The sequence below is a fragment of the Marmota monax genome, unplaced genomic scaffold, assembly GCF_021218885.2.
Source record: "Marmota monax isolate L192 unplaced genomic scaffold, Marmota_monax_Labrador192_F-V1.1 WCK01_AAM20220418_F8-fsc00566, whole genome shotgun sequence".
NCBI lineage: Eukaryota > Metazoa > Chordata > Mammalia > Rodentia > Sciuridae > Marmota > Marmota monax.
In genome coordinates this window covers 90,659-234,837 of record NW_026693184.1, presented here as the reverse complement: position 1 = coordinate 234,837, position 144,179 = coordinate 90,659, and the positions used below count along the sequence as shown (strand labels likewise).

Genomic DNA, 144,179 nt, shown 5'->3' with positions numbered 1-144,179 from the left:
TTTACTAGGTGGTTGGGGATTTTTCATGTAGTCTGCTTATCCAGAGAGATATCTTCTAGTCTACACTTTTTACCATCTGAGAGAAGAATTATTCCATGAGGAAGAACTTTATTAATTATATTAAGGGTTCACTTTATTTATTATTATTTTTAGAATTTGAATCCCACTTTTACATGGAATTTGGGTAGCCAGGAAAGTTTCTAAAGTTCTTTTTAGTGTTTAGAAACTTTTAGGGTAATTGAGGGGGTGGGAAGGAAAAGTAGAACATAGAATGCTTATAGCCACAAGTGACCTTGTGTGGCAAGCTCATAACATCAGTTCAAGGAAGAAAGGCACTAGGGTGGACTGGAGTTGTTAAGGTAGGCCAGACATGGGAGGTGGACATTTAGGACTGCTCTGAAGGTCAGGGGCCAACCAGTCACTATTTAACAAAGAGAATTTTGGGGCATGAGGAAGGAAGTTCTCAGCAGTCAGGCAGAAGGTGGGAGAAGCATGTGACCTTATCCCTGATGATAAAGCTGTCTGAACTGCAAAAACTATCAGCATGACAACTCAAAGAGCTTTATCCCTGTAACTGTCCAAGGCCCCTTGTTTCTTTTTCCATAGGTTTCTAAACACTGGAAAAAGCTAAAAAACTTTCCTACTTTATCAATAAGAATCAAGGGCCCCTTTCCTCCAACCCTCAAGAGAAAGAACATGAGAACTCAAAGATATTGAGAAATTATTCTAATAAAATTTGACTTGTGTTTTAGATATTTCTCCAAATTCCCAAGATATTGAAAACACTGCTCCTATGAATTATAAAAATATCCTGGGCTCTGTAATATGTCCCACTTCTCTGTTAATTAACCACAGTGGACATTGTGAATGGAGAGAACTGTTCTCATTATTAGTCTACCCAGAGCTCCAGCATGAATATTGTAGGTTTCCACTGTGTGAATAGAACTAAAATTTATGGGATTGATATTTGATTACTTTTAAACTTTGGCGAGTGAATTTGTGCTATGCCACAAAATTCAATATTATAACTATATGAACTATTCAGCAATAAATAGGTAGAAAATAATTAGATATGAAGATAAAGAATAAAGGGGGCCAAGTGGATACAAAAGCAAATGTAAAACTTAGCTTACAAATCAAAATAAACCAATGGTCATTTCCCATAATCCCTCCCAATCAAAATGGCTACATATTAGATCTGAGCACAGCTGATCACCCACTTATTACAAGCAATATTTAATCCTGAAAAATACTAGGAACACAAAGGAAATTGAACAGTCCTGTGACAATTTCTTTATTGTGATGGGATTTTGCAAAGAAGAAAGATACTATGAATGAAAAAGAATATGTGGGAGATTCTAAACAGAAGAAAACTTGAGACATAGAATTTTGTAGGTCAATTACTCCAAAGCTAGGAATGTGATTGGCATTTGAGTTTTCTTATCTAAACAGACTCAGTTTTTGTTGTTGTTTTTGGTGCTTGAGATTGAACTCAGGGGCACTCAACCTCTAAGCCACATCCCTAGCTCTATTTTGTATTTTATTTAGAAGCAGGGTCTCACTGAATTATTTAGTGCCTTGTTATTTCTGAGGCTGGCTTTGAACTCATGATCTTCCTGCCTCAGCCTCCTGAGCCACTGAGATTACAGGTGTGTGCTCACTAGGGAGCCCAGGCAGGAGGGAGTGGCTGTCATTCACAGTTGAATCCTTGAATCTGCTAGGCAGAGGGGTAACCTCCTGTATATCTGCTCTCACTGTTGCAATTAAGTATTGCGCCACAAGGTTCTGGGTTGCAATGCCTTCCTAATAGTGTCCCTTTCTACAGAGTAGGCACCAAGTGTGCACTGCACACTCTCCTTTGACACTTCTCAAGCCCCATTTGGCATGCTCAGATTGATGGCAGTGAGATTCCTGGTAATCTTGAAGGATCAAAGGTGAGCCTACACTTTGGTTTACAAATAGTATGATTATTATTATTTGATGGATGTACCAAACCAAAACCAAACAATGCAAGCGCAAACCCTCACCAAACTAAAGCAAGTAGCAGGCTTCATGTTAGGGAGAATCCTTCAACATACACTTCCTAATCTAGTATGAGCAGCACCGACTACTTCACTCTCAACATCATTAAAAGCTTCAAGGTATGTGCACAAGAGCATCAGCTATTTGGTTCTTTGAAAGTATGAAGTTTCAATGATGGCTGTTTGACTTGATATAACTCCATTAGCTAGACCCAGTTCACACAGCAACTGCTTTCCTCCTATAGATAAATTGCTGAGGTCAAGTACTGGTTTGAGTGCCTGAATGCAGGTGTAGTAGCCGAGGTGAGCAGATATGAGCCAAATACTGACATTCCTTAAGAATCTGTCCCTCAGGAAAGGTGGCAGGATCAGCAGGGGATATAGCAGAGCTGGAGGGGAATGTGGGCTTCAATGTGGTCCCTGCAAAGGACAATTCCTTCATTCCTTCTGCATTGTTTTCCTGTAATTAGCAAAAGACCATGAACAGGCAGCTTTAAAAAATCAGCAATGTGTTTTCTCATAGTTCAGAGGCCAGAGGTATGAAGTCCAGGTGTTGGCAGGGTTGAGCTCCTACTGGAGGCTCTGGAAGAGAACCCTTCCTTGTGCCCAGCTAGATTCTGGCATTCTGTATGACATCGTTTTCTGTCTCTGTCTCAACATTGTCTTATCCTTTGTGTCTACGTTGTCTCTTCTTCTGTCTCTTACAAGGTCACTTTTCTTAAGATTTGGAGCCATCTGGGTAACTCAGGATGCTCTCAAGACTCTTAGTTGCATATGCAAATAAGGTCACGTTCACAGATTCTGGGGATTTGGATGTGGACACCTCTTGTGGAGGCCACCATGCAACTTACCATGCATTTATTCTCTAATCCCCACCCCTCATTTTTCTTAGAGTATCCTTGTCCTTCTCTTCTTCTCTTCCTCTATTTGGTTGGAGGTTCCAAACCTCCATTCCTAGAGTTTAAAACAGAAATATAAAGTGGCTGACCTCATGCTACAAGGAAGGGTGGAGAGTCTGCCTGCTGAGCAGTTGGTAGGGCCAGCTGGTGAGGAGGGCATGAGAACAGGCATGCTGCTGGCAATGAGGTGATTTGTGCCCCCCAAATCATATTTTGACATTTTAACCTCAATATATGATCTTATCTAGCAAGAAGATAATTGCAACTATAGTTACTTAAGATGAGTCATCCTGGAGTGCAGGGGTTCGGGGTTCCCAATCCTATATGACTTTCTTATAAAAGAGGAAATTTAGATTGACATAGATGCATACAGGGAGAAACCAAAGATTGCCAGCAAACCAACGAAGTCTGGGAGCAAGGTTTGGAATACATCTCCTTTCTCAGCCCTCAAAAAGAATCAACCTTGTTGACACTGATTTCTAACCTCCCAAAATGTGAGACCAAAAATACCCATTTTTATCCCACTTGACTAGTGGTACTTTTCTATGGAAGCTCTAGCAAACTGTATTCACTGCTAGACATTTGGGTTTAGGCACATGTTTAAAATAGCTACTCTGAAGAGGAAACTACAAATAACAATTACTTATACTTTGTTTGATTTGACCAATATTCACATATCCTCAGTTGTATGCAATTCCATGTAATACATCACTCCATGTTTAACATTCTGAAATCTTCTTGAATGGCATACTCATTCACTAGGTCTCCAATATCGAAGAATGGTATAGATGACAAAATAACCAAAAGCAAGTGAATCTATTACTTCAGTATCACTCATGATGTTTTAGCCTATTATAATAGGCTGCTGACATCACTGGAAGTGGATTCTACTTTATTCTACTTTATTGCAAAGAAAACACGACTGATTTCTCTAGGAAGTCCTCAACAACATAAAGCCCACACATTTTCATGAGGATAATCACCAACATTACTGGGAATGGAAAAGTAGTTTAAAATTCTGTCATAAGGGACTCCTCTCAGTCCCCCACGGATTTCAGAAGGGTTAATTAGATGGATTTCATTACTGCAAATACCTCTGTAAAGCTGAGATTTCTCAGGGGAATGCATGTGTGCACAGGGTCTTTATCTTAGAAATAAAAGATTATTCATAGCAGTGAGGGAAAACTGCCAGTGCCCACCTCCAGCTGTCCAGGAAGACGATGTCATAGGAGGGGGCTGGGCCTTCAGTTTTAAAGGAATACAGGGATGAAATCATGTCACATGCAGTCCCACCAATAGCAATGAAAAAATGCTTGGCTTTGAGTTTATAACAGAGGCAGAGAATTATCCACTTAGAGGTTTGTTATCTGATGAGGGACAGAATATGTGTGTGTTGTTTAGCATATGGGGAATGTGGCATGTGCTCTCTGCATACATATACATGCATGCATATACACTGACTTGTTCATTGAAAGGTCAATAAAAATGTAGATCATTACATTTAACCACCTGATATTGTGGAATAGGTCCAGAGATGTCTTAATAAATACAAATCCCTTATGTATTAATCCTAGCAGAATAAAATGGGAAGCACAAGGCCATGTGCATCATTCTGCTGACCATATCAGTGGTCCCTTGCTTTCCAAATAAACTCCAGTGAGATCCCTTTTGTTGGGGCCTCTCTTCTCCTTCCAGGGGGCCCTACCTTTAATCTTGTGAGCTGGGTGCTCAGACTTAACTCCTGTTGTTCTTGCTTCCTGCATGGTTAACACCTTTGCTTGGGTCACCCTGACTTCTCCAGGCTCAGTTTAGGGATACTACCATTTAGGAAGATTTTTCCTGAATCCTCCTCATTGCAAGGCTGCTTCAGCAGCCCCTCCTCCACTCCAGATCCCAGCATCTCTAGCCTAGTGCGAGGGATCCTTCAGCTTCATGATCTGAGGTAATGGATACAGGTATCACCCAAGCCCTGGCACTGGAACTAACCACACAAGGTCCCCAAGCACTGCCCCAAACAGCACACCAACTAGTCTCTGCATCTACTTAGCCATGAAGCAAGCAAGCAACTAACCAGAACCCCACCCAGACCAGACCACAGCCAACACCACTCAGGCCTCCTAGGGAGCTTCCAAGTTTGAAACATAAGCTATTCCCAAAGTGATGGCAGCTGCCTCAGATTTAAATGATCATGAATATTTGTTGAACCTAAATTTAATATTATGTTGTTTTATTTTTCCTATAAAAATCTTGTATGCATATATTTGTGCTAATACATTTAGTTGCCTGGGAAACTGGAAGAGTATGTACAGTGAGAGAAACATTTCTGAGAGAGTCTACACAGAAATGTTTCTGGAATATTCTGTCATGGTGAAATCTGCTCAATGGGTGTACAACATGCACACCTGAGCTGCAGGAACATCCCAGCCCACACTGCTCTCATGGTACTGTGTGACAGGTGATGACAGGTGGAATATCTGTGACTTGAGTTCCAAGTTGCAGGGGGTCACACCAGTGCTGTTTCCAGCTAATGTAAGCTGGCTGTATTGCACTCTGGATTTTAGTGGATTTCCTAGTTGTGATTTTCAGATGTAAGTGGACGTGATTATATCTACTTTAAAAGATAGGAAGGGCTACTGCTGTTGGGAAGAGATGGAATTTTCCAGGTCTCCAAGGTTTCATGGGAGATCTGGAGCAGGGTCTTCAACCTTGGCACTACTGCCATCTGGGGCTGGATCACCCTCCCCTCCTAGGGGCTGCTGTGCTGTGCACTGTAGGATGGTTAGCAGCCTCCCTGGCCTCCACCCACTAGGTGGCAGTAGCAACCCTCCCATCTTCAACAGCTGGGCCAACAAAAAATGTTCCCAGACACTATTAAATATCTTCTGGGGGACAGATCTGTCCCCTGTTGAGAGTGATGCTTCAGAGATTCACAGGTGAATCCAGGTATCTGCGGGGAATGCGGGAAGCAAGTCATGTTCTGAAAGTCATGGGTGGATGTTTCAGGGAGTCTAAGGTAGGATCCTCTATGCTAAAGTCTCCTGATGTCTATTCTCCACTTCTCACATTGCCTCAATAACTTTATAAGCCCTGGAAACTTCATGCCTTATGGGCTTTTGGAGGCTTCTGCGTGATTAGAAGGGCAGACGACAGATGTGACTTGGTGTAACTGACAAAATTCAAACTGATTATCAAATTCCCCTCCCACTTGTCTGCAGAGTGCAATGGTGGGAACACATGCAGAAAAAATAAATGTCTAAACATGCACCAGCAAAGACGGTATGCTGACTCTGAGCCTGGAAATGGAAATGTGAGACTTGTCAAGTGTGTTGTGATAACTCCCCAGGGGCAAGAAAATTGCATCCTTCTCATGGGGACTGGAGGAGTCTGGAGTTGTCCACTCCTGAACCATATCCACTGCCTCCCCTGCATTATATCTACATTCCTATCCCTATGTATAAGGCCTCCTGAATTTCCCCCAGATCTAGAATCCTATCCATTTTCCACACACCCAACCATGTCCCTCCTTGCATGGTATGTCTTCCATAAATAACTGGGTTCCTCACCCCTTATGTAAAAGTAACATTAAAGTGCACCATTTGTATCTCTTAGTAGCCATTTCATTTGAATAGGAAATCTGCAAGGCTCAAGCAGTCCCACTGCCCCAGAGCACATTCTGTTTCCCCTACGTTATGCAGACTACTATTAAGGTATCACAGACTATTTCCAGTGCCAGGCTCCCAATAGGGCACAAGTGTTCAGTGAGGGTCCAGCAAGTTAGGGTCAGTTCCACTTCTTAAATATGGTCTTAACAGGTTGCTTTTAAAAATGATATAGACTCTAGGATTCTGTATGTATTTTTTAACCTATGGAATTTCAATTGGATGCTCTTTCTTCTTCCTTCATTCCTTACCAACCCATGATGTCTTTCCTTACTCTTTTAAGCCATGTTCCATCTCTTCCCAGGTCTCCTGCTCCATAAACTGGGGACTAGGAGATCATGAACACTTTCATGCAAAAAACATACTCAGAAGTATCCACCATGTCAGGTCTCAATATAAAACAGACACCAGGAGATGCCAAGTTCAGCCAGACATTTCCCACGGTTAATTCTGCTACTTACAAAATCTCCCCAATGCTTTCCTTTGTGATTCATGCCTTAGTCCCACAGACTGGGACACTCCATGCAATACCAGAGGGGGAAAAACTTGTAGAACATAATTTATTCCTGATTTACCTGGCTATGCTTATATTTATTACAATCTAATTTAAAACTAATATGAAACAAAATGTATTTTAGAAACAGAGCTCTGCTCCATTATAATGCTCACACATATCTCCACCAAAAGACTGAATATACAAATAGACAACAGCCAGACTTTGCAGAAAAATATAACTTTGACTCACAACCTGCAGCCACCTAACCAAGCAACAACCTAGGAACCAGCCTGCTGAAGGCCACTCTTGCATGGATGGAATGCTACTTCTAGTGACAACTCAGAACTCTTAATAATTGGCTCAAAATGGCCAAAACTCAATTAATAACTGACAGCTTCCTTAATTTTTTCCCTGATTCCTATGTAGGACTGACCAGGGAAAGGCAGATACATCCTCCTATTCACACACCTGCTTGGGGTGTGTCTGCCTCCAGCTTCTTTCCATCATCAGGCTCCAACAGGTTACACCTGAAAATTCCCTTTTTTGCCCTATGATATTTACTATTCTTCTGCCTTAGAGTCTGGTAGAACCTAAATGATAGGTGCTGACTCGATTGCTACAATAAGATCAGAATAGCACAACTTTCCTGGTCTCCTTTGGCTGGTGTTTATTTCCACAGCACTCACCCTATAAGCAGGAAGATATGTACATTCTTAAGTCAACTGCTCTGCTCAACTGGTGGCTTTCCTTCTCAATCAACTCAAAGAGGCTCTTAATTTTCAAAATATTGCTATCTTCAGGATGGGGCACATCTGTCCATGGCCAGTCTGCCAATGGCCACCCAAGGAAAATGGAACACGCAGAGAAAATACCAGGGCTATTTGAAATTGCTGAGAATTTGGGATGGCAGACAGGCTATTAGCTATGGGGAATTTGGCCAGGGCAAGAAGCATGTGAAAAATGGAGACAGAACTTTGCTCCATGGTTAATTTTCCTAATCTTGTTAGGAATTTGTAATGAACTAACAAGAACCTTAGTTTTCATTGACAAGAACTTCACACTGTAAGCCACCATTCAATCTCATGCATTTGAACTTTTCTTGATCATATCTACACTTCTTAGAGGAGAACAGAAAAATATAGACCTTAGGTATTAATCGATAAGTTTGCATTGTTAGATAGTACATAGTCATGAGCAGTGGAATGGCAAGCTCAAAGGCTTACTGGAAGTTAAAGTTTTCTTTGAGTTACTGCCAAGATGAGCAAATAAGAAAAACACCAGTGCACAGACCTTGAGAATAAAGAAACAAAAGTAAAAGGCGCTAAATGGGGGAATACATCATGAAGGAAGGACTACTGGGACTAATTCTTGACTAGCCCATCAAGGTCAAGATATAACTGGGAGTTATGGCTTCCAGTTTCCTTGCTGGTCTCCTTTGATCTCAGAAGGGGGCTTCTTCAGTGGTGCAGGTACAGGAAGGTAACCTGGTACCAGTCGCTGACCTCAGTGCCCACATTTACATAGGACTTACTTGTAGATGAATCCCCCTGAGTAGGATGGCCACCATGACAGTTCCAGAGAGGGCCAACTAGGTTTGAAAACTCACCACCCGGAGAGAAGGAGAGGGCTGAACACCTGATTGATGAGACTGCAGAAAGTGGACCCGAGTTCTCAAGGCAAGCATCAAACATAAATAAATTTGGAGACAGCACTGTTTCCTTTGTCTTTCCTTCCACAGAGATGGCCCTGCTATCCCTTGAGAGTGCTCTCTGCTCAGCCTTATGCTGCATTCACCCCTTTCTCACTCCGTTTCCATTTTGTCTTGACTTAAAATAAAATTCTCTTGCATGACTTTTGGTGTCTGACTTTAAATTTTCTTTTTTCATAATATGAGACCTGAGGTTGGGAGCTTCAGCACCCCACTCTCCTGTGACAATATAATATATGGCAATGTTCTAATAATTGGGAACTCAAAATTGCAAAGGATTTTTTCTAATTAAGAGTGGGGTCATTTTCCCCTACTTTTTCAGCATTAGATTTTTTTGGTAGTGAGAGAATCTATGATGCTTGTTCCTTATGAACTTAAATCATGAATATCCACTGCTTATCCACTCAATACAACACTTACATATTGCCACGCTAAAATTTTGTTGGCTTTGGATTTATTCAAAAGTTAAGTATGAGACCTGTGTCCAAATCAACTGGGCTTAAGCATAAAAATAGTGTGATTCAGAAATCCTTAATTGTTGTTGTTTCCTGGTGACCTAGAGCTGTTCTTTGAGTAAGCATTGTGATTGCCTCGGTGACCATCCACAGGCACTTACAGAGCGTACCACAATCCCAGCATCTGTGAACTCCTAGTGGGCTTCCAAATGGGACAGAGCTCAGGCTCCAGCTGAATGACCCCCTGTCTTAGAGATCTCCTCTCCTCTCACATCATGTTGGGAGGGAATAATTAAGTGGGAGTCCAAAGGTGAAGACTCTGGGACACTGGGGTGCAAATGATTGTTAAAGTTAAGTGAAAATGAATTTTAGATGATTGATAGCTTTGTGTTTCTGTGATTTTATTTCCTTCCCGGCTTCCTGTCCTTCATGACACAGAGAATTTTCGAGTGAAGAACCCTATGGCTCCACATCCAAGCTGCCCTACATGCACAGCTTGGACAATGAATTTACATGCACATCTGCTTCATGAATATCACTTAATCATCATGATTAGCATCATTTTCTCTTTCATGAGGTTGTTGACCAGGCAGAGAACTTGATAATTCAATACAGAAACTTGTGAAAAGACCCACCAACCCTTCAATGGAAACTATCAACATACGTGCTTACACCTGGAGACTCTGGATGCCTGCTTCCACCAAACCTCAACTGGGCAAGCCCCACGCTGAAAGCCCTGCTTTGTAAACCAGGCTTCAGACTCCCCATGAGACCTCCCCCAACCATAACAAGGTATGGCTCCTGCTCCCTTAAGTGGTGTTTCCCTCAACATGGCATGGAATAAGTTCAGCTTTGTTTTATCGATGAGTTGTTCTGATGATATTTAGGAAGCAAGTCTTGGGTACCACTGAGGACTTTTTTTTTCCACTTGAATTCAAGCAGATGTGAGCATGTGAGGCAGCTAGACTTTGTTCTGGCCCTTTGTTCATTATGCTGTAAAATTATTGTATAGCATCATGTGAACTTTGGATATTTTCATTATCAAGACATTAGTTCTGGCCTCTTCTTATAATGCTTGATTATAAGTTGACTTCTTTGTCTCTATTAGAATGCACAAAACTCAAATTGGGCAGTGGCTTGTTCAATTTCAGAGTTCATCAGAGTCCTTTACAGATATGACCTAATGTCAATAATTTATGTTTCAAAAAGGAATTAGAATAGACAAAGGGTGACAGCCATGGCTTGGTGTACACTCTCTCACAGGCCACACTAATCTCAGATGACTAACCAATTCAGTCTTATTTGAAGCTTAAACTAAAGGTGCTTTTCTCTTCTATTATTTTTCCTACTAGGCTTTGATGTGTTTATAAATGGAGGCAAGCTTACCAGAGAAGTTTCAGAGGAAATAAAAAAGGCTTAAATCGTTCATGAGTCAAATAGACAAATTTCAACCTCTTTTGGAAAAGGCTGAGCTCTTTGGTATAAGGCCAAAGCAATTCGATACCAAGGAAAGGAACTCAACTTCATCAGATAATGCACTCAAGTCCTCCTCAAGAATCCTGTCTCCAAGGATTTGCCTGGGAATAGGATTTTATCTGAGGCTCTGCCTACCTCCCTGGAGACTCCCAGAGACAGTGCTCTTCTGGTGGCCACATCTGGACAGAAGAGTGCTGTTCATGGCATGTCAAAGAGAAGTTACCACTGCCTCCAACCCTATGGAGGGCATGTGTATTCTGGGTCACAAGATGTGCTTGATCTTCTCCTTTGTGTTCATGTGTTTGAATTTGTTTAAAGCAGGCTTATTTGGGTAGTTAAAACCCAATGTTTTTGTTAAGGCATAACAAGCCATCTCTCCTTTTATCCAAATCTGCAGATGTGTAGGATAACACAGTTGCAGGTGCTTGAGATCACAGGTCCTGTCACTGCAGAGTGCTCTCCACTGCCCATACTTGGCTTCAGAGACCCACTGTGCACCCCTGGGCTACTTGGAAGAACAGAGATGTGATGCCCAAATACAAAATCTGGGCAGGAGGAGTAAGTTTCTTTTGGCGAAACATTAAGCAGCTGCATAAGAAAGATTTGTGCCTACAATAAAATGAAAATAAAAACGTGCTTTGGGAAAAAAAAAAAAAAAAACAAACCTTCATCAGAACAGGCTAAAGATAACTAAATACACCAAACAGTTTAATCTCTTGCTCACAGAGCAGAGGTGCGAAGGAGCCTTTGCCTCGCAGGCCCCTGCACCTAGAGAAGTCCAGGAAAGCACCTGGGCAAGCAAGGGATGAGAGCTGCTGGTGCTGGGGCTGCTGCAGACAGGCATCAGGGCTGGATGGCACCCAAGGTGCTACCTCCCAAGCACTGGCCTAAGAACTCTATGTCTTCATCTACGTCTTACCACAGGCCTTGGGGGTTAATGGTACTACTCTACATCTTCAACAAAGGCACAGAGAAAATGAATCACTCACTTGCCCAAGGGACTCAAGCTAGAGAACGTGCAATGCTCAGTGCCCAGAAATAAAATAAATAAAAGGAGTGGGAGTGCCCCCTCAGTGACCCCCATCATCCCTGCAAACCCCAGCTGGGATCTGGACCCCCAGGACCACTATCCCACCCCCACCATACAGCTAGTTCTAACACTTACCCCCCATCTCCACACACCCCAGTTTCTCCTTGAAGACCAGGCATGTTTATTGCCTACCCCTGCTGGACATTCTAGACTCTTTTCTCTATGAAAGTTGAAGACTTAGGATAAAGTAAGGTTAACACTCTCTAGATGGTTCAGCGGCTTTTCAGGAGCATGATATAATTTTTTACACTATAGTAATATTGTCCCAAGAGCTCTGGTTCCACACTAGGTGGCCCTAGATTGTTCTATGCTTGTATGTGTGTGGAGCCATTACATTTCCACCCTCTCACAGCAATTGAGCAATTCTGCTTTGTTACTCCTAATGTGTGCTTCTAATGTTCGGCCTTACACGGGGAGCCTTGGAGGGATTTCTCAGAGCAAGCCATGGCCACAGCTGAGCCATGCTGAAGGTGTTGATTTCCACCTTGGAGTCTGCAATACCTAGTTCATTTCTTTACACCACAGACTGGACTGACAAATGGAAAAGTGAAAAGGTCTGAGAAGTCAGGGTTAAGAACATAGGAACTAGAGGCAAGATGCCCTAGACACAGCCTCAGGGATCTCGAATGGACAAACCAGAATGGCATGAAGATGAAACCTAGAAGGAGCCTTTCTGAGCCTCCATTGTGGGTCTCAGGAAGAGCTCTCTGAGAATAAAGGTTCTATAACCCACAATGGGGAACTTCCCGCCCAAAAGGAGACTGGCCCTTAGCACTGGGGTGAGAAACTGCATAAACAACCTTTATCAGAAGCCTCTGGACCTCTGTTTAGTTTCTCTCACATCTTCTTTAGTCTCCCTAGAAATCCTATCTATGCCTCATCCCAATTAAACTGGTGTGTAAACCATTTTCCCCACTGTTTAGTGAGTTACTCCTGACTGAGCTTTCTTGTGTATATGTGACTAAACTTGAATTTTCTCCTGTTAATCTGTCTATGGACCTGAGTTCATAGAGGAAAGTTCTATTCCCACCAGTCTGGAGTCAAGAGGTGGCATCCCAAGGCGCAAGCTGTTCAAGGGAGCTATCAGTGAGCTACCCCAGAGAGAGGCAGTGCCTAGCAGTACTGTGCTAAGTGATCCTTGGCTTTAGGGACAGAAGACACAAGTGGAGAGGAGTCAGAGATAGACAGTGACCAGCCTCCACCTGAGATTGCTATGTATGCACTGGAACCACAGCAGGAACCCACAGGCAGACACCCCGCCAGGACCTGGCACTGCCTGGTGTGTTGAGGACAGGGAGGTCCACCTGCAACACCAACTCAGGTTTCGGCTGGCTTCCTGTCTGCAAAAGAAGTCAGCTCCTATGGTCACAGCCTACTGTGGGATCTCAGACACACTTGCTCATGAACAGAGGGTTCCAGTTGGTCCTTGGTATAAATGCAACATGCTGGGGCCCTGAATCACAGAGGTGGGGTGTGGGTGTCTCCCATCATCCAGACTTTGGTAAGTACATACTTGAATCAAACTAGACATTCAAACAATAGCTTTCACTCCTAAGAGTAAACCCATGCACTTCAATACTATTCATGAATCTCCTTTCAAATTGAGAATCAAAATAAATGCCTGGCATTTAATCAGCACCTAGCAGGATGTTTTGAATATAGTAATCACTCAGTTAATGCTCATGACTGAATAAACTTAGATTACTACCCAAGAAATGCTGAAAAATGAGATGCAGAATAAATTTAAATGAATCTGGGAAATTTTTCTCCCTGCGTTTCCTGTGTAACGGAACTTGACACTACTCATCTAACCTATTTAAAAACAATGATGTAGTTGCTTCTCTAAATTGCTTATGTATTTTAAATCCACAGGCTCATTGCACAGTCTTGATGACACTTGATTTGAGCTTTATTTTTTTAAGGATCTAAAAATCTTTTCAAGTGAAAATTTAGAGCTAAGAAAGTAGTGTCAATGGCAGTACCACATAAGAGGAGGGGCCTGGCGAGGGCTAACACTTTACAAGGCAGGAACCTGGTGCCCAGCTCAGACCATATACCAGAGTCATCTGGGAGACTTCTACAGACAGATGCTCGGGGCCCTTGCCAGATGGAAAGATTCAGGAGGCCTGAGTCAGGTCAGGGCAGGTGTCTTCCTATATATTTCTGAAGCTGATTCCTGGTGGAGTAGTTTTCACTGAATCCCAGTGTGTGGAACCTGATGGAGCCATACCTCTGGGACATCTGTTTGTCTATAACTATGGCTGCCCTTGGTCTGCACTATGGAAAACCATGTCCATTTGCCAACACCCCTCCTCCAGCACACATCTCTAAGAATATGATGACTGCCCTAAGACTGACATTCTGGGCTCTTAAAACAGCCTCACGGGCACAGTAACTAGGAAACAAGAGGAAACAGGAAGTTTGAAGGGCGGTCTATTGGTATATTGATTTGTTTAATGGTATAGGCATAGATAGACCATCAATACCACAGAACTGGGTCTCAGCTCTGAGTGAACAAACAGAAAAGTTGTTGGGAATTTGAAGACAGAGCAACAATGGTTTTCCATTCTGAAGGAATCACATAAATCTCTAAAAATACCTTGGGACAAAAATCATGTTGCTTGAAAAACTCTTGTAGCATACAAAGATATATGGATATTAGGGGAAGAAAATCACTCCCCCATAGCCAAATAAAATCCAATAATGGGGGTAAATGTGTCCAATTTAAAGGACAAATATTACTGAACCCACCCACTCCCATCTCATAGTAATCTGTTGAGCCTTACATAGGGTTGAAAAAAAGGGGAAATAAAATACTTTTTCCCTCCCCTGGAAAATAAAGTGAACTTGGCTACAAGGTGTCTCCAATGGTCCTCTATCAATTAGATTTATGTGTCCTAGAAGCATTTGCCTCACCACAGGCTGTTTTCACTTCTAAATGTTTGACAGAGTCTCCTGACAAGACCTGCACACAGCTGAAAATTGGGAGATGAATTCACAACCCAAGCATTTGTATGTCAGGTGTGGAAGGGAGGCTACTGCTCTGCTGCATGTATGAAGGTATGAGCAAAGAAGCAGTTCTATCTATTTCCATGTTAATAAATTCCACAGATAAATAACTCAGCACTTCATATATGGGTCCCTATAATAATTTCTGCCACACAGAAAACTGAACAGAGCCGAATGACTAGGTATGCTGTCCTGTTCACAGGGATCCATCAAGTCCCTGCAGCAATAGATTGACAGATGACTACACACACACACACACACACACACACACACACACAAATATTACTTGCCAGATGGGAATTTCATTAGTAACATGTGACTATCCAAAATAATAACACTAAGAAAATAAAACAAATAATACCCAAGGAAGTCTAGTCCAGGGTATGAAAATGCAGACTTCTCATCAGTTTTAAATGACTGACCCTCTCCAACCTGGACATATTTTTTTCTGGGTATGGCTAACAGCCATGACAATTCAGTTATTCTGCAGGCACAGGTTTAAGTGTCATACTTAGGCAAGTAGGAAGACCATCAAAGCACTTCACAATACAACCTGTGGGTCATGCAAAATTACGTGAACATATGTGGTCTCAGATTATCCAGAAAGAAACAATATTATCTTTTATTTTCTTTATTCACAAGTAAAAATGAAGAAGAATATTATGTAAGAAACCTGTCTTTGGTTAATGAGCCACAAAAGGCTTTTATACCAGCAGCTAGGCTCTTTATTTAAAGATGAATAGGCTTCCTTGTATCTGTTTGTGTACTCAGAAAATGAACATAATTGGACTGTGATTTTAACTACCTTTTTCCCCTTTAATTTCACTGATAACCCACAGAGGGGTATTTCAGTCTTGAGCTCCAAACTAATATTTCCTGATTCCTATTTGGCCTCTGCTTTTTCCTAACACACATTCTACACCTTCATTCCCCAATCAAACTCTAGTTCCTACCAGTCCCTCCCTGCCTCTGTTCTCTTTCTATTTATAGCTGTTTATTCCCCATCCATCCGCAAGTCCTGCTAGTTCCACATTTGAAATTCTTTTCCCAATACCCCAGCTGCAGCCCTGGTCCAGGATGGTACACTCTCCTTCCAGACTCCTGGAATCCACCCCTCTTAGGTATCCCTCCTTCCCTGCAGTCTAGTGTGCAAAGGACTAGCAGACAGGACTGTAATGTAAATCCAATCATGCTCTTTCCAGCTAAAACCCTTGGAGGAAAATCCAAATCTGTCCCCTACCCTCGGGCTTACAGGCACCCCTCACCCATCCTCAGCATCTTCAGCCTTCCCACTCACTTACTGGCTGTAATAACATTGACTCTTTCCCTGTTTTCGCCACACACCGAGCTCTCTGCTACACCAGGGTTTTCACTCTTGCTACTCCTTGTACCCAGAAAATTGTCTTTGATGCCTTTCTGAAAGCTCCTGTCCATCACTCATGACGTACCTCCTTACAGAATTCTTTCCTGACTGCTACATTCAAAATTTCCCTTCTCTTGTTACTCTGTAATCCCCTATCATATTTTATTCATATCTAAAGCAGAAAGTAAATATTGTTTGCTTGCTCTGTGTCTGTTTTCACCATCAGACCACAGTCTCCATAAAGCAGAAGAAACTTTGATGCTGTTGCTCTATTGTGATTGGCACACAGCAGGCACTCAATAAATACTGAATGAACTAGTAAATTGAATGAATAAATGAGGATGTAAATTAATTTCACAGGTTGGAAGTCGATAGACAAGGAGAAAATGATGATAAACCCTTGAAATACCCAACTATTTTTTATCACAGAATCTCAGTAACTAAATTAAATAATCACTTTAAACTTTCATGGTATGAGAACTGAATTGTGGCACTTGTAGTCTGAAAGCAGGACTTTTTTATATTTAATTGATCCCTAGGAAGTTTTAAATACTGCACTTATTGTCCCAATAATGATCCTCTATATGTAGATAATAAATTATTATCTAGCATAAAATTCATCCTGTAGTCTTAATTAGCTTCAAATGCAACCATTAAATCTCACCTGGTGCTTCCCACCATGCAGATGGCTGCTGTTCTTTGTGGTAAGCTCCCTCTGGGGATCTGCAGCACAGCACTGGCATATGCAGAAATAACTTGTGAAAACCAAAGCTCATTCAGGTGAGAAGCACATTTTTGCACCATTAACTTTTGATTCTATGCAGAAAAAACCTCAAGGTCATGGCTATAGTGCTGTCAAGGTCAGGCTATCCTGAGGTACTGGTCTCCAGAAGGAGCCTGTGTGCCCTGGGGCTTGACAAGGGAATGTTTGGTGTGGGGGTTCAGAGAAGCCTCTCTAGATCCTTGACTTCCCTGCACACTGTTAAAACAAGACGTACCTGCTTGAGAACATGAGGCCTGCCCTCTCACAATGTACCTTTTCCAATTTCACAGAGCCAGGTCAGATCCCTCCCTGCTCTGAAAGGGCACATGTTCTGTGAGAAAAAACCCAGGTACTGCACATGGCTGTGACTAAGTCACAAGGAAAAGAAAATGGCTTTGATGATGGATGATCTATCACTTTTCCCAGAAGATGAGTTTCTAATTCATTACCTTCAACAAGTTTGAAAGGGGGTGAAATCAGGTTGTCCATTAATAGAGAATTAAAAATCACTTCTAATGATGGACCCCAATGAGATTTTTGAAATCACATAAATAAGAAGTTCAAAGAATCAAATGGCATTGCTATAAGGAAAGGCCTTTACTTAGGTTTGTAAATAAGTTTCTCAGTATTTAAGTCTGTAAAACCAAAGCAAAACAAAAATAAGAACAGAATGATACTGAACCCTGTTTTTTTTTTTTCAAACACTAAGTAATGTTCCTTTGGATATATAAATTGAGGGGTGAAGCTCTTTGATCTAAAAAATGTATTTTCAGTGAAATTCTACTTTTAAAAATTTTAATAATATTTGTGATACATATGTTTTTTGGTCAATTTCATTCTGCTAACACCTACAATAATAACTTAATTAATAAAAGTTTTAATTGAAAATCTGTTACCATTAGAAGTATTGAAAATTAAAATTTAACTTGCATATATTTTGCTTCAAGAGACAATGATAAATCAGAGACCTTAAAGCATAAGAGACATTAATCGGGGTAAAATTTGGAGGAATGTGGGAGAATCCTATGTTCAAGGAGCAAAATAAACAATGTTGAATTTCTAACATTAATGAAGCATTTACTCACATATTGTTAAAGAGGATGACAGTGGATATAAAACCACTGTAATATTCAGATTTCTTAGACATATTTTAAAAGGATATATGTCAGTTTTATTGTAGAATACATCACAGGGATTATATTTGTGGTACATTTAAACATTTTTAAATGTGATGTTGTAAAGGAGTAGCAAATAGCTATACAACAGCCTTAGAAAGTTAGCAAGCAAAAAATTAAACTGTGGCTTCCAGCCTTTAATCATTCTGTCAATGATTTGTAATTGTTGATGCTTTCAATAAACAGACACAGACCCCTTGCAACCTGGATGGTCAGGCTACCCTTGGCCATCATTGGGGATCCTGGACAAGACCACAAAAGCTTTCAAGGAGAATATCAGGAACAGGCACCAGACCCAGGAGAGGCCAGTGACAGAAAGAAAAAATGACTTCAGAACTTCAGGCCACTTGGTGGGGCGGGGCTTGGGATGAACAGATATGTGTCCTCCCCAAGACATTTACAGCAGGGTCTGTTGTTTTCCATCCCACTCCCCTTCCTTTCTCTAAGTTAAGATCCCAGCTCCTTTCAGCCCTGTTATGGGGCTATTCTTAGGTACTTAGTTGATCCCACTTTTTACTGTGTTTAAAACAAGGAATCTCATGTGCCTTTGAATTTAGAAAGAAACAGGCAGAGAGGAGAATCTAGTCATTGGATATCTGAGCAGAGACAAGGTAAAATATGTAGATAGGAAAGCCTTGGACCTGCAGACTCCAGAACAAAACAGAGACTGGTTCTCAGCAGCTGCGGGTGGGAAGTGAGTCTGAGAGGCAGGTGGAGCAGGGAGAAGAGGCAGAGGTCACCAGAGATGTGCCTCCCTTCAGGCAGGTACACCCACATCCCATCCCCTTCCTGAACCTAGCCTTCCTCCTCTCGCATTCCTTAAGTCAGTTCTGGGAGTGGTCCTTTCTTCTCTTGCTGACACAGCCAGAGCTGACCTACTGCTGTCTGATCCCTTCCCCAAGCCTAGGTCTCCCCAGCTCTGTCAGTTCCATGATCTAAAAACCATCCCACTCTGTCTTACCAAAGCCAAACAGAAATGCAGCATTCATTCCAGAAAATTCAGCATAATTTTTAAAGGAAAGTAATGAACCTAGGATATGGCAAAATCTGGATGTGTTTCAATCACACTCTTCCTACTTAGATGGATGTGGTCTAGGGAGTGATTTGTGTTTTCTGTGTTCCTTTCAGGAAGGTCCCTGAGTTGGCTGCTTGGTTTCCCAGAGTAGCTAAGGGTCTGCCAATTTTATTTATTTTTTTCAAAGAATCAACTTTTTGTTTTGTCAATTTTAAAAATTGTTTCTTCTGTTTCAATTTCATTTATTTCAGCTCTAATTTTAATTATTTCTTGTCTTTTGTTTTTGCTGTTGATTTGTTCTTCATTTTCTAGGACTTTGAGTTTTGTAATGTGAAGTCATTTATTTGTTGACTTTTTTTTTCCTTTTAAGGAATGAACTGCATGCAATGAACTTTCCTTTTAGTACTGCCTTCATAGTGTTCCAGAGATTTCCATATGTTGTGTCTATGTTCTCATTTACCTCTAAGAATTTTTTAATCTCCTCCTTGATGTCTTCTGCAACCCATTGTTCATTCAGTAGTATACTGTCTCCAGGTGTTGGAGTAATTTTTATTTTTTATTCTGTCATTGATTTCCAATTTCATTAAATTATGATCTGATAAAATGCAGGGTAGTATCTCTCCTTTTTGGTATTTGCTAAGAGTTGCTTTATGTCATATTATATGGTTTATTTTAGAGAAGGATGCATGTGCTGCTGAGAAGAAAGTGTATCCATTTGATACAGGTTGAAATATTCTATATATGTCAGTTAAGTCTAAGTTATTGATTGTATTATTGAGTTTTATAGTTTCTTTATTCAACTTTTGTTTGGAAGATCTGCACTGCAGTTGTGGCTATTACTGACTCTTGTCTGCAAAATGTCCCTCCCACTCTAACAACTCCAAATCCTCCACTGTGTCCTATTCCTGCCTGGATGCCATACTGAGGGTGATGGGGTGGTCTTTGATGCCAGCCTGGAAACTGAGGAGCTATGCACTGCCTTAAACCAAAGTGGGAAGAAGACTAAGCCCGACTCACTCTGTCTCTTCCAATTTGTGATTAATTACCATGGAGGAAATCATGTTTAGACACACGAGGTCACTTACCCATTTAAGATGGGCTTTGTTGCAAATTGTACTTAATTACTGAATGTTCAGTATCCATTATTACTCAGAGATTGTTACTATCCAATCCATAGTAACACTGTCACATGCTTGAAGTTTGAAATGTGGATCCCAGAGGAGCTCCTTTAATCTGTGATTCCAATGTTTTTAACTAATTCTAGTCCCTTACCTAATGTAAAGTAGCTGAGTAACTTCTCAATTTCCCCTCTGAAGAGTCTTAGAAATGATACTTCTTCATTCCACAAACATCCTTGCCAATCCCCATCAGCAAATTTCTCTTTCATCTTCTACTTCTTCTCCTCTAGCCTAGGCCAATAGCAGGAATCAATAGGAAGGAACCTGATTTCAGCATTATTTTTGGGGGGTAATTGAGCTGTCACAGAAGGTGACACATAATGATGGGTAATATCAGGCTCACTGCACAGTGGGATAACTTCTTGGGTCTCCTCATCATTTGTTATTTCTTAGTTCAGTAGAAAAAAGCAAGGCCAAAGATTTGACCTTCAAGGACACCAATTATCTTCTCTCCTGTATTAAATCTGAGGCAGCCTCTTCACCAAAGCCCAGAGGTATCTGCATGCCACACCTGTGTTAGGGGATGGGAAGGGAACTAGATACTAGATGGAAATGCTTCTAAAACATCCTGTCTTAAAGACTCAAAAGCAACTCAAAACACATACTGCCTTGCCTCCATAAACCAAGAGCACAGTTCAAACTCATCCAGGCATAAGGCACAAGGTAGAAGCAAAAAGGAGAGAGGGAGAGGGGGAGGGGGGAGGAGGAGGAACAGGAGGAGAAGAGGAGGGAGAAGATGGGGAGGAGGGGGAGGAGGAGGAGAATAGTCGGCCATATTTTCAGGTTCCAAATCTATGAATTCAGTAACTAATTTTAAAAATGTCTTTAAAAATTGCATCTGTATTGAATATGCAAGGATTTCTTTTTCTTGTCATTACTTGCAAAGCAATAGAGTAAAACAACTATTTACATAGCATATTAGGCATTAGAAGTAATCTAAAGAGGGTCTGAAGTGTAGAAGAGGATGTGCATGGGTTATATGAGCATACTATGCTGCTTTATACAAAGGACTTGAGCATCCATGGGTTTTGGTTTTTGAGCAGAGAGGTCCTAGAACCAATTCCCTGTAGATGTTGGGGACAACTGTTTTTCAGAAGTGATAGGAAGATTTAATTCATGGAAAGTAGCTCATGGAAATGTAATGCTAATACCACAGCACTTTAGGTGAATGGCTGGAGGCAGGGTTGTATCTCGAAGTATCAATATGCATATAATCTTTCCTTTCTCCCTCCCTCCCTCCCTCTATCCCTCCCTCCTTCCTTCCTTTCCACTGACACATCTTAACCACTGACATATCTCCAGCCCATTTTAGGTTTTATTTGGAGATAGGGCCTTGCTAAATGGCTGAGGCTGTCATTGAACCCCTCATCCTTCCACCTCAGCCTCCTGAGCTGCTGGGATTACACGCCTGTGACATGGCCCAGCTATTTTCTTCTCCTTTGCTCATTCACTGGGACATGAAGGGCATTCTTTCCATACTCAACCACATTTAAGCAGAGACACTCAAAGAAGCCATGAAACAAAGTGTGAGGAGGAATATCCGGGTGTGGAGTGAAAAATGAGGGTTCTGTTTGCAGAAATGAGCTAAGACTGGAGCTGAGGGGAAGGCACTAGCCCAGAAAGCTAACCATGCTGGTCACCTGTATGACTCCTGGGCTGGAGAGCAACTTGGACGCCTCATATCTTCACCCACGGGGGGGGGGGGGTGCTGAAGCATTCCCCACAGCCTTCCCAGACTGAGGTTGCCGTTGGTGGCCACTCACATTTAATGTTTTCGATGGGCTCATTAAGCCTGTACTCTTAATTAAATTGGTCTTTCAACATAAGGGCTTCATTAAGTGGAAATATAAAGTTAGAATCCTCCTTAAACTGAAGAGGCTTGTGATATCTTCATCCAAGGGTGTGTTGTAAAAGCTTATACTAAAACAAGGGAGTAGTTGTCTTGAAATTCCTATTATATATACACAACAATTTAAACTTTGTTCTAACTGTAGGTATTAATACCAATAGTGGTAATGCTGGCTGAAATTGGCTACTCAATTAGAATTAATTATTCATTACATGCAGTAAGATAAGGAGGAAATTTGGATCAGAATATTCCTGGGGAAAATTTTTTTATCTTTTTACTGACCAAAGAAATGAAATGTCTCAGAGAAAAATACATGTTTTAAGCTTTCACCATTAAAAAAAAATTCAAAATTGGAAGAAGACAATTTTTCAGAAAATGAGCAGGCTGTTTTTACAATGGGTTTTACAGACTCTAAATCAGTAGTTATCAACTGAGATATTTTTGAATTCCTGAGTAGGCCTTAAGATAAGAGCTAGTGTATCTTGTTGTCCCTGGAGATGGGACTCCAATGTATATCAAAGTTAAGAACCATGTTCTTCAAAAAGTATATCAAAGTACTAATTGCAAAATAAAAAATAAAAAAACCCTTTGGTTTCCAAAATAAAAAAATAGGCACTGAATTCTGTTTTTTAGAGATGTGGTGGTGGTAGTGTGTTCAAAATATGGAAGGAAGAAGGTGAAGGTAGATAGGTGTCAATTGCAAAAGAAGCTGTGCTAGATGTTATAGCTGCAATCTGATTTAAAATAAGAAAAATCTACATATGACAAGAAAATCTTGGTTTGTGAGGCCATAAGATTAAGATGTCAACTGACTACACATTGGAATGACACTTCAAAAGTATTCATTCACATTTTGGAAATCTCTAAAACACACACACACACACACACACACACACCAGTCTAGTACCCTGGACTGGACTTAACAACCAAGGCAATGTTCCCTCTCAAAGTATAGCTGGTAATCTCTGCAGAGATATCTGGTTATCATAACAGGGGCAGGGTTGGGGTTGGTGGTGCTAACGCCATCTGGTAGGACCCAGGGATGCTGATAAACACCTCACAATGCATAGCAAAAACCCATAGTAGAGAATCACTCAGCTGCAAATGTCTCTAGCAGCAAAGCTGAGGGACTCTGGTGCAGTGGTCCAAGACAGAGTATTGGTGGCATGGAGTGCTGAGTGGCAAAATGTAATTAAGACAACTTGATGAGACAGCTGAAACAGAGCTTTCAGTCTGGAAATTCACAGAAAATAAATAAGCAACACTTTCAGATGCTTTTGGAGGTGAGGAAAAGGCAGAAGAAAAATCTCATTCATAGATACAGGAGAGTTTCTGCATCAAAACGTGCAGCTGATCTTTGCAGGAGCAAGTGGTTCACTGCTTCTAAGACATGATATTCCATGTTTTGAATCAACAAGCTCCTGGCATATGGTGGGGTTTTCACAGAGCAAGACTAGCCTGGAAACAGCCAAGAGGAGTGTGTGGCAGCTGAAAGAAGCAGATGGCTGGAGAGGAAATGGTATTGAACACAAAAGAAAAATCATGGTTAATAATAAGAAAAGGAAAACCGCTGGAGAGAAGAAAAACAACTTGTGATGCTAGGAAATGAAAAGCTGAGAGTTTCAACAGTGTCATGACAGGCAGATCCATGAAGTGATAATAAGGAAATCAACTCCACATACCTAAATTGTCATTGGCAACATGATAGATAAATTTCTGTTCATGTATCAAAAGCCTTTAAACATTCATTTGGTCTAGATATTTCATTTTGAAGATGTATCTTTAAGACACAATTAAGGAGGTAGGTGAGGTTTAACTACATGGGTGTTTATTACAGTTTACACTAGTGAAAAATTAGAAGCAACTTCATTTTCTAAAAAGAGGGACTGGCTCACAACATCATGGTATGCCCGGCAGTGGAATTCTTTATAGCTCTTCAGCATTGCAGCATACAGAGAAACTTGCTGGCAGAGAGAAAGGTCATGCTGTCCAGTGACAAGCTGCCACAGCACAGTCTACTATCCCCAACCTGCTCTCCCCTGCAGAGCTGTCAAGGTGGCAGGAGAGAAACCCCCTGGGTACAGGTGAGAAGGGGCTGTGCAGTTTCCAGAGAATGTGCAAACAGTAAAATACATAAAAGTTATTATTTTTATTAGTAGTAGTATATGCAAAATTGTGGAATGAGTTCAGTGATAAGACACTTCTCTCATAGGAACAGGGAGCTCCTACTAAATTCCCTTAATTATGTCACCACACCTCATTTTTCTGTATTAACAAAATGCCCAAGGATCATGCACAAAGGGTCCTGATGACTAAATTCCTGCTTCCCTGGCATCTCGGGTATTACTGTGAATCTTGCAGGGCACCTGGGTACCAGTAACAGTGATCTGTGCAATGTCAGGGTAGGGCAGGTCTCTCCTGTCTTTCCTCCATCTATCTATCTGTCTATATAGGTGCAAAACTCAAGGGCAAGGCAGCACCTAGCCAGGTGCTCTCATTGGGAGGGTTTGGTAAACACTTGCCAGGGGCCCCTCCACCCCCGGAGAGAGGTTGAAGATATTAAGAATCAGGGCTCAATCCTTACCCACAGATTCCTTCCTTTCAGGGAGAGGATCAAAGATACAGCTTGACTCAGGAAAGGGGAAAAAGTGGGGCTGGGCTTAGTTCACAGTGGGCTAATGAACTGGTGCTGTCAAAGAGAGTGTGAGCATGGATCTCCCAAAGTACAGGCATGTGTAAGATGAATGCATAAATCCAGGAGTGGTCACAGAGCTGTAAACCACTAGAGAACTGGAACCTAGAACAAATGCTAACCCTGATGTATTCAAGTAGAATTCAGGAATTAGACTTAAGAATGCATTCTCATTGATTCTTACTCAAAATATCTTCTTTAGCCTTACCTTTACTGGAGGCAAAATTATTTCTCAAATAGTTTAGAAATTCTGCACTGTGATCTTGACAAATGCATTTGCATATTTATCTTGAATTCAAAGACTGTCAATGGAGGGTGTTGTGCATTCCAACCTATTTCCCAGGCCAGTCAGGTTCCAAGTTAGTATAACCCTCAGAAGCTGGATATATGACCACAGTGTCCAGGGCAATCTGGACTGTGACCTCAGCATCCAGGGAAGGACATGGATGTGAGACCCCAGTGTGGGGAGAAATAGGGAAATCCTCAGTGGCAGGGTTTTGGCCAGCAGCAGAATGAACAGTTCCTTCCCACTACTCCCTTTCCTGGGGTGAGGGCAGCTTGGGGTAAGGGCTTCATCTCCCAGGGGCCCTGGGGATGTGGTGGAGGCTGTTACGATACCCTGGAATGAGGAGGGGTAGCTGCCTACTGGCCTTTACTTGACTGTAGGGGACCCACTTACAGTTGCACAAGGGAAAAGCATTTTGTTTGAAGAGGTCTCCCTCTCCAGCCACAAAGGGCTTTGAATAGTCCCTACAGCCAAACTTCTGATGCCATTCTGTGGATGGGCTGCGAATTCTGACTCACACTAGCAAATTCAAGATGCAAAACCAAACCTTCTCCAAACATGCAATAAAGCACTCATTGGATTTTGTGCTTCCCTTCATACAGCACGTCTATTCCAGGCATCTCTGCCACCCACATGGCAGCCAGCCTGGCCCCACAAGGACCTCAGTGCATGTGGGAATTAACACATAGTAGGCTCAGCCCCAGGGTCCACCTCCACTCTAGGAGCTGTCACACCTTGCTTGGCTTTTTTTCTTATTTTGAAATTTCCCATCTTGGCTCAGCTGCAAGACATGGGGGTAGTTATTTAACTTTCACCGTTTCAGCTGTGAAATTCCCACAGGAAAACTGTGCAGGCGCTTCACTGATTTTACCACACAGTGGAAATGCAAACCGGGTATCTGGACATACAGAAAGGAAATTCACGTTGCAAGAAGGGAGGGAATGAGTGCATGCAGCTGTGAGTGTCCAGCATCACCTGGTCCTGGGATTTCTTTTTCTTCTTTATCTTGCCCCAGCACCCAGAGCTCTCCGCATCCTTGATGATGGCCTCGCCACAGAGCAGCGTGTCCAGCTCATCCATGCCCATGTGCTGTCCCTGAGACGTTTCTGCTGCCAGCCTGTACGAGAGGTTCCTTAAGATGCACACACAGTTTTGAATAGTCTGGGAAAACAGATAAGAAAGAAAGAGAGAAGGGAAAACAGAAGAGGAATGAATAAGAACTAACCAGCACTCTGCCCTCCACCCTGGACAGGCAACGAGTCCCAGGCACACACTTCTCTCCTACTCCCAGGGCTCCCCTGACCCCAGTGGAAAGAATTCAGAGAAGCCTAGAAAGATCATGATACCCTCTCTCCCCACACAGAAGCTATGCATCAACAACAGTCACTTCTAAGCACCTGTTACTGTTGATTGACAGTTCACTGGAGAGAGAGGAGGAATTTATAACCACCAGCTGTCCCCAGACTAGTCCTGCCTGGGACTCAGAATCCCAGTCATGAAGAGCACAGGCCCTGGCCTGTGGTCAGCCCTGGTGGGTGACCCTAACCTGCACCATCTACACTTCTGGGTGTAAGAGGAGCAACATACACAAACCAGGGCTGTCCCATGCACATCAGGGGCTATGGCCACTGGGAGGCATATCTGTTCTCATTCAACTGATTCTTTCAAGAGGACCAACATTCCTATTTCCTAGCAAAGGGGTTCAACAGCAGTTAAGGGCACATGTGGAGCTGGACACCTGTAGAGCTCTGGATCTCCACTATTAGCTATTTGATTTTGGGTGATATAATCATGGTATCCTGGACTCATTGTCCCCCTCCGTACAATGACCACAATAGGACCTCATCAGTAGATTGTTGTGTGGGTCAGGGGAGCTAATGCATGTGTGTGCAATGGTCAGAATAACGCTCCCAAGTGTCCACATCCTAACTGCTGGACCTGTGAATGTGTTAGGTTCTATGGAGGGTGATTAAGGCTATAGGTGGAATTAAGGTTGCTGACAGATGGGCAGTTTATCTGGATTTTCTAGGTGGCCCATTTATCACGAGGTCCTGTAAGAGGGAGGCAGAAGAGTCAGGGCAAGAGGGTTGTGATGCTGGGAGGTAGGAAAGGCCATCAATGGCTTTGAGTATGGAGGAAGGGGCCACAAGCCAAGGGATGTGGGCAGCTTCTGAGCTGGGGTGTAGAAGGAAGCAGATTCTCCCCTGGAGACCCCAGGAGAAGCCAATCCTAATGGCACTTTCCATTTAGCCCAGTGAGACCCATTTTGGACTCATATACTCTAGAACTGGAAGATAATAAATATGTGGGGTTTTACCCAGCCACCAAGTTTGTGGCCATTTGTTACAGAACAGAACAATAGGAAATTGATGCAGCGGGGAAGCACCAAGAATGCTGGGGACACCAGGAATCATTCTAGTGATGCTGGGAGAAGGCCTGGCTTCAAAAGCCTGAGGCATGGGACCCAGAAGGAGTCAGCATGGCTTGGATTTTTGTGTGGGCTCTGCCATTTAATGAGCTGTATACCTTAGGCAAGATTCTTAAACTCTCTGTGCATCACAGGGCTAAAGGTAAGGGTTAAATGAGGTCACAGACACAGGTCACAGAAGAGTGACTGATGATGATGCATTCACTGTTATCATCAGAGGCAAAATGTGGGATTGAAGAAATATAGTTCTAATAACCTCCAATCGATGATAGGAGTGGTTGGCTGGTAAACCAGAGCTTATAGGCCAAGCCAACAGAGCTTGTACATAACCAATCAGGGGAATTCAACATGCCCTGGTTTTTTATGATGTATGGTTGCTGTCATGTTCCAATGGCAGGACAGAATAGTTGGGACAGAGACCAGGGGGCTCACAGAGCCAAACACGTTTATGCTCTAACTCTTTGCAGAAATTTTGCTGGTTGAGACAGAGCTGACCATTTTGACCTTTGTCCTGGACTTGAGGAACTAGAGGAGAGGAAAAAATACTTCAATTTTTAAAAGGGTATAACATCAGGAGGCAATTAATCTGAGCTAAGTTTTGCTTGAAAAAAATCACAACACCTTGGCTTCAATTTCCCACATATCTATTATGTGTCTGTCACCACTGAACATAGGTACCATGATTCCATTGTATGGAGGCTGGAAAGCACAAGCAAGGCTGTGGGTGACCAGGGCAGATGCTGCCTCTGATCTGCAGTCCAGGCTCAGGGCTGGAACTGGGATCCCAGTCCTGCCTGATTTCCTCTATAGGCTGAAATCTGGTGAGATACATCTGTGCCCTTTGCTGGTTCATGGGCATGTGAAAGTCAACAAGGAAAACCAGCTCTCAGGACATGTATCTGTGGCCTTTGCCATTCTAGACCTTTCTTGTCAAATTTTCAAGGTTTCACGGCAGCTAATCCCACAGGCTTTGAGTCAACTTGATTTTCTATTTCAAATCTCCTCTCAGCATCAAAAAAGGAACAGGGCATGAAAGCAGGTAAGCACAGGATGATGCATGAAAGACAGAAAAGTCTCTCATTGAAAGGAAAATGTTATGGCATAAGTCAGAATGATTTTCAAATCAGCTCAAACTGATTTTTCTTACATCAAAGACTGGGGAGAATAAACTTCTCTCTCCTGCTGCTGTTCTTCCCCAGGGGCTGTGCCATTCCTCTGTTTAACAGAAGACTACTGGGGACAAAATCTGCTGTCTTGAGAAGTGTTTTATAATCTACCTGCTGTGGGGAGATGATTCAGGGAGATGCTGGAGGGACAGAGGGAAAGAGGTGGGGGTGGGAGGGGAGAGGGGCCAGGAATTGAACTCATGGCTCTCATTAAGATCCCTGGAGTGTGGCAGTCTGGTGTGGTTTAGGCAGGTTACCAATTCAAGAGCTTTTCTCTGAAAAGATGGGGGAGGGGTGGAGGAAGAAAAGAAAAAGGCCCCAACTACCAGCAGAAGTCATGTGGCAGCTGGTGGCTTTGCTTGTGACATGCATTGCTGTCCACAGCACTTTTAGAAGTTTCTTTTGGCCACCAGGGTCATCTTTATTCCTTATTTTTTATTAGAATGGGCTAATATGGAAGTCGTCTGTAGAGTGCTCTACCATATACTACCCATTCAACAAACTGTCCCCATTATAACAGAGCTGAGAGCTTTTATAGAATCCAGGCTCTGTATTCATTATCTTCTCTGGCCTTAAAGGGAACATGTGCTCATTTTTACCCCCTTGAACTTGTCATTGTGAAAACTCAGAGTGTCCAAGCAGAGCACTGAGTGGAAAATTGTGGTACAATAATAACATGTTAAAACTCCATCTTAGCATGCAGCCTGCAAAGCATTGCTGAGTGATTTATCACATTTGCAACAACCTTGGCATGCAGCTATGATTATCCTTCCTGTCACAAAGCTGAGGTAACTTGGGCATGGTCCTCCAGCTGGCTGGAGCTGGAGATGGTACTGTCCACTGGTGCTGCCTGGATGGCCCTCTGCTCTTCCTACACATCAGGGATTTCAGGGTCTTCTGACTCCAGATTGGAAGACTCCAGATTATTTCAACTTTCCTTTTTGGGGAAATGTGGATATCCAATAGATGACTTCCAAGGTCTCACAGGAGTATTAGAAGTTTGACATCTGAGGCATCAGATGAGAGATAGTTGTGCCTTTGAGCACACTGGCTCTCAAGCCACACTGCTGAGACTGCCTGAGCTCAGAAATGGTGCAGGGGAACGTGGCTGAGGCACAAGGCCACTGACTTTCACTTTAGCTTCACCTGCAGTCCAGACGTCATTTAAGTTCCTTCGTATGCATAATGGTAAGAGGCTTCATCTCCCCTCACCTCAGTCTTTCACAATGGCAAACATCAAGATGCTTAGCATTGCTGCTTCAGGAAATCACCTTCAGTAGCTCTTTTAAAAATCAGGAGTCTATTATGCTAACAGGCCTCTGTAATTTCTCAGGGAATCTCAACTTGTCACTTTTCCAGGGATTTAATTTTCCTGTCAATGATGCTAAAAGATCTAAAATGGTCATTAGAGTGTTTACAAAAGAGGAACACTTAAGCCTTTGTTACATTATGTTCTGTCCTAGAAATTAATAGCTCATGGCCAATGAGTGGATGTAGGCCTGGGGGTGGCAAGGATGAGATGACAAGCAGCACTTGTGACTCAAAGAGCTGGAGTCCCAGGAGACACCCAGGGCCCCAATCTTTGAGGAGCAAGGCTGAGCCACCGGTAATTCTCTAAATTTCTTGGTTTTTGTAATGAGTGGCCAAGCCTGAGAATTTTAATGTGAACTTACTCTCAAAGATGAAAACAACTAAGGGAATAGAATCACTCCTATTTATTTTTTGTTTGATTTTTACAATTATATTATCAAAGCAGATTGCAATTGTCCCATTCAGAGCTCCACCTACTAAGGCAGGCCCTTCATCCAAGATGCACATCAGATTCATTTTTAAAGGTATCAGCACTTGCAACCAGAGCTAGGCAGTCAGATTAGGGACAACAAAGGGGTCTGGGAGACATATTCATTAGTGCCCCAAAGGCAACTCTGATGAAGAGTCTGGGTTGGGGACCATGGGATCATATAGGGGTTTGCAACGAGAGTGGATTTGGCTCTGCATAGAAGGCATGGCCACGTGCAGGGACCCGTTGGTTTGTTAGTACTGAGGTGGGTGGGTTGGGAGATGCTACTGGCATCCAGTGGGTGAAGGCAGGAATGCTGCCTGATCCTGGTTACAGCCCCTTACAATGAGGAGACAGAAGGCCCCAACTGTTAATAGGAACAACTCCTCAGAGCCCGCATTAAGGTATCACACTTATCCATGCACTAATTTGAAGTATAGGTAGAAGCTGTGTTTATATGAAGATACTATGAAATTACTTTGCAAATTTATATTAGTGTGAATTGAAACTCATCTAGTTAAGAGAAAACAAAAATAACTCAAACACTGGAAAGGTTCACCCATTTCCATCTTGGCTTGTGAACTACAGCAGTGAGTACATATTAATAACTTAAGGCACTGGCAGCTTCATTTAGCTTTTTAACATTCTCTCAGATTTTGAAGGCATTTTAAAATGGCATTTAGTACAATTAGCAGTTATTAAAAAGACAATATGAGAATACATATTCCAATCTTGAGGAGTTTTAATGTTAACCTGGATTGTCACACATTGCTGATCTAAGGTTGGAATGCTAGTTCTAAGGCCACGAGGAGAGGCCTGCCTGCCTGGACAGAGTTGGAGTCACACAGAGAAGCTGAGAGAGCTCAGGATGCATGTGTGAAGTGCCACCACAGCTCTCCATGTTGTCCTCCATCACGAGGCCCCATGGCATCTGTATGCTCTGAGATGCTCAGTCTGTGCAGACACTACAAACCTGGCTGTCGATCTCGCTGCTCCCAAGTGCAGACTGGACCACATAAAGTAAGGCATCTGTGAGCACATCACACGCCCACATCCTCCAGTGGGCCTCCTCTCTGGCTGAACTTACATTCCTGCAAAGCAGAGGGAAGTGTCAGTCATCAGTGACTTTCACTGCAGTCACTGAGAGTGCATACTTCCAGGCCACCACCCCCAGTTTTAAAGAAAACTTTTTTTTTCTTGGTAGAATGTTAATCAAGAATATAGTTTTAAGGCTGGGGTTGTGGCTCATGGTAGAGCTCTTGCCTAGCCGTGTTTCAGCACTGCATGAAAATATAAACAAATAAAATAAGTTTATTTTCAAAAAAGAATATAGCTTTAATGAGTAGGATTGGCTTCAACAAAAGTTCCTGGAATTGAGTAAAACAAAGATCCCTTACTGCAACTTGGAAAACAGAGCATGTGGACTTCCTAGCATGATTGATCTTCCAGCCTTGTGACTGCTGAGAATGGGGGACTTTCAGAAAGTCTCAGGGTTCATGTCATTTATAATCAACAAGGGAATCAGAAGTCTTTTGATTCAAAGGATTCTTCTTCTTTGAGAAGTCTGAAGCAATTTAAAAGACAGAGCTTCTGATTCATTGAAATATCTTAGAGATATAAATTGGCCTGCCTCAAAAATATACCTACCTTGGCCCAGCCAGAAGTAGACTTCTAGGAATTTACTCTAAGGACACAGAGTTTCTGGACAATTTAGTCTTTTGGATATCCATGACAGTTCTTAGGGGAAGAAGTCAATCCAAATGCTTTCCTGTCCTTCAGGGCCTGAGCTAAAGTCCAGAGAAGGGGCCTCTTGGGCCAGAACCCAGCTAGGAAGCACACAGACCATGGTTAAGATTCGGGTCCAGGGGAAAATTTCTGCAGGGACTCTGGACCACAGAGAGGGGATGCTGGGGGAGATGAGCTAATGGAGGCCACAAAGGGATTAGAAGAATTTAGAGAGAAGGACAGAGAACTAACTAGGTAGGACAATGGTTCTCAAACTTTGGGAACCTCAGAACAACCTGGAGGGCAGATAAAATATAGGGTGCTGGATTCCACCTGTGTCTGGCTCAGAAAGCCTGGGTTGGAGTCAGTTAAGGTGCATCTCTTTGGTGATTCAGAAGATGAGAGCGAGGCCCTAGACCTGTGGGGCGAGTTTGGCCAGAGGAAGGTGGTCCTGTTTTCTGCCTGCTATGAGGCCATGGGGAGGATTCCCAAAACCTCTGAACTTGGACAGTCTGGAAGAGTGGAAATAGTAGGACTCTCCACACCAGCATGGTCATCAACACAGGCACTTCCTCATTTTGTTTTCAAAATATCTTTTGCAGTTGCACCTATTCTACTTGGCAGGTGAGGAAGCTGAGACTTAAAGAGTTTGTCCAAGGTCCCGCAGCTACTTATGGAGACACTGAAATGAAATATGAGGAAAGGAGAAGCCAACAGCTTCAGCCTTAATGGAGAATATGGACGGACTAGATTTTGTTTGTTCGTGGTTTTTTGTTTTTTTTTTTTTTTTTTTTTTTTAGGATAAAAAGAAAATGAAATATGCCTAATGCTAAAATGCTAGTGAATATAATGCTTTCTTTGATATCTACAAAGTTTCAAAAGAGACATTAAAAAGGATTTATCAGCATTTTAATGTATCCCTAGAAAATGTTATTTAATTTAAATTAGGATTTTTGGCATTTGCTGATCTTACAATATGAACAAAATTTTCAGTTTCTTAGGTAATACAACTAATCAAATATTGACAGCGTTTTAATGCAAAATTTTATAAATTGCACCTTGTGTTGATCAACATGTTTCTGGCAATGTCCCTAGTGGGGGCAGGAGGGAGGAAGAACTCACTTTCTGCTATGGGAAATGTGGCAGGAGGCACAATAGTATTATTTTAAACTAGAAGGATGGCCCTTATAAAAGTCAAGTTTAGACCTTGAAATGATTTTCTCCAGATTGAGCTTTGAAGATATTAGAATAAGTTTGTCAAAATTCCCTATCAGACCTCCATGGCAATGAGTGACCTTGGGTTTGGGAGGGTGGTTTTTCCAAATGAAGAAACTGAGGAATTCAGACCTGAAAGCACCTCAGCTCATGTATACCCCAGTCTGAAGTACCCTGAATACACCTCCTGGAGGGATGAGATGTCTTTCTTTTGAATATCGTCATGATGGGGTGGCAGCCTCCTGAACCACAAATACACTTAATCATGATTAGCACTAATTTCACTGGTAATCAAAAATGTGCAGAAAATAACAGGAATGAACAGTTCATCAACATTAGATGCTGTCAACATTAATTCCAGCATATTCTAGTTTCTATTTGATTCTAGTCCAGTGTGCTCCCAAATTTAAAACATTTTTAATTAAAATGTACATGATGTTGAGACACAAGAAAGATTAATATAGTGTCACTAGACAAGGTAAAAGGACCAAGACACACCCACCCACCCACCCATATGCCTATTGTCTGCAAGTGACAGGAGACAACATATATTATCAAATGGACACAAGTTTGTGCTTGTCTCTTTTATGGGTAATGGTTTCATACAAGCCTTTGGACCTAAGTTTCTACTTTTATTCAACTATTACAGAATTGGTAAAAATCACATTAAATGAAACTTTGGGCTTTTCTTTGCAGGCAATGAGGTTTTCCTTTTTTCACCTTTTCCTCCTAAACACAAGATCTACCACTTTTTCAACTATGGCACTCAGCTTTTTGCTGTACATTACCAGGTACCTGAAGAAGAATGATGTACTTTCCACCCACAGTAAGGAACCAGTGCAGAAAAAAGGTCACAGCCTCAGTAATTCCAATACAAAATCCATGATGGAGGTTTAAAACGATAAGGAAGTAGGAAGGGAACCAGATACATTTGATCCCTCAAATCCCATCTTTTGGTTTTCTCTCTGGCTTGATCTCCCACATTCTGGCCATCTGCACCAGAAGCACTTTTTATGGAAAATGGGAGGCCCATTCAGTTGAATGTGTGGTGTAAGCTCCACAGCATAGTCTGTGAGAGTACTGTGTATTCCATCTGATTTAAATAGTACAAAGAATGATGGTGGCTCAGAGGCACAAGGCGTCCAGCAGCAATGGACACCTGTGCCACTTGCAGCAGGTGCACCTTCCCTGGTCTGGCCACTCAATTGAATGTATGCTGTGAGCTCTCTTGCAAAGCTATGAGAGCACAGTCCTTGAGCTCCCCAAGGAAATCACTGTGACCACTGGTGTTTATCATCCAAGATTATTTTCTACTCCTAATAAATGTCCTGGGCAGGTATGATTTTGTTTTTTAACCATCCTGTTTCCTCAGGAAACTTGCATTTATCCTTAGAAAATGTATCATTGCCTCTTTTTATGATGGTACCTACAGATCTCACTTAGTCATCAAACGACTTCTGGTGTCCCATTTATAAACAGATCATGATTCACATTTTTTAGACTTTTTGCACCTAAATGGACACTCAGGATATGTCTAACTTTTTTCCTATACTTAACAATATTGAGCTAAAGTTCATAGTTACAGATTTTGTCAGATGGATGCTGTGGACCTATTCTAGGAAGAAAGAATTTACAGAAATAAATCTATTCAAGTTAAAAAAAAAGTAGATACATGCTTTTTTCTATACTCAATGCTATCTTGTGATAAAACCAGGTAAACAGATGTGTGTGTGTGTGTGTGTGTGTGTGTAATGTGACTAAATATTTTGCAAGCAGCAACCAGCAATATGAAGGATTTGGGAACCAATCACCTTTGAACTTGACTCTTCAATGTACAATAGAAAATGAACACAGGCTGAAATGGATGGAAGGGTTATCATTCACCTCATCCAATAGAATTTTTCCTTAAATTGTAATTCTATAAAATTGGACATTGGTAATTTTCCTTAATATTTATAGCAGAAAATTGTGAGTTGTGATTAAGAAATAAAGACACAGAAGGCATTGAATGTGTTTCCAGCAAGGAAGCATATCTCATGTGAAATCAGTGCAAATTATTTTTAAAGGTAGATGGGAAAAGTGGGATAAAATCACAGAGATGGGCTCAGGAGCAGTCCAGCTAAATGGTGTGTGCACACCAATTAGCACATCTGCTCAGAGGTGGGGTCAGCAGACCACTAAAGCCTTTGACAGAGGAGAGGACCTGGCAAGAAGAGGTAGAATTTTGCATCTAATGCCATTTCTGGTACAAGACCTCTCCATTTTTACCAGGCCATTTTTACCACCTCCATTTTATTGGTATCCTGAGCCAGTCACTGTGTCATAACATCATGGCTAGCTCCTGGTTCACTGGAGTAATCTTGTCAGTGCCCTTCACCAAGGCCCGTTACCTGTGCTGGGTCCATCCTAACATCTCTAGGTACTAGATGGCATAGGTAGGCAGCTGTGAGTGCTGGTAAAGGATCATCAGAGGCTCTGCTGCCCCACAGGGCTCCACAGCAATAGGCAAGTGAAGGTTTATGATGCTATAACAATACGCAAAGGCAGGCAGAAGCAAGTATCCCTGACCAGCTTGGTGAATCCAAGTCATTCAAATGGCATTTCCAAGGCCACCTTTCTCTGACATCTTATGCAGAGGGCAGAGCTGAGAATGACAAAAGGTAAGTCCTTGACCTTGATGCCTAGTAGAGTTTGCTGGGCTGGATTTCCAGGCTGCTTTGGGGCATGACTCCACTTTTCTTTCTACTTCCTCCCTTTTTGACCTCAAATGTCTCTAACTGTTGTCCCATCCACCCTGTGTTGGAAATAGATAACCTGTTCCTTCATTTTTACAGGTCTCACATAGATGGGGACAGTTTCCTGGGAGCTTTGCTTAGTGGATTGCTCATCCACACCTGATTTAGATGAATCAGATTTGGAGTTTGGAGGTGAAGAGATTTAGGACTGTGAATCAAATTCTGTAATGGGATAAATTTTTAGAGAGCTTGGGATGAGATAAAAGTATGTGGGAATGAATGCATCTTTGAGGGCCAGAGAGGTGGTCAAATACTGGCCTCTCAAAGATGTCTATGCCTTAATCTATGGAATCTGTGACTAGATGGCTTTACATGGAAAAAGGGACTCCACAGATGGAATTAAGATTTTGGACCTTAAACAGGGAGATTGTCCTAGGTTGTGTCCTTGCGCTCTAATCACATGAACCTTAAAGGCAGAAAGCATTCTCTGCTTTTTTGGCTGGAGTCACAGGGACCCCAAGTATAAGAATTCAATTCTATATTCTGGTTCTGAAATAGAGAAGGCTTCATGCAAGGAAGGGAGAGAAGCAGGTTGGAGGTAAGGCCAGTGGAGTGGGCAGCAAGGAAACAGAGACCTCGATCCTGTGGCTACAAGGAATTGGATTATGCCAACACTAGAAGTAACCAGCCATCAGAAGAAGATTCTTCTCTGGAACCTTTGGCAGGGAACTCATCCTTATCAACACCTTGATATCAACTGGGGAAGCAGATTAGTGTCTGGACTCCTGACCCACAGGCACTACGAGATGAGTGCAAGTTAAGAAGGTACTTCTAGATGGTCAAAGAGTTGTACCCAAATGCCACCAGGTAAGAATCAAAATTCTTCCTAGTGGCATATGTGTGAGGGGGTAGGTAGTGGCATAAGTCATCAGCCTTCAATGGTGCCAGGCTACACCTGGATGTATTCCAGATCATGTGAAGGAGGCTCTCTGCATAAGACACACTGATATGATGTGGAAATGTTCATCTTGAGGCCAAAGTAGACCACTTTATTTTTTGCCCTATCGTTCATCTCATTACCCCAAAGAATGCCACCAAATTTGTGGGCATCAGCATGTCCCAGAATGTCCTTCTGTTTGCTTGATATCTTTTACTTCTGCCAGAAGAGGCCCCTGAAAACCTGAGTCCACAACTTCTATGAACAGGAAGTGCAGCCTGCAACTGTGTCTGCATAGAAATGAGTATGCCATGCCGGGGAAGAGAAATGGCAGAGCACTAGCCCTGCTCCAGTGGCGTCAGCAGAGTGGCCTCATTATTTTCAGCGAATGACCAGAACACTGTGGAATGCCCACCACAAGTGCCAGGTGCTATTAACCATTTTAGGATCAGGTGCACCTCTGCAGACTTTCACTGGGAAGCTGAACGTCCCTGAGCAGCTCTTGACCTCTCTCTCCACATTTGGGTACAGAGCTGGCACCTCATCACAGTCAAATCAGAACAATTTCCAGGGAAAAAAGTTCCCTAATTTTTTTTTAAAAAAAGATTAACACAGTCTTGCTGTTTGGATTACAATGCACCTTACTGTCTTTTCCCAAGGAAGGCAATTTCTTTATAAATAAGAATTATGATGTCTCGGTTGAGCTTCAGGGACAGAATGCTTCAGTGTCCAAAGCCCAGCTACCAACTGGGGCTGGTGGTGAACCCCACTGCCATTCTGCACTCAGAGCGGTAGTTGCTGTATTTGTACCACACTCCCCAAGTCCCCTCATAAATGTAAACCATCAGAAAGAGACAGGTGAGCTCCTCCTTCATTGACTATTAAACACTGCCCTCTTAAAAACTGCCTGGGTCCATGCCTTCTGGAGTCAGCCATGCATGAGGTAACATTGTTCCACAGAAGCCCAGAGCAGAACCAGAGATACCTGACTTACAAGACACCCTCTCCCTGTCAAGTGCTACCTAGGGTTTAGCTAATGATTCCAATTAAAATTGATGGTCACCACAGAGTGAACTGCTCTATGAAACATCTGCTAGAAGTTTCCCATTGGGCTAAATTACAAGAAAATCAGAGGGGGGATAAAAGAGCAAATGCTCTGTGGCTAAAACCATTAGCTGCAAACCTAATTGTGCATGTGGTCCTTTGTGCTCCACAAACACGCATGCGCTGTCTATCGCTGTTGTTTCCTCACTTGGGATGGGAGCTGTACTCATTAGGCTTTGTTTAGTTTTGTGACCAGTTCTAAAGCTGGAAATGGTACCATGTAGTTCAACTCCTGGGTGAATGCCCACCTACCCTGTTCTCCAATAATGCCCCCAAAGTTCTCCTCTTCCATATTTGTGGTGGGCTCAGAATCTCAGAATCCTGTCTCACATTGGAAGGCCCTCACCCTCATCCTTGGATCCAGCATACCATCTTCCTGTCAAGACCACTCACCACCGCCACTGCCACAAGTTGCTCAATGTTTTACCTGACATGGCCCAGTCACAAATGCAACAATAGCAAAAAGAAAATGTCCTGGGCCAGAAGCAAATAAAATTTAAAAATGGATAAAGCAAGTTTTCTTTCTTCTCTGCTAATCCAGATTACACACACACACACACGCACACACACACACACACACACACACACCTACATACATATATATATTCATTCATTCATTCATTCATTCATTCACTGGGTACATAATATATTAATATGCTAAGAAATATTGCAAAATAGAATGCAATATTCACTTCACCAAGCAGGTGGTTTCCAGGAAAACAAGCATTGTATCCTCAGCAAATCATGAGCAATAACAATGTGACCCGATTCTTTCCATTTCCATTTTCCACTTCTCCATTTTCTAAGAAGTGGAAGAACACAATTAACAAGGGTTATCGGTAATTGGCTACCTTCCTTTTAAATGTCAGATTGTGGGTTTGAAGACATTCAAGATTTGGAATTATGTTCTGGATTATTAATAGCAAGTATTAAAACAAACTTCCTAACTTTCATGTTGATTCCTCACCTAATTCCCCATATGCAATCATGTCATCTTTCAATTTATTTACTTGTAGGAAAATTTAACAATGTGAACTTCAAAGACTGATTAAAGCTGAGAATACATGTGATTTTTAAAGCTCACTTATCTAGTTGGTAAGCTTTCCTCGAGGCCTCTTCTTGTTTTTATGATTGCTCTGATTACTCACTGATAGCTTATGAAACACCAACAACCACCATCAGAGAACTGAAGGTATATTCAGAGGCAAAGATGTGCCAGTGGTCTGTGCCTCCTTCTCTTCTTCCATGCCCAAACCTCCCAAGGATCACTGTAGCCTGGGAATTCAAGGTTGAACTGCTGCCCTCAGCAGCTCCCTAAACTGTTCAGTGCCTTGCCCATCCCGGTGTGGTGAAAGAATTGGCAGCAGCTACACATGATAGGGAATGGGGAAGAGAAGGTCCCAGCTGCTCAGGGGCTCCTGGACAGTGGCTGCGGGTGTCCATCTCCCTCTGCAGCTATGGTCTTTGTGATGGACTGAATGTTTCTGTCCTCTGTAACAAATTCTCATGTTGCAATACTCTCAAAGTGATGGTATTAGGAGAAGGAGGAGCCTTTGAGAGTTGATTAGGTTATAAGAGTGGGGCCTTCATACTAATAAAAGAAAACTATAAGTAAACAGCAGAAAAGTCAGTAGAGGGAAGGGAATAGGAGAAAAGAGAGAAGGAGGGAAAGTGGAAGTACTGGGGATGGAATTAGAGCAAACTATATTCCATGCTTTTATAATTATGTCAAAATCAATCTTCTTGTTAAGTATAACTAGAAAGAACCAAAGGAAAAAACAAATCAATTAAGAAAAAAGTGAGGCCTTCATGAACGGTGTTAGTACCCTTAAGAAAGAAATCTCAGGTGCATGCCTATCATTCCAGTGACTCAGGAGGCTGAGGCAGGAGGACTGCAATTTTGAGACCAGCCTCAGAAACTTAGCAAGACCCTGTCTCAAAATGAAAAATAAAAATGGCTTGGGATGTAGCTTAGTGACAAAGCGTCCCTGGGTTCAATCCTCAGTACCAAAAGAAAAATTTAAAAAGAGAGAGAGAGAGAGAGAGAGAGAGAGAGAGAGAGAGAGAGAGAGAGAGAGAGAGAGAGATATCCAAGGGGAAGTCAACTGTCTGCAACCTGGTGAAGAACTCTCATAAGAACACAATTACACTGCCACTCTGATCTCAGAGTGGTGAGAAGCAAACTCCTGTGTTTTATAAGTCCCTCGTCCCGACTAAGTCAATCTTCCTACATCTATTCCCTAGGGGGGAAACACTGCTTACAATGCTAATAAAAGCAGTCCTTGGATCAAAACAGCTTAAGTCCTGTGTCAAAATTGAGAGACAGTGATTAAAATAAAACCAGTTTTCTCTTAATTGCTAAGAAAATTACCCATCTCTGTGACTTGCTACCTCATAAACTCAGAAGTTCTGAAAACTCACTTGGTGGTCTTTTACTTGATCTACAGAACATGGAATGCTAGAAAATGCTGACTTAAATAGCTTGGCTAGAGATGATGGTGTAGTTCTAGCTAGGTGAATATGACACTAGAAACAAATGGAAGTTTGGGCTAGTGATTAGTGAAAAAATGATTAGTTAGATTAGTTTAGTTAAAAAACCATGGCTAACATCTGTGGTCCACTCTTTGAGAAGAAAAAATATCTAGTGTGGAGATGGTAGGGGATGGAAGAAAGTAAGAAAAATGATAAGATTACATTTCTACTTTATGCAAGAGAAAAATACACAAAAAACTCAGTAAAACTAAGATTACTTGGTCTTTTTTTACCCATAAAGGGAGAAGAATACATATTTAATCTTGGTTATTGAGATACATGTTTAAATTTTGGAAAGAAATTTCTGAAAGCCTTATTAAAAGCAAGCTGGAGCTGGCCTCTGTAAAGAGGAGCACTAATAAGGACTTTCAACTTCATGGACCAGGTTGCTACTTAGGAATAATGTTGGAAAGGAAACTCCACAGCGCAGAGTTCCTTCATCTAAAAATCAAGGCTGCTATAACACCTACATGGTTTGTCTGCACTTTTGTTCTTCATTGTGGTGGGGAGAACTCTAAAGCTGTCTCTCCAAAATTCTGGTCACCTGGTGGAATCAAATATGAACCTAGGAACTGCTGGGAAGTAGATTTACAGATGGAATTAATCTTAAGATAGGGAAATAATCTTGGATTAACCCACTAAATGTAATCACTCAACCTTTATAAGAAAAAGTGGAAGGCAGAATATTCAGACTGAGGAGGAGGAGCAATTAAAGGAAGAACATCACTCAGACTTTGCAGATGAAGGAAGGGGGTCATGACCAGGGAACATGGTGGCCTCTGGAACCTAGAACAACTCCCTCCAACAGCCCCCAAGGAAATGGGGCCCTGACTCTACAACTGTATGGCACTCAATTTGGCCAATAACCTGAATGAGACTGAAAGTGGGATTTTCCCAAACAGAACTTGATGACCAACATCTTGATTTCAGCCCAGAATCTAGCCAAGCCCCCATGGACATCTGGTGTGCAGAACTCTGAGTTAATGAACTTGCATTGTTCTAAATCATTAGTATTGTAGTCATTTATCACAGCAGCAATGGACAACTACTGCATTCATGTAAGAAGAAGAACAACAACAAACCACCAAATATTTGTGTATCTGTTTTCTTGGTTTTAACATTTCTGCTAAAGTATTCCAAAAATTTTATATAAACTTTGTGTCTTCATATGAGGGCATTTTAGATGCTCCATATAACAAGATGGATGCAGACATCGTGAGGCCTCCTGTTGCAGGATGGTAATCTAAACAAGCTCCTCCCCCAACCCTAGGTTACACCCCAGAGTGACTCTTCCTGGTTTACTGACACCAGACGGCTTGTACTCAGAACTAGTAAAGGGTAATGGCACCACTGGGTGTACAATTTCCTTTTACTGCTCTAGAAGTACAGGGAGCAATGCTTCAAAAATCCAAGAATTATAAAGCTGCATAAAAAGGTCAAACTGCAAAGACACTGAGGAGCCACAGAGCACCATTAAAAACAGATCACAAGGTGGCCATGAAGAGTCGTGTTGCACTCCCTGCCTCTCAGCAAGAAATACGTGGTGCAGTTGAAGGGCTTTTAATCTGTTATCCCACCAGCCATTCTTTTCTGTTTTGAGAAAGTGTTAAGATTTTATTGAAAAGCTGAATCCTTAAGTAGCTTGGTGGCCATCCTGCAGACAACAGAAAAACAAAAGGGAGGACTTTTGCCCTCCACCATCTGCCCATGCCACATTCGTCCTTCAGGTCTACTGCTTTAGGTAAATGACAATGATCTGAGAACTTCAGCACAAGGTACACAGAATGACTTCATGGGAAATCACCAAGCCACCCATGCCCCATAGGAAGAATCTGGAAAGCAAAAGCTAGGAACCAGGATTTTTTTTCTAATGCTCATTTTATTCCCCTTTTGACCAATCTGTTTTATGTACATGGAAAGGTCTTAGAGATTTGTTGAACAAAATAATTAAAAACAAAACAATTTATGAGGAGACAGAGTAGATTTAAGGTTTTGCATAAGAAGGAATGCACGGAGAGGATTCTTATATATCACACAAACATACTAGCTATTAGAATAGTAGACCTAATGATCAAATGATTTCACTTAATCCAGTAATTTGTTAAAATTCTCCAAGAAACACACTGCACTATTTCAGTTTTAATTACAAATATTTATTATGGAATATTTATATAGAATGTTAAAAATAAAATATATAGTGCTAGGTTACTACAATGGAAGAAATTTAGAATTGTAGCAGTCTTAGAACAATGGCTCTGCACATGGACACATCTCAAGGACAGTGTGGCCATGGTTAACACTCCCCATCTGCACTGGTCACTTACTTTGTGGCAAGATTAAGCCACAACTGTAACCCATCCTCCATCTGATATGTACATTGGGGGGAGTCAGCATTGGCCAATGCTAAGTTCTGAATGCTCTGTCTCCCAAAATACATGTGTTAAAAATTAACCCCCAAGGTCATGGTATTAAGAGATGAGAGCTTTAGAGAGGTGATCAGGTTGAGGGAGCCCTCATTAATGCAGTTGATCAGTGCCCTTGTAAAAGAGGCTAAAGGAGTTTGTTTGCCCCTTCTATTATGTGAAGGTACATAAAAGCCCCATTTTTCAGGGGAGGGGTCAGTTATCAGGGATTAAATTCAGGGGCACATGACCACTGAGCCATATCCCCAGCACTATTTTGTATTGTACTTAGAGACAGGGTCTCGCTGAGTTGCTTAGCTCCTTGCTGTTGCTGAGGCTGACTTTGAAGTTATGATCCTCCTGCCTCAGCCTCCTGAGCCACTGGGATTACAGGCATTGTCACTGAATCCAGCTAAAGGCCCCATTTTTGAATCAAGGAGTGAGCACTCGCCAGACACTGAGTCTGCCAGCACCTTGACCTTGGACTTCTCCATCTCCAGAACTGAGCAAAAGTTACTCTTACTTATAGATTACCCAGACTAACATATTTTGTTAGAGCACTCAGCACGAAGCCAGCCAGTCTTTTGTTAGTTTTCTTTTAAATTCTGACTTTCCCTTGCATTGGAGACTTTGAGTTAAAGTGGTGATGAACAGGGAAAGATCAAGAAGAATAAAATTAACCAGTGCAAATTATATTCACAACTACAGTGGTCAAGTGATGCTCAAAAGGTGTAAATTAAAAAATTAATGGGGGGAAGACAGGTGTGCCACAGTCTGGCTGGGCACAATTCAGGAGCCACTTGTCAAAAGAAACGAACTTTATTTTTAGAACCACACATGCCAAACAAAACCGCTCCTCAGGAAAAACCCTCAGAGCCCAACTGCCACCACCGGCTTCCCACAAGCCTCTCTCTCCCCTTTTAGAACCACACACGCCAAACAAAACAGCCCCTCAGGAAAACCTTCAGAGCCCAACTGCCACCACCGGCTTCCCACAAGCCTCTCAACCTCCCCCACTCCTCCTGCTCTTGAGGCCGATTGGCTGGGTCGCATGGGCGGAGCCAAAAAAAGTCCCCCAATGAGCAGCTCCCTAGTCTGAAAGGGCGGGGAGACAGCCCAATGAGCATCACTGCAAAGGAGCCATTCAGCTAGATGTTGCTAGGGCCGCTGTGAGCCAATCATCAGCTGGCAGTCTGAAAGGGCGAGGAAACAGCTCAATGAGCATCTCCAATGAGCATCACCGCAGAGGAGCCAATCAGCTAGATGTTGCTGGGGCCGCTGTGAGCCAATCATCAGCTGGCAGTCTGAAAGTTTGCTGGGGCCCCTTCGGCTGTGGCTCTCAACATCTCCCCCTCTCTGTTTAAAAGTGAAATGGCAATAAAGTGGGGCAGTGCCAACTAGAGGCTGACTTGGGGTTTCCTTAATTGTTAGGTCTCATGTACCTAAACCCTACTTCACTCAGTAGGCCTGGGTTTGGCACACCCTCGACTCCTCCCTTTCCCACACACTCGCATCGAGTCAGTCAGTAAATCCAGTGGCTCCAACTCCAAAGCACTTCCAGAATCCCCCAGGCCACTGCCTTGTGCTTGCATCACAATCTGTTGTCCTTTGCTTCTGGCCTCTTCCCTCAATCCCCTGCCTCCCCAGGAGGCACCACACAGCCGGTATAGTGATTCTCAAAAATGTTCACTGGCGCTTGAGTCCTCCCCATGATGTTCCATTTCACTCAGAGTCAAACTCAAAGTCCTCACCAAGACTCATCTGCTCACTCAAGGCTCCCTCTCACAACCACACCCCACCACTGCTCCTCCCTGAAGATGCATAAGAATGGAGAACGGGCCTTTCTCCTTCACCAGGTCATCAGCATCTAGCTCAGTACCTGGTGTGGAGCTTGATAAATAGCTGTTGAACTGCCAAGACTATATCCATAATCAAACCTCAGGAATACTAAACTTACCCTGGATTTGTCAGGAGGGATGAAGGACAGAGAAGCTGTGATGGATTAATCCATCCATTGTTCCATTTCTACTTACTAACAGGCATTGTCTCAATTTTATTGATGAAATGTTGCTCTAAAGTCAGAAACTTTATCAAATTTGGTATAAAAAATACACAACTCTTTTTTTTTCCTTCATTCCAGCTTAGCCAAGCAGTTGCATTATAATCTAAAGGAAGTTATGATTTGGAAAAGACTATAAATAGCATACAGGCCCCAAGATGTTCAGGACTTGCCTTGTATTTCCTTGCTTAATGTCTTTCCATGTGCAAGAACAAGATTAATCCTGATAAACTTAACAGGGTAGCTCTCCAAGCCTTGGTTTAGTTTACTATTTCCACATAGTTGTAGATAAACACTGAGAAATAAATCAGGAAAAGACAAGTGAACAGTGGGTCTGGGATGCCCTCTGACTTTGGCACAGGAGGAAAAATGTTTTTGAAAAGGGAAGCAGGTGGTGATGATGAGTCAGGCATGTTAAAGACAGACCCTTAGCAAACACAATGATGATGTTTGCTAGCAAGGAAGTCCTTATATACATATGGAAATGCTTTACTGGGAACGGTCCCAATATCCACGACCACCTATGGAACATACCACCAAAGTTAGCTGTCTATCCAGATACGAAACGGAAGCTATTTAATAACCAAAAGAACCATCTATTGTCACAATAATCAAATTATTTCTAATCTTGCAGCTTAAAACAACACAAATTCATCAGATTACATGTTATGGTTTAGATGTGAGGTGTCCGCCCAAAACTCATGTGTGAGACAATGCAAGAAAGTTCAGAAGAGATATAATTGGGTTATGAGAACCTTAACACAATCAGTGCATTCATTCCCTTATGGGATTGACTGAGTGGTAACTGAAGGCAGGCAGGGTATGTCTGGAGTAGGTGGGCACTGGGGGCGTGCCTTTGAGGGTATATGTTTTGTACCCAGCAAGTGGAGTCTCTCTCTCTCTCTCTGCTTCCTGATAGTCATGTGAGCTGTTTCCCTCCACTATACTCTTCTACCATGATGTTCTGCCTCACCTAGAGCCCCAAGGAACAGAGCTGGTATCAATGGACTGAGACCTCTGAAACTGTGAGCCTCAAAATAAACTCTTCCTTCTCTACAATTGTTGTCGTTGGGGTTTTAGTCACAGTAGGAAAGAGCTGACTAAAAGAAGCCCATGATAGGTCTGTCTCCAGGGCTAAGGTCAAGGTTTCAGTAGGACAGATACTTTCCCACCTCTAGGGGATAATGCATTTCCTTGAGTATTCAACATATTGAGAAAATTCAGTTCTTGGTGGTCATAGGACTGAAATCCCCAATTCTTTTCTGGCTGTCAACTGAGGACTTTCCCAATTTCTATGGGCTGTCTATATTCCTTGGCTTGTGTCTGGCTTCCTCCACCTTCAAAGACAGCCATGGTATGCCCAATCTTTAATTCTTAAGATTTCTCTGACTCCAACCAGAGAAAGTTCTCTGCTTCTGGGGTCTCATGCACATGCTTACATTGGGCCCATGCCGAATTTTTGTGACACTCTCCCATCTCAAGGTCCCTTATTCTTACTTAAATCTTCAAAATTGCTTTTGTCAGGCAAGGCAACATATTTGCTGGTTGCTGGGATTTGGTGGAGTGGTTCCCTTCTGACACAGGCTCCACTGTGCCAGTGGTGGAATGCTGTCCATTCCTCAAGGTCACATGTTTAACCCAGTCAGTGAAGTCCTGACACAGCAGGGGAACCCGGGAGGATTAATGGCAGAGCAAGCCTCTCACTGCCTCTTTGCACCTTGGGACTACCTGCATCCTGATGTTATTAGTGAGGCCTGAGAACATGGAGGCTGGTGTGAGTCTCACAACATTCTAAAACTTTATTCTAATAATTGTTTGCAAACAACACACTGAAGTTGTTTTCATTCATTATATGGGCTAATAAATTTAAGTTTAAGCTTGCTTGTGAATCTACTAATGATTCCCAAGAACTAAGTATGGAGGGACACCTGTGTCTCTGTTTGCCAGCACTTCAAAGTTCCTACTATGATGACACACTCATCTGGAGAAGGACAGGAGGAGAGCCCATTCATTCCCAGCTACAGAAGAATAAATGATGCTCCTTGGGGTAAACAATGGGAAATCGAGATGGAAATAGAGACCCTGTCCAAAATTCATGCAGTGTATAGGATAATCTGCCTTTACCTAGTGTTGGGAGAGTATTTACATAGTTAAATTGATGCATATTGGATTTACCAAAAACAAACAAACAAAAACTCCAAAACAAAAAGCACCAAAACACAAACATACATTTTCTGGAATGTACACATAAAACAGTTAACTGGTTTACTTCTGGGTTAAGAAAGTAAGGGAAGGAAAGCAGGCTTATTTGATTCCTTTCATGTTGTTTGGTTGCTTTAAAAGCACATGCATGCAAGACAATTATTTTTTCATTTTGTGAAGTGTTGGTGGATATAATAGTAGAAAAGGTCAGAGTAATTAACAATAATTGCATGTTAATATGATTAACTGTACCTCGTTCCTGAGTTCTCAGAGTTCCCTCTTAAGAGTTTTTGGTGAATAAAAGGGCCAAAGCTAGAAGGTAGGGGCTCTAATCTTTGGAAGTCAACTTCAGTAAAAATATCCTTTAGGGAAGCTTAATTATCCTAAGACCAGATGAAGATCTAATAAAGAGTGACTTGAACGGCTTGTGTTTGACTATGCAAGAACACAGGGTGAAGGAAGAATGGGTAGCCATGAAAGATGACAACGTGAAGGACACCTCTGACTGATGGTCAAGAGAAATCCAATAGGTGCCCGAGGCCAGCTGTGCCTGCACTCCAGAGCCCAAACTGGCAGCAGGCCGTCCTCCACAGTACCTGTCTTCATCCACAGCCAGTATTGGTCTGTGAATGAATATGCATGGTGGCTTGTGACTGATTCCTTTTACTGTCAAATTGATGATAACTTGATAAAATGAAAAGGAGAATAAAAGACTAAGTGATACCAATATTAATGGACTTTAGCTACAGAAGGGAGATAAAAAGGGAAGCCAGCAGTAGCACATTCTCCTGGTGCCTGCTCCTTCTCTACCTCTATTCCACAGGGAAATTAGAAAGAAACCAGGATAACATTCCTATCTCAAGCATGTTATAGGAATTTCAAGCAAAAAAGTCTGGAGTTGAAGATAGTCGGCATTCTGGAGGACCCAGGAGAGGGTATGGAGAGCACGAGGAGCACATCAGAATACATCCTTGTCAGGTCCTGATCTTTTCCCATATGAGCTTACTCATATCAATGTCATCATTTGTTTATAAATAATGGAAATATTTTATACTCCCTAAGGCATTCCTGGGGCAGAAGAGAACTCTGGTGTGGCATTTCAACTCTTTTTATCTGCCTGACTTTGCAAAATACATTTGAGACTTTCTGATCCTCAGTTTCTGGATCTGTTAAGTGGGCTGTTTTGCTGGGGCTGGAGAGGAAGTCTGAACTGAAAGACCTCTATTCCTTCTCCCTCCTCTTTCCCCCTTGACTTCTGCTCACTCCAGCACATGTGTTGTCACACGTTATTATCACTCAGGCTCAATTATTGACTTGGCAGCCCAATAATCAAACCCCTTTTTTTCTGCCAAGTTCAGGCTTTACTTAAAATATATGACACAGAAAACAGATAGAAACTCAACTGTCTGTTTACAGCTCGGAATGCTAAGAGGGCACTAAAAAAATTCATTAATTATTTTAATGTACATAAAATTTGGGTAAAACAGACACCAAACAATCTTCTTAACCATTTCATATAGTTCAGTAGTGTTGTGTGTGATCACATGGTTGTGATAAATAATATATTAAGGAAATAACTTTTCATCAAAATTGATGCAAAAAAATCCATAATGAACATATCACCATTTTAGGTAAAGATGGCTCCAACCTGGCATAGCTCATTCCGTCTTGCTTTAGCCTCAAACCAGCCCTGCATGACAGGTCGATTTCCATTTACAGACAGAGACACTGAGACACAGTGCTGCTGCCTCAGTGACCCCAGGTTACCCAGCCAAGGTCTGCAGTCAGATTGGGAATGGATGCGGCTCCTATACAGTTGGATTTCATCTCACATCAACATCACGTGCACCTCAACGATATTGTCCCTGACTGATGCTCTTTCTGTAGCTTCTAGGACACAGTCCAGGATAAGCAAAGGGACCCAGTGCTGTCCTAGGTCCCTCCTGCCCCATGCCACCCTCTAACCCCCCCTGTCTCCTCCTCCTCCCTGTGAGCACTGCCATATTTCTAGAGCACAGAGGCACTTCCTGCTAGTCGAGCTTCCATGGTTCCACAGAAACATGACCCTCCTTCCTGACCCACCTCAACTCCCACTAAACTGTCCCCTCTCAGGACCCTCTTTGCAAACCTCTCCCTGACGAGCCACACAGAGCCACTTGCTGGCCCTCAAAAGTGCACACAGGCACTGTGCTCCTCCTGCCCCTGGATCTTTCAGCCTGGCGTGCTCTCCACCCCACTCAGCAGGACCATCACCGGAGGGGTCCTCTTAGAGTCCTGCAGGAGAAGGCACTGGGGGTCCTCCCAGTTCTCCATGGTGTTTTTTAACAGCACTAGGTGCACTCATTATGCAGCATGGGTCAGGTTTCCCTCAACTCTTTTAGGTCATAAATACCATTTCTTATCTTTGTTTCTACCGTACTTAGCAAAATCCTGGGCACATACTAGAAATTCAATATATGCTTGTGCAGAGGAAGAGTGATCACCCATTTTATGCAAGGTGTAGATGTAGCACTTGGCCAAGAAGAATAACATGAGATGGTTATAACTATTCTACTTATTGCCTGGGGGTATGGGGTGTCTGACCACAGTGATGAACAAGGACAGGCTAACACCAGGGAAGCACCAGGGGGAAAGCTTTCTGTCCAGATTCAGAAGCCCAGGTTGGAAGCCTGGTGCATGGTTTTCCAGGATAAATGGCCAACCAGGTAAGTTTTTTTCTTATTTAAAGTTGGAGGAAAACATATCATTTGTAAGGCTGTCCTGAAGATTAAGGAATGATAGGGATTATTAAAGAGGGTTTTTACCCCTATAAAGCACTCTAGTGATATTATTTATGGATTTTTAAACAGTACTGTTAAGGTGACAGTCCAACAGCTTCCTCCAAATGAGGCAGATGAGGAATCCAGTATCTAAGAACCAGGAGCAATCTTAGCAAACTGCAGGGACAAAATGTACTCAACAGGCCAGTAACAGCTGTCCAAGAGAAAATTCAGTCTTCTGTTTGACAAAAATAATTGAGAAGCTGTTTTCACTTGGCAGAAATATCACATATACCCATGCTGGAAAACAAGTAGGCGTGTGGCTCTAACTAAGGGATAAGTCTCACATGGAAAGGGGTGGCCATGCCATGAATTCATCTCTGCCATTGATCCCATGGGAACCAGCAGTGTGGAAAGGTCCCTTGCCTTGGTGACAATGAGCACTGTGTGGGTCTCAGATAACTCAGCAGCGAGGGAAGGGCCATTCCCTCATACATCACTCCCTCATTTATTTAGCAGCTACTTACCAGGGGTCTACAAGGTGCCAGAATTTGTTCCAGTGAAAGGGATTCTTTCTACAGTAACAAAGATGTGAGTCTCTCATGCTTGAGAAGGCAGCTGGTGGAGCACCCGGTTCCAATCCTGGCCCCCAGGCAAGGACGACATTCCAAATCATGACAAGGACTGGAGCAGAAGCCCAGGGTGCCTTGGAAATGCCTCAAGGCTACACTGATTTACATGGGGGCAAACTGGCAAGGAGAGTATCTCTGAATAGGGATCATTTAAGCTGATATAAAGGTAAAGAGGTGGGAATAAAGTTCTAAAGGTATGGTGAGAGCCATGTGTGGGCATCCTGAGCTGAAATGATCTCAATGATAGAGATTCCTCAGGAAACTTGGAATGGAACCACCATGTGACCCAGTTATCCCACTCCTCGGTTTATAACCAAAAGACACAGTCACATCAATGTTTATAGCAGCTCAACTCACAATAGCTAAACTACAGAACCAACTTAGGTATCTTTCAACAGATGAATGGATAAAGAAAATGTGGTATATATACACAATGGAATATTACTCAACCTTAAAGAATAATAAAATGATGGCATTTTCTGGTAAATGAATGGAGCTAGTGAATTATCATGCTAGGCAAAACAAGCCAGTCCTCCCAAAACCAAAGGCTGAATGTTTTCTCTGATATGTGGATGTTAATTTACAATAAGTGTGGGAGCTAGGGAAAAACAGAGGTACTTTGGATTAGATAGAGGGGAGAGAAGGAAAGGGAGGGGCCATGGGGTTAGGAAGAATAGTAGAATGAATTGGACGTTATTACCCTATGTACTATCATTACACAACTGGTGTAAGTCCACAATAATGTACAACAAGAAAAATGAGAAGTTATACTTCATTTATGTATGATGTGTCAAAGTGCATTCTATGTTATGTATATCTAGTAGAAACAAATTTTAAAAATAGCAAAAAAAAATCTTACTGCATAGAGCAGAGGTGATGGGCCACTATTGCAAACATGGATTCAGCATGAGTGACATCAAGGCTATTGTCCCAATAATCTACTAAACAGGGCAAAACCCTTCTCTGGTATGAAGATAAATGAAAAGGAAGATAATGAATGAAAAAGAAGAGCCTCAACTCAAAGACATAATGGAGGTGGCCACACCAGAGAGTATACAGAAGAGCTGTGGAAAATAGTTTGGTGGTTACTTGAGATGCTATTCATAGAGTTACATATGATCCAGCAACTCTGCTCCTCATTAACTACCCAGACGAATTGAAGACAAATACTTATATGCATGTTAATAATACACTATTCACAGTGGCCAAAGAGTGGACACAGGCCTATGTCCATCAATTAATGAGTAGATACATAAAATGTGGTACATCCAAATAATGGCCTATTATTCAGCCATAAAAAAGACTGAGGTACTGAAGCATACTACAATATGGATGAATCTTGAATACATTGTTATACCTGAAAAAAGCCAGTCAAAGGCCTTATATGTTGTGATTTTATTCATATGAAATATGCAGAACTCATAGTTTCATAGAGATAGTGCATGCATTGGTAATTGCCAGGGTCTAGGGGAAAGGATATGGCAGTAACTACTTAGTAGCTCTGGGGGGTTTCTTTTGGGTGATGAATATCTTTTGGAATCAGATAAAGGTGGTTTGTACTACCTTTTAATGTGCTACATTTCTTTGATTTGTTCACTTAAAAATGGTTAGTTTTATGTGGTATGAATTTCATCTAATTTTTTTATTTTTAATAAAAAAAATAATATGAAGGGGAGAAATTGCTAAGGAGAGGGGCTTGTGACAGAACCCAAACAGGCGTCCACTAGGCAGAGAGTCTCCTTGTTGCTGTTAGTCAGATTTGCCCACAGGCCAGGATAATCTGATCTCTATGGTTCATTGTGCTCTTTGGCCTTTGACTTCTTCTACATAAAGTCTTCAAAGCTCAGTAAGTTTCTAAAGTGAGAGAGGAAGCCTGAGAGGCGAGACATAAGGGACCCTTTTCTCCAAAAGCATCCCTGTCCACAATGGCCATCTGGACACTTTGGCACCTTCATTCTCAGTTTTCGTATCTTTGGGACCCGAGTGGGAGAATCTCAGCCTGCAGAGCATCCAGGCTGGGTGCTTGAGAGGAAACAAGAGGATAATCTGTCTCAATAATCTCCCCTCAAATAGGAATAAGCCCTGGAAAGTCTTAATAAACTCCAGCATTGGTTCTTTGTAATCCTATTACCACAGGTCCGGCTGAGGACATTCCACTCCACCTGATTTAGGAAGTGCCAGCCTCTTAATCTATTTCAGCTGCTTAGAAGTGACAGGGGTCAAGGACAAATGATATTTAATCATGTTTGCTAGCCGGGATGACAGTGCTGCCTGGAGAGGAGAAATAAGTAAAGTTCCTTTCTCTTCTAGAAAGAAGCTTATCAGCACTGCTTTCAAAGACGTTGAGGGGAAAGACTGCCCTTCAGGCCCAGTCAGATTCTGAGCAAAGGACAAAGTCAGTGTCCTTCAGAAAGCGTGAACACTCACTTAATGTGACAGGCCACACACCACACCTCCTGGCAGGCCTTAAAAAGGGCATGCTTTTTGTTCTTATTTGAAATAATTATGTTTTGCAGTAAGCTTCATTTGCTCCCACTGTCTGACCCAAACCTGTACACAAAAGAGAGCTACAAGAGCATTAAATTCCAGACCTGGTGACAACACTCATTTGGCAGAATCCTTGTTTGTTTATATAAATTAGCCTGCAATTAGCAATTACATTGCAGGTCCCAATTAAGGTCAGGCTAAATGCAGCCCCAGGAAGAACAATGCTCTGGACATGAAAGTCCAGATAGGACTATTATGGAGAATTATGGAGGATGATTCATCAGCTTGCCTGTTCCTGGGTATGGCCATTCTCACATAAAAATCTTTGTGCAAACATAGCTACTTTCTGGTAACAAGTTACCTTAAGAGAAAAATAATTAGTTGTAGGGATTTATTAACTCCCATCAGTGTATCCATAGCATATCTTCCTTGCTGGTTTAGAGCCTCTTACTGGGGAATAATGATGTGTCTGTACCTCTATGGAACAATGAAGCAGGACACAGGGTTATTCTGAACTCCTGGCACATCTGTCCTTTCTCTTAGCAGACTGAACAACTGAAAAATGAATTTATGACACAGAGAAACAGTGTCCTGGCAGCCTAGTGTTGAGGGCTGTCAACTCGTTTGCACACATTATTACTAAATGTTGCTTCTTTGATTAAAGCTTTCCCAGGCAAGAACAGGCAGACTCAGCATGCAACCTTGGCAGGGCTGTCCTCCCTTTGGCTCTTCTAATGCAGGAAAACTTTTAAATTGGTATTTCCAGAGACTCCAGTCAGTTCAGAACAAGAACTCTAGATAAGAATGGAGGAATAAGGATCCCTAAGTTCAGGAGCTTCCTATTTCCAGAATGAGCAGCTTTGTATGAGATGATGATGAGTTCATCACTGAAACACATCCTGGGTTCATCATGCCAGGCAGAAACCCAGTGCAGGAGCCCCAGCTCACCCCAAGGCACCTCTGCTTCCTGTGAAATCCCCACCCACCATCAGCAGTCATGTTCTGAGACCCCACACTTTTCTTCTCCACCTCACAGGTGCAAAGGCTGATTGAGAGAAACCCAGAACCCGAGGGACCTAGGGAATCAGACTTGCTGATCATCCTTTGCCCTGCAGCAATCTATCAAAGGCCCAGTGTAACTCCTGAGGACAGCACTAAGCCCACATGAGGAAGTCATTAACCCTGAAAGGGGGCCCATGAAGACAGAATGGCAACTGGAGACTTTCTACTCTTTCATTCTAAATATTCTGCGTCAACTAAGGAACAATGAAAGTTTAATGCAAAATCTTCTTGGTTAATTAAGGGTCCACCAGACTCAAGAAAAAGACCATGAAGGGGAAAAGAATGATCCTGTTTCTAGAATGAGCAGCTTTGAATGAGATGATCAAGAGATGCATGCAGCATGAACTTGAGCATCCGGCTCTTCACTCTGCGTTTACCAGACGCTGGGCGGGAACCTCTGAACTGGTGCTTGATGAATGCCTTCTGTGGCTCCCAAGGGTCAGGTTTCTTTTCCTCCAAGAGGACTCACACCTGCAAGCTGAGGACTTCCATCTGAGTTTGACGGAGGGCACTCCACCTGCAGTCTGCTATCTGTTCACTGCAATCACCTCATTGATTGTTTTGTCCCAAATCTGGTAAATGGCTTGGTTATTTTGTTCATTTATTTTATTTGGTGCATTAAAATTAAACATTAGAATAATGAATTCATTGCATCACATTTGTACATGAACATAACATAATCTGATCAATCTCATTCCCTAGTACCTTCCCTTTATGACTTTATTTTAAAATAATGCCACTCTGATCAGGGAAAAGAGAAATAGCATGAAAACAGATGGGTTAAAAGACTGCAGAGGCTTAGTATGTATGCTATTAGTAAAACTGGCAAGCCATTCTTCTTTAATTTATGGTTAATAGACTAATTTCTTTGTTTCTCCTCCATGGAAGCTACACTTTATGCAATGAAATATGATTTGGGGGACAGCAGGAAGAAAAATTATATTTCTAATATGAAGAAGTTATAAAGAATTTTAGAAATGAATCAGCTTTATATTTATCAGGGATTAACATCCTGTAAACCAATGTTTTATAGGAATAAATGTTAAACATCAGGGTATACCAATTGAGAATTAGCTAAACTTTTCATTGAAACTTTTTTTAAAGGAAGTCATTTGTTCATACTAATGGAAAGATCTAAATATTCATATTCTGATAGGAAAAATGAGAATTCACAGCAAAAAGATAAAATTTAATATTTGTTCTTCATTTCTTAAAAATGCCCATATTTATACATTATAGAATAAATTATATAAAACAAATTTTAGTTAGAGCCTTAAGTTTTCATAATTATGTAGATTAAATTTGCAGAAATAAGTTATAGAAAATTTAAGATGGACTAGCTTGATGGATGTTTTATATTCATCATTTATATTTAAGGTAAAATCATTACATTCATTTTTCTAGCTTGGAGGAAAAAACATAACATTTAGAAAGAAATAATCCCTATTACTCTTCCAGGAAATGTAAATGCCAGAAAGAACTTTGCACAAATCTAGTAGTCTTTTGGGGGGGACAGGAAGATCTTTTGAAGATTTGAAAAAAATAAATAAATAAATAAAACCTTTCATACTTTTTGTAATCGAAAGGATAAGGAGATATAAAATCCTGAAGATGGAAAGCTCAGGAACTCTAAGACATAAATTTTAAACTAGTTAATGGCAAAAAAAAAAAAAAAAAAAAAAAAAAAAAAAAAAAACTTTTTATGTGTTGAAAAAAATGTGCCAGTAAGAAGAAGTTGAGAAGCCATGGAAATTAAACAATATTATTACCTCCTGAGGCACTAACTTGGGAAAACACCCCAACTTGCCCCCTCCAGGGCAGCCATGTGTTGACCTACACATCAGACTATCTTATTTTAATGATGTTCTTCAGGGCTTCCAACAACAAATTCCACGGATTCATCCTCTCTCCCATCACCTGCAGCACCTACCACAGGGCCTGGCACAGGGTAGGGGTCTGAAAGAATGTACCCCAAGAAAACCAAATGTTGGTTCATACAACTCATGTTTATATTATATCCAGTAGCTTCCTGATGATAACGTAGCATTTTATAAGCTTAGTGTGTACAGAAGGGAAGTGCTATCAAAAGGTTAACTGATGTGTCACCCAATAAAAACACACCACTCAGATCACTGATTGCAGGAGTGCCATTGACTGACGGGCCCTGGCTGCTGCACCCTGAAGTCTATTTCCTTGCCTTCTTTTATGCTAGGGCTTCCTCTTCTCTGTATGCTCCCAGCCACAGGGGAGATCAGCGGCAGTGGCAAGGTGGACTTGTTCCTGGGAGATATGGTTCATTTGAAGGGTGGCTGGGCTCAAGAACTCTCTGATTGTCTAGATGAATTCTGCTTAAGTCTAAGACATTCAACTGCCTGCTCACCTGCCCTTCCTTCCTTTCCTTCCTTATGTTATGGTTGGAATATTAGTGTTTCCTGTGTTAATGAAGGAATGTTTAGGGGTGAAACAGACTATGCAAGCTGTAATCCAGTGAGTGGATGAGTTCATTTGATAGATTGATAATCTAAAAGGACTCGCTGGGTGGTAACTGAAGGCAGGGAGGGCATGACTCAAGGAGGTGCGTCACTGGGGACATGCCTTTGGGGGTTATATCTTGTCCCCCAGCTCCTCCTTCTCTCTCTCTGCTTACTGGACACCATGAGCTGAGCAGCTTTCCTCTGCTATGTCCTTCTGCCATGATGCTCCCCTTACCTAAGGCCCAGAGCAATGGAGCTGACAAATCAAGTGGTGAACCTCTGAAACCGGGAGTTCAAAATAAATTTTTCCTCTTCTAAGTTGTTCTTCGTCAGTGTTTTGGTCACAGTGATGAGCACCTAACCAACACACCTTCCTTTCCTTCCTTCCCCACTCCCTTCCTTTCTTCCTTCCTTGTCTCTTTAACTTGGGGTCAGACCTGAGCCACGGTTTGATGGTTCTTCTAGTTCCTTTGGTTCCCTCCCATTTTCCTCTCAGGTGTTTTCCCTAAGTAAATTTCTTTTATTGACTATCAATTCCAACTTGGTGTTTAGACCCAGAATCTGGAATGAGTGTCACATCTGCCCTCACTGTAAACAAACACATATGCACATCCTTGGGGGCATCGCTTGGTCTCTGTCTTGTGGAACACAGCAGAGTGGCAGGGACCTAAAGGCGTCATCATGCAATCTGGGCTTTATATGCATCCTTCTTTCACTTACAAGCTGTATGTCTTGGGGAAGTTATGCTTATTCTATGAGCATCAGCTTCTGGATCTGTAAACAGGATCAGAATTCCTGCCTCACAGGATTATTGGGACAGCTGCATTAGGCAACATACATGTTATAGAAACATCAGAATGGGCTTCTAGAAGGGGCTCTTTCAGAAATTAATTTCCTCCCGATGGTCTTGCAGTTTCAAGGTCCAGTATTACACCAGTAAGGCCACAGCTGGGCCGCAGAGCCATGGCACTCCCTGAGGAGAACCCACTTGGGGACCTAAGTGGGCATATCCAGAAGAGATATGCCTACTTGGGTATATCTCTTCTGGATCCTCACTTAGAGAATGTCTGGGGTCAGCTAGCAAATACCCAAACTCTGTTGTAGTTTCTTTGTCACCTTATGAAGGTGTGCATGCCAAACCTTTCTTCACAGGCAGGAAACTGAGGCCAAGATAAAGCTGCCACGTTTCCTTCAGGACAGTGGACAAGATGCTGCAAAACTGGGGTGCAAATGCAGACCACCTAATTCTTAATCAGAGGTCATTTTATTTACTCTTTGGTTATCAATTAGAATTGATGATGAATATGTACAGAGATTCTCTGAAAGTCGTATTTTATCACTAAATGAAACTATTGATTTCATCAGTTAACTATGCCAAAAAAAAAAAAAAAAGCCCAGTACTCATTAATCAGCCTTTATAGTCTTCTATATAAGGACTTTTCTGAAAGTCCCTCATACAGGAACTTTTGTGACAGTGTTAGCTTATGTATGGAACATTTTCTATAGTCTACTTTTATGATCACTTCCATCTGGAAATAGAGACTAATAACATTAGTTATTAGAACTAATAACTAATTAGAACTTCTTCTTTTTTTAAAGTTAGAAAATAAGTGTAATTTTTATTCATATTGAACATGAATCAAATATTCTTCATACTGGTCATTGTGACCTTGCCATAAGAATGTTTCATTTATTAAAAATTATTTCCCAAAGTGAAAAGAAACAGGGAAACCCACTATGAGAGCTGCAGGCTGAATTTTATCTCCCTAAAATTCATACTCGAGGTCCTCACCTGAAGTCCTTCAAAATGCGACTATATTTGAAGACTGGGTCTTTAAAGAAGAAACAATTTATGAAGCCTTTAGCAATGGTCTTAATTCAACTTGACTGGAATCCTTATAAGAAGACAAAATTTGGACACATACTCAGAAAGAAAGCCATGGGAAGACACAGGGAGAAGACAGAAAGCTTCAGGTAAGGAAAAGGACCTCAGAGAACCAACCCTGATGATCATGACTCAGACTCCTGGCCTCTACATCCTTGCAGACATCTCTGTTACTCAAGCCACCCTCTCCTCAGTACTCTGTCATGTCAACTGAGCAACCTGATGCAAGTAGAGACCACCACCACCTATTGGCTGGGCTTGGGGTCAGTGAGCTAGGCATGTTGGGGAGGTGGAAGCCCTGTCCCCAGTGGGGCTGCTCTGGTGGGTGCCAAACAGTTGGATGAGTTCTTAAGACCCCTGCTCATGCCCCCAGTGAATTCCATTCCCTCCAAAGTAGACGACCTTCACTGTCAGGCCTTGGCTAAAGAAAACAAGGTATTCTGATCATATTAAACATGGAGAATGCCCAGTGAAGAACTTCTTCTGCTTTACAGAGAGAGTGTGGGAGATGGGGAGGGATGGGGGAAGGGGTGAGTGTCTCCTCTGTTCTCGCACCACAGATACCAAGTCCTGTCCCTTCCAGAGACCCTGGACAGAGAGTACTCCAGGCAGAGCTGCACACCCTTGGCCTGGTGGAGACTCGGGTAAGGCAGTCCACAGTTCATCACACAACACTTTCAAAGCACTTTTAAGGCTCTTTTTGAATAGATGAAAAATACTGGCAATAACCTGACCTTAACACAAAAATAGTACTATTTCCCCTTCTTAGTCATGGCTAATGCAAGAGTAAACCAGATAAAATAAATGTCCTTGGAGCATTCCAGCTAGAGCATGATTATCATTAGCATTACTTTATGATGGGGTTTCTCAAGGTCACTCTAGAATTAGTGGCAATGTGGGAATGAGCACTCATCCATTATATGGGTTAAAATGACTAATTGAGGGTCTGAGTTTAATTATACTCATAAGCACAGGCACAGTGCAGCTCCTTTGATGGCTTAATAACATTCTTGTGTACACAAAAATAGATGGAAAAAATTAGGGTTGTATATTGTTGTCCTTTAGGACAAGATGCTGAAGTGGGAATAGAATAATAAAAATAAATAAACAACTCAGGGGCACCAGGAAATGAGCTGGGGAAGATAGCAAACCCAGCCTTGTGCACATGCTCGGGCTGGAGACAAAGTCACAAGTACCCATGACTAAATACAGTGCAGCTATACAATAACGTAGATCCGAATTTCTTATTGAGCTGCCTCTTAGATTAACAGGAAAAAGAGGATGTTAGCAAGGCTTTACCTGTAGCTCACTCTGAAATAATGATAATGGCCACAAAAGGGATCTTTAGGGTATTGATTTGTGATATTTTCAGTGGGAAATGCAGCTATGTTTCACAGAAAGCATTCATTCTGTACACAACTGCTAGAGTTACTTCCAAAAATGACACTTATATTATGTCATGTTACCTGTGTAAGGACGCAGAATAACTTCTGGCTGTTAGATAAATCCAAGCCACCTTGAGAAGCTGGCTTGAAGTCCAGAGAATAAGAGCAGGGCAGCTCTTCAGTGAGATCAGAACATGCAGAAGTTAGATGCAGTGTGGGGAGACCCTTATTGAATGATCATTCAGTCAAGAGGTTAGATGGAACCTTCTTCAGCTGAGGTGAACATATCTGGGCTTGAAGAACTCAGTCCTGCTCATACATACTGCTTTGTTTTGTATCTGAGCCATGGAAGGAAACGGCCTGTGTACAGAAACACAGGTCCCTGGTCTGGGTTGTTTGTCCCCATGTGTGGGCATTATTTTGGGACAGGCCGTGTCTCTTCTCTGAGATATTTACTCATTTTTCTCCCTGTGCTGTGTCCACAGGTGACTACCTTGTTTTATAAGTGTCTCTCCATTTCTTCCTGGAGTTCTGGAGTCTAGAACTCCAGAATCAAGATGTTGGTGAGGTCATCTTGCCTCTGAAGGCCCTATGGGAAGATCCCATCCCTCTTCCTCGTTTATGGAAGCCTTCAGCAATCTCTGGCCTCCTTGGCTTGCCACTCCATCCCACCAGCCTCTGCTTCTGTCTTCACTTCTCACTTCCTCCTGTTCACCTCGCTGTGTGGCTCTTCTCTTCTTACAAGGACAAGTACAACCTGATATTAACTATGTCTCCAAAGGCCCTATTTCCAAATAAGGTCACAAGCTGAGGTTAGGGGTGGACATGAATTTTGGTGGGACATCTTCAGCTCACCACGTGGACCTCAGCTGACATGAACTTGTCCAGAGGCAGAGCCCATCTGACCTCACTCATCAGTGTTCAGATGGGGTGGTCAATATGTGTTTTCAGTTGAAGGTGATAATGGTGCAGGCCAAAGGTTAACAGATATATCTGATTACACTGTGTGAAACAAATTAGTCATGGGTACAAAACTAAATCCATTTCAAGATCTGCACAGTCTGACAGGCTATCTGAAGTCCTTTCACCAGAAGAGTTCTTAATCATAAAATGAAGAAGAAAAGATCAGCAATATCCTTCATATACATGTCTTCAGTCTTTTTAACTATTTGTTATATTTATTTCGAACCATATTTTTATTTTTATTTTGGTGGGGTGGGTACCAGAGACAGTCAACCACTGAGACACATCTCCAGGCCTATTTTGTATTTTACTTAGAGACAGGGTCTCATTGAGTTGCTTAGTGCCTCACTGTTACTGAGGCTGGGTTTGAACTTGCAATCCTCTTGCCTCACCCTCACAAGCTGCTGGGATTGCAGGCATGCATCACTATACCAGGCTGAACCATATTTTAAAATATCAGACATTAAAGCTTGAATCAGGCAGAATTGGAGCAAAAGACACAATGAGAGAAGGGGAAGAAATGAGGAAGGTGAGCATGAGTTGGGGCACAGTAGGGAATGAAGCCTTTCCTGTCCTGCTCCTGATCTCACAACATTAACCCATTCCCTCCCACAAGCCGGCCACCATCACTCTCATCACTCTGCTTCTCCAACAACATGTAAGAGATTTTTTTTCATTTCTGTCATCTTTCCTCAGTGACAGATAGATACTTCAGGAACAAATAGATAGATCTGCTTGAGAAAAAATCCATTTCCTAATCCAAAATGAATTTTAAATGGAAAAGGACTAAGGGCATCCACTTTTCATATTATATTTGCTATGTGCTTAAGTTTTTGCTGTGTCAACATGCCAGGACTTTTCCATGAAGGTGTTTCCTGCCTTTTAGGGAAGGCGGAGGCAAGTGGTTCCTCTCTCTAGAAGGTACCCTGAAGCTGGCTCCTTCCCCAGGCAGGGTCTGGAGCCACTGCCACAGATGGTGGCCCACACCCACTGATCAAGAGACAGCACAAGACAGTGGGCACAGTCTCCTGAGATTGGAGCTCATAAAGGCAGGATGACATCAGCCTCTCAGCTCCATATGAGAGAGGCACAGACTTATCTCTCTCACTCAGATTTCCCTTTGCTAAGCATTTTTTGGACATTTAGGAGCAGTGAAATTTGCATTCATAAAACTGTATTTTCTTTCTGAAAAACAATAAAAATGTGATCTCTTTATAGCAACTGCTTAAATCTTTAACCTTGGCTTCTCACCCAAGATGACATAACATGTATGAATTCTTTAGGAACAAAAATCAAGAGTAATGATTTCTAATAGTGAAGTGATAGATATTCTATACCATATGCTCCTACTGTACTGGTAAGCTACACTGGCTTAGTAAGTACTATCCTGGGAAGAGTTCTATTTTCTTTTATATTTCATTTTTTATCCATTCCTGAATATATAGTTAATGGAAACAAGCCCAAAATATCAACTTATCTTAACTTTATCCAATGATGGAGGAGTCTGAGTACTGAAAAAATCATGTCAATGTCATTGTCTAGGATATTCCTTAAGAACAAACTTTAAAGAAAAGAAAAGGCAACTATAACTGTCTAAATGAATATTCAAGATTGGGCTAAGAGACTCTGTCCAAGCTACTTGCCACTCTATACATAAATTCTGTCTTATTCTGTTTTCTGTTATTACAAAAAAGAATTGATTCTGGGTACTTTATTTAAAAAGGGGGGTGGGGTCATTTAGGTCAGAGTTTTGGAGACTGCAAGTCCAGGACTGGCCAGTCCCATCTGTTCAGCTCTGGTCAGGGCCTCCTGGCAGTGATACTACAAAGGCAGGAATTTGTATGGAAGAGATCATGTGGCAAAACGAGAAGCCACAGAGATTCATGGACCAGGATCAGTCTTTTAACAACAATCTGTCTCAAAGGAACTAACCAGGTCCTCCCCACCACATCAATCCCTTCCCACCAGACCCCATCTCTGAAAGGCCCCACCATCTCTCCTCCTCAACATACTGAGGACCAAGCACAGCAACTCAGGGGGACAAGTCAATCCAGACCACAGCAAGGCCTTAGCAGAGGGAAATGGAATGGAAGGAATTGGAGAGAGGAAGAAAGAAATTGGCCTTTTAAGGCAAGAGGGATGTTGGCCAAGTAGAGGCCACCTAGTAGGTGGCTTGACTATATTTGGATCAAAACTTTCAGGTCCTTGGAAGACAGAGATTCTATAAATAATAATAATTGTTGAAGGTTGACTTAAGAGTCTAGTCTCTAAGGACAATGCACTTTGGAATTCCTGGACTTCTCCCAGGGCTGTACCAGACCATGCCAGCTGCTCTTTCTGGCCATGATGCTTTCCCTTGCACCCATTGAGGCAGTCTTCTCCATGCCTGGCCCAATATCACCTGATCCTTGAGGTCATTTTTGACCACACCTGGCTGAGTTTGTGACTCCTGTGGCAGTTTTCCTCCTGTTCTACCCTAACCGTGGCGTCAGCCTGAGAGTAGGACACCACCTTAGGGCTAACTGTATGGATGGCCCTTTCTTCCACTAGGCACGAGTTTCCAAAGTGCAGGAGCTGCTGTGTTGATCTCTTGTCTCCTGTCTGGTTCCCCAAGGCACACACTAAGTGTTCGGTAAATGCTTACAAGATAAAACTACTCTAAGAAAAAGCAGCCTAGGAAGATTTTTTTTTTTAATGTGAATAAAGATCTAGGAGTTTCTAGAAAAAGCAAGAATGTAAATAAACTCATACTAAAACCTAAAATCTTCTATCATGATGTAGGCATTTGCACCCATTTGGGTATATTGTCAACATTATTTTCAATAAATGGAAAAACAAATTCCTTGAAAGCTTGTATCCATTCAAACTTTGATAACTTAATTTTGGCCTCCTCCAGGGCTGCTTTCTTCCTCTCCCAGTCAAACCTGATCATCAAAGTGATATGATTCATAAACACATTCAAACAAGAGAGGAGCCCAGGTCATGGTGGTGCACACCTGTGATTCCAGTGGCTCAGGAGGCTGAGGCAGGAGGATCTAGGTTCAAAGCCAGCCTCAGCAACTGAGAGAGCCCCTAAGCAACTCATCAAGACTCTGTCTCTAAATAAAATATAAAAATAGGTCTGTGGATGTAGCTCAGTGGGTAAGCACCTTGGGTTCAATCCCCTGTACCCAAACACACAATGACGACAAAAAACAAAGACAAATAAGAGAGGCGAAATCATACTGCTTTTTGTAGGAGGATGGAAGTTTAATGAATTAAGGGAGAAGTTAAAGTTTCACTGATTTTGATGAGTTTTGGTTTGTCACTCACCTGATAAACCAAGAAACATGGGAAATCACAAGCCCTGATTGCATCTTGGCTAAGGAAACCTGCTCTGGCTACAACAAACTCTTTCCAAACCAAATGCTCTCTTCTCGTGCTTCCTGAGTTGCTACCACTTCTAGCCAGCAGCAAAAGCCAAAGCTCTGAGTGAACAGAGAAGGATGAAGAGTCTCCTGAGTCTGACCTACCCTTGTTCTCACCTCACCCTTAGCTGAGGGCTTACAAAGGGGGCCCTTGACATGCACCAGTCTAGCTTCTTCAGCTACTTTTTCATCACAGCACTACGTGTATGCTCTTAATGGCAGCACCCCAAGCCTTGAGTCAAACATCAAGAAGACATAATCATGCTCCTGTGGTACTCAGATTTCAACTGATAGACTATCTAGCTCTCTACTCTTATTCCATTGAGTCTGAGACACAGAGAAGTCATTAAGAACCATGACAGGCTTGGTAAGTCAGTGGCATCAGGGAGGGAAAAACTAATTGTAATAAGTGGAAATAACTGATCTAGAAAGATCAGCCATGAAAGGTGGGAGTGCCTGCAGCTTGAGCTTTGGAAGAGTTACGTTTCTCCTGGTGAGGCAAGAGGTTTCTGAAGGGTAACAATTGAAGAAGTCATAAAATTAATGCCACAATTGAGGTATTTTGGAAAACTGTAAATTTGGCTTACTTTTGAGACTACCCATGTCAAAAATTCATGAATTTGTGACCTGGAAGAAAAGCAAAATTGTTAGAGGGTCCCCACTGCTGTGAATGTGTGGAGATACAGATGGAGCCTGTCTCTTTATCTCACATTCTGCATACACATTCATACAGAGGCCCTTCTCAAGACTAGGCTGAGAGTGTTATTCTGAATATTCATGACATGATGATTATTAATGTCACTGAGGTGATTTCATTTCTACTTGGCAGAGACATGTTTTTATACCTAGAAACCGAATAAGTGTTAAGAGAAATAGCAGCTTTGCACCAGCCCAGTGAAAGCAACTCTGTACATTTTAGTCTTGAAATACAGATTATTTGACTAGGTGCTTTTAATTACCCCCTCCTGAGCCCCATCCCATGATTAACCTTATCCTGGGGAGATTTCCAGCTTTGACACAAAATGCAACATCCTTGGGAGCACAGGTTCCAGAGTTTATAACTGAATCTTGATTATTACTTTCTTTCGTAGGAGTCAAAATTAAACAAGGCATAAAGAGGCGCTAAGAAGTCTCAATAGATTTCTAGGGGATGATTTTGTAAAAATGCTTTGGGAGAGAATTACCACATACTTACAACTTCTATTATTTCAAAAAGCATTTAACACAACAGGCGTTATGAAACAGCTCTTTCTAAGAACCACAGACTTGCACAGTCACACAGAAAATTGAAAAACAAAAACAAAAACAGCTACTGGTGATAGTTAAGTAGGTCCTTGCACATCTGTTGTCTAACTCCCCAAGCAACTGGCCTGTCTGGTTATTCTACATGCATGATATTACATCAAATTACCCAAAACTATTGTTTTCAATTAAAGTGACTTATATTTGGTTAGATAAAATATGTGTTTGGGGCCCTAGACTGAAAAAAATTATGTTAAATAAGTCAGACACAGGTGTAGGTACAGGGCAGTGGAAGATGCCTATACCAGTTCAGTGCAGGATTAAAAACTTTCGGTTAGCTTCTTATACTGTACTGCCACATCAACACTCATCTTTGCAGAACAATCCTACCCTTAGGAAGGCAGCAGCGAAAACTACAAGGAAGAGTGCCTGACCCAGGAGGACCCAGGGAAGATGGAAGGAGCAGGCCCTTGTGCCACGGGACTGACCTTAAGCACCCAGTGTCATTGCGCAGCACCTGTGATGAATGCAGCTGTATTTTCTGATCATCCTGAAGAGGTGAATTTTCCCAGCCTGAGTGGGGGATAATCACCACATTGGTCAATACTTCCAGGGCGTCCTGGATGATTGGCATTTTGAGTGCATCATATGACGAGAGGTTCCACAGGACTCCTGCAAGAGGCACACAAGGAAAGAGTTGGTAGCTAACAGTCGTTCTCATCTCACAGTGTTTTCCTCTCTGGAGTGAAAGGCACTGGCAGGAAGGAGTCAGGCAGTGTGTGGGGGTGTATCTTAGAGCCTGATCCTAATTCTAAAGCACCCATTTGAACCTTCTAGAAGCGTGCTGTGAAAGACAGGTGAGCAGAACAGGGACATGACTGTCTCTGTCTCATCATGAAGAACAACTAACTCCAGAGGGCTGGTTGAACTGAGGCTCTTACCTTGCTTCAATACACTTCTAATATGATGGACCCAAGCTTCCAACTTGAATCCAAGACCAAAGACGTGTGAAAGTTATTCAGAATAGTCTGGTAGGTCTTTGTTTTACCCCGTACCTCAGCATGCCTTTGTGGCTGACCTCATTCACCCAGCTTCTACACACCAGCAGCTGCCATTAAAAGGACACCTGAGACTCCAGCAGGAGACTGATGGCAATTAGCATGTGAAGCAGTTTGAACATGGTGTCACTGTGACAGCTTTGTCAGTTTTTCTCTGGAAGCAAGATCATAAAAGACCTCTAGAATATTCTTTCTTAAATGGTGATACAGGGAGCATGGAGGGCCTGTCTGCCGTGGGCAGAGAGGAGCAGTAATTAAGGTGGGCAGGTAAAAGAAAAATTGCAGACATGTGGATCATTTTAGGTTTTTAGATATATGTTTTCTAAAATGAGACTAATTCTAGAATTGGCCCATGAGCATTGCAGGTCATGACATCATTTGAAAATGCTTTTAAAATAATGGTTCTATAGTTCACATAAAGGAAAAAGAAACAGTACAGTACTCTGTTCCCCTACTGATGAAAGCCTTTTGCTCCTGCAGCCTAAACAGGCATCAGCACTGCAGAGATGGGGATCAAATACTGTAGTTGTCTTTAGAAAAATGACTTCCAGGCTTTAACAAATTCTCAATCTATTTTAACCAGATGAGATTTCATTTTACCCACCATCTGATGAATAGAATATATAGAATGAACTTCGTTCTGATTTTTTTATTAGTTATTTACACACGTGGAACCAACCAGTAATACAAATGTGACTGTTAATCATTAATTAAGCAACTACCACAGTGACTATAAATTTCTATAAAAACATGACTGCAGAGACAAACCCCTTTGGGTTTGTCTTTGGAACAACTGTCTTTGGAAGTAACATTTACTGGGAATTTCATTTAAGTGAATACAACAGAGATGAAATGGTTTTGGTGCCTGTGGTCTATGAATCAGTCCCATAAGGCCCGGGGTTACCTTGAGAGCAAATCTGGACTGCCTGTTTGGGTAAATAAAGTATCTTTGTAACACAGCTGTGTCTATTAATTTGTGTATCTTTTGTTTGCTTTTGTCCTCAGAGGGAGAGTTCATTATTAGTGATAGAGACTGTGTGGTCCACAAAGCCCAGTAAATACACTACCCGGCCCTTCACAGGAAAGCTGTCCAACCCTCCTCAGTTCATCCACCACCCTCCGGGGGCTCTGTGAGCATGCTTAAACTGCCATCAGTGTCCTTCCCTGAGTGGACAAAGGTGTTCAAGGGTGTAGAGAAGGTGCCCAAAATACTTCATGATTTGGACTACTTTGAAATACCAGGAATATTAGTAGATGCATTTGTCGTTTTGAAAATAGAGCATGAAACTATTTATTCCCCTACTAAATGTTTTACAAATTTTGATCATCAAAATAATAAAAATGATTATATTATTAATCTATTATTAATATAATCTGCATTTTTGAGAATACAATTTACTTACCAATAAGCTAGTTATTATAATTAAATTGATATCAACATTGGTGAACTATCTGTAGCTCGCCCAGTTAGAGTTGTGTCAGGATGTTCATGACTGTCTGCAGATGATACACATAGTGGGGATGATATACATAGTGGGTTAAAAAATTGATTCAAAGTTTGCAACAACATTTGTTTGGGGAAGTACTTGTCTTTATTTAGAAAAATACCATGAAAAGTTTCTTTGAGGATGGTGAGTCGCTGAGGGCACAGCCTTTTGGGCATTTCAGTGTGATAAAAGAGATTGCTCACCTGCACTGCAAAAGAGGGGAAATGTGGAGGGAGGCATGGGTACAAGAGCAGAAGGAAAAAGTAGCCTTTTGTCATCCTACTGGGTGGTGAAATTAGGACCTCAGAATAAGTGACAACCTAGGGATCCCTTCTATGGCCCTCAGGGATCTAACTAATAAAGTAGGTATATCTTTGGGCTTCTGGGCTAGTGTTAAAAGAAACTAGGCTGGATCTGAAACCCAAAGTAAGTTTAAATAATAGTGTGCAAGACAACTGCCATAGTGTCACATATATACATACACACTGCATTCACATGCACACACACACCGCTTCAGAGACCAGAATGGTGCTTTTTCTCACTTTGGATGTTTATGAAAACTCAAGTCACCATGTCTGAGAACTAGTTTATAGAATGAACTGATTAAAAAGATTTAAAAGTAGTGCTTTGATTCAATGACTTTACTAAACTTCCTGTTAACTGTTACATTTCAACGGTGATGGTCTAAAAATAATGAAACTGAGAGTTACGATGCAATCCTTATTAACACCAAAATTTAAATAAACTTCTCTGCTAAAAGCCAGATTTGTTTTGTAAATCAAAAAACAGAGGCTGATCAAATCTCACTTTTACACTTTAATGTAGAAATTGCAAAGTTATTAGTTTGTAAAATGCATATTTTCCTCACTGAATTCAATCCCTTAGCTATATTGTAAAGCCAGTGAAACAATCAATGTTTACAAAAGATCCAAATTGATGTGTGACCATATTTACCTCTGAGTAATTTTCACTTCATAAAAATGCTTTTAGTTTAAAGGCAGAAATTATTTTTGAGAATTTTGATCAATAGTCTCTCTCCCTCTCCCTCTCTGAGTCTGTTTCTCTCTTCCTCCAGTTGTGTGAAATGATCTGCTTTCTCCATTCAGTGGGTGAATCAAGATGAGTTAAGTTTCATTTTAAATCAAGTAGTAAAGAGGGGTGCCAGCTTGTGAACTGGAGTTGCACAATCCTATCTTCTCCTCTGAAACCCTGTATGCCCTCCAGCAAGTTACTTAACTATATATATCTGAACCTATCTTACAGCGTTATTCTCAGATTAAATGAGATTTCAAATAAATTGCTTAACAAAGTGCTCAATAAATAATATCTGTCTGGGACTATATACTGTACCAACTTGTTAAAGGATATTCTTAATTGATTTACAATCTGGTCAACATATGAAATCAACTGAATAATTTGACGACATAATATATGGTAATCAGTAAGGGAACACAATTCAGAGTTATCATTTCATAAATTAGCTTTAATATGTAAACTGTGTATTGTCTAATGCATTCTGAGTCCCATCTGCCCTATGATTAATGAGATTAAATAAGGAATATATTGGTTCTATAATAGACTATATGGATTTGTCATTTAAGGAATAATTTCAAAGTATCTACATTAATATTGCACGAATGAGATATTTTGCTAGATATATTTCTACGGTAAGAACAGTGTTTGAACTAATTAATTTATGTTTTTTAAAAAAGTAAAATATTTTCACATTATGGTAATTGACAAAAACATTTAAAAACAGTAATTTTGAGTTTTGCAAAAAGAGGAAATACAGAGAGTATTATGAGGCAAAAAGAAAGAAGGAACACTTTTTTTTTACTTTATTAACAAAGAAGCTTCTAATAAACAGATGAAAAGGAAGCTACTGGTGATTGATGCAACCTGTAACAAATGACCCAACTTGGAAGTTTCTACTGTTCTGTATCTGTTCCCGGGTGTTGCACAGGTGTCCTGGTGTAAGATATATAGGGACATGGATTCATCTAGTGTCTAGCACAGAGGTATTTAGCTTCTTTTTTATTTAACTTTTTAACTTGTAGATAGATACAATACCTTTATTTTATTTATTTATTTTTATGTGTTGCTGAGGATTGAACCAGGTGCCTTACATGTGCTAGGAAAGCATTCTACCACTGAGCCACAACCCCGGTCTGCTCTTTGGTTTCTAAAGTCTGCATTTCCCTAAAGAAAGAAATTGAAGAAGAACCTAAAACATGGAAAGATCCCCCATGCTCTTGGACAGGGAGAATTAATATTGTCAAAATGGCCATACTACCAACGCATACACAGATTTAATGAAATTCCTATTAAAATCGAGTGACATTCTTCATAGAAATAGAAAAAGCATTCCTGAAATTCATTTGGAAAAATAAAAGACTCAGAATACTCAAAGCAGTCTTTAGCGAGAAAAGTGAAGCAGGAGGCATCACAATACCAGACCTTAAATTGTACTACAGAGCCACACTAACAAAAACAGGATACTTCTGGCACCGAAACAGGCAAGAAGACCAGAAGAATTGAATAGAATACACAGAGAAAAACCATATCTCATACTGAACAAAGGCAACATACACATACATTAGCAGAAAGATAGCCTCTTCAACACGTGGTGCTGGGAAAACTGGAAATTCATATGTACTAGAATGAAATTGAACCCCTGTTTTTTACCCTGCACAAAATTCAACTCAAAGTGGATCAAGGACCTAGGCATTAGACCAGAGCCCCTGAACCTACTCAAAGAAAATGTAGGCCCAGGTCTTCATCACGTTGGCTTAGAAATTGATATTCTCAACATACTCCTAAAGAGCAAGAAGTAAATCAAGAATCAATAAATGGGAAGGTATCAAACTAAAAACTTCTTCACAGCACAGGAAACAATAATGTGAACAGAGAGCCAACAGCATGAGGGAAATTTTTACCACCAGCATCTCAGACGCATTAATCTCCAGGATATGCAAAGAACTCAAAAAACTTAACACCAAAACAAACAAACAAACAAAACAACAAAACCCACAAATAACCCAATCAATAAATGGGAAAAAACCCCACAAAAAGACAAAATAACAACAACAACAACAACTGAACAGGCACTTCATAGAAGAAATACGAATGGTCAAAAAATTTTCAACATCTCCAGCAATTAGAGAAATGCAAAGCAAAACTACACTGAGATTCCATTTCACTGCAGTCAGAATGAAATCATCAAGAGTACAAGCAACAACAAACATTAGTGAAGATGTAGAGAAAGAGGTTCACAGATGCATTGCTGGTGGGACTGCAAATTGATGCAACCACTCTGGAAAGCAGTATGGAGATTCCTTAGAGAATCTGGAATGGAACCACCATTTGACCCTATTATCCCACTCCTCAATTTATACCCAAAGGACTTAGAATCAGCATATTACAGTGACACAACCACTTCAATGTTTACAGAAGCTCAATTCACAATAGCCAAGCTATGTAACCAACCTAGGTGCTCTACAACAGATTAAAGGATAAAGAAAATGTGGTATATGTACACAATGGAATATTGCTCAGCCATAAAGAAGAATTAAATTATGGCATTTACCAGTAAATAGATGGAGCTATGTGAAATAAACCAATCCCCAAAAATCAAAGGCATAATGTTCTATCTAATATGTGGATGCTAACCCACAACAAGGGAGGAGAAGATTAGAAGTTTATTGGACAAAGGGGTATGAAGGGAAAGGAGAAGGAATGGGATATGAATGAATGAATCCAATATATTTTTCCCATCCTCATATAAAAATACACGACCAATGTAACTACACATCATGTACAACCACAATAATGGGATTCTAATTGGAACAAATTGTACTTATTCTATAAATGTATAATATTTGAAAACACACTCTACTGTCATGTAAAAAATCAAATGCACAGATAACATGTTAAGTTCATTTTCAAGGCCCAAAAACTCCAAAGAAAGCAAGAAGAAACAAAGAGAAATTATATAAACACAAAGTATGCATTGAAAGTATATTTCTACCAATAAATATTAAATCAAAGAAAAAAAGTCTGCGTTTCCATCCTGCCTACCTTGGAGAACCATTAGGAAAGGCAAAGGAGGCAACACATTAAGGTGCATATGGAAAAAAAATAAGTCTGCAAAGACATTATTACTATTATTTTATTTATCTAATTGGTTCCATGTAAGTATCCAATCAAAAAGCCCCCACAATTTCCTGAACATTTGTCACCCTGCATAGACTTTCCAAACCCACTCTGGACTTCAAGTCCACCCCACTAGAGAACTGATAAAATGACTCTCTCAGCTGGCACTGGAGTCAGAAAAGACCACCACAGTTAAATGCATCAACGTGTAACTGAAAGCACTTCTTAGAGGCGAGAAGATGTAGACATAATCAACTTATAAGGTCATACTGTGTTAGGATGGGCTCTAATCCATGACTGGGGCACCCAGACAACAATAGGGCACTTTGGACACCTAGGTACAGAGGGAGGACAATGTGAAGCAGATACAAGGTACATGCCAAGTGTCTACAGAGACAGGACTTTGAGTGAAACATTTCTAAGCCAGGGAATGCAATTGGTAGGAGCTGGGAGGGGCAGGAGCTGGGGAGACAGCATGGCCCTGCTGATTGATACCTTGATTTCATCTTTCAGAACTGTGAGAGGAGGAACTTCTGCTGTTTTCAGCCACTCACATTCACAATCATTCTTTCAGCAGGTGGAACACACTGGAAATGTGTGGTGATAGGTGTTTCTTATAATTAATAACTACGTAAATGACAAAGCCTTTACTTTGAAAATACTTTCAGAGGAAAATACTTTGTCATACTTATTGAGTATTTAATGTTATCTAATGCCCTCTTCACAAGTGATTTTTGATCAATGAAGCAAAACTGAGTTTGACGAAATTATATTTATAAAAGCTAAGTGTTGGCAATGTATCAAAACTCATGAAAGACTTTACATACATACAACATGTACACACACAAGCACATATGAAGTCTCATACATACATGTAGATTTTTATATATGTTTATACACATATAAGTTAAATATTCTGATTCAGGATTCAGCACTTTTTCTCTTAGGGCCAGATAATAAATACTCTAGGCTTTGCCATCCACATGGTCTCTGTCAAAATTACTTAACCTTGCTTATTGCACAGAAGCAGGCACAGCACGATATATGCAAATGAGCATGACATGTGTCAATAAAACTTTTATTTACAGAAGTACGCAGCGTGCCCAGTTTGGCTTGTGGGCTCCAGTTTGTTTGCTCTAGCTGAAACCATTGAGAGAGGTACTGTTTGGGGATGAAGAAACTGAGACTGAAAACCCTTGTGCAAGGTCATACAGGGCAGGGAGTGCTGGCATTCCAACCTGGTACCAATCTGCAGAAGCCACTGGGCTGGTGTAATCATTTGGCTACACTATCTCCCAGGCAAGAAAAATTGTGGACTTTCATTTAAAGCATATTGATTAAATTTTTAAGAAACTTTTCTGATACCTATGCTGCCTTGGCAAAAAGAAATGTAAAACAAAGATAGAATAAATTTCATGAAGTCAAAAAAAGAAACTGCTACAAATCTTCTAAGGAACTTGCATATATGTCAAACATGTTTTAGGAAATTAAAATTATAATTTGGAGTCACTGATTGTTAGTATTTTAAACAATCTGTGTATATGACCAGAGAAATCATGTAAATGGGAGAGAAAACAGCCATTTAAAGGAATCAGGAAAATCCTGATGTATGTCACTGTTTTTTCTTAGTTTTCTAGCTAAAAAAAGCAATTAAAAAGATTTCTTTAAAGTTTTCTAGAAACACAGAAGAACAGTGATGTGATACTGGTGGTGGCATGAGCCTGGCTGCCACAGGACAAGCTCACCTCTGTCACAGGCACCCTAGATGTGGCTTTTCCTCCTGTCAAAACCGACCCCTTTAACACTTATGAACACTTATGCTGGATCTTTTTACCCCTTAGCCAAGAATTCTCCAAACACTCTATTAGTGTTTGACTGGGTGCCAAATCATTCTCAAAAGAAAAGTGAACATAGAGCTTTCCAAAATCAGCTGAAAATCATTCAGCATCACTCTTCTTACAAATGCCTTTCATTTAGCTGGTTCAGGCGGCCTTGATGAAGAACACAGGAAACCCATCCTACTGAAGGATTTTAGAAATATTAACTGACAGGATTAACTAATTCGTCCTTTATATCACCACAATGTATTACCACAGCCTGACGATGATGCCTCTCAGATCCTTCAAATCCATAAGTCTGGCACAAAAGGCATATGTGACTACCTCTTGGGCTTGTTTTAATTCTAAGTAAATAGAATTTACTTCCCAGAACACAGCTTTAGTTGAGCATACTGAACCCACATTGGGCCTATGGGTTCATGCCTAATTTCCATAATTATCATAAATACACACAAAAGCATAAATAAAAGATAAAGATTAACTCCACAAAACACACTTAGAATAGGACATAAAGCTGCAGCATGCCACAACATTTAACTCTGCTGTAATAATGCCACAAATAGAGTTAAATGGGTTAATTAGACACCGGTGGCTATTTTTATTGCCAAATTGAAAATTGGACACAAATGGTAGAAGAACGCTCTTTGCAGGGTTACCTTGGCCTTAAAGACAGAGTTTGCCTGGGATGGAAGCCTCTCTGAAACACCACGTAACTGATTACATCTCTTCTTCCCCTTTATCTTTCATAATTAGCTGCACACTATTAAGTTAATGCACATTTATCTACAACAATTCAAGTCAGACTGTGAGCGAATCTTCCTAGTCTATAATTACACTGCAGTTTAATTAGCATAATTTCCACTGCGCATATTTAATAAAGAAGCTGCCATTATGGGTTGGCTTCCCATGTGGAATCTCTTCCAGGGAACATCATGAGGAGAGACAATTGCCTCCTACTCATGAACTGCTGCGACTGCACAGAAACGGGGTGAAGCTGGCTCTTGGCGAATGGAAAATGTTGGAAGGGCAAGCTTCTCAAGGAAGGGATGGTGATGGAATCTCCTCATCTGCCATTGTCCACCAAGGGCCTGGGCAGGCAGAACTCGCCCTCACTAACTATGGTGGGTGATTGGCATTTGGCTATGGTATCCTGTGGTGCAGTATTTGCCTCCATATATCTGTTAGTGGCTGGGGTGTGAACATATGTCTACCAGTTCATTTTTGATCTATCTCCAGTAGAGCCATTTGGGTGCCTGCAATGCAGCCACCACTAGGTGTCACCAGTCATTAACTGAGACACAGATGAATCAGATCAAATCAGATCTTGAGATTTTTATTAACCTGAAAGACCCTAAGCAGCGGGGTCTCTTTTTCCTACAGCTCTCTTGTGTAGGGTGGATTAATAACAAGAGGGAACCCATCCATTTGTCCAGCTAAGAAATGAGAACTAGGTGACATCCTACTTAACAAGATGGCACACATTCTGTAGGTGTGACAAGTTTGTTCTGATAATCATGGGATTATAAAGGAAAGTCTAGTTCTAGCAGTGTGAACATCTGACACCCAAAATGACTTCATACTCCAACACACACAAATGGTTTTGCCAATATTTTGGAAGCTAATGTTTTAACTAAATCCCTTATTGTTTCTATGTATCTGTCACTCAGAGAAGAATGACGGGCATTTGTAGTTTTCAGGACTGAAAAGGGATATGAACAGTATCACGCACAAGAGGAAGAGCCACGGAAAGAGAAAGCAATCATCACCATCATGCTTTAGAAAAACCTTAGTAAGAAAACTAGGAAGGAATGAGATGGATCAAATAAATGATGGCAAGGACCAGCCAATGCTGCTTTGAACGTCAAAGTGGCAACAGCAGGAGGATGGGATTAAGGGACCTTGAGTGAAGTAGGTGTTTTTAGAGATGTCTGACCCCAGCACTATTTCTGGGGAGTCCAGGTAGGTGTCGGGAGACCCAGCATCTGCCCCCTCCATGTCAAGCATTTCCTCTTTCAAGTGTATATTTAAAATTTAAAGCATTAATTAAAAAAATATGTTGCATGAGCTTAAACAGTAACTTTAGTTAGGTATCTATTTACTTTCTCCATCATTAAAGGAGCAACTTAAAATAACAAATAGGTAAAGAATGATCACACTACTTACACTAAACAGAATAAAAATAACATCATGAAGACTATGTCATCGCAGTTGGTACTTTTTCACATCCACACTTTCCAACACTTTAGAGTTCATGTTCCTCTGCACACTTACATGTGGGCTTGTTTTATGGGTGTTTTCCTTTTAACATAGAATTTTCATCCCAGTGAGCAATGTGCATACTGAACCTTTTAAATTGTACTGAAGTCTCACCACAGCATTCTCTTAGGTGTCTGAAGAGGTGGGAGGGGTTAGTTAAAAAGCTGAACTTGCCTGGGTGAATTTAATGCTCACTCTGTTCCTTTTCTGTATTTCAGATCTTTTCATTAAGATATGAAACTGGCTAGGGGTGTGGCATCTGGAGACAGACACAGGGTGGGCCCTGGCTCCTCCACAGATTGGCAGTGAGACCATGGAAAAGTAGCTGGGATCCCTGGGACTTAGTCTGCTGGACTGTAAAATTGGGGGATCACTGTGTCTGGCCTAGGGGTGGCAGGGGAGTGAAGGAGGGAAGTCAGCAATGGGCTGAGAGCAACACCTGCCGTGAGAAAGTCATACTGAGTATTTGTTTTCTCTTCTCTTTGTCCCTTAACCTTCAAAAATATGAGAGAATGGTTTTATAACACTTTGGGGCCCTTAAATCTGAAAACCTCTCATTTGAATTCTATTCTTTTCTATTATAATGGAAATACTAGAAAACAGTTTAGATTTCTTGATCATGACCAAAATAGAACCAATACAAGAGAAGAACCTGAATCTACACTGTGTTCACACCTCATCTTCAACCAGTTGACAGTGAATGTGTGACTCATATTGTAACAGAGTCCAGGCCTGACATGGATTCCCATGTTGGATGGAAAGAAATCAGTGCTTTTGCTCTCACAAAGACCACAGGTGTGTGAAGCTCACAAGAGATGGCTGGCAAGAATATAAATACTTACAAAAAAGGTGCCTCTTTTTGAAATTGCTGCCAGAGTTCCTTTCTAGATTTGCACTTTGAGCCCCTGCAGAATGATTTTTACAGGACTAAGCCCTTCCCTCACAGGATATTCAGAACATCATCAGTATTTACATTGACATTCCATAAACCAAAAGGCAGAAGTGCTCAGGAAATTGAACATTTATCCATGAAGTGTACATTCTAGATCATATAATTATGCTAACCTTGGGAATATTAATTGCATGATGATTATTTTTCAAAAAGGTAGAAACAAAATCTGCACAATGAACTTGAATTAAATTTGTGTTACTCATCATTTTGAAGCCACTTCTCATGAATGTTGGAATTTACTGGAATTAGTTCCTTCCAGAACTTCCCTGAAGGGCAGCTTTTTAAATTTTTATTTTGCTCACAGACAAAAAGAGTGACCATGGGTAGATTTTCTCATTTACATTACTTCTGAAATATTTAACATTCAAGTACTAATTTTTATACTCAGAGACCCACACATAAGGTAATGCATTGTGTAATTATCATAGAAGAGCTAATAATTGCTGGTGTAATATTCCACATAACAGCTGTACAACTTGTCAGGTACAAGATGGCATTGCTATAAGCCTATTAGCATACATTCTTAGGAAAACAATTCGGTGACAAGAAAAAGAAATCCAGTCCTTGCAATATTTACTCTGTGAGAATTCTCACGCTTTTCCAGTGTCAGATTTCTGGCTGAATTGATTTTTCCTCAGCAGGGAAACAATAGATAATACAATGTTCATAAAAAAATCCAGGATCCCAGCTCCAACACATGGGACCATCAGAAGCTGTATTAGAAAGGATCAAACTCCTTTCTCCCTAAATTAGAGTTCCACAGTATACTTTTGGGCTATGTCTCTGAATACTTCCTTTGTTTGGGGTTACTGGATTATAGCAACCCAATCCTTATCCTTATTGTTTCAACAAAGCTTAAAATAGCAGATAAGAAACCTCTAATAACCAGCAGATCGAAAAGCTAAGCAAAGAGTAGTCTTTGAATGCTATGTGGAACCAAACGTAAAAATATTTATTGAAGTTAAATTGTATCAAGTAACATACTAATTATCAGGATTTATCATTTGGCAATAAAATATAAAATATGTAGGAGAAGAAAAGGAACATGTTAATCATTATGTCACTAAGACTTTAGCCCTATTTTTTTTCAGAGTTTTAAAATAATGAGTGCTGGGCTGGGGATGTGGCTCAAGCGGTAGCGCGCTTGCCTGGCGTGCGTGCGGCCCGGGTTCGATCCTCAGCACCACATACAAACAAAGATGTTGTGTCTGCCGAAAACTAAAAAATAAACATTAAAATTTTCTCTCTCTCTCTCTCTCTCTCTCTTTAAAAAAAATAAAATAAAATAATGAGTGCTAATGGGAAATACTTACTTTGCAATCCAGTTCACACATACCCAATCACATACATGAGTGAAAAACAAATTATCCTTACTAATGTGATACATTTTGATAGGTTCTATTCTGTTACACTGTTTTAAATGATCTAAAAAAGACTATTTATGACCAATAAAAGTATTTTACTATAACGGGTCACAATTGGAAAAAAATTGATTATTACACATATGTACGTGTGTATATGTGTGTGTGTGTGTATATATATATATATATATATATATATATATATATATATATAGATGTGTGTGTGTGTGTGTGTGTTATCTATGAGTGCTAGACAATCATGCATACCACATACCATATATACAATAGCATATATAATAGATTAACTGTTGGATGATTTAGGTAATATTAGCTTTAAAGGCTAAAGTTAGACCACAGAGGAAAAGAGCATTCTTTGATGATTTTAATTTTATTTACTTCTGATTCAATGAGAATTTCCCCTCCCTTCCTCCACATCTATAGTATCCTTCCAAGATAGGTCAACCTGATGAAGATGGCAGTGACATAGACAATTCATCCAAACATTAATCTCAATTCTCAGGACAGGCTTACCACCATTATAAAACATTTTTATCTTTAGATGTAGAAAGAATATTGGGCTAAGATACAATGTTAAAAAGAATCATGTCATCAGTCCTCACCCAGGGCTGGCTGAATGAGCAGTGATCAGGAGGTGGAAGCCTAGAGAGAGGAGAGGAGACTTTGTTCTGAGATATGAACCATCCCACTTAACAGAAGGACAAAATGACTTCACTGGGTACAACACAAATTCTGTAAACTAAGCCACAATTCCTAAATTGTTTTCATAATGCAAACTAAAATATAAAAATGTCTCACAAAATATTTATAAAATATTATGAAAATACCTTTTGTACAAATATAATTCCTATTTTTCTAATAAAAATAAAGTCATAATTTTAAAATGTCAATGCCAGAAAAATAAGGAGGAATATTCTAGATTATTGCCATAAAACAAGTTGTAGATTCATTCAGAAAAGAGTGATAGCAATGTGAGATTATTTTCCTGATAAATAGATTAACTGTTGGATGATTTAGGTCATTTTTTAATCTGCTCTCTTTCCCTCTACTGTGGAACCCACTCTCCTCCATAGCCACCCAGACTATTTAATTCTCATGATTACAATGTGATTTGTTAGCACTGGATGGTTGGAGACATTTTATAGTGTTCCTCTGTCAGAGTCTATGAGATTTTGATTTGAACATATTATTTTTTTTTAAATAATATTGGTCTGGGGTTGTGGCTCAGTGGCAGAGAGCTTGCCTAGCATGTGTGAGGCACTGGGTTTGATTCTCAGCACTATGTATAAATAAATAAAATAAAGGTCCATTGACAACTAAAAAAATTTTGAAAAAAAAAGACCCACAATAAAAATGTTTTATATATATATATATATATATATATATATATATATATATCCTATACACCAATCTGACACCCTTCTGCCAAAACATCAAACCAATCAACAGTGTTCCTTATGTGGGTATTAAAATCTATTCCACTTCATTCCATCTTTTAATCCTGGTAAAACCCTTTTGAACTGATTCATCTACTCGATCATGGGTAGTTTCCAGATGGAAAACAAAGTCGTACCAGTCATGAGATCATGGGCTCCTGAAATCATCATCAAATTCCGTCAGTATCACTCTTAAGCAGCTCCCTTGCTAAGCCACATTAGTGCAAAGTAGCTATTTTTATAATTCAAAGAAAATGCTAGAAATAAACCCACAAGTACATTAATTGTCAGTATTTTAAAAGAGGATTGGTCCATGGGTCAAATCTGGGCCACTTCCTGTTTTTATATGGCCTATGAGCTGAAATTGGCTTTCACAGATGAAGATTGATGATCAAATTGATGAAATAGGAAAAAAAAAAAAAAAAACAGAAACTTTGGATCCCAGAAAGGCAAAATGTTATCCCCTTAAAAAATCTCATTATTATTAGTAGATCTGTGTTAAAAATATCATCATTAACATCATTATTTTTAGAACTTCATCAATAATTCTGTGAAAAATCAGTTTTCCTTTCTATTATATAAGTATTTACACAATATTCTCCATTTTGCCTTTTGGCCCACAAAGCATAAAATACTTGATATCTCATCCTTCACAGAAAGTCTGCCAACATACGTTTTTGAGAGTCATTTTGAAGTTCTCACAATTATTCTTATACACATCTGTCAACTTGAAGAGTGATCTGGCTACGGCCTTCACCACCCTCTGGGACACAGGTGGAGGCACAGGTAGTGTGTGTAGCAGGTGCAAGACTGGGCATGGGAGTCCTGCCTCTTGTGCTGGATGCAAACTGTCCCGCTGATTCCAGGGAAAACCCTTCCTCTGAAGGAGCCCCTCTCTTTACCCAAGGGAAGGCAGTGGTCTTAGTTAGAAATAACCTTGGATTCATTTTATTAAAATCCATGAGCTCCCAGAAAAACTGGGCTTTTTATCCAATGATATTGCTTTTCACCCCATTTCCTTAGTGTTGCGGGAGGGTGCACACCTCTGCAGAGGGAGACAGGCTACTGTATGAACGTCCTGGTAAAATGAGTAGCTCCTGTTTTCCCAGCAATGGCAGCTGCATTCTGAGTAATTGCCACTAGGGGCCCCTGTAAATGGCATTATAGAGCAACCCCAGGTTTATTACATTTCAGAAATTCTAATTTGTATGAGGTTGACATGCAGCAGCATGGCTTAACTCCCTCTGTGTATATTTTCTACCAGGAAAAAAAAATTAGCTCTATCCTGGTACACAGTAAGTTTTCCTAAAAAGATGTTTGGGTCTTTGGGGTACTGCAATTTTAAAACTTAGCCCTGGAATAACCACTGGAATGGAACACAAATTTCTGCGGAGTACATATGCTTTCTGCTATTCATTTTTACAGTGTTTTATCTGATGCTCATGCTCCATTCTCCCTCCTCTCCCAATCTAATAAGTACTTCTCTTTAGAACATGTTTAATTAAAAACCTTAAGCAATGATCCTATCAAGTATTCATCACTAGCTCTCGCCCTCACTGAGGCTGAGATAGGCACCTCTTATGGGTAGGATCAATGACAGTCGTACTTACATGTAGTGTTTCTCAACTTGATAAAATTCTTAATTTTCATGGCATATGTCAAAGCCCTGTTCTTAAGGCCTTTGGGTTTATGCAGGCATGAAGATTGGTGAGACTGTTCTGGGTCCTCATTAATTTTTTGTTGACTGTGTGTCTGTTTTAGCAAAAACTAATAACTTTTTCATATGAAACTGCCATCGTATTAAATCTCCATTTCACGTGAATGCACAGTGTAATAACCTGCACCAGTAAAATTGTTAGACGAGCCTGAGGCAGGAAAATAACATGTTCAATATCACATTAAAAACAGACTTCAGAGAGTAATTAGAAAACAAAACAAAATAACACAATTTCCATAAAAACATAGTTGATTTAAAAAAAAAAATACCAAAACATAAAACACATTTCAGATTTTCATGGGACAAGATCTGTCTGGCCTTACCAGACAAATTAAGTTAAATATGATCTATCTGGAAGTAGATTATAAGCCCAAAGAATCAAGCCAAATAATTAATGATTATCTTCCTCCTGTATAAAATGTTATAGCTTTATTTGCTTTTAAGTCTCAGATGGAAAATCATGTTTTTTATCTGAGCAAAAGTTTACTGTGAAAACAAAGAGTTGACTTCCAAAGACAAAAAACTTGGGGTGGATCAGAACTACAGATCTTCAAGTAAGTTGTGAAAAATATTAAGATTTTTTTGTCATTAGCTGATGCACTTTTCGAAACTCTTTCCCTTGCAAGAAAAACAGTAAACTGGGACTTGACTACTTCTTGGTCCTCCTGGGGCCCATCACCAATCTTAGAGACCTACTTTTGGATGAAAAGCTGGTGGAGAAGCTCCTAGGGCTAGGGCTGGCTCTGGAATTCTCACCCTAAGTCACCCCACAGTGGCTAAGGAGGTGGGACGGGTATAATGCTCTAGGGCACCTCTTTATTTAACCCCCACAGTGCCATGAAGCAGGAGTTAGTATTATCTCCACTTACTGATGAAGAGACTGAGGCCACAGAGGCACAAGTAAGTGTCCCCAGATCACACAGCTAGTCAGGAGCAGAGGCAGGACTCCTGCCAGGACACTGTCATCAGCAGCAGTGCTGATAGTCATCTCACAGCCCTATATTGATGGCTGTTGAAGCATCAGCAGCTGGCCAGGCATGAAGTGAGAACTGGAACTCAGATCTCTGCACTCTGCTCTTGCCCTGGCCATCTTGACACCAGCCATTTCACATCTTGCCCATGAATCTTCTGCTGGTGCTGGGCCAGGTACACCTGCATCCACTTTTCTGCCACTTTCACAGTAAGAGGGTTTTGCTGCAATCCCTGTCATTGCTGGGCTGCTCTGATCAGGAATGAGATCCCGGTGCAGAGTGCTTGAATTAGCAGCTGCTAAGTATGTGTTTCCCTTTCTCATGCCACATGTGAAACCTTTGCTGGTTCCCTGCTACTCTGTGAACTCTTGCAGCTCTACATTCAAAGGAAACAATTCTTTGAAACAACTCGAGTTAAAGATTGACATGACTTCAAATTAATTGGGATTCTATTATGTGCCAGTCTTTGGAGGAATGCATTGAGCAAAACACATTTCTTCAACAGACATTTTACTAATTGTGTTTTTTAGACAATTTTATGCCAGCAAGAGAAACATACAATTTTTAGATTGTTGAATATCTGATATTAATTCCCATGTCAGCTATTTTTGGCACATGATCCAGAAAAAAAAAAAAAAAACACTAAAACATGGTCTTAGTTGTTTTGCTGAAACTCAAAACAACTTTACTTATTTATGTAATTATTTAAATGATGTTGATTTCCCTAGAACACAAAACAATGATGTGTTGATTTAAAACAACAACAAAAACTCACATCTCAAATTACAAAACAATCTGTAGTGGATTACACATCTGCCCTCAAAAAGATGCACTTAAGTGTTAATCCTTGTATCTGTTATTGAAAATTACATGCTTACAAATGTAATTATTTATCTCAAGATAAAATCACCCTCCTGGATTTACTGCAGTTCCTAAATCCAAGGGCTTATATCCTATGAGAGAAAGGAGAGGGGATTTAAGACACAGAAATACACAGGGAATAGGGACACGTGACGATGGAGGAAGAGACAGGGCCACCAACAGCCAAAAGGGTCAGGGCAGGGTCCCGCCCAGATCTAAGAGGGTCTGGGTTTGCTCATGCCCTGACTCCTGGCCACCAGACTGTGAGAGAATACATCTCTGCTGCTCCAGATCACAAATTTAGTAACAGGAACTAACATAGAACATTTTTGAAGAGAAAAAGAAAACACTTGGAATGAAAATATAACTTTTTTTTTATTGTTTAATATTTTTATGTTTATTTATGAACTACCTCTAGAAGAATTCACAAAACTTGACAACAGGGACTATCTTTCAAGGGAGAAACTGGCTTCTGGTTGTTGCCTTTGCACTAAATAACTTTTTTATATTTTATGAATATTGTACCATGTACATGTATTGCCTTCTTTTATTTTTTTTTTTTGTTTTGTTTTTGTTTTTGTTTTTGTTTTTTTAATTTTTTATTGTTGGCTGTTCAAAACTTAAAAGAAGCCCCACAGCCTCTGACCATTTTTTTCTTTCCTGAAGCAGTGAGAGAAAATCATTCTCCAAAACAATCCTCAGAGAATAATCTAGCTCTGAAATGACACAATTTTTGGTTCCACAACATGATGGAAAAATACATAAAGTTTTAAAACTATCATTTGTATTAAGAACAGAATTTACTGTTTTTCTCAATTTTTTGATTGTTCAATGAAAAGAATAATTGATTTGGAAAAAAAAATGTGAACTCACTCATTAATACAAAAAAAAAAAAAAACATGAAAAACCTCACAACACTTGACCTCCCTAAATCTCTAAAGGCCAGTGTCCAAGAGCAAGGCCACATGGCTGCTGGGTTCTCTTGCTTTGACGCTGACTTGCAAGATGGTGGTGCCCATGTACACGCCCCTCCCCAGAGGTGACCAGAGGTGACCTAACACTCTGCTTCAAAGCCTCTTGTCCTCTCTTCTCAGGAACCTCACCCCTGCTCCAGCATCTTGCTCTGCTTCCACACATTCTCGCAAAAGCTCACATCCCTCAACTGTCCCTCCAACCAGAAGGCTCTCCATAGTTCCCTGTAAGCTCAGTGCTCTTGTGTCTGTGGTGTGATAAGGGCCTGGTTGCCAACTTAGCATTATTTGGAGGTGGTAGAAACTTCCTTCTGGGAGGAAGTTGGGAATACGTCCTGGCAAGGGATTGTGAGAAGTTGTCACTTCCTTTTAATCTCTTTGCCTCCTGGTCACAAGGTGAACAGTTTTGCTCTCCACATATGCAGGTCCTGATGTGCCACCACAGGTTCAAGAACAAAGGGGCCAACAGGTTGTGGACCAGAACCTCCAAAACTTTGAGCCAAAACAAAGGTTTTTCTCTTTATAAGGTGACTGTCTCAAGTATATTTGTTACAGTGACAGAAAGTTGACTAATACAATGCTATATTACCTATCTCTCATTAGTGGTCACTAAGGAAGTAGAGGTTTAAATGTGGTTTGTCCCCACCAAAATGCACGACAATGCTTAGTTCCAGGCACAGCATCTGGGTCATAGACAGAGTCCTCACACATGGATTAATGCTTCACTCCTGTGATTGAGGTCTTACTTTTGCAGGACTCCACAAGTAATCACAACAGTGTGTTGTGGTAAAGCAAGGCAACCCCCTCATGTTTCATGTCTTATGCACACACCTGTTTGCCATTCCATCTTCTAGCATAGATTGAAGAAGCACAAGTCCCTTGTCATGACAAGTTCTTAAATTTCCTAGCCTCCAGAACCATGAGCCACATTAAACCTCTTTCTGTATAAATTTACCAGGCTCAGCTATTTTTATTATAGCAACAGAAAGTGGGTAAAACTTTCTCTCTCCCATATTTCTTCCATTCTCTCTTGCCTCCACCTTCTCACTGGGCTTCCTTCACAGGTCCTCTTTCTTTTACTTTCATTAAGAGATTCAACAAACCTCCTTGGAGCATTTTACACCACCAGTCTGTATAAATTCCCCAGTATCATGGAGGAGGAGGCGAGAAACCACGAGGACAGAGTACTTACTAGTGCTAAGGAGAAGGCATAGAAAAAGTGGGTACAGAGATGCTAGTGACCAGGAAAGCCTTAAATGAGAAAGTGATATTTAAGAAAATGTTTCTCTGGTTGCTGAGAGGAAAGGAGACTAGGCAGGACGAAAGTTGAAGATAGTGGTAAGCTTAAGACATAATTTGGTGTCACTGCCATTAGACAGCAGTTAAAGCTGAGTCTGGATGGGCTCATCAAGGAAGTCAGTGCAGACAGGCAGGGAACAGCACCCCAATACTGACTCCCCTCCTCCTGAGGCCCTCTCCCCTGGTTTGCACCCACTTCACAGGCACTGCTTACCCCTGGTCGCCTGACTTCTGGGCTTTGTGTAAGTGAAACCATGCACAATGCCCCAAAATCCACTGTTATTAGCAAATATTAACATTTTTATTGACTGGTCCAAGAGAGAGAACACATTGACTAATTTTTATTACACCATATTGTTATAATTTTTCTATTAATGGATATTGCTATTGATCTCTTACAGTGCCTAATATATTAACTCTATTGAAGGTAAGTTTGCATAGAAAAATACAGTAAACAGTTGAGTACTAGCCATGGTTCCCGGTATTAACCTGGCATCTTTGAAGATATCTGCTGAGGGCACAGTGGCTACTTTACACCGAGGAAAGGCAGACTTGACTATCCTGGGCATTGAAAATGAGTGGTTGCTTGTTCTGTAGACAAAACATCTTTTCATTTTACACCACTAGTCTGTATAAATTTCCCAGTATCAGCTACTGCCTCATCTAGAACTGCCTCGTCTCCCAGATTTGGAAAACTGAATCTTAGCGATATCTCTTTTCAGGGGTCTAAGTGATATTTAAAACTGAATGCGGCCAAAAGTGTGGCATCCTCTAAAGCCATTTCACCATCCATGGCGCACACCTGTTATCCCAGTGACTTGGGAGGCTGAGGCAGGAGGATCTCAAGTTCAGGGCCAACCTCAGCAACTTAGTGAGGCCTTAAGCAATTTAGCAAGACCCTATCTCAAAATCAAAAAATAAAAAAATCAAAAGAATTGGAGACACAGCTCAGTGGTTAAACATCCCTGGATTCATTCCCAGTACCAAAAATAAGTAAATAAATATATAAATAAATAAAATGACAAAAAGCATCCAAAAAAAACCAACAAAAAATAAAACCATTCTGCTCATCAGTTTTAGCATCTCAATGAATGAAACTATCCTTTCTTGAAACCCACAACCAAGCTGTCAACAAATTTTGTCATATCTGTTTTCTAAGTGTATCCGTAATCTGACCCTGTCTTAAGTTCATCCCTGTACCCATCTGATGGTCCAAGTCCCATCATCTCTGTTCCAGATATTGGAAGAGCCTCCTAACTGGTCTCCTGCCTCTGACCATGCCCCATGGATCTACTTTCAAGAGTACAGACAATAAGTTCATGATGCCCACTTAATCAGGCTTATGATGCCTCAGCATCTCACCTGGAGAAAGAATCAGTCTACTCAAGCCACACTGGACTTCAAAGGCCTGATGTCTTAAATGATGTGATTTGTTTCTGCATTCCTTCCCCCCTCACTTCTATAACCACCATTTATTGTGAAATTTAGGACACTCAATATCCAGCACTATCTTATCTCACATGGAAAGGGCCACAGGCCAGCGGTTAATATCAACCTAAAAGAAGACTGAGCATGGCACTGTGGAGTAATACTTGCTTTAAATTGCCATAGGTGCTACATGAAATTCCAGACTGGATGTCTTACAGGACAGAAACTCATTTTCTTACAGTTTTGGAGGCTGGAAAGTCCAACATCAAGGTTTTGCAGTTTGATTTGTGTGAGGGCTCTTGGATTTCATGTGCCTGCCTTTTCCCTGCACCTCACCTGGCAAGAGAGAAAGCTCTCTTTCCCTCCACTTTCATAAGGACACCAGTCCTGTCTGGACAAGGTGCCACCCTTGTGACTCACTGTATCTTGATCAGTTCCTCTGGGCCCCATATCCAGGTACAGTCACATGGGACAATCAGCCTTCACTATGTAATGTTTTCTGGGGACATGACAAGTCAAAGCATTTACCTGCATGACTTATAACTCCATTGCAGCCACAGAATGCTTTCAGTTTTGCTTCAAGGCCTCTCCCTGCTAAGTTTTCCCTGAAGGACTCATCATGCCTCGGCCCTAAAAACCCTCCTATCCAGCTCAGCCAAGAGGGACAAGGAACAAACTGAGTGGAGAGATTATGGCCAGTGTGGTGTCTGGGGTGGGGAAGCCCCACTTCTGACCCAGGCAGCAGCAGGTAACAGATTCATATTGCCCAGAGTGGTGGCACCAGAAATCAGAAGAAAAAGAAAAGACCAGAATTTATCTTCTTTGAATTAGTACAGAACATGTTCACATGTGTGATTAGCTTTTTGAGTTCTTTATGTACCATAGAGATTAGTGCTCTATCTGGGGTGCAAGTGGTGAAAATTTGCACCCAAGCTGTAGGCTCTCTATTCACCTCAGTGATTGTTTATTTTGCTTAGAAGAAGCATTTTAGTTTAAATTCATCACATTTATTAATTCTTGATTTTAATTCTTGCACTATAGGAGTCTTATTAAGGAAGTAGGCACCTAATCCGATATGATGGAGATTAGAGCCTACTTTTTATTCTATTAGATGCAGGGTCTCTGGTTTAATTCCTAGGTCCTTGATCCACTTTGAGTTGAGTTTTGTGCATGGTGAGAGATAGGGGTTTATTTTCATTTTGTTGCATATGGATTTCCAGTTCTCCCAGAACCATTTGTTGAAGAAGCTATCTTTTCTCCATTGTATGTTTTGGTGCCTTTCTTAATAGTTTAGTAACCCTGTAGCTAGTCTATTGCAAAAAAAAAGTATATCAAATATTTTATCTTTTAGGACTTTTAATGGCAGATGTTTGATCCTTGGGGCAAACATTTTCTTCACCTTTGAAAAATAATTACACAAGCCCAGTAAATTCCAGAGGCGATAAGATCAGTGGGTGAAAGGAAAGGCCAGGTATGTTGACATTACTGATTAAAATAGGTCTGGTAAGCCATGTTTTAGGAATGGCTCACAAACTGCATCAGGTTTTCTAAAATATTTCTTTACCCAACCAAGTCACACACCATGAAAAGTGTTTGTGCTGCAGAAGCAAACAATTATAGAAAGTAGCCTTCTGTGAAGCCAAAAAGGATTGTCGACACTCATAGACAGAATCTGTTTTGCCTTGGTATCCATTAGTTTGCCAGGGTGCCCATAACAAAATACCATGGGACGAGTGGCTTCAACAATAGATATTTGTTTCCTCACACTGATGGAAGCCAGGAGTCCAAGATCACGGTACCAGCAGGATTGCTTTCTCTGAGACCTCTCTGTGGCTGGCAGATGGCCACCTCCTCTCTGGGCCCACACGAAGTCTTTCTTCTTTGTGCATTCCTGGTGTCTTTTCCTCCTACAGACACCAGTCAGGCTTGATTGACGCCAACCCTGACAGACTCATTCTAGCTTAATCACCTCTTTAAAGACCTAGTCTCCAAATATAATCATATTCTGAGGGACCAAGGGTTAGGGCTTTAATGTACGAATTTTGGCAGAACACAATTCAGCCCATAACAGAGCACTCAACAAACTACCCCAAAACTTTGTAGCTTGAAACAGCAACCATTTATTTTGCTCACAAATCTAATTTGTGCAGGGTTCGAAGGGACAGCTCATTTCTGCTCCAGGCACTGTAACTGTTCAGACCTTTTCCTTAGGAGCAGTCAGAGTCTGCCTTCATTCATTAGCACATACTGGGCCCTTCCAAGAGGTCTGGCCCTGGATTCACCAGTAGCTAGAGAGAAATAGGCCCTCTTGCCCCTCTCAGAGTCCCCTCCCACATGAAGGCTGATTCTTTCAGGGCCTTGTTGTGACTCCCCATTGCTAAGCACAGGCCCAGTGCCTAGGAGGTGTTCAACTATCTTTGTGACCTGCAACAGTCTGTCTAACACATCTGAAGTGTGTCCTTAGCTTCCCCTCAAACTTTGTGTCGCCTTCTGCCTTCTTTGCTTCTATTCATTACACTGTTTTCTAAGTTTAAAATGCCAAAGTCATCTTCTGTGACAGCTCCAGGGTCCCTCCCTTTACTCCATCCTACACGATTAAGTCACTGCAATCTTCTGGAAAGACAGCTCTGATTCTGCCAATCCTCCTTCATTACACCTGGAAAATGCCCTTGGTTTTCAAAAACAGGCTTCTATTCTCAGTGAGCAGGTCACCTGAGGGTTGGAGTGACCCTGCTCCTGCCCTGCCCTGAGCCTCCTGCCAGAAGGTACCCCGCTCCTGAGCCTCTACACAGTGAGACACACTCACACCCTCCAACACCACTCAGCCCACACTCTCACACTTGGCCCCTCACACATGCTTGCATGCACATGTATTCATGCTCCCCACACACCCTTCCCTCAGACTCACTGTTCTACATGGGCGTGCTCAACCCCTAACACAACACCTGTATGCATCACCACACTCCCGGCATGCCCTCGTCCACACACACTCACACTCTGACCCACACACTTGATCCCTTGCATCGCATGTCCACACTCATGTCCACATTCACACTTGCATCCTGCCATTGACCCTCACCCACCTTTACCCTTCCTACCTGCCCATTCTCTCACACACACATTCACATCCACACTTACCACCCACTTGCTTGTTCACCTAAGCATACTCATGCACATACTCACTCAAAGCTAGCCACACTGCCCTGGACAACTTGACTTTTGCACATTCTTCATATAGATTCTAAATGAGCATGTGCTTATGATGTCTTATCCTTCCAGAATATCTTTACCTCCATTGCAAAATGCCTTAAAATCAATTTAAACTGCACCTTCTCCATGGAAAACAGGGTCTCTGACAGTGCCTGTTGTTTACATCTCACCTTGCCCTTAGCACATATTGCAAAAGTGGGTGGAAACCTGAATGTCACTCGTCTTTCCCTCACTGAGCTCTCATCTGTTCCAGAGCCTTTATCTGCAGCAACAGAACTCACCCTTCCCACCTGCTTCAATATCCAGATTTTCCTGATGGAGTCAAATCTTACAGTCATATCAGTTTTTAAACTCCATCACAAAGAGGAAAACCATCTTTTCTTCCTCTTCTTCCCCCTGAGTAGAATCTGGGTCAGCAGGAAGCAGAACTGTGGCCTGTCTGTCTCTCTCCATTCACTCTGTGGTGTCCTGGTCCCTTCAAGGCTCTAGCACAAGGGGCCCACACTTTATGCCCTCTAGTCCTGAGATGCTCTGAGCACCTGGAGTTGGGTCATCCTGCAAGATCCCGTGAAAACAGCCGGAACCCACTTATGGAGGGTGGGCTGAGGTGAGAGGTGGCACTGGTGAGCCCACTGCACTATGTGGCCTTCCTACACAAGGGCCTCCTGCTTGTGCTCCTGGGGCAGAAGCAGGTTCTCCCATAGCCCCAGGAGAAAGTCCCAACCCCTCTCAGGGGCTCTGTGCCTCAGCACTTCTCCACCCTGGCTGAATCCCAGGTGCTGGGCTTTGGGACACTCTTCTATGTCCCCATACAGCAGCTTTACAGTGGACTGGTCCCTCTGAATTTCTTGTCTTGCTAATTTGGCTTGATCTTTTACCTTCTTTCCTAAATTCAGAAAAGTGTACTATGCTACTTCTGGAGTCCTGCCTGCTCTGTGCTCAACTTCAGGCTGTGATCTGGGGAAATGATTAATCAGTTTCTTCTTCCCCCATCAATATTCCAGACTGGTTTTTGAAATCAGAGACTCTTGATTTCTTACCAATTCTGGCTAATAATTTTTACATTTCTGTTTGAGCATCACAGTTGAGCAATGAGCCCCTGGCTCCTGGTTCCCTTCCTCTGAAGAAACAGGTGCCTTCACTCCACTGGGGGTGGGGTGTATGGGGTAACCAGGGACATTTGTGAAATACAAGATGCTCAGTTAAATCTTAATTTTAGATAAACAATGATTTTTTATTGCAATTACATCCCAAATATTTTCAGAAACACATACTAAAAATTTATTCACTGTTTATTTGAAATTCAAATGTATCTGGGCATCATGCATTTGAATCTGCCATCAAAAAAAGTATATATTGATTACAATTTCCCAGTTTTTCTACTAGGTTCTGTAAACAATAAGAGCTCTGAATAAAAACAGGCAAGCCTAGCAGCTGAGGGTTCACTGGGAAAGAAACATACTAGTTTCATGTTTTCAAAACTATGATCTTCTTTATTGCCACAGTCCGGCTACAGCAAAATAACCGGGGGGTGACGAACAACTTGTGTACATTGATACGGCAGGAGTGGGAGTCGTTTATTGTAGGACAGGAGGGGTATATATACATTACACACAGCTTATCTTAATTAACATACACTAGATACAGCAGTCAACCAATAAGGAATCTCCACACTTAATGGCTTGCTGGTGTTACTTCACAAACCACTCCCTCTGGCAAAATGCCAGGCGTCATCCTGACTTGTTTACAGACCCAAACACTTTATATTAGCTTGTACCAGAAAGAGTAGTAGCAGATAGGGAAGTGACTCAATATGGCAACTTATGTAATAGAGAGTATAGCTTTTTGCTGTGATTTTATTAGTTTAAAGATGATACAATTTTAGAGATAGCAGAGATCTTAAATTAGTTTATACTCCACATCTGAAAAATATTAAAGTAATTTATAAATAATTTTGCAATGTTGATCCATTTTTTTGGTCCTTTTCTTAACTTTCACCAATAAAAACTTATTTCAAGGCCATTTTTATTTTAGAGTTTTCATTTCCAGCATAACCTAGCACAATAACTTAGAAAATATAATTAATCATATTTCGTTTGAAACAAATTAATAATATATGAATACATGTGAATATATACTTTGAAACACAAAGCTCAGGGATCAATTTATTTTGATAGTTTGTGAAGAGACATATACAGCCTTTCAAATTTTCCTTTCAATAATTCCGAGGGCTAATTTTGCAGAACATGTTGGAATTTAATTAGGAAGACTGGTTCTTGCTTCTCCGATTTGAAGACAGCATTACTGATGCAAATGGGTCTGAATCCTCTTTGATTGTTGTGACACAGCCAGCCCGACAGAAGAGTCTGACTCGGATGAAGATGTTAGTAACAATGGGTTCCAGTACTCAGTATTTGATCAGGTCATAGGTAGAAATTAACTTTATTTAACAATGAGCAGTTATTAAAAGTGATGACTTTTGTACCAATCTGAACTATAGAACTTATGCAGACCAAGAGGTAAAAAGCAATTATCCCATTAATTATTTCTTTCACTATACTTTATACTAACAAGAATTCTAAATGTTAATTTGATTCTAGATCTCAATTAAAAGATTCCAGTTAAGGAAAAACATTAAAACAACAGCAACAACAACAATAATGATCATCTCTGGAATCACACTACTTTAAATGTTGAAAATCAGGGCCAAGAGCAGCCATTAATACGGCACTATCTCCCAGGTATATCTGAAGTGTGTTAGATGCACCGATCCTCAAAACACTTTCCTGAGGTAGGTACTATTATTTTATTCTAATTTTACAGGTTAAGAAACTGAGGCTCAGTGAGCTTAACCTGTCCCTGGACCACACAGCTGGTTAGAATAGATCTTGGATTTGAACTGTCTTACTGTAGATCTCTGTTTCTGCTGCAGGACCCCAATGGCTATTCCTCTTCTCACTGGCCCCAGCACCTTGGTGGCTAGGGCATTGTGATTAGCTAAACACATAGCACTTAAATGCCCAGAGAACAGACTCCATCAGGCACACTTATTTTTTTCATTTTAAGTAGTTTTTTAGTTGTAGATGGACCTTTACTTTTTTATTTATTTGCAGTGCTGAGGATTGAACCCAGTGCCTTACACACGCTAGGCCAGTCTCTACCACTGAGCCACAACTCCAGCCCAGGCAGGTGCATTTTAAATATCAGTATTTCCCATTCTGTTTTTTGCTGAAACTCCACATTATTCATTCTGTTGAACTCTGAATATAAGTCTTCACTCCTCCCTGTACTCCAGTTTATCCACTTCAAGTAGAGTTCTTGTGCTAATTATAAGTCCTTCTAAAATGGTCTCATAATTTTGACTCACTCCTTTTAGAGAAGAGAGTATCTTTTAGAGAAAGCTTTTCCAAATTTTAAGTATAGCCATTTCTTTAATTTAAATTATTATTTCTATTATATGCAATGTAAAATTTTAAATCACATGGCTTTTCACCTGGGGTTCCTAGGCCAATGGAAAGGTTTCTCCCATCCTCAAGTAACTTGAATATTAAATACAGAATTCTACAAGTGTGTGAGTCTATGCAAAGGTGGAAATGTAAACGTGTCTGCAACTTTCAATAGATTTGTGAGAGACCAGGGTCCCAAACATAGCTCTAAACGGCAAACAGTACTAAAACATTACCTGTATTTTCACGTTGTTGTGAATCCAGTGCCTTGCCAAAGCTAAACAGAGTCTTGGATTAAGAGCTGGACAGATTCTTACCCACCTGCCAGGGAGAACCTGTGGAATGCTCCATGGGGCTCAGAGGAGGACCCTCTGTCACCTCAGGTAAGCTTCGTGGTCAAGCTGAATTTCTCCTGACTTCGGTAGACTTGGGGACTCTGAGTTACTCCTTATTGAACCTAAAGGCACCCACGGTAGACTCACCTACCACCTTTTCACTGTCCACCCCCGTCACCTGGCTCTCCACCAGCTCATAGTCACAGTGAGTTGCACAGATGCCCTTGTTCCTCTGTCCCTCCTTCACATTCACTTGGCACCAACCCTGGTCTCACCTGGTGACTCCTGGCTTGCTGCCTACTTGCCCTAAGTCCTGAACATGGCCAAAGCCAACATCAAGCCATGCTGCTGGGTCCCAGATGCACCCAGCCCAGTCCAAGCATGCTGTTGCAGCTGAGGGTAGTGATCCTCACCCATTCCTCAAGCCCCCAGGCCCTAGACCCCTCCTCAGGACCACCCAAGGCCCTGGCTTCTTTGTGAGGAAGTGAAAGGGATCCCCTCTCTTCAGATCCTTCAAGCCAGCTGCTTAGTGTAGTTTAAAATCCAATTAGTTACTAGATTATATATGTAAAATCATCATATGAATATCAGTTATAGCCACTAAAACATCAGTGTCCTAATATTATACACAATTTATGAAACCAATCTATACCTAAGTTCTCCCATATCATTTCTTAAATATTGTCTGTATTCAAGGATGACATACTAAATCAACAGTTGAGATGAAACTCTCATGATGTGAGGGATACCTTCTAATACACAGTCTATTTCTGTTGATTCTTCTAGTACAGAACAAATGTTACAGGTTTGTAAGAAGACTACCTACCTGAAGGGGAATGTTTGTGGCCATGTGAACAATAGTAAGTTAACTGAGTACTAAGGTCTAAATGTTTGTGTTTGCCCCCAAACTTTTATGTTGGAACCTAACCCCCACATGAAGGCATTTAGTAGGGGGAGATTTGGAAGGTGATTAGATCATGGGTGCAGAGCCCTCATGAATGGGATTTGTGCTCATGTAAAAAATGACCCAGAGAGACCTTTTGCCATTTTTTACCATATGAAGACATTGCAAGAAGGCACCATCTACCAACCAGAAAGTGGCCCTCACCAACATCAAATCTATCAGCACTTTGATGTAGGACTTTCTGGACTCCAGAACTGTCAATTACCATTGAATATAAGTTATACAGTTTATGATATTTTGGCATAGCAATCTCAAATGGATTAAGAAACGTAAAATGTAATACTGGAGAAGGCTGGTATTACTTGTTTCTAACTAGCTGAGTTTAAGACCTGAAAGAATATGTGTGTGTGTGAGTGAGTGTGTGTGTGTGTGTGTGTGTGTGTGTGAGAGAGAGAGAGAGAGAGAGAGAGAGAGAGAGAGAGAGAGAGAGAGAGAAAGAGATCCTAAAGAGAAACAAACACTGGCTTTTCTTTTTTATGTCATCCAGGAAAGAAAGTAAAGCATACCTCCTAAGGCTGTGACTTCTCCCCCACATGGCCAGTCCATGCACAGAGAGCTAAGGCTGAAGTCAGAAACTTCAGGAAAGGCAGGTACCATTCAAAGTTCAGCACAGACTCCCCCTTTGTAATGACCTGGCACTTTTCTGCCCTGGGCCCATGCAGAACACCAACAAGGAAAAATCAATACTATCAAGTCTCAGAAGATATCCACATATCAAGCGGCAATTAGAGGGGCCTCCTTAACCCTACTTTTTGGTCAAAATTATTAATGGTCTTCTTGGATTCTGCTGGTCTTCAGTGGTTTCCTGGGAACAGCCACAGGACACAGCATGGGGTCTGCACCAGGGAAGAAGTGTGCCTGTTTTTAAGACCTCTCACTTCCACAGAGCTACACTTATAGGGTTGCTCACTTCTCAGTGGCATTCTATGGACTGCTTTCTGGGTCATTGGGAATGCTGCAGTGGAGACCTATGGAAGGTAAAAGGCCACTTTCCAAGAAACTGTGGAACTCAGAGGCGAGGAAGCTGACATTTTCTCCTACCGATGCTCAACTCCCATGGAGCCATGCTTTCTGTTAACTATTGCAAACTTAGAAACATTTTACTAACTTTATGGAGACTCTGGAATCTCTGTGTCCACTCTTCACTTTGTACTAACAATGGCTTTTAGTTTTCCTGGGCTGCAACAGTTTCCTCCATTAGCTAGCTTTACAATAGCTGACAAAAGCATTAGCTGAAATCTCCTGGGAGGGAGCTCTGAAACAGGCAGGGCTGGTTAGCTGCCCCCCAGAAGTCCACATGCTCACTGGTTAAATGCTCTTATACTTTTGATCATAAGAGAATTTAGGATACTTTATTCTTTTTATCAAGGTTGGTGTTTTGGTAGTATGTGACACAATAAATATACATAGATCTATTTGGAATTAGCCTTTAGAGATTTCAGACCTATCCATTTTAGTTAGTCAATAGTGTGTGTGTCTACGTGCACTCACATGTATACACGTGCATATATGTCTATGTACTATACTTTACCGTCAGCTCCACATCGACATTATCTTCAGAGGCACAGAGGAGGGAGGAGCCCAACCATCCTCCACAACTTCACCCAGGCTTTCTTCATTGTTGGTGCTCAGGATCCAGCTATGACATCACTGTCCTGGCAGCCAGTTGACACAGGGCTGTGTGTGCCCCTCTATTCACCTCCTGTGGTTTGCTTTTGTCATTCTGGATTGTACATAAAAGCAGTTCACAGAATACTGATTCTCATCTGAAGCCCTAAAGAGAAGATTCTCTGAGTTCAGTACTAGCAAACCATGGGGTTTTTACCATGTGATCCACCTCTCAAATATGAAAAAGAAACCTGGCTGGGATCTGGTTCCTTTCTGGTGTCCCAGAACTAGCCCCATGTTAATCCACTCCTCTTCAGTTTTCTCACATACCCTCACCTGCTTCCAGTCTCTAATGCCTCAGATATCATTTACATACTCTTGGGACCTTTAACCCAGTGACAAAAGCTTATATGGATTTATAGATGATTTATTCTTTTTGAAACAAATGGTTCCTTAAGAAAAAAAAAAAAGATCATGGGATACTGTTATGGCTTGGATGGTTCATGCCGGAAATTTGGTTTCCAGTGTGGAGCTGGTGAGATGGTGGAACCTCCAAGCCACGGGACCTAGAGAGCATGTAAGGAAATGAGGTCCCTGGGGATGCTGCCCTTGGAAGGGACACATGTAGTTCTTGTGGGACCCATGTTAAGTTTTTGAGAGAATGAGATGGTAAAAGAGCAAATATGACCCCTGGAGTACTCTGGCTTCTTGCCTCATCATGTGATTGATCCCTCTCTAATGTGCCCCCACCATGATGGCATCTGCCACATTGTACCATTGTACTCAAAGAGATGAAGCTGCTAGTCTCCGACCTTCAGCTCGAAACTCTGTGTGGTACATAAATTCCTTTCTTTAGAAGCATCCAGCTTCAGATATTTTGTTGTAGCAACCAAAAAAGAAATATATATATATATATACACACACACACACACACATACATACACACACAGACACAGACACACACACACACATACATAAACATACATACATACTGAGGCAAATAAAAATTTCTGCTTGAGGCAACTCAGTGCCTCCCAAACGTGGTCATACCTCCTCAGAGGTCATACCTCCTCTGCCATCCAACATAACACCTGCGGAGCCAGGTGGGGTCTGTTTTACTTCTATCAGAGATCAAAAGGTCTTCTATCTTGGTGTTTGAGATTTCATGATGTAGCATAAAGAATCTTTTCTATTCCAAGCAGAGGGAAGTTCAGGAGACCCAAACTGCACAACAGACTTATGCTAAATGTCACGTATGTCCCTGGCACACTGAACACAGGCTGGAGGCCCCTCTGCACACTCGTTCACATGAGTAAGGAACTCACTCTAGAGCTTCCCGTCTTCTACATGCACGGCCAGTCTATTATACCCAGGGCAGTCTATTATACACTGCCTCCTTCACTTATACTTCCCTGATTGTCTTACTGGGAGGTGCCTTTCCCTCTTGGGATTCATCAGGTTCCATATCATGATGACATGATGTTCTGAGCAACTTGTGCACCACTGTCATTCCAGTCACAGGTTCCACTGATTTATATTTGGATTTCCATTAAAGCCTGATACTGTGCCTGTCCTTAATAACAAAAGTTATAATTTATAGAGTCCTTTTAACATGTGGGCAAAATGACGGGCATGCACAATATCACATTATCTTTATAACAACACTGTGTGTTTGTAGAAGTATTGAGTGTGCAAGCCCTGAAACATTGCCTGTTTTGGGACTGGTGCCAACATGCACAGCTCACTGCATGGGCTGAGTCCCCATTCCCTGCTTCCCAGCTGGTTTCCTATCCTGGGACTTGTCTTCATTTCCTTCTACTCAGGACCTGTTCTTTTCTGGATGTCTTTCTCTTATTTTATGTTCTTATTTAGTTGTGACACATTCTGCACCTACTGTAACTTTCTAGGACAGTGTGCACAGGAGAGGACTTTCTGATTACTTGTAAAGCTGATATATTTGATTCTCCCTTTTCAGTGGATAATTGGCTGTATGTAGATTCAGGGTTGAGCATTACTTCCCTCCAAAGCTTTGGGAGCAGCTGCTTGTTCTCTGCCATTTAAAATAACACATCATAAGCCAGTGGGGTCTGTTTGAATTCTCTCAGAGATCAAAAGGTCTTCTATCTTGGTGTTTGAGATTTCATGATGTAGAATAAGGAATCTTTTCTATTCCAAGCAGAGGATATTTTCCATGAAGGCATGTGCCCCTCATCCTCTGCTCCTCCCTGCCCTTTCTCTGAGACTCCAGTAACAGTTCCATCTAGGGACTAGTTCTCTATGGTTCTTCTTGCATTATTCTCATATTTCCTGTCTCTTTCCATCTATGTCCTACCATCCGGGTAACTTCCTTGATGACTTTCTAGCCATTCTATCACATTTTTAGCTTTGGTAGTTACATTTTTACAGCACAGAAGAGATTTGTTGTTGTTCTTTGATCCTTTTGCATACCATTCCAGTTATTATTAAATGAAACCAGGATCTTCCTATATCCTACTCAACACAGAATCTAAAGGTTTTGCTTATTTTTTCTAATCTTTTATATTCCATAAATTATCTCTGTTTCTTCCAAGAGACAATCTAGCTTTCTATTTTGGTCTCTCTTTTGTGCCACTCATTCCGCCCCATTCCTTGGTAATCTTTTCTAATTTATCACATTGAGGAAAGAAAACCTGGTAGCCACTTCTATTCAGTGTGAACACAAGGCCTTCCTATGAGGCACTGTCCCCAGTTACCATTTAGACAGGAAGGACAGTGTAAGTGGGTCAACCATGTTCCTCCAGAGTGAGTGGATCGGCGAGCAGCCCAGACCCTGACCATCCCACCTCTGCCTACACCTGCATGGCATGAATCAGGCCACCAACATCCATGTCAAAAGCTTAACTCTCTCACACAATGTGTGCAGTTTCTTCAAGAGAACACTCCTGCCTTCATCTTGAACATAAACTGGCTAGTTAGCCATTCTGGTAGGAGAGGGGACATGAGAAGGAGGGGGTGCCAACTTAGAATCATCTCAAACACCAGCTTATAAATTATCCCTCCATTTCAGTCCCATAGTTATCCCCAGGAATCCCAGCTCAATTCTGACACTTGAGCTTTTGTTTTGTAGAAAATTCTTGACTTCTAGTTGACACTCAATATCCATTCCCTGTGTTCCCGTCTCTCTCTCTCTCTCTCTCTCTCTCTCTCTCTCTCTCTCTCTCTCTCTCTCTCTCTCTCAGTGGGGGAGAGGTTAAGGGTACCAGGGATAAAACTCAGGGAGACTCAGCCACTGAGCCACATCTCCAGGCCTATTTAGTATTTCATTTAGAGACAGGGTCTCACTGAGTTGCTTAGACCCTTGCTTTTGTTGAGACTGGCTTTGAACTCACTTTCCTCCTGCCTCAGCCTCCCAAAGAGTGGCATGTGCCACCACGCCAGGCAGTGTGTTCTTGTCTCTTTAGTGACTTTGTTCCCAGTTTCTTTCCTGTACTTGTAATTTGGGATGGGGTCTGAGAAACAGAGGCAGCAAATGAGCGGCAGAGAACGAACCCATGTTTACGACATCTTTTCACATTTTTAGTTTACATTTTCCCAGTTAGGGTGAATCAGGCGGTATAGCGATACCAGACTTCAAACTATACTACAGAGCAATAGTAACAAAAACAGCATGGTACTGGTACCAAAACAGGCGTGTGGACCAATGGTACAGAATAGAGGACACAGAAACCAATCCACAAAACTACAACTATCTTATATTTGATAAAGGGGCTAAAAGCATGCAATGGAGGAGGGATAGCATCTTCAACAAATGGTGCTGGGAAAACTGGAAATCCATATGCAACAAAATGAAACTGAATCCCTTTCTCTCGCCATGCACAAAAGTGAATTCAAAATGGATCAAGGAACTTGATATCAAATCAGAGACGCGCCGTCTGATAGAAGAAAAAGTTGGCTACGATCTACAGTCGGTGGGGTCGGGCTCCAAATTCCTCAATAGGACACCCATAGCACAAAAGTTAATAACTAGAATCAACAAATGGGACTTACTCAAACTAAGAAGTTTTTTCTCAGCAAAAGAAACAATAAGAGAGGTAAATAGGGAGCCTACATCCTGGGAACAAATCTTTACTCCTCACACTTCAGATAGAGCCCTAATATCCAGAGTATACAAAGAACTCAAAAAATTAGACAATAAGAGAACAAACAACCCAATCAACAAATGGGCCAAGGACCTGAACAGACACTTCACAGAGGAGGACATACAGTCAATCAACAAGTACATGAAAAAATGCTCAACATCTCTAGCTGTCAGAGAAATGCAAATCAAAACCACCCTAAGATACCATCTCACTCCAGTAAGATTGGCAGCCATTAGGAAGTCAAACAACAACAAGTGCTGGCGAGGATGTGGGGAAAAGGGTACACTTGTACATTGCTGGTGGGACTGCAGATTGGTGCAGCCAATTTGGAAAGCAGTATGGAGATTTCTTGGAAAGCTGGGAATGGAGCCACCATTTGACCCAGCTATTCCCCTTCTTGGTCTATTCCCTAAAGACCTAAAAAGAGCATGCTACAGGGACACTGCTACATCGATGTTCATAGCAGCACAGTTCACAATAGCAAGACTGTGGAACCAACCTAGATGCCCTTCAATAGACGAATGGATAAAAAAAATGTGGCATTTATACACAATGGAGTATTACTCTGCATTAAAAAATGACAAAATCATAGAATTTACAGGGAAATGGATGGCATTAGAGCAGATTATGCTAAGTGAAGCTAGCCAATCCCTAAAAAACAAATGCCAAATGTCTTCTTTGATATAAGGAAAGTAACTAAGAACAGAGTAGGGACGAAGAACAGGAGAAGAAGATTAACATTTAACAGGGATGAGAGGTGGGAGGGAAAGGGAGAGAGAAGGTAAATTGCACGGTAATGGAAGGAGACCCTCAGGGTTATACAGTGGAGGGGGTAGAGAGAGAGGAGGGGAGGGGAGGGGAGAGGTGGGGAGGGGGGAGGGTGGATGATGGGAAAGGCAGCGGAGCACAACAGACACTAGTATGGCAATTTGTAAATCAATGGATGTGTAACTGATGTGAATCTGCAATCTGTGTATGGGGTGAAGGTGGGAGTTCATAACCCACTAGAATCAAAGTGTGGAATATGATATGTCAAGAAATTTGTAATGTTTTGAACAACCCACAATAAAAAATTTAAAAAAAAAAAAAAAAAAAAAAAAAAAAAAAAAATTTAGAATACAGTTGAAAACATATAAATATCAATAATATTCGAAAGTCTTTGACAGAATTCTACATAAAGATATCACTTTCCTATAAAAGAAGAACAATAAAAAGATGTGCCTACTTCATTTTAATTGACATGGTTGCTATGTGGTAGGAAGGATAGGTAGGCAGGTATTAATTTTCTGTGACTAAAATGAGAAAGAAAGACACCAAGAAGGGCTAAGGTCACCCAGCAATCTAGATTCTTAGTTCTGGACTCCAGACACTAACTTGCTCTAAGAGGGTGTTAGAAGGGGCACTCTTCCTGCTGCAGTTGGCCCTGGACACGGAGTGAGCAGAAATTGGATGCTAAGGTAAATGTGATGCAGATGCCACCCAATGTGAATTTACAGAGATCACACTAAGGACTGCTTCTGGGAGCACTGGAACTCTGGGTTGAAGGACATTGGAAAGGACTTGGCATATAAAGAGGAGGGAGGGTTTGCTGGAGAGATTCCAGGGTTCACCTTCCTGGCAGGTGGGGAAACCTGAAGAGATAAGAGATCAGACTACAGGCTCCTTGCTATAAAATGGGAGTACAGAATCCTAGAAGGCAAATGGCTGGAAGAATAGATGTTGGGGAAGTGTGAGAGGGCCCATATCTGAACACCAGCCTACCTTCCCAAAATAGACCGGGATGCAGGAGAAAGATCTATTCAACATTGATTCACAAGATGGACTGGGCACAGGCTGGTCCTATGGGGCAGGAGTATCTGGGGAAGGGGTGAGGAGAGATGCCTGGCCAGGGGGGACACAATGAGTCTCTGTGCCTGGAGAGCTCCCCAGTGATGTCTTGCTCCAAAGAGCCTTTGAAAGGTCCAGTTGAGAGAAACACCTTAGTCACCTGCTAAGGAAGGTTAGGTACTGATTCGTGTCCTAGTAAAACTAACCTGGGGTTCATTTCACTTTTGCTCTCATTTTTTCTTTCATCTTAACTTAATGTGATAGTGGAGCAGAACGTTCGTGCAGCCCAGGAGTGTCATGCAGACTTGCTGGTCACCTGAGCTAGTGAAGTTCCCTTTGAGAACCTGACTGCAGAGAGGGCAAGGCTTGTACCCAGGATTAGGCATTTGTTGCTTTTCTTCCTTATAAGGCACCTGGTAGCCTTAACAAGGCAGGCAGTGGACCTGAAATTTCCCCATATTCACCAGTCAGGGTTTCTCTCTCTCTCTCTCTCTCTCTCTCTCTCTCTCTCTCTCTCTCTCTCTCTCCCAGTGCCATATTTAAATTCCAGTGCAGACTATCTAAAAACTTCACAAAAATCCCTCATGCATTATCAGTCACTTCTAACTGTCTAATTGTGTAAACACATTTCCAAAGAATATCAGCAAGTTGTCACAAATCAAACCCACAGATTCCAAAATCTTGTGAGTTTCTACATTTGAGCCATCAGAAAAGCAGAGGATGATGGCAAATTTCTCTCAGCACTTGAGGTCTGCCTTGCAGCAGAAGTTGGGTTTTGTTGTGTGTCTTTTTTTCCCCATGTCAATAGGAGAGGCAAGTGTGAGTTGCCCCAGTGGTACTCCTATTCTGTTCCTGTGTGAAAGGTTATCCAAAGGAGCAAATGCAAATATCAAAAATTTCTTCTGGGCTATTAAGCTTCATGTTAGTTATGAATAGCTGATCGTGGCTTCTTACTCTTTCCTAGGTATCAGGGGCTCCAAATACATGAACATCTAAGTCAGTACCCTGACACCCCTTTCTGGACTCATGTGTAAGCCATTTATTCAACCTCTTCAAACCTCAGATTTTTCATGTGTGTTCATCACTGTAACAAAATACCTGAGATAATTTGCTTATAGAAAGAAATGATTTATTCTGGCTCATAATTTTGGAGGTTCCAGTCCATGATCAATTGGACCTGTTGCTTTGGGCCTGTCACAGCCAAAGTATATGGAAGAGCAAAACCACTCAGTTTTATGTTCAGAAAGCATAGATATAAAGAGGAAGGGGCACACAATACAACTGGAGGATATTTCCCCAATAATCTAAAAACCTCCAACTAGACCACACCTTTTAAAAGTTTCATCACTTCCCACAAGCACCACCCACGGGAATAGATTGTTAACATGACAGGACATTCTAGATCCAAATTAGGCACTGCCTACACATTGGGGACAGTAATAACTACAACTACTTCAGAATGTTGAGGGCACTCATCCAATTTTTCAGTCAAACTCTCACTGTAGTGACCATGGGACAATGACTTGGTTGATTAGGGAGAGTCTGGCTATGCTCAAAGATGCATCAAGGAAAGTCACCCAGCAGAACTAATGCCAGATTGGGATAGGATCAAGACAGGTATTTGGGTTCGGAGCTGATCATAAACTGTCACCTCACAATTACTTTGATTCTGATATCTCTTAAAGGTCAAGAAAGATATAAATAGCCATGATTCCCAGCAGAAATACAAATCCCAAAGTTACTAAAAGTATGCTAATAGAAACTACAGGGACTTCTTAAATTATCAACATAAAATAACAACATTCTAATACTTAACTACTCCTTTGAGAAATCCAGTTAAGATAATAAACATAAAAGATCATCTAATACACTGCTGCCAAGGCTAATTAACTTTGAAATTGGTTATTCAAAATATTGATACCTGTGGCCCACCATCAGAGATTTTAATTAAATTAGCCTGAGATGCACTCTAGACATATTGCTTTTAAATGCCCCAAATAATTCTAATTTGCACCAAAGTTTGAGAACCATGCTTTAGTGGAAATTATCTATTCTGTTTTTCAGATACACAGAGGCATAAGAAGTCACACATGCAACCCTGAAATGATTAGATGTAGTGTTAAAGTAGCCTTAAGGCCCTATCCTCGATGTCTGAGGGGTGAACACCAAAAGTCCTATGCAAAAAAAACTCTCAACTTTCTTGAAAACCTCTGGTTATCTTCTAAGAAACCTAATGTTTCCTGTTCTTAGAAAATAAGTTACCTATTCTATTTCCCCCATAATTCTAAGTGTCACCACTACTGGAGATGAACTGGACAAATAACCCAAATATTTGTTCCCCAAGTGTATGTGATTATTCTATACAGGCAAGTGTTGATTAACCGTCTGTTTTTACACCCACCCACCAACCATCCAACACTTGGCAAAATAATTTCCACCACCTTCCTTTACACCCTCTTCCACAAGGACTGAAGTAATAAGCCTACAAGGTAGTGGAAACATCTACCCTCACAGCTGTCTTTGCTACCAATTATTTTGGGGTAACAAAGGAAGTCATTAACAATCCTGGGAATTACACATAGAAGACACTGCCATAAAATACACTCAGATAGGGCCCAGAGCCAAAGGTCACTTTATATTGGGGGTTTCGGGTGGGGTAGGGTAACAAAGTAGAAAAACAGGAAGGGAGCAGGGAGCAGATTTTCCCTCTGTTTCTCTGGAATCTTCAGCAAAAATAATTTATTCTGTGCAAAACAGAAAAAGTTTAGCTGAAGGGATCAGTATTTCATTCAAGGGTGTCTCAGAAAAAAGGAAAGAAAGCCAGTGAAAATAAAGCCTCTGGAAAGCATGACCTTTAAGGCCAAAATACCTGCCTAAAAGAATACTGAAATTTCCACCTTATTTCCAGAAGGCTGGGGAAGTGGCCAAGAATTCTAACAAAACATTACACCTATATTTTCTATAATAAATGATAGAAAAGTCTACCCAAAAAATGTTTGACTACTAAAACCCAACATCTTCATGGGGTAGCAGACCCTTCTTACTATGCCTACCCTCTCACTATACCAACACCAGTCTGACCAACTACAAGACTTAATTAACTATTTTAGAGATTCTGTTACCTGCTGCCAGACCATTTCTCCTACTTAATAAGATGAGGCTGCCTTTCAGCCATGTAAAAGAGTTTCTAAATTTTCCTTGTTTTTCAAGAGAGATGAATTATCTAGAGCCACATCCTATTCCCTTTCTGAAACAGACCTTTTAGAGATGGTATGACAAAATTAGCAAACCTGGGTCTGTTAGTCTGAGGGCATGTTCCTGCCTCAAATTTCATAATTATTTTCAGAGGCCAATCAGTGTCTCTGAACATCAAAGTCTTGGAAATACATTAGAGAAGGAAAGTCTTATGAGAAGCTTTACTAGAGCATCCTAAATCAAATGTGCAAAGTCGAAGAGATTGCAATTCAAATTTTAGCTCTCATAGACAGTATCTGTAACGTAAGACTCTCAGTTTCTTCCTCTCTAAATAACAGCAAATTCATCAGTAAGCTCATGTTTTTCTAATATTTTTAAGCATGACACATAATGGAAATATCATCAGGATGTAGCATGCACACACATACACATTCATGTGTGTGATATGTACACATAGCCCTTAAAAAAGATTTTAAAATAATATGCAATCTTAGAAAGTGTGATATACTCTGATAATAATTTATTTGATTCCACTTTATAAAATGCTGGCTATCACTAATAGCTTGAGAATTGCTATTTTAAAAACCATTCCATGCAAAAACACAAGCAGGGGTAGCTATTCTCATATCTGACCAAGTAGACTGCAAGGAAAAGTTAATCAGAAGAGACAAGGAAGTACACTAAATACTGTCAAAGAGAATAAAATTAATCCAACAGGAAGATATAACAATAATAAATATTTATTCCCTAAAGTGTGCATAATTACATGAGGAGATAGGAATAAGAGAAGGGATATTGTCAAAACAAAGTGAGATCAAAAAAGTAAAAGCAGGGGATTAAGGAATAAAGAGGAGAGGAGGGGAAATGAAATAACTGTGAAATAAAGTTTACCAAATTATACTGGATACACATGTGAATATACTACAATGCATTCTGATTTTATATATAACTATAATGCATTAAGCTTACTCATTACTGTTAAAAACAAAATGACAATGAAAACCACTAAACATCTGTTTAAAGTGAGAAGGCTCCTCTTAATCACAGAAAATAATTTTATAGCAATTTTATACAAAGTAAGCCCTTGGGCTGAGGGTATATATCTCAGCTGGTAGCATTCTTGCCTGGCATGCACAAGGCTCTGGGTTCAATCCCCAGTATAACCCCCTCCCCCCAAAAAAAGAAAAAAAAGCAATCCCTTAAACCAGACATGATGGTGCATGCCTATAATCCCAGCAACTCAGGAGGTTAAGGCAGGAGGATCACACATTCCAAGTCATCCTCAGCAACTTAGCAAGACCCTATCTCAAAAAATAAAAGGGGTTGTGGTATATCTCATTGTTAGAGCTCCCTAGGTTTAATCCCCAGTAATATGAAAGAAAAGTGGGGGCTATAAGACATGTCTTAATATACAATCTACACTAAAAGCAACTGTGATGATAAACTCTAGTCCAGCTAACTGAGGCTGAATATCCAAGGAATGCCATGTTCTTGGATAACTTCCATACTGCAAGGGAAAAATGAAATCTTCTAAGTCACTATACATGCTAATATTCCATAATAAATTGAACAACTGAAATGTTATAAAAATTTTAGATAATAAAAACTCCACATTTTCTTTAATGGTCCTTATTTATCTTTTGGTTATTTATAAGGATATATTCCATACCACACTATTTCATTCTCTTCTCTGCTGTTTTATTTCTCCTTTCATCATATTCATCACTACTACCACCAGGTGTCTTCAGCAGCATCCCCTCACTTGAGTCTAAGCTTCATAATGGCAAGGACTATTTTTGCTTCTCTACTTTACTGCTATCCCTAGTACTTAGAAGATTGGAATACAAGAGATATTTGTGAAATAAATTAATAAATTAGTGATAAAATGAGTATAACACTGACTTCTGCACAGAAGTTCAACCCCAACAACTCACGTGCCTCATTCTTTTCCCTTCTACATGGTTATGAGAGAATCACAGAAAGACAAGCCCCTATACTCTGAAGGCATAAGCTGTACATCATGCACTATCTATCAGTGCTTGTGTCTTTCTTCCTGTACATTTACAAGTAACAACTTCCCCAGCTCCCTTTGGCACTGTTTTGGAACTACCAGTTGCTCATTTCCTTTCTGAAAAAACAACAGATGTGAAATCAAAGCACCCTGTCCTTGTGCCCCTCCTTCAGCTAAAGTCAGAAGCTCCTCAGGCCACAAAGAATAACAGCAGCAAGGAAAAGGCAAATAACAGCAGGGCAAAACAAACCAGAGGCTTCTACCTTGATGTAGACCAGTAAAACTGAAAATGGTTTCATCTTTTTCTATATGTATCCCTCTGCAAAGAAGTAGTTGGACTCTGAAAAAGAGGCTGTCTTCTGGCTGCATACCCCAAGTTGTGGGAGAAAAGATCATACCAACTGGCAGTTGGGTACTGATTTGCCATTGGTACTTCATCCACCTATTTGACTGAATCTCTCCAAAACTCATGTTAAGGGTCACATAATCCTTTCTGCAATGACTTGGTCAAGCTTGCTGGAAAATCTAACAAGAATCCAAGGTTCTCCTTGTTTCTAAGCTTATGGTGTTGTTGTCTGATGTCATTTGGAAGTAGTTTAATGCCTTCTCATTAAAACATTCATGTGTCTTGGATTGACATTTAAAGTTTGGGAGGCGGAATGGGCTCTCCTTGCAGAACAAAAGCAAATCACCTAGTAAAACAGGAGATAAATGCATAAATCTAGGTAGACACTCTGAAGCAGAAATACATTACTGACTCAAAATATCATTTCCAATTACTTTATACTACAAATTGGCATTAAGAGACATCTCAGTCTGTACATGTATTCCCTGCTGAATGTGTTGCCTATTCAAGTGATCAAAACCAATCCATTTTTAAATTCAGGATAAATTTCAGGCCTCAGAAACAGGAAAAGGAAGGAAAAAAGAAAGGTTCCAAAGCAGAATGGCAATAGTAAATGTTACTCATAGGACCTATCTCTCTGATATGCCTCAAGCTTGCTAACAGCATTTCTATGCCACAGGCATGATACTCTCCTTTGCCCTCCATTTATTTTACAGGAAGTCCTTCCCTAATAGCCAAGAGAATGAGACAAAGCACTCTGACATCTCTCCTGCTTAGAAAAGGCTCAAGAGCCTGGAGAGATGCCACAAAAACCAGCATGAGCACAACAAACAGCAGTGGCCAAGGAAATTCAATCCCAATTGAAAATCTGCCAACTGGGAACTACTCGATAATTGAAGAACAAGCATCTATTTTAATAGCCAGTGTCCAGTTAAGTATAAACCGTGTGGTTATTAGGATCAGAGAAGAAATCCCTCCTAAAATCACCACTGGCCTGTTAGAAGTTCCAATGACTATAAAAATCATTCCTCCCTCTAAGGTGAATGTTCACATCTTCAACAGACTCAGTGAGGCACAGAAGAGAGCCACCAGGGTAGTGGTGCTTCAGGTCACAGTAGGCTTGGCGATGTCAAGTGGGATGGGGGTGGGGCATGCAGGGATTACCTTGCCCCAAGCGGCAAAGCTGGACATGCCAGGGAGCCTCACAGCATGTGGAGCATGGATTTGGATATGAGTAAGAGGTAACATCCAGAGCCAGGAACAGAAGTCTAAGCCAAATACTGATACACAACAAATCTAACCAACTAGAAACAATACTGAATTACACACATTTAGAGTCCATTTAAATGGACTCAGAAAATCCTTTCAAAAATCAAATTTACTCTTAACATGGCCCAAAAGAGCTACTATACTGGCTGACCCTAATGAACTGCCCAAACACAAGGCAACATATCACACTGCTCTTTTCCAATAGAGAATGCCAACAGTTGTACTTGACTACAGTAACAGAAGGTAGAACTTTTTTCAAATGGCAGATTTCCCATCCAAATTAGTTCTTCTGAAAATAATTAATATATATATATATATCTTTCAGTATCTGGGTACATACCAACAAGGTTGCCTGAAAATATAACCTGGGACCTTCCCAAGCTAAAGATTTATGGGATTAAAAACAACTATGAGGTAAATCCTTGAGAATTGACTAAACTACAAATAAATTTCCTGTGGCCTAAAATCCATCTTCCACTGGTAGGTACAATAAAAAATCATCAGGACTAAATGAGATCCTAGCACTCAGAGCAATCATGGTTCTAAAATATGGCCCTAATCTTAGACCTGAACCTGAACCCCCAGAGGTAGCATCCAGGAGCGTGTGCTGTTAATAAGTTCCCTGGGGTTATTTTGAAGTTCAAGAAACACTAAGTTCATCTTTTTCCCTCCAATTATAGATGGGGAACTAATAAATCATTCAGGAGAGAGTCCATGTTCAGGCCTTCACATTAGAACTTTGTGACCTGAGGATGAATGACCCAAAGGCACTTGTTTCAGCAGCCACATATAGCCAGCCAGAGTAAGGGCAGCCAACTCCCAGCCCACAGGCATCTCCCTCTCCAGAGCTTGGTGTGTGGCCTTTGAAACAAGTGGGAAGGGAAGGAGATAAAAACAGAAACCTATCATTACATTCTACACTGAGATTAGATTACAAGTAATGTGGTGAAGAGCCTTTAATAGACTAGAAATACTCTCACAGAGATGCCTGTCAATTCTGTGCAGAAGAACTAGCTACTAAAACTTTAAACAAACAATTATGTAAACAATAAGTTATTCTACTTCTCTGCAAGGCTGCTGAAGGCAGAACAGAAGAAGAGTTTTCTTAGGAGAGCTGGTCTCCAAATCTGAGGTCAAGACCAAGATGTAATTCAAAGTAACTACCCCTCCAGGCATTATCTCAGGTACCACCAGTCTATGGACAACAGCTAACTAATGCTGTGTGCTCCTCACTGGCCCCCATACCTAGCCAACCCCCCCTTTTCTCCCCAGAGGTACTATGATTATTACTAATAATGCTGGCATTGAGCAGATGTATTATCAATTAAAGGAGTTTGTATTTTTCATTTTAAGAAATAAAAACAACAGAGACATTTTTCAACTAATGAAATAATTCTGAGAAAATATCACACCAAAGGATAATCTTATAGAACTAACAGAGTAGGAAAAGAAAAAATTGAGCCAGGCATGAATCTAAAGGCTGAGGTAGGATAGGAGAATTGCCAAGTTGGAGGCCAGCCTGGGCCACATAATGAGAACCTATCTCAAAATTTAAAGTATAAACTAAAAGGGCTGAGGATGTATATCAGTGGTAGAGCACCCCTGGGTTCAATATCCAGTCAAAGAAGTGGGAAGAAAAAGGATGGGAAGAAGAATGAAACAGAAAAAAAGTTAACTAAGAGGTTCAAAATCCAGATTCCTGCTCCAGTTTCAATGTTGTGAAACTAAGCTGGTTATATGACCCTGCTAGATCTGTTTCCCCATCAGAAAGATAGGGAATCAGAGAGGGAAGCAGTGAAAATGATCAAGTCATTTTGAAACTGAATTAATTTATAGCTTTGTGGATAGCTCTTTAAATTGAAATTGAAATCAAGTCTACCTGATTATAATATCAATGAAAAAATTTTTTAAAAGCAGAGCCTATCAGTGATTGCTTTGGTCTGTTTTGTTGTTTGCTTTCAAAGGTACTCAGGAATGGCAATGAATTCAGAGTGGAAATCATGACAGCCACTTGAGTCTCATTTAACTCTAGCAATGACACTCACCAATGACCATTTATCCCTAGATTCTACTTTCCCACTTTTACCGCTACACTCTGAGTCAGACCATCCTTTCAGGCCCCAGTGTGTACCTACATCCACTTACAGCTCTATAAATAGCAACAGCCAGGTCCTACACAGTGACCAGCCACCTGTGAAATTACCATCAAATGATCTGATCAGGTTTCTTTACTATCTCTCCTCCTCTTCGCCCTGGGCCAAAAATCCAGATGGTGCTGTGCATCACATTTCCTTTGATGGGTGGAGAAAAGACCTGTCACCAACACAGGATGGCCACTTCACCACAGCATTCCAACTGACTTAAAACAGAAAAGGTCGAAATTTTAATACCAAATCTCCAATATTTATTTTGTAAGTTTTGAGCCCTATGAAATTTATAACAAAAGTTCTATTTCCAATAAATTAAACACAAAATATTCTGTTATTTTATAATCAATTTAACTTAATAAAGTCAAAAACAAAATCTAAAATAGTACCTAAATTTTATATGATTAAATATCAATTGGAACTGAAAAGGAAAAGAACTCTAAAGATGACAGGCATAGGAATTTCCAGCAATAGTGGGGTGCGCCGGAACCTGGAGGAAGGATTTCCATCGCATGAGGATCGGCTACGGGGACTCAAACGCGAGAGGTTTGTCGCACGGAGGGTAAAACTGCTTATTCAGCAAATCGCCCCGCGGCTAGAGTCTGCAGCGCGCGCTGGGATAGAGACGCAGGGTTACAGCGCTGCAGTTTCTGCCAGACGCGCAAGCACCGCACTCAGGGCTGAATTCTGGGTTCGAGACGGGGAAGGAAGCGGTCCATCTCGGTTCTCCACACCGGTCAGACCACAGAGGAGGCCAGCAGCCACCATGTTGGTAAACTGACGTCACCACACCTGTTTTTGACTGACCGCAGCTCATTCAGCCATAGAACAGGTAATTTCAGGCTGCAATTCGCCTGCAGCTTGCAGACAGATTGCTAGGGTTCAGCGCCTGGGGGCTTCTTAAAATCTGATCTTATCGGAGTGAACACGGAGCGCGGGGCGGCCAAGTCCCGGCTCCCGGAACCGTCCCGGAACCGCCCTGGCTCCGGGCTGCGGAGCCTGCGGAGGCTGCTTCTTGGACCCTGCTAATATCAGAGCAAACACGAAACACCAAGAAGCCGAATTCCAGCTCCCGGAACTGAGCCCGCGGGGACTGCTTCTTGGAGCTTACACTTATAGGAGCTTACACCGAGCACAGAGCGGCCGAGTTCCGGCTCCCGGAACCGTCCCGGAACCGCCCTGGCTCAGGGCTGCGGAGCCCGCAGAGGCTGCTTCTTGGACCCTGCTACTATCAGAGCATACACCAAACACTAAGCGGCCGAATTCTGGCTCCCGGAACTGAGCCCGCGGGGGCTGCTTCTTGGAGCCTACACTTATAGGAGCTTACACCGAGCACGGAGCGGCCGAGTTCCGGCTCCCGGAACTTCCCTGGACCGGGGCTAGGAGCCCGCGGAATCTGTGTCTCGGTCCGGGTCCTGCTGAGGGCAGGTCAGGACTCACCCATTGCTTGGGTTGCCTGGCAAGGGGAACGAAATGCTGCCATTCGCATAGGATACCAACATGGCAGAGATCTGATGTCAGCAGAAAGCGGTGGAGGAGAGATCTTCATCAATACCAGCGGTGACATAAGCAGTTGGTCTTCTGGTAAGGGGGGTGAGGCTCAGTCACCCGAGTCTCCTCAATTTGTCCTCGAGCCGGAGGGAAGGAGCCGGGCCGCCGCCAGCCCCCGGAGCAGGCCCAGCGGCTCGCCAGCGTGGTGACCGCGTGACCCCAATTGGAGAGGGGGCGGAGCGGAGCCGCCACCCACACCCGCCAGGTGGGCAGACCCACCACCCAGTAGTACATGGGCGTGGTAGGAGGGGCAGGGCAGAGCCGCCCTTCGCGCTTGCAAGGTAAACAGACCTGTGACAGCCTGGCGGGTCAGGCCCAGTGGCCTGCCAGTGTGGTACACACGTCACCCCAACTCGAGTAGGGGCAGAGCAGATCCTTATCCCACGCCCGGATCAGGCCCTGCCGGTGTGGTGGTCACGTGACCCCAATTGGAGTGGGGGTGGAGCGGAACCGCCACCCGTGCCCGCAGGGTGAGCAGACCAGTGATCAACCTGCAGATCAGGCCCAGGGGTCCGCAGGCGTGGTAGGAGGGGCAGGGCAGATCCGCCGCCCGCGCCTTCAAGGTAGGCAGACCTACAACAGACCGGCGGATCAGGCCCAGGAGCCTGCCGGCGGGGTACAAACACCACCCTAATTGGAGTAGTGACAGAGCAGAGTCGCCTCCCTTGCCAGGAACAGACCCAGCATCCTGCAGGCGGGGTAGTCACGACACCCCAATTGGAGTAGGGGCAAAGCAGAGCCTCCACTCGTGCCCGAAAGGTGGGCAGATCTGCGACCGACCAGCAGGACAGGCCCAGTGGCCTGCTGGTACGACAGACACGTCACCCCAATTGGAGTAGGGGCAGAACAGAGCCGCCACCAGCTCCCAGAACAGGCCCAGTGACCTGCCGGCGTGGTAGCCACGACACCCCAATTGGAATAAGGAGAGAGCAGAGCCGCCGCCCGCACCTGCAGGAAAGATACGCAAGCAGTATGAAAAGACAAGGAAAGAAAGGACCACAAGCAATGCAGGTCAACGCAACTTTAGAAGAGGTAACAGCTGCAGCAGATGGAATGTCAGATAAAGAATTCAGGATATACATGCTTCAGATGATCTGGAGTATCAAGGAAGACATTAAACAGCAAAATCAGACAATGAAAGATCACTTCGACAACGAATTACGCAAACAAATCCAGGAAGCAAAGGATCAACTATACAGGGAGATAGAGGTTATAAAAAACAAGCAATCAGAAATCCTAGAAATGCAGGAAGCAATAAACCAACTTAAAAACTCAATGGAGAATACTACCAACAGAGTAGAACACTTAGAAGATAGAACATCAGACAATGAAGACAAAGTATTTCAACTGGAAAAGAACATAGACAGCTCAGCAAGACTGTTAAGAAACCATGAGCAGAACATCCAAGAAATATGGGATAACATTAAGAGACCAAACTTAAGAGTCATTGGGATACAGGAAGGTACAGAGCTCCAAACCAAAGGAATGAGCAGTCTATTCCATGAAATAATACAAGAAAACTTCCCAGACTTGAAGAATGAGACAGAATCCCAAATCCTAGAAGCCTACAGGACGCCGAATGTGCAAAATCATAAGAGATCCACACCTAGACACATTATAATGAAGATGCCCAACATACAGAATAAGGAGAGAATTTTAAAAGCTACAAGAGAAAGGAAGCAGATTACATTTAGGGGCAAGCCAATCAGGATAACAGCTGATCTTTCAACACAGACTCTGAAAGCTAGAAGATCCTGGAATAACATATTTCAAACACTGAAAGATAATGGGTTCCAACCAAGAATTGTGTATCCAGCGAAATTAAGCTTCAGGATGGAGAATGAAATTAAAACCTTCCACGATAAACAAAAGTTTAAAGAATTCGCAGCTAGAAAACCATCTCTTCAAAACATCCTAGCCAAAGTATTACAGGAAGAGGAAATGGAAAATAACAATGAAAACCAACAGTGGGAGGTAGGACAGTAAAGGGGGGGGGGAAACAATCAAAGAGGAAAACAAACAATGTTTAGTAACAGAAATAAACAAATATGGCTGGAAGAACAACCCATATCTCAATAATAACCCTAAATGTTAATGGCTTAAACTCACCAATTAAGAGACACAGGCTAGTAGAATGGATCACAAAACAAGACCCAACAATATGCTGCCTACAGGAGACGCATTTGATAGGAAAAGACATACATAGGCTGAAGGTGAAAGGTTGGGAAAAATCATATCACTCATATGGACTTCGGAAACAAGCAGGCGTGTCCATACTCATATCAAATAAAATAGATTTCAAGCCAAAGTTAATCAAAAGAGATAAAGAGGGACACTACATACTGCTTAAGGGAACCATACACCAACAAGACATAACAATCATAAATATTTATGCCCCAAACAATGGTGCAGCTATGTTCGTCAAACAAACTCTTCTCAAGTTCAAGAGTCTAATAGACCACCACACCATAATCATGGGAGACTTCAACACACCTCTCTCGCCACTGGACAGATCTTCCAAACAAAAGTTGAATAAGGAAACTATAGAACTCAATAACACTATTAATAACCTAGACCTAATTGACATATATAGAGTATACCACCCAACATCAAGCAGTTACACTTTTTTCTCAGCAGCACATGGATCCTTCTCAAAAATAGATCATATATTATGTCACAGGGCAACTCTTAGACAATATAAAGGAGTAGAGATATTACCATGCATCTTATCTGATCATAATGGAATGAAACTGAAAATCAACGATAAAAGAAGGAAGGAAAAAGCATACATCAATTGGAGAATGAACAATAGGTTACTGAATGATCAATGGGTTATAGAAGACATCAAGGAGGAAATTAAAAAATTCTTAGAGATAAATGAAAACACAGACACAACATATCGGAATCTATGGGACACATTGAAAGCAGTTCTAAGAGGAAAATTCATTGCTTGGAGTTCATTCCTTAAAAAAAGAAAAAACCAACAAATAAATGATCTCATACTTCATCTCAAAATCCTTGAAAAAGAAGAGCAAAACAACAGCAAAAGAAGTAGAAGGCAAGAAATAATTAAAATCAGAGCTGAAATTAATGAAATCGAAACAAAAGAAACAATTGAAAAAATTGACAAAACTAAAAGTTGGTTCTTTGAAAAAATAAACAAAATCGACAGACCCTTAGCGATGCTAGTGAAGAGAAGAAGAGAGAGAACTCAAATTACTAGCATACGGGATGAAAAAGGCAATATCACAACAGACACTTCAGAAATACAGAAGATAATCAAAAACTATTTTGAATCCTTATACTCCAATAAATTAGAAGATAGTGAAGGCATAGATAAATTTCTTAAGTCATATGATCTGCCCAGATTGAGTCAGGAGGATATAGAAAACCTAAACAGACCAATATCAATTGAGGAGATAGAAGAAACCATCAAAAGACTACCAACTAAGAAAAGCCCAGGTCCCGATGGGTATACAGCAGAATTTTACAAAACCTTTAAAGAAGAACTAATACCAATACTTTTCAAGCTACTTCAGGAAATAGAAAAGGAGGGAGAACTTCCAAATTCATTCTATGAGGCCAACATCACCCTGATACCTAAACCAGACAAAGACACTTCAAAGAAAGAAAACTACAGACCAATATCTCTAATGAACCTAGATGCAAAAATCCTCAATAAAATTCTGGCGAATCGGATACAAAAACATATAAAAAAAATTGTACACCATGATCAAGTAGGATTCATCCCTGGGATGCAAGGCTGGTTCAATATACGGAAATCAATAAATGTTATTCACCACATCAATAGACTTAAAAATAAGAACCATATGATCATCTCGATAGATGCGGAAAAAGCATTTGACAAAGTACAGCATCCCTTTATGTTCAAAACTCTAGAAAAACTAGGGATAACAGGAACATACCTCAATATTGTAAAAGCAATCTATGCTAAGCCTCAGGCTAGCATTATTCTGAATGGAGAAAAACTGAAGGCATTCCCTCTAAAATCTGGAACAAGACAGGGATGCCCTCTCTCTCCACTTCTCTTCAACATAGTTCTCGAAACACTGGCCAGAGCAATTAGACAGACGAAAGAAATTAAAGGCATAAAAATAGGAAAAGAAGAAATTAAATTATCACTATTTGCAGATGATATGATTCTATATCTAGCAGACCCAAAAGGCTCTACAAAGAAACTATTAGAGCTAATAAATGAATTCAGCAAAGTGGCAGGATTTAAAATCAACACGCATAAATCAAAGGCATTCCTGTATATCAGCGACAAATCCTCTGAAATGGAAATGAGGACAACCACTCCATTCAAAATATCTTCAAAAAAAATAAAATACTTGGGAATCAACCTAACAAAAGAGGTGAAAGACTTATACAATGAAAACTACAGAACCCTAAAGAGAGAAATAGAAGAAGATCTTAGAAGATGGAAAAATATACCCTGTTCATGGATAGGCAGAACTAACATCATCAAAATGGCGATATTACCAAAAGTTCTCTATAGGTTTAATGCAATGCCAATCAAAATCCCAATGGCATTTCTTGTAGAAATAGAGAAAGCAATCATGAAATTCATATGGAAAAATAAAAGACCCAGAATAGCAAAAACAATGCTAAGCAAGAAGTGTGAATCAGGCGGTATAGCGATACCAGACTTCAAACTATACTACAGAGCAATAGTAACAAAAACAGCATGGTACTGGTACCAAAACAGGCGTGTGGACCAATGGTACAGAATAGAGGACACAGAAACCAATCCACAAAACTACAACTATCTTATATTTGATAAAGGGGCTAAAAGCATGCAATGGAGGAAGGATAGCATCTTCAACAAATGGTGCTGGGAAAACTGGAAATCCATATGCAACAAAATGAAACTGACTCCCTTTCTCTCGCCATGCACAAAAGTGAATTCAAAATGGATCAAGGAACTTGATATCAAATCAGAGACACGCCGTCTGATAGAAGAAAAAGTTGGCTACGATCTACAGTCGGTGGGGTCGGGCTCCAAATTCCTCAATAGGACACCCATAGCACAAAAGTTAATAACTAGAATCAACAAATGGGACTTACTCAAACTAAGAAGTTTTTTCTCAGCAAAAGAAACAATAAGAGAGGTAAATAGGGAGCCTACATCCTGGGAACAAATCTTTACTCCTCACACTTCAGATAGAGCCCTAATATCCAGAGTATACAAAGAACTCAAAAAATTAGACAATAAGAGAACAAACAACCCAATCAACAAATGGGCCAAGGACCTGAACAGACACTTCACAGAGGAGGACATACAGTCAATCAACAAGTACATGAAAAAATGCTCAACATCTCTAGCTGTCAGAGAAATGCAAATCAAAACCACCCTAAGATACCATCTCACTCCAGTAAGATTGGCAGCCATTAGGAAGTCAAACAACAACAAGTGCTGGCGAGGATGTGGGGAAAAGGGTACACTTGTACATTGCTGGTGGGACTGCAGATTGGTGCAGCCAATTTGGAAAGCAGTATGGAGATTTCTTGGAAAGCTGGGAATGGAGCCACCATTTGACCCAGCTATTCCCCTTCTTGGTCTATTCCCTAAAGACCTAAAAAGAGCATGCTACAGGGACACTGCTACATCGATGTTCATAGCAGCACAGTTCACAATAGCAAGACTGTGGAACCAACCTAGATGCCCTTCAATAGACGAATGGATAAAAAAAATGTGGCATTTATACACAATGGAGTATTACTCTGCATTAAAAAATGACAAAATCATAGAATTTACAGGGAAATGGATGGCATTAGAGCAGATTATGCTAAGTGAAGCTAGCCAATCCCTAAAAAACAAATGCCAAATGTCTTCTTTGATATAAGGAAAGTAACTAAGAACAGAGTAGGGACGAAGAACAGGAGAAGAAGATTAACATTTAACAGGGATGAGAGGTGGGAGGGAAAGGGAGAGAGAAGGTAAATTGCACGGTAATGGAAGGAGACCCTCAGGGTTATACAGTGGAGGGGGTAGAGAGAGAGGAGGGGAGGGGAGGGGAGAGGTGGGGAGGGGGGAGGGTGGATGATGGGAAAGGCAGCGGAGCACAACAGACACTAGTATGGCAATTTGTAAATCAATGGATGTGTAACTGATGTGAATCTGCAATCTGTGTATGGGGTGAAGGTGGGAGTTCATAACCCACTAGAATCAAAGTGTGGAATATGATATGTCAAGAAATTTGTAATGTTTTGAACAACCCACAATAAAAAATTTAAAAAAAAAATATAAAAAAAAATAATAATAAAAAAAGAATGAGACTAAATCAAAAAAAAAAAAAAAGATGACAGGCAGCTTATGACTAGTACACATAGAGAAAATGTATGTCCATTATTTATTATTTCCTTTAATTATGAGACTTCTTGCCTAGGTTAGGAAACATAAAATGCAGGGGCTTGTTCGTTTTGTAAAGCTCAGAAACAAGTGTTCTCTGTCCTTCCTAATGTAGGGGCACTTACTGCGAAAAGATAACCTTTCCAATTCATTCAAGAAACATGGATTTATTGAGCAAACACTGTATGTAGGACCTACAGCTAGAACTTAAGGGATCAACATGTAAAAAACAATGTTTCTAAAATTGTTACACACACACACACACACACACACACACACACACACACACACTGAACTATAGCAACTATATTCAGTACCTTATTTTATACATGAATAAATATAGTTTAAATGAAATGTAAAAATGACAGTCATTTTTCAAAGTTTAGCCTATCACTATTTCATAGTCCACAGCCATGCCTCACTCCAAATGCACTTACAAGAAACTCTGTTATGGTAAGTACTAGCCTATTTAAGGGGAAGTTCAGAAGGCAATTAGCAAATGCTCCTCACTGCTAGTGGTAGCATGCACCTCAATCCTACCCACTGGCCCCTTGCTACCTCACAAGCCTCTCTGCCTACCCCCAAGAAACCACTAGAAAACTAGTTGACTTATTCTCTTATATTCTCTTATAAGAACATAAAACATCCCTTGCTTTTCTCTTACCATTCTTTAAGATCAGAAAAAATAACTTCTCAGGAATATCATGTACTCTAAATCTAAAATTATGCCCCTTACATGTGAGACCAGTAACTCCCCAATCTGACTGCATACTACAAATAACTGAAAGCTTTAAAAAAAGAAAAATACATTGAAGGTCCCATCACACAGCAATCCTCATTTACCTGGTCTGGAGTGTGTGTGTGTGTGTGTGTGTGTGTGTGTGTGTGTTTTAAAGTCCCTGGGTGATTCTAGTGCACAAGGATGGCTAGCGCTTCATTAAGTGTGGTTTCTGGACCAGGAACACCAGTGGCATCTGGGAACTTCTTAGAAATTCAGAGTCGAGGGTGTAGCTCTTCAGTAAAGGACCTGGGTTTGATCCCCAGAACCACAAAAGGGAGGTGGGGAGGAGGAAAGGATAAGAACAAGAAAGAAGGAGGGAGAGACAATGAGGGTAAGGGACAGGGTCTAAGTTGCCCAAACTGGCCTCAAATTTGAGATTCCCTTGGCCTCTGCCTCCTAAGTAACTGGAATTGCAGTGTAGGCTATGGCACCTAGCCACTATCAGTATTTCAGCAAGGCTTCCAAGTGATTCTGAGGCACATTAACATCTGAGAACCACTACATTAGAAAACCTAAAAATATTTAAGAAATACTGTACTGTTGATTCATTTTAAGGAATTTACATCTTACCTTTACAATTAGATAATAAAGTCCTCAAAGGAAGAAACTGAACCTTCTAAATATCCCTATAGACAGTACTGTGCCTTACACGGGTAGGTGCTTTGTTAATATTTAATGGCTTATCATTCAGCCAGCCTCCATGTGGAATCATAAGCCACACTCTCCACAGAGAAAAGGGAGGGCTCTATGCCAATATAAACTGGCAAGAGTGGTCTGTCCCCAGAAACTTGATTAAATGCCAATTCCTTCTAAACCTACAGGAGTCAGCTCTCCCCATACTATCCAAAAATTCTCTTCCTTTAATCAAGAGTTACAAGAAGAAATTTGGAAAAATTATCCTGAAGAAGAAATTTTTCTTCAAAGTCTGTTTTTAAAAGAAAGAAAAATTATTGGGAAATGATTTTATATTAAAATCAATAATAATCAATCATCTATTGAATAAAAACACTTCACTGGACTTCATTAAAGATTCAACTATTTCTTAGAAATCAAAGCTCAGACCAGATGCAATGGTGCATGCCATTGAAATAGGAGGATTCCAAGTTCAAAGCCAGCCTCAGCAACTTAGTGAGAGCCTATCTCAAAAAAATAAAAAGAGCTGGGGACCTGGCTCAGTGGTTAAGCACCCCTGGGTTCAATACCTGGAACCTTAAAAAAAAATCAAAGCTCAAAGGCCTTAGAGTGAAATAGTAGCACCTATAGGGAATTATTCTAAAACCTAGCTTTCTGAGAATCATTTACATAAAGGGAAGCTTTCACAGGAATTGCTCAAAAAATGTTAGCTGCTTCCATCAGAATATGGGTGCAAGACCTTCAATTAAAGCAAAGTGTGTTCTCAGAACTACAAAGTGTACAAATGACTTTTAGAAAGTTGCTTAAGTAACAGAGCTGGAAATAAATACAACCATTCCATTAATACAACCAGAAAACTTTAGTAGTCTAGAAACCCTAAGTGACAGATAAGAAAATGGCATTGGGCAGGCATAATGGGATAGATTTCCTCCGTTTATGATAGCCTCCACTGATTTACTTGTGACCACACTTTCTGGGATTACCTGAGACTGCCCAAGAATTAAGGAAAGACATGTAATTCTAAAGTTCCCTTTAGATACAATGACTTTATTATTTTCCAAACATATTAAGTTGTTCTCACCATAGAAGGGCAAGTACAGGCACCAAGTGGGAAAATTGGTTATGATGGTTACTTCAAAAACCACTTTTGAGTGCAAAGCTAGCCTTAGCAAAAGCAAGGCACCAAGCAAATCAGTGAGACCCTGTCTTTAAAATTTAAATATAAAAAGTATAAAATAGGACTGGGGATATGACTCAGTGGTTGAATGGCCCTGAGTTCAACCCATGGTAACCATACTCTCACCACTACCCCCAAAGAAAAACAACTTTGAGTTTATTTTTGCCCTCAATAAAAGAAGTTCATCTCGAGTAGGAATCAGGACCCACTGTTGAGTAAACTGCTTTCCACAGTCATTAATGATTAGCAAACTGGCTGTGTTCCTCCCCGGGTCAAACAATGGTGATGCTGAAAGTGGCTGTACATACTACACATGGTTAAGAATCATGCTGTCAAACAGACAGGTAACAGAGATCCTCCAAACTTAGGAATCTCCGTGGGAAGGGCAAGAGACACAGAGGTAAGCACATACCTTGGTATTTCTTATTATCTCATAGATCCCAGAGTCAACTAAGGAAACAAAAATGACTCCTCACTATTAACTCCTAGGTTTACTAAACAAACAAGCACATTAGATCCATAGCCAGGGGTGCCTGCACATATAGAAATCACTTTGGGAGACAGGGGAGATACTGGAATTGCACTCAGGGACACGGAACCACTGAGACACATCCTCAGCCCTATTTTGTATTTTATTTAGAGACAAAGTCTCACTGAGTTGTTTAGTGCCTTGCTTTTTGCTGAGTCTGGCTTTGAATTCTCGATCCTCCTGCCTCAGATTCCTGAGTTGCTGGGATTACAGGTGTGCACCACCACACACAGCAGAAATCACTTTTTATGAGTATTTCTTATGGTTCCACAATTGTATTCATGGCTTATTGTCTGTTAAAGAACAGCAAAAAATGAAATTTTAAAATATTCTTAGAGGTTCCCTAGTACCCATCCCTTCTGTGCCACACCCAGAACTTCTTGAATACCTTTACTTACATAAGACTTATTTACATTTTTGAAAATCTTACCAGAGTGCTGTTCCTAAAACAGAATAATACTGTATTTGCCTTCTAATTCAGTCATGGTTCTACATTAGAAAAGAAAAAAGCTACCCCATCTTAGAAATCATACAGATTTGAAGACAAATACATACGCAAATTTTTAAGTGTTATCACCTGTTAATATAGGCTGAAAATTCCAAATGTTTATTTTCCCCCCACAAATAGTTCCCCTAACACAAAGCCAATAGGATTAGAATATATAACTGTATCTAATCTCCTCTCTTATTAGTCACCTGACATACCACAATGCAGCTTTTGTATGACCCAGCACCATAATTGACAGCTTCCAGGAATACCACATAACTTTTTTTATTTGTTCTTTTTAGTTATATGTGACAATAGAATGTATTTTGACATATCATACATACATGGAGTACAACTTCCCATTCTTGTGGTTGTACTTGATGTGGAGTAACACTGGTCATGTATTCATATCTGAACATAGGAAAGTTATATCCAATTCATTCTACTATCTTTCCCATTCCCACCCCAAATTCCTTCCCCCAGCTCCCCCCACACCCCGGCCAATTAGGTGACCACATAACATTTTTCACAACATTGCCCAGTAAAAGAAATGGACAAAAATAACTTCCATATGGGGATAATACACTTAACAGTTTGTAATTATGTATTCTGTTTATTCTGTAGGTACTTATCCGGTAATTCATAATTTACCAGAACAAGTTTCTATTTGTACAGATTGCTAACAGATTTATATTCTAAAGAATTCACAACTAGCCTAGATTCCTCTGGAGAAATCTGTATTCCTCAGAGCCTCCAGCTGCCTTCAAATCATGTGGGGAATTAATTAAAATTAAAAAATATATATGCTTGGACTCTGTCATAGAACTACTGAACCAGAAACTCCACAGTTGAATTACTGGCCCCATGTACTTTTTATAAATCAACCTTATTAAAGTATAATTTACTTCAAATAAAAGTACCCATTCTGGTTTCAAGACTATCTCCGTCGTATACCAATTCTTGGAGGCTGAAATGCTAATTTTATTAACATTGTATTGGATTATGTATAAAATTATAAAGTTTGGTTATTTAAAATTAAAACTTTAGATCCAGAAAAAAATACCCATTCTAAGTACACTGTTTGGTGTAGTATCCGTAACCAAGATCTACAACATCTCCATCATGCTGTGATCATCAAAACTGGTCTCCTGTTGGGCCCACAAGATTTTTTCTTAAGATTTCATGTTTTTCAATTGTTTAAATAAATTCTTTGTTGAAGTATTAAATTCCTCTCATAATTCTGATATCTAATTCATCTCAGTGCTAACATGTGCTACTGGCTATTCTCATTCATGTTCAATTTTCCTGATTCTTTTCATTTTATTCCAGATGTCTTTAGTTAGTAGGCATGTTGAAATGTAGCATGGGGGATGGGGAGGCAGGGTGTAGATTCTGTTTCCCTCTGGGACCCACCAAATAACTACATTGGAAAAAGAATGCACTGAGTCTCACTGCCTGTTACAGATGGCAAGGTGCAAGTTCACCTCCCTGCTTGGCCCTGCTGACACCTTTCCAAAGAAAATATGCACTCGCTGGCATTGCCTCATTTCCGCCAGTTGAGAGTGTAAGACCAGGTTCCTCTCAGCCCCACTGGCACCCAGGGGAAGGGGAGAGGAGGGATGATTCTACCACTTTGTTGAAGAAGGATGGGAATGGAAGCTCAGTTTCAGCCTGGACCGCACCCCCGACCCCTACTTATATTCCCTGGCCCTCTTCTAGACTACCACCTAGTTCTGTCAATCATGGAATGGAAGACCAGCACCTTGCTGTTGACACCACCTGGCAGGGGTACTGATGAACACTGCCTGCTTCCAACAAGCAGAGTGGGAAGATCATTGTTTTTGCTCTGCCCTGCTATAGCTTTAGGGGTATGGGATATGGTTTTCCCCTTAGTATTGGATACAGTAGAGAGAGTACTGTCAAACAAAGTTTTGTTATTCACCCATCCTTTCCCAGAGCTTGGCAAGGGAAACAGACATTTAAGCTTTTTTTTTTTTTTTTTGGATAGGGGAGTAGGGCAGGAGGGGAGTTCCTATAACTGTCTACATTACTGACCAGAAGTTCCCACAACATCCATTCTACAACTACACAATTTATGAGTTTTGTGTCCTTAAACATCATTAAGGAAATCCAGAGGATTCACCGTCATGCCTTTTCTCAAGTCCCTAAGTGGTAGACATTCTGGATTCTTTCTACCTTTCATGTGCTTTTTTGTTGTGTCATGTTCAAGGTTTTTAGTTTAAGGAAAAAGACCTTAAGGGGAAAAAGTTTAAAGGAAAGAATGGGGCTAACACTCTTTGCAGAACTAGAACCCTTAGAGATGTATATCTTTAAGATGCCCTCTCAATGATTTTGATGCACAAATGTGCAGAAACAGCAGCAATGTTCTAGGGCATTAGAAAAATCAGACCCACTAAAGGGGCTCAGCAGACAATCCAATTGTGGATAATACTATGTGTAAGGCAACCTACTTGTATACTTTTGTTTGAATTTGTTCATTTATTCCTTATATTAACTTTTATTTAACAATGATTTAAATTATCATTTTCCATATAAGGAGATACTCCTAGTTTAATAGCCCAAGATCACACAGCTCATAAATAATGGAGATAGAATTCAAAACCATGCTCTTTTGCTCCCTGACTCCACATTTTTACAAACTATTCTCTCACACAATGCAAAGCTTATAAACCTACCTTTATGTATACATTTTCAAAATTTATTCAAACACATTAAGGCATTATCCTCCTGTAATAAATAAAGTCAAGGAACACGGGAATCAAAAAGGATTTGCCTTAGGCTATAAGTTTAAAAAACTCATTGGCATTCTCCCTGGGTTGGGAGGTGCAAATTATTGAGTCCTAACTTCTTAGACTAGCTCTTCATAAACTGATACCAGCCTATATTTTCAAAGTTAATTCATGTTTTAAGGCTTTAAGATCCGGACAGGAAAAAAAAGTGTAATTCTGTTAGACTGCACAGCTGTTTAGAACCAACTCAGTAAGCACTGACTTAATGAATGAGAAGCAATAAACCCAGCAAGGGGGACAAAAAAAAGTAATGACTCAAATGTAGAGCAACTGAAATGGAACCGGACCAATGTGAATGTCTTATTTGACCCTATATCTTTCATTAAACTAATCATGTACATTTATCTCAGGCTCTATAAGTTTTATTATCCAAGTTAGACACAGTCATAATTCTCCCTCACCCCACTGCTATTGCCAGGGATGGAACTCAGTGCCTTGTTTATGATGGACAAATACTCTACCACTGATGATTAGATGATTACTAAATAATCTTAGCCCAAGATCACAATTTTAGACATTTCAGCTTTCTATGCCAAACAAAAGGGAGACATGTGGATTCCTATTTCTTTCCCTTAGTAAAAGCAAAGAAATCAGGTCACATGACAGTTAGGTATAAGATGGAACTGAAGCAAAATACACCTGGTCTCTGGATTTGGTTCTTAGCTCCAAATCTTCTTAAGAGACAGACCATTCATTGTTCTTCTGCCCTGGTGATCTCCCTTCTTGTTTATTTGGCAAGCATCTCATTGTCTTTCAAACCCACCTTGATCAACGTCCTCCTGAACACTTCCACTGGCTGCATGTTCTATACTACCAATGCATGTTCTATACTACCACCATCCTTTGTGGCCCCTTTCATTGCTGCTGTTTTCACAGTAATTGAAACCATTTATTTGCACACAGATGGTTCACACTAGACAGCTTCTTGAGAGATGAAACAATGCTTAATTCTTTATTCCAGTGTGTGCCTGGAACCTAGCTGCACTGAATACATATTTTCCATTAAGTTTCTCAAAGCCAAGTAATTTTCCCCTAAAAATCCCAAAGCCCCTTTCTCATCATTCCCTTGTCCAGGTACCAGGTAAAGCCTGTGGCTATGTGTAGAAAGATCTCCTGGGCTTTAGAAGATGGGGGGGGGTGAAATTTTCACGGGAAATGCACAAGAGTCATGGGTGCAGAGGTCAGAGCAACTGCAAGGTTAGACACTCACAGTTCTTTCTGCTGTAAAATCTGAGCCCTCCCCCACAGTGCTCCAACACTGTAAACACAACTCCTTGAACTGAGGGGTCAGCAGGTAAAGCTACATTTCCTTTGGTGATCTACTCTAAAACCAACTGGCCATTAGCTCCCTCAAGTAGCAATCTGTCCTGCCTTATATGAGTCTTCACTTTTTTAAGTGCAACTTATTGGTGTTCTTGAACAAATCAGTTTTACATTTATTCTCTATAAATGATGCCATTAAGTCCCTCTAAGTGCATGAGAGAAGAGGTGGGGAGGGGAGAGAAAGAAAGTCATTATGCAAAGCAGTGAGACAAACAATTGGCCCAGAGTGGGAAATGTCGGCCTTCTGTTATTCTCTCATAGGCCTCTCTAGACTCCGTTTATAAAGTACATCATCTTTGAAATCCACCAAGTTTCTGTAATGAAGCATTCCACAAAAAGCTATGACTTAGGTGAAATACCACAGCAGCAACTAACTCCACATAGATAACCCATACTATGTATAACCATGCAGCCCATGCCCAATAGTCCAGGTGACTCAAGACACAACTACCAGCTCCAAAAACGCTGGAGGCAAAAGGCTGGCACCTCAAAAACACACTTCAGGTAGCCCTGCATGATTCTACTGCAGCACTCACACCTCATTTTTGGAAAGCCCTATAACTCAAGTCTGAGGGCAGTGTCACAGAGTCAATAAATTCTAAACATAATCCTCATTAAAAAATACTCCCACACATATACTGAGTACCTAGTATTACAGGCATTTTCTAAATGATGGTATGGTCCTCATTTATATTTTTAAAAGTATAAAAAGGTGCTTTGATACATTATGAGAACATCATCTGAAATAAATCAAAATAATATGTCAAGAAACAACAAAAAGGGGCTAGGTTATAGCTTAATGGTAGATCACGTCCTTACCATGTGCAAGGTCCCAGGTTCAACCTCCAGCACCAAAAATACTTTAAACCAACAACAGTCAAGAAAAACCTCACAAAACAAAATGAAACCACAACTTAAAACATTCTCTGATATGCTAGTCCCATATAAGAACAATTCCATAATGTCACCTTTTGTTTCATTATGCCATCTGGAAAAAGACATAAACATATCAGTTACATGCCTATTTATGCTCTTAACATTCACATTCATACCACACTCACCATTCACCACAAATACCAACTATGTATCTAATAATAATGAAAGCAAATAAAATGCACTGAAACACATTCTACATGTGTTCTAAAGGTTTAGCATGTGTTTTTACCCTTCAAAACAACCATATGAGGTAAAAACTACAATTATCTTATTTCCTAGCTACAGTTTGGTTCAATGACCCCTCCAAACACACTGTCTTTATCTTTTTTACTTGGTTTATGTCTCTTATTTATTATCAATAATCAGGTTCACTATAGATTATTCTGTGACTGGGAAACAAGAGCACCAAAGAACTGAAAATATACCATCCTTTTCACTCACAAGCTCTGGTTTGCAACATTAATTCACAAACAATAAAGGCAGCAGACAGCTCCCATGAAAGGAGAAGGAGATACAAATGCAAACACATTAAAATCTGAAAAGCAATTAGGTCTCTAACTTGGAAAGTTAGGTATTTCCAGGTAAATATAGAATGGTGCATTTCCAGTGCCATTAACTTTAGGAAGACCGCAGCTAATCTCATTGAATCCATAAATAAAACCCACTCTTTGAACATTACATAATTCACCCCTCTGCCTCTCATTTCCTGGACAGCAATCAATTCTTGAAAGGCAATCAACTTCTTTCTCCCCATGCAACAGGAAAAAAATTCTAGTGATGCTGTGTACACACCAAGACATATTCACTAAAATCATCTCTTTGTGATTTTTGTCTCCCACCTAATTATAGATGAAATATGATTTACATTCCTTGTTCAAGTGTTATATATTTAATAGATTATTCCATATCAGTTTATCCAGTCAAGTCAGAATGACAGTAGCAATGTTAATCAGGGTTAGGCCTACGTATCAATTTTAAGCTTCATATAGTTCAATGAAATTATCAAGAGTTGTGGGACACCATCAATATGTTTTGCTCTCTGTGTCAAGAGATTCAGAGTATTTGTTGATTTCTCCTTCATGTTCTATTTCACTCATAGTGGGGGAAGAGAATATGTGCAACATATGTGCTGAAACTCGGCCGCACACGCTCCATGGTGGGGATGCTGAGGGCCCAATCTAAGAAGAAGGATGCTATCTTGCTACCTGGAGCCTTGACACCAGCTAAGCCATCAGGCCACATTTCCCTGTTCTTCTTGGAGACTGGAAAACCCAAGCCCCTCTGTGAAGGAACTTATCTTCTCCAGCCACCTCATCCTCTCATTTCATCCTCTGGAACTCATTTTCCCTCAACTCCCCTTCTTCCAAATCAGGGCAACTGTCTCTCTCAAACACTTTGCGAAAGCACATAACCTTCTCCACTGTTCAACTTGCACTGATCACTTCCTCCACATGTTACTAATTAAAATGTGGTTCTTTTATACAGGGTCTCAGTACCCCACCTCAAGATCTTCCTATTCATTCTTCTAAACCTTACAGCTTATAGTTCATTGCTGGTGATGTTGAAACTATCCTAGCTCCTGGCTATAACTATAACATGAGTTTTTCTAGCCTCACGGAAAAGAAATATACATCATGTGCCTAGTCTACCTCTTTGAGCTGAGCAGACTGTCTCCCTTCTCTATCGTTTCATTGCCTACAAAAGTGAAATGCATTCTACTGCACTACTGTAAAGCAGAATGAGCTAATATAAGTGCTTAGCAAAGTACCTAGCACAAGGTAAGTGCTAAATGTTCTTTAACCTATGCTCATTCTTTCTTTCAGCTTATAATCTTTCATGACAAGAAGAGGGGTGGTAGCTTAGATGTGATCAAACAGCCATCTGGGGCCAAGATTAAAGACACTAATTCTACCATATACCTTTCCATCAATCACTTGTCTGATAAACCAAACATTCACTAGAAAATTGCCAACAGAGTATTGTACCAAATTCTGCAGGTTTTAGAGGAGATAGAACTAAAACTTGGTAGCTACACAAAGGAATATAAAGTCTGATTAAAAAAAAAACTGTCTTGTATAATTACAATAGAACTGATGAGACACAGTGATGACAGTAATCTCCAAGTGGAGCACTGAAAGATCTGGACAATTAAGAAATATTTAAGCTCACGATTGCTAAGATTCAACTTACTTCTCTGGCCAGTCATGGATCCTGAGAATCTGTTATTTGGGTCTGGGCCTCAGTGAGCAATGGACAGTGGTAGGAGTGTATTCAAGTTCAAGGTATGCTACAACAGGTGACTGAGAGTACTTACCGAGGGTCAATTCAAAACAATCTAGAGTTCAAGGACCAATAAGATGACCTTAAATATCTTTAAAATCCAGTTATTTATGGAAAACAGTTCCTTGAAAATAAAAACAGACTTTACATGTGATCTAGCAATTTTACTTCTGTGTGTGTGTATGTATATGTATGTATGTGTGTGTGTGTGTGTATATATATACACACACACACACACACATACACATACATATATAGATATCTACATATGTACATACACACACACAGAAAACAGAAAAGAGGATTGCAAAGAGACTTGCACATCCATGTTCATAGCAACACTACATATACAATAGCCAAGAGGCAGAAGCACACCTCACATGTAAAATAAAGAATGAATGGGTAAACAAAACGTGGTATAGATACACAGGAAAATGTTTTCAGCGGGCCAGATAGACCAACAGACAGTGCCCAGGGAGGCGAGGCCGGTGGGGAGCCCGGCGCCGCCAACGGGGCCAGGCATAAGGGCAGATGGGGAGAGGAGGCGCTTACCTCCAGCGCTTCAAAAATGACAAAGCTGGTCATGGCAACTTGATGTCCTCTTCGGCCAAGGTGGACTCGCGCCGCTTCCTCCGCGGAAGTCTGGGCAGGGACCAGGCGGAGGACGGGGGCTTCCCATTGTCTTCCTTGTCGGAGCCCAACGACCAGGGGAGCAAGGGCGCCCAGGTCCAGCCGGCCCCGCCGCCGCCCACCGCCCGCCGCGCCGGGAGCGCGTCTCCAGGTCTCGCTGTGACTGCCGCTTTTTGCGGAGTCCATGGCCCGAGCCCGGCCATCCATGGCTCTGCCACGCCGGGGTCCCCGCGCTCGCCGCCCGCGCGCCACAGGCTCCAGCCGCGGCCGCACAAAAAAATTGACACGGTGCCCTCCCTCCCGCGGCACGGCTTCCCTCCGCCCCGCGCAGACGCTCGCCGCCCGCACCCGCCGGCGGGCCCGCAAAGGTCGCGGCAAAGTCGGGGCGCGGAACTTCGCCTGCCCCAGGCGCGGGAGAACGTCACCGCCGCTGCTCACGCAGGAAACTCACTGCCGGGCCGCCAGAGGTCCAACCCGCACAGCCAGCGGCGGCCGGGGCCAGGCAGCGCGAGCCCAGGCCATGCGTGCTGGCGAGGCCGGGCCTGCGCACTGGGGGTAGCGGGGCGCCTCGCGGGGGGCGGGGGGCGAGTGGCAGGGGGCCAGGGGGACGAGCAGCGGGGGCCGGGGCCGCGCGCCGGGGCGGCAACCGGAGCGCCCGGCCGACAGCCCCCGACCTTCCGCGCGCCCCGCCCGCCTTCCCAGGATACTTGCTCCTTGACCCGCCTGAGAAGCCCCAGGGCTTTTCCCCTGGGCGACCCGTGGGGTCAGAGGAGGACGCTTGGGGCAGGGACGCTGCAGGGCGCTCGGGGCCAGGGCGTGCCAGGCTCCGCAGAGTGAGCCGGTGAGGCCCGCTCCAGCAGCTCCAGGCCACGCAGCGCTCCTGCAAACATATTCTTCAGTCTCTGCCATATGAAGCCAATGAAAGATGCCTGCTGGTGACCAAATGATGCTCATGCAAAAAAAAAAGTGGTTCTGAAAATTTTAATAAGACTTATGTTTTAAAAAATTGTGTCTTTATGTCTTCTCAGGAAATGTTTTCAATTCAAAATTTCATGTGACATGATCAAGTGTGAAAATTGATGGAAGATCATATGAAAAAATTTCAAATGACTCTTTAAAGCAACCAATGAGAGATCAAGTTTTTTTTTTTTTACTGATTGTAAACCCAAGTGTCAATTTTTAATGGATTTGATAGATGACTCCTGATAAATTATGATTTTTATATTTATTTTTAAAGAGCAATATAGATCTAAAACAGATCCAGCTAAGATACCATCCTGGTTGAAGAAAGTATCCACCCTCTGGAATTACACAAAAAATATACTAGATACTGAGGACATGCCCTAGTTCAGTTCCCAGCAACACACACACATATACACACACAAATAACAATAATAATAAGTAAAAATAATAAATTCTAGTCCAGATCCAGTTACAAGCCTCCTATTCACAAAACTTAGTAATTAGTTTGTGTTTCTGCCATGTTCAAGGCCTTTAGTGGTCTGATTCCTGTTGCCTCTCAAACGCCTTTATTTCAAAATGTATTTTTCAGTGCATCCTAAGCTAGCTCTTTCCAGAACACCTCCATACCCTTGCCCATGCTGATCCATCAGTCCAGAATCTCCTTTACTGCCATCCAGACTTAATGAATTTCCATTCACCTATCAAAGCCAACTCATCTAGAAAGCTTATTCTTACTATTTCCATTTAGAATTATCACCCTTTTTCTACTTATGTGGCACTTTAATTTATGGGCTTATGTATATTTCAATGTATTGTTAAATATTTTGAAGTAATATAATGACAAATCATGTATACTTTCCCATTTCTAAAGGGCCTTATATTATTTACAAAATAATTAAGTTGAAGGATAATTGATTAAAAAAAAAAAACTACCTACCAGAAGAATATTGTCTATATACCTTTCCAAAGTACCTGACCCCTCTTATGTACCTGTCTAGAGTCCTGTCCAATCTCTGCAATCCCAGGCCCCTGAAATCTTCTTTTACCATCCCCCAGGGGACATCATTACTCTGAATCCCACGCTTACCATTCCATGCATTTCTCTATATTGTTAATACATATGGAAGTATCCCTAAGCAATATATAGGATTCTTTTGCATGTTTTTTAATCTACATACATGATCAGTCTATATGTATTATTTTAAAATTTGCTATTACAGTCAGTTTTTTATTTGTCAACACTGTTGATACATACAGTTTCCGGGCATTGTTTTCACTGTTGCCTACTAATTCCATCACATGAACATTCCACAACATATTATTTGATTTCTATCTCATCAATAGAAATTTAAATTGCTTACAATTTTTGTTAGAAATAGCACAGTGCAGAAGGAGACAGGGTCCCTTCTGTTTATACTGCTGTTATGGGACTTGCCACACTATTCTCTTATTTTGTTATTACACATACATTCTGTGACTCAACTGTCACAGGACTGGGTGGGCAATGCCAAATGCTAAATGAATGTAAACTGATTTTCAAGACTTATCCTTTCTGTATTTGAGTTTAGATTTTGTAGACTTAGGCTGCTATGTTTTCTAGTACAGATGAAGACTTGAATCTTTAGATTTTCACACTTCTCCTTCAGAAACTCTAAAAATAAGTTGGAAGGAAACTCAAGACTTAGTATTAAAAGGGGCTCCTTAGCCAGGCAGGTGTGGTGGCACACACCTATAATCCTAGTGACTCTGGAGGCTGAGGCAGTGTAATTTGGTAAGACCCTATCTCAAAATAAAAAAAAAAAAGTTGAGGATGTATCTCTGTTGTAGAGCAGCAATAGGTTCAATCTCCAGTGGGAAAAGTGGGGGCAAGGTGGTCCTTAAAAATGAGTTTGTGGTATTCCTGAGTTCCTTAATGCCTCTGTCAATTTTGGAACACAATAGATGTTTCTTTATGAATTTATGACTACCCAGTGATCACATTTCTCTCTTCAAATGCTATTAATTGTTTTGCAAGATCAAAAAAAAAAGGAAATATTTTTATCTGTGATGAAATGATCCTGGCTTTCAAAACAAACAAGCAAATACTTTATTGTTTGAAACATCCAGATAAATATATTGCCCCACTCCTAGCATGGATTTATATTACCAGGAAGTTTCATGAAATGGTTACATAGAAGGATAATTGATAAGCTATCAGAAAAAAAAAAAAAATATATATATATATATATATATACTAAGAAAAGTAAACATTTGTTATGTGTTGAACAGAACAATCACATTATACTGTTTTCTGTTTTTGCAGATAAGACCCAGAGCTTGAAGACAATGGGTTTATGCAATGCAAATAAATGTATTAAAGTCTTTCTATTTTAAATGAAAATAAAAATGTTTATATGTTGTCAGCACAATTCTATCCTATGTTGTGTTTTTCCTGAAAGTTCAAATTTGAAGGAGGAATTTTATGTATAAAAAAATGAATATTTATGCACACAAAAAACATTTGTAACATTATATTTGGGGGGAAAACTTGAAAAAACAACATAAATGCCCTAAAATAAAGGATAAGTAACTTATAACATGAAAATATGTTAGAATTTAATGAATTTATTAAAGCTATGATTTTGTGAAACTATGTATTTGTTAACTAATAAATAGAATTGTAAATACCTCTGATTACAATTGTTCTGTTTTTTGTTTGTTTTGGAGTTTTTTTTGGTACTGAGGAATGAACCCAGGGTGCTTTACCACTGAATTATATCCCCAGCCCTTTTTTGTAATTTTTATTTTGAGACTGAGTCTCACTATTTATATTTATTTATTTATTTATTTATTTATTTTTAAATTATTTAATTTTATTGCCAGAAATATATAAAACTATCTATCAGATATACCAAGACCTTCTACCCGGCATTGTACTTTCTTTTTTTTTTTTTTTTTTAATTTTTTATTGTTGTCTGTTCAAAACATTACATAGTTCTTGATATATCATATTTCACAATTTGATTCAAGTGGGTTATGAGCTCCCATTTTTACCCCATATACAGATTGCAGAATCACATCAGTTACACATCCATTGATTTACATATTGCCATACTAGTGTCTCTTGTGTTCTGTTGCCTTTCCTATCCTCTACTATCCCCCCTCCCCTCCCCTCCCCTCCCCTCCCCTCCCCTCTTCTCTCTCTGGCCCCTCTATTGACATTCGTTTGTCCCCCTTATATTATTTTTCCCCTTCCCCTCACTTCCTCTTGTATGTACTTTTGTATAACCCTGAGGGTCTCCTTCCATTTCCATGCAATTTCCCTTCTCTCTCCCTTTCCCTCCCACCTCTCATCCCTGTTTAATGTTAATCTTCTTCTCCTGCTCTTCGTCCCTACTCTGTTCTTAGTTACTCTCCTTATATCAAAGAAGACATTTGGCATTTGTTTTTTAGGGATTGGCTAGCTTCACTTAGCATAATCTGCTCTAATGCCATCCATTTCCCTGTAAATTCTATGATTTTGTCATTTTTTAATGCAGAGTAATACTCCATTGTGTATAAATGCCACATTGTTTTTATCCATTCATCCATTGAAGGGCATCTAGGTTGGTTGCACAGTCTAGCTATTGTGAATTGTGCTGCTATGAACATCGATGTAGCAGTGTCCCTGTAGCATGCTCTTTTTAGGTCTTTAGGGAATAGACCGAGAAGGGGAATAGCTGGGTCAAATGGTGGCTCCATTCCCAGCTTTCCAAGAAATCTCCATACTGCTTTCCAAATTGGCTGCACCAATTTGCAGTCCCACCAGCAATGTACAAGTGTACCCTTTTCCCCACATCCTCGCCAGCACTTGTTGTTGTTTGACTTCATAATGGCTGCCAATCTAACTGGAGTGAGATGGTATCTTAGGGTGGTTTTGATTTGCATTTCTCTGACTGCTAGAGATGGTGAGCATTTTTTCATGTACTTGTTGATTGATTGTATGTCCTCCTCTGAGAAGTGTCTGTTCAGGTCCTTGGCCCATTTGTTGATTGGGTTGTTTGTTCTCTTATTGTCTAATTTTTTGAGTTCTTTGTATACTCTGGATATTAGGGCTCTATCTGAAGTGTGAGGATTAAAGATTTGTTCCCAGGATGTAGGCTCTCTATTTACCTCTCTTATTGTATCTTTTGTTGAGAAAAAACTTTTTAGTTTGAGTAAGTCCCATTTGTTGATTCTAGTTATTAACTTTTGTGCTATGGGTGTCCTATTGAGGAATTTGGAGCCCGACCACACAGTATGTAGATCGTAGCCAACTTTTTCTTCTATTAGACGGTGTGTCTCTGATTTGATATCAAGCTCCTTGATCCATTTTGAATTAACTTTTGTGCATGGCGAGAGAAAGGGATTCAGTTTCATTTTGTTGCATATGGATTTCCAGTTTTCCCAGCACCATATGTTGAAGATGCTATCCTTCCTCCATTGCATGCTTTTAGCCCCTTTATCAAATATAAGGTAGTTGTAGTTTTGTCAATTGGTTTCTGTGTCCTCTATTCTGTACCATTGGTCCACCCGCCTGTTTTGTTACCAGTACCATGCTGTTTTTCTTACTATTGCTCTGTAGTATAGTTCGAAGTCTGGTATCGCTATACCGCCTGATTCACACTTCCTGCTTAGCATTGGTTTTGCTATTCTGGGTCTTTTATTTTTCCATATGAATTTCATGATTGCTTTCTCTATTTCTACAAGAAATGCCGTTGGGATTTTGATTGGCATTGCATTAAACCTATAGAGAACTTTTGGTAATATCGCCATTTTGATGATGTCAGTTCTGCCTATCCATGAACAGGGTATATTTTTCCATCTTCTAAGATCTTCTTCTATTTCTCTCTTTAGGGTTCTGTAGTTTTCATTGTATAAGTCTTTCACCTCTTTTGTTAGGTTGATTCCCAAGTATTTTATTTTTTTTGAAGATATTGTGAATGGAGTGGTTGTCCTCATTTCCATTTCAGAGGATTTGTCGCTGATATACAGGAATGCCTTTGATTTATGCGTGTTGATTTTATATCCTGCCACTTTGCTGAATTCATTTATTAGCTCTAATAATTTCTTTGTATACCCTTTTGGGTCTGCTAGGTATAGAATCATGTCATCTGCAAATAGTGATAATTTAAGTTCTTCTTTTCCTATTTTGATGCCTTTAATTTCTTTTGTCTGTCTAATTGCTCTGGCCAGTGTTTCGAGAACTATGTTGAACAGAAGTGGTGAGAGATGGCATCCCTGTCTTGTTCCAGATTTTAGAGGGAATGCCTTCAATTTTTCTCCATTCAGAATGATGCTAGCCTGAGGCTTAGCATAGATTGCTTTTACAATATTGAGGTATGTTCCTGTTATCCCTAGTTTTTCTAGAGTTTTGAACATAAAGGGATGCTGTACTTTGTCGAATTCTTTTTCCGCATCTATCAAGATGATCATATGGTTCTTATTTTTAAGTCTATTGATGTGGTGAATAACATTTATTGATTTCCGTATATTGAACCAGCCTTGCATCCCAGGTATGAATCCTACTTGATCATGGTGCACAATTTTTTTGATACGTTTTTGTATCCGAGTGGCCAGAATTTTATTGAGGATTTTTGCATCTAGGTTCATTAGAGATATTGGTCTGTAGTTTTCTTTCTTTGAAGTGTCTTTGTCTGGTTTAGGTATCAGGGTGATGTTGGCCTCATAGAATGAATTTGGAAGTTCTCCCTCTTTTTCTATTTCCCGAAGTAGCTTGAAAAGTATTGGTATTAGTTCCTCTTTAAAGGTTTTGTAAAACTCTGCTGTATACCCATCCGGTCCTGGGCTTTTCTTAGTTGGTAGTCTTTTGATGGTTTCTTCTATTTCCTCAATTGATATTGGTCTGTTTAGGTTTTCTATATCCTCCTGACTCAATCTGGGCAGATCATATGACTTAAGAAATTTATCTATGCCTTCACTATCTTCTAATTTATTCGAGTATAAGGATTCAAAATAATTTTTGATTATCTTCTGTATTTCTGAAGTATCTGTTGTGTTATTGCCTCTTTCATCCCATATGTTAGTAATTTGAGTTCTCTCTCTTCTTCTCTTCGCTAGCATGGCTAAGGGTCTGTCGATTTTTTTTATTTTTTCAAAGAACCAACTTTTAGTTTTGTCAATTTTTTCAATTGTTTCTTTTGTTTCGATTTCATTAATTTCAGCTCTGATTTTAATTATTTCTTGCCTTCTACTTCTTTTGCTGTTGTTTTGCTCTTCTTTTTCTAGGATTTTGAGATGAAGTATGAGATCATTTATTTGTTGGTTTTTTTTTCTTTTTTTAGGGAATGAACTCCAAGCAATGAATTTTCCTCTTAGAACTGCTTTCAATGTGTCCCATAGATTCCGATATGTTGTGTCTGTGTTTTCATTAATCTCTAAGAATTTTTTAATTTCTTCCTTGATGTCCTCTATAACCCATTGATCATTCAGTAACCTATTGTTCATTCTCCAAGTGATGTATTCTTTTCCCTTCCTTCTTTTATCGTTGATTTTCAGTTCCATTCCATTATGATCAGATAGGATGCATGGTATTATCTCTACTCCTTTATATTGTCTAAGAGTTGCCCTGTGACATAATATATGATCTATTTTTGAGAAGGATGCATGTGCTGCTGAGAAAAAAGTGTAACTGCTTGATGTTGGGTAGTATATTCTATATATGTCAATTAAGTCTAGGTTATTAATTGCGTTATTGAGTTCTATAGTTTCCTTATTCAATTTTTGTTTGGAAGATCTGTCCAGTGGTGATAGAGGTGTGTTGAAGTCTCCCATGATTATTGTATGGTGGTCTATTAGACTCTTGAACTTGAGAAGAGTTTGTTTGATGAACATAGCTGCACCATTGTTTGGGGCATATATATTTATGATTGTTATGTCTTGTTGGTGTATGGTTCCCTTGAGCAGTATGTAGTGTCCCTCTTTATCCCTTTTGATTAACTTTGGCTTGAAATCTATTTTATTTGATATGAGTATGGATACTCCTGCTTGTTTCCGAAGTCCATATGAGTGATATGATTTTTCCCAACCTTTCACCTTCAGCCTATGTATGTCTTTTCCTATCAAATGCGTCTCCTGTAGGCAGCATATTGTTGGTTCTTGTTTTGTGATCCATTCTACTAGCCTGTGTCTCTTGATTGGTGAGTTTAAGCCATTAACATTTAGGGTTATTATTGAGATATGGGTTGTTCTTCCAGCCATATTTGTTTATTTATGTTACTAAACATGGTTTGTTTTCCTCTTTGATTATTTTCCCCCTTTTAGTGTCCTACCTCCCACTGTTGGTTTTCATTGTTATTTTCCATTTCCTCTTCCTGTAATGTTTTGCCAAGGATGTTTTGAAGAGATGGGTTTCTAGCTGCAAATTCTTTTAACTTTTGTTTATCGTGGAAGGTTTTAATTTCATCTTCCATCTTGAAGCTTAATTTCGCTGGAAACACAATTCTTGTTGGAACCCATTTTCTTTCAGTGTTTGAAATGTGTTATTCCAGGATCTTCTAGCTTTCAGAGTCTGTGTTGAAAGATCAGCTGTTATCCTGATTGGCTTACCCCTAAATGTGATCTGCTTCCTTTCTCTTGTAGCTTTTAAAATTCTCTCCTTATTCTGTATGTTGGGCATCTTCATTATAATGTGTCTAGGTGTGGGTCTCTTATGATTTTGCACATTCGGCGTCCTGTAGGCTTCTAGGATTTGGGGTTCTGTCTCATTCTTCAAGTCTGGGAAGTTTTCTCGTATTATTTCATTGAATAGATTGCTCATTCCTTTGGTTTGAAACTCTGTCCCTTCCTGTATCCCAGTGACTCTTAAATTTGGTCTCTTGATGTTATCCCATATTTCTTGGATGTTCTGCTCATGGTTTCTTAACAGTCTTGCTGAGCTGTCTATGTTCTTTTCAAGTTGAAATACTTTATCTTCATTGTCTGATGTTCTGTCTTCTAAGTGTTCTACTCTGCTGGTCGTATTCTCAATTGAGTTTTTAAGTTGGTTTATTGCTTCCTGCATTTCTAGGATTTCTGTTTGTTTGTTTTTTATAACCTCTATTTCCCTGTATAGTTGATCTTTTGCTTCTTGGATTTGTTTATGTAATTCATTGTTGAAGTGATCTTTCATTGTCTGATTTTGCTGTCTGATGTCTTCCTTGAGACTCCAGATCATCTGAAGCATGTATATCCTGAATTCTTTATCTGACATTCCATCTGCTGCAGCTATTACCTCTTCTAACATTGAGTTGACCTGCAATGCTTGTGGTCCTTTCTTTCCTTGTCTCTTCATACTGTTCGCGTTCCTTTCTACTTGGTGAAACTGTTGTGCTATTAAATTTTCCCCCTATATATTTATATTGGTCTTGTATAGTTGCAAAGTCTCCCTCGCAGGCGCGGGCGTCGGCTCTGCCCCTCCTCCAATTGGGGCAATGTGCCTACCACACCGGCAGGCCGCTGGGCCTGCTCTGCCGGTCGGTAGCAGGTCCGCCGAACTTGCAGGCGCGGGCGGCGGCTCTGTCCCTCTGCGGGCCACTAGGCTTGTTCTGTTGGTGGTCGCAGTTCTGTCTACTTTGCAGGCGCAGGCAGTGGCACTGCCCCTCTGCAGGCCTCTGGGGCTGTACTGCCAGTGAGTCGCAGGTCCGCCTACCTTGCAGGCGCGGGGGGGCGGCTCTACCCTTCCTCAGGCCACTGGGCCTGTTCTGTCTCTCGGTTGCAGGTCTGGCCTGTTCTGATGGTGGTCACAGTTCCATCTACCTTGCAGGCGCGGGGGGGAGGGGGCGGCTCTGCCTCTCAGCAGGCCGCTGCTCCTCTTCTGCAGGTGGGTCGCAGGCCCGCCTACCTTGCAGGAGTGATTGGAAGCTCTGCCCCTCCGCGGGCCACTGGGCCTTTTCTGTCAGTGGTCACAGTTCCGCCTACCTGGCAGGCGCAGGGGGTGGGGGGCGGCTCTGCCTCTCAGCAGGCCGCTGCTCCTCTTCTGCCGGTGGGTCGCAGGCCCGCCTACCTTGCAGGAGTGATTGGAAGCTCTGTCCCGCCGCGGGCCACTGGGCCTTTTCTGTCGGTGGTCACAGTTCCCCTACCTCACTATTTATATTTAAACCTCAGGTTGCTGAGGCTGCTCTAAAACTTCTAATCGCACTTTTTCAGACTCAGGAGTCACTGGGATTTCAGGTTACAATTATTTTTATAGTTGTTAAATTGTGTATTATTTGTCAGAACAAAGTGTAGCAGAAACAAAACTGCATGTGTAAATGGAAATTTATCTATTTTTTAAGTATTTATTTTTTAGTTGTAGTTGGACACAATACTATTCTTTATTTATTTTTATGTTGTGCTGAGGATTGAACACAGTGCCTCGTACATGCTAGACAAGTGCTCTACTTCTGAGCCACAACTCCAGCCCCAGAAATTTATTTTTAAATTGCTCCTTCTTATACTAAATGTAATATGATAATAAATAAAGCATCATGTTTTATTTTAAAGAGTAATTGTGTATATTGTAATAACCAAGTGTCACCATTTGGTTATAACTGATGGTTTTCCCAGAATGCTGACCATTTCATAACTAAAATCAAAATCATCCTGGGTGAGTGGGAATGATGAGTCACCCTATAATGTATCTTTAATTGGTAGGAGAAATGATGAAAATTATTTCTTCTTCCTTGAGACCATGGGGATTGTACTCAGAGTTACATTGGCACCCTTTTACTCTTATATTGAGACAGGCTCTTGCTAAATTGCCAAGGCTGGCCTCTAACTTGTGATCCTACTGTCTCAGCCTCCCAAATAGCTAGAATAATAGATGTATGCCAACATGCCCAGCAAGAAATTATAATTTAATTTCAATTGTTAAGAAATAAACTAGATACAAGTTTGGTCACCAATCAGAAATTATTTATATTTTAACCTCTTCCATGTTACAGCTACTCTTAGAAAATTGCACACAAGCTCTTAAAGAGACATCCTTCTAATTACATATTCACCTGGTATCTATTTCAACAAATGAAATTAGTCTCAGCACACATTAATTGACATAATTACCGAAACATCAAAATCAGATTAGCCACTGTAGCTCAAAGAAAAATAGAAAAGAATCTATTTTTAAAAGCAAATTGCAAAAGTGTTTGCTAAAAAGGGCTCAAAAAGGTTGTTCAACTTGTAGATAGTTTTAAATAAAGCTAATAAAACATGGCTATAATAATATTCATTTATAAGACAATTCTGGTTTCTTCGTGTGTTTTGGCTATATTGCATTTAAAATTCAGTCTTTATAAATTCCTGAACTTTGTTGATCTTGTAATCCCAATTATACATGATTTAGTGGCATAGCACTCCTGTTCTAAGAAAAAAAATGTATCTACCATTTGTGTTTTCATAATTAACAATCATACAGTTATCCTCAAAGCACAACAGCAGCAACAATGACACCATTGTATTTGTAAAAAGCTTACTTCTCAAATTCCTGGCTCTTTTTCCTAAAATACTGACATCATATTAAAACACTGTTCTCCCTGATTTGGGTTTAAGTCATCAGATAAATCAGAGAAACATGTAGATAGCAAAAAGAAGACATATGTTCGTGTGATTCTGCAAGGCAAAAATGCCTTTGCCAAGACTTCTTTATTGATTACATGCCATCTATTGTTTTGTATCTCTCTTCCTTGTTTCCTATGCCAGGTTATTCTCACCACTTAAAATGTAATTTGCACAATCCACCTTCCATGCACTCCGTTCTGGTTACTCTGCTATTATTAGACTACCTCAGCTTTACAAGATCTTTTATCAAAGCTCATTAGCATTCTTTATCATCATCATGATATTGCTATTATTATTTACTTTTGCTCTTCTCTGCAGAATGTTTTCTCTTTATTGCAACACTTGGTATGTTCTCCCTATTATTTAAAAACTGGTTCACACATTGGTGTAGAATTTGCTTTTGTTGTAAATTAACTCTGATAAATCAGAGAAACACAAAGAAAACAAATTATTCAAGATAAAAATAGATGTATTCTTGGATTATTTGTTACTGTTCCTTATCACTTAAAATCTTCACTATCTGTAATGTCTCTTGAAAACTTTTCTTTCTGACGCAGTATTGGTTACTAATTGTGTTTACTATCAATAATATTTGAATTTTGTGAAATTACAACCAGAATTACAGTGAAATTACAAAATGAAATTACAAACAAAAATATAATGGAGGAGGGGAACTGAAATAAAGAAGGGAAATTATAACTCACCATTTAAAAAATAAAGACTTTAATACATTATTTGCATTTCAAAAACCCATTGTTTTCAAGCTCTGGGTCATATCTGCAAAGACAGAAAACAGTATAATGTGTTTGTTCTGTTCAGCACATAACAAATGTTTACTTTTCTTAGATTCTTCCCATTAGGTACCCCAAGCCCTCCACTTAACACTGTTCAAAATACAAAGAGCATGTCAGTTTATCTTCTCACTTTGCCTTAGCACCTCCATTACACAAACACACTCCAGGGTCTGTCTGTGGTCCAGCCCATGCTTACAAGAGACCTAATGATTATCCCAATTACTTTTGTAGAAAGCAATCGAACTATAGCTCTCTTACAATCACCATTGATAATGGATGTCAGAACCTTTGACAAATAAAGTCTCAAAGTGTCACTCTTCACATCTCTTATTAATTATAAGGACAAATAGTACTTTAACATTGCAGACATTTTGGTGAGTTCT

The 144,179-nt window shown here is 40.9% G+C and overlaps 1 protein-coding gene across 4 annotated transcripts; it reads right to left on the bottom strand.

Moving 5' to 3' along the window:
- Positions 1 to 23,967: 23,967 nt before the first annotated feature.
- LOC124100482 (catenin delta-2) lies at positions 23,968 to 132,048 on the bottom strand. 4 transcript variants are annotated; one of them, XM_046456009.1, is made up of 4 exons: positions 131,429 to 132,048; positions 66,204 to 66,387; positions 31,482 to 31,599; positions 23,968 to 26,295 (listed from the first exon to the last, which is right to left on the bottom strand). In XM_046456009.1, the coding sequence occupies exons 2-4, from the start codon at positions 66,347 to 66,349 to the stop codon at positions 26,002 to 26,004; spliced, it is 558 nt and encodes a 185-aa protein (XP_046311965.1). In that variant the 5' UTR covers positions 66,350 to 66,387; positions 131,429 to 132,048; the 3' UTR covers positions 23,968 to 26,001. The 4 variants fall into 4 exon arrangements, 2 of the variants coding, with proteins under 2 accessions (XP_046311965.1, XP_046311964.1); XR_006854310.2 differs by lacking the exon at positions 31,482 to 31,599 and having other exon boundaries at positions 26,161 to 26,295; XR_009227951.1 differs by lacking the exon at positions 66,204 to 66,387 and having other exon boundaries at positions 26,275 to 26,295.
- Positions 132,049 to 144,179: the final 12,131 nt, after the last annotated feature.

Coding starts and splice junctions, on each gene's coding strand:
- LOC124100482 (XM_046456008.1), bottom strand. CDS start 131,713: ATGGATGGCCGGGCTCGGGCCATGGACTCCGCAAAAAGCGGCAGTCAC. Junction 26,296..131,428: donor TCATTTTTGAAGCGCTGGAG/GTAAGCGCCTCC, acceptor CTGTTTTCCCAG/ACTATTCAAAACTGTGTGTG.